Source organism: Hyla sarda, chromosome 4 (assembly GCF_029499605.1).
Source record: "Hyla sarda isolate aHylSar1 chromosome 4, aHylSar1.hap1, whole genome shotgun sequence".
NCBI classification, from domain to species: Eukaryota; Metazoa; Chordata; class Amphibia; order Anura; family Hylidae; genus Hyla; species Hyla sarda.
In genome coordinates, this window is record NC_079192.1 from 96,511,986 (window position 1) to 96,635,672 (window position 123,687).

At 44.1% G+C, this 123,687-nt stretch overlaps 1 protein-coding gene across 1 annotated transcript; it reads right to left on the reverse strand.

Annotated features, from left to right (window-relative positions):
* Positions 1-30,824: 30,824 nt before the first annotated feature.
* SMAD6 (SMAD family member 6) lies at positions 30,825-100,506 on the reverse strand. Its single transcript, XM_056571661.1, has 4 exons — positions 99,637-100,506; positions 65,122-65,178; positions 46,589-46,657; positions 30,825-32,406 (listed from the first exon to the last, which is right to left on the reverse strand). Exons 1-4 carry the CDS (start codon positions 100,028-100,030, stop codon positions 31,865-31,867), a joined length of 1,062 nt encoding a protein of 353 aa, XP_056427636.1. The 5' UTR covers positions 100,031-100,506; the 3' UTR covers positions 30,825-31,864.
* Positions 100,507-123,687: the final 23,181 nt, after the last annotated feature.

Genomic DNA, 123,687 nt, shown 5'->3' on the forward strand with positions numbered 1-123,687 from the left:
TATCCACAACAAAGACGGAACAAACACCTAAGAAGACTGCAGGTATTTCTACCAGGCTGGGTGCGCTGTGAGCACCAGCACCCGTGCCAATCTGCACAACGCTCTATTTAATCGTATTCATTCCTTACACATTAGACTGCTACAAACCACAATTGTATTTACAGTGCTGCTACTATTTTTTTACTCTATTTTTATTATACATAATTTTACAAGTGATTCTAACTTTTTCCTTGTCAAAAAATGGTACCATCATTTTAAAACCATTTTTTATGTTTTTATATCTCATTATCTCTGTAGCAATGGCCCTGCTCAGAGACTGGACTATATTGGCAATATATTTGAATAAAGCACATCATATTTAGATACCAGACACATCTCCCATCTCAGTTGTTTTCCCACACACACACTAGCACAAAATACTAACTGTGCCTAGAGGTCTGAATTTCTCAATTTTATTACTAGTTTCTTTTGGCACTACGGGTAAAGTGTATCTCAGCCCAAGTTAAACTATACATTTATAGTGTGCAGCTCCCCATCCACTTTTTTATTCATTTTAATGTTCTTCCCCATCACAGATAATGTTCTTCCCCATCACAGATAATGTTCTTCCCCATCACAGATAATGTTCTTCCCCATCACAGATAACGTTCTTCCCCATCACAGATAATGTTCTTCCTCATCACAGATAATGTTCTCTCCCCTATCACAAACAATGTTCTTCCTCATCACAGATAATGTTCTTCCTCATCACAGATAATGTTCTCTCCCCATAACAGAAAATGTTCTTCCTCATCACAAATGATATTCTCTCCCCATCACAAATGTTCTTCCTCATCACAGATAATGTTCTCTCCCCATCACAGTTAATTTTCTCTCCCCATCACAGATAATGTTCTTCCTCATCACAGATAATGTTCTCCCCCATTACAGAAAATGTTCTCCTCCATCACAAATACTTTTCCTTCCCCAATCACAGATAATGTTCTCTCCCCTATCACGGATAATGTTCTCTCCCCCCTCACAGATAATTTTCTCTCCCTCCTCACAGATAATGTCCTCTCCCCATCACAGATAATGTTCTTCCCTATCATAGATAATGTTCTCTCACATCACAGATAATGTTTCCCCCATCACAGATAATGTTCTTCCCCATCACAGATAATGTTCTTCCTCATCACAGATAATGTTCTTCCCCATCACAGATAATGTTCTCCCTCATCACAGAAAATGTTCTCCCCATCACAGCTAATGTTCTTCCCCATCACAGATAATGTTCTTCCTCATCACAGATAATGTTCTTCCTCATCACAGATAATGTTCTTCCTCATCACAGATAATGTTCTATCCCCCATCACAAATAATGTTTTTCCTCATCACAGATAATGTTCTATCCCCATCACAGATAATGTTCTTCCTCATCACAGATAATGTTCTCTCCCCATCACAGATAATGTTCTTCCCCATCACAGATAATGTTCTTCCTCATCACAGATAATGTTCTTCCTCATCACAGATAATGTTCTATCCCCCATCACAAATAATGTTTTTCCTCATCACAGATAATGTTCTATCCCCCATCACAAATAATGTTCTTCCTCATCACAGATAATGTTCTCTCCCCATCACAGATAATGTTCTTCCTCATCACAGATAATGTTCTCTCCCCCATCACAGATAATGTTCTTTTCTCCATCACAGATAATGTTCTCCCCTACACAGATAATGTTCTTCCTCATCACACATAATGTTCTTCCTCATCACAGATAATGTTCTTCACCCATCGCAGAAAATGTTCTCTCCACATCACAGATAATGTTCTTCCCCCATCAAAGATAATGTTCTCTCCCCCATCACAGATAATGTTCTCTCCCCCATCACAGATAATGTTCTTCCTCATCACAGATAATGTTCTATCCCCCATCACAAATAATGTTTTCCTCATCACAGATAATGTTCTATCCCCATCACAGATAATGTTCTCTCCCCATCACAGATAATGTTCTTCCTCATCACAGATAATGTTCTTCCTCATCACAGATATGTTCTTCCTCATCACAGATAATGTTCTCTCCCTCATCACAGATAATATTTTCTCCCCCATCACAGATAATGTTCTCCCCATCACAGATAATGTTCTTTCCCATCACAGATAATGTTCTTTCCCATCACAGATAATGTTCTTCCCCATCACAGATAATGTTCTTCCCCATCACAGATAATGATCTTCCCCATCACAGATAATGTTCTTCCTCATCACAGATAATGTTCTTCCTCATCACAGATAATGTTCTTCCTCATCACAGATAATGTTCTATCCCCCATCACAAATAATGTTTTTCCTCATCACAGATAATGTTCTATCCCCATCACAGATAATGTTCTTCCTCATCACAGATAATGTTCTCTCCCCATCACAGATAATGTTCTTCCCCATCACAGATAATGTTCTTCCTCATCACAGATAATGTTCTTCCTCATCACAGATAATGTTCTTCCTCATCACAGATAATGTTCTATCCCCCATCACAAATAACGTTTTTCCTCATCACAGATAATGTTCTATCCCCATCACAGATAATGTTCTTCCTCATCACAGATAATGTTCTCTCCCCATCACAGATAATGTTCTTCCTCATCACAGATAATGTTCTCTCCCCCATCACAGATAATGTTCTTTTCTCCATCACAGATAATGTTCTCCCCTACACAGATAATGTTCTTCCTCATCACACATAATGTTCTTCCTCATCTACAGATAATGTTCTTCACCCATCACAGATAATGTTCTTCCCCCATCGCAGAAAATTTTCTTTTCTCCATCACAGATAATGTTCTCTCCCCCATCACAGATAATGTTCTCTCCCCCATCACAGATAATGTTCTTCCTCATCACAGATAATGTTCTATCCCCCATCACAAATAATGTTTTCCTCATCACAGATAATGTTCTATCCCCATCACAGATAATGTTCTCTCCCCATCACAGATAATGTTCTTCCTCATCACAGATAATGTTCTTCCTCATCACAGATATGTTCTTCCTCATCACAGATAATGTTCTCTCCCTCATCACAGATAATATTTTCTCCCCCATCACAGATAATGTTCTCCCCATCACAGATAATGTTCTTTCCCATCACAGATAATGTTCTTCCCCATCACAGATAATGTTCTTCCCCATCACAGATAATGTTCTTCCCCATCACAGATAATGTTCTCTCCCTCATCACAGATAATGTTCTCCCCCATCACAGATAATGTTCTCCCCCATCACAGATAATGTTCTCCCCCATCACAGATAATGTTCTCTCCCCATCACAGATAATGTTCTTCCTCATCACAGATAATGTTCTTCCCCATCACAGATAATGTTCTTCCTCATCACAGATAATGTTCTCTCCCTCATCACAGATAACATTTTCTCCCCCATCACAGAAAATGTTCTCCCCATCACAGATAATGTTCTTCCCCATCACAGATAATGTTCTCTCCCTCATCACAAATAATGTTCTCCCCCATCACAGATAACATTCTTCCCCATCGCAGATAATGTTCTTCCTCATCACAGATAATGTTCTATCCCCCATCACAGATAATGTTCTTCCTAATCACAGATAATGTTCTCTCCCCATCACAGATAATGTTCTTCCTCATCACAAATAATGTTCTCTCCCCATCATAGATAATGTTCTTCCTCATCACAGATAATGTTCTCTCCCCCATCACAGATAATGCTGTCCCCATCACAGATAATGTTCTCTCCCCATCACAGATCATGTTCTTCCTCATCACAGATAATGTTTTCTCCCTCATCACAGATAATGTTCTTCCTCATCACAGATAATGTTCTCTCCCCATCACAGATAATGTTCTTCCTCCAGCTGTTGCAAAACTACAACTCCCAGCATGCCCAAAGGCTGTCAGGGCATGCTGGGAGTTGTAGTTTTACAACAGCTGGAGGCACACTGGTTTGGAAACACTGATGTAACATGATGTGTATGCTGAATAGGCTAGGACAATGTTTCCCAACCAGTGTGTCTCCAGCTGTTGCAAAACTACTACTCCGAGCATGCCCAAAGTCTGTCCAGGCATGCTGGGAGTTGTAGTTTTGCAACAGCTGGAGGCACACTGGTTTGTAAACACTAGCATACACACACATAACAGGGACTACAACTTCCAGCATGTGTCATTCAGGAGTCCCCCCCCCCCCCCCCCCTCTTTAACACATAGAAATCATACCCAGTCCGAGATTTATTCCCCTGCAGTCTATACATCCCCAGCCCCTGCACTTTGTTATCCTCCCCTTCAGATAACACTCTTATCTTCTGTCTTCAGAAGTATGTCCTCTCTCTCCTCCTGCTCTGGCTTCTTTCTCTCATGCAAACCTGCGTCCTCCAGGAGGGGGAGATGAGGGGGCGTGGCTTATTTCTCTCCTGCAGTTCTGTAAGAACAGAGAAAAAAAGCCCTGACATGTTGTCCACAGCCTAATCCTAACATGGCCGACGTTGTGGACAACAGTAAGAGATCCAACACAGAACTACAGAACTTCTTGGCCCACAAACAGGTAAGAAAAAAAGACACATGCTACACAAACATATAATACATGTCAATTGCAAAAAAACATGAACATTAAAAGATGCAATATAGCCAAAAATCTTAACCAACGGAGTACCCCTTTAACGCAGTTTTTCACAATCCCTGACATTTCATCCTAGTACTCTTAGGTCACTTGGGCTCACTGCTATATTTCTATATATAGTATACATTATATATACTATACATAAGAATGGAAATGGAGCATAGGAACACAATAATGAGAGGTCCCCATAGTGCCATCCACCCCTTCTTTATCAGTTTGGTTTTGTGTGTTACCCCTAACTATGTTCTTTACCCTTACAGACTTACCTTTTCATTGGTCATTAGTGTTAAATGACACATGTAGATTCTCTTTGTATTCAAAGGATCTTGTTTTCTTCCAGTACCTGTTGATTGGAGGAAGAAAATCCTGGCAACATTGTCCAATTGGTAAAGCAGGTCTTCAGCAGCAGGAGATTTAAAGATAGAAGGAAGTGCTCAGCGGCTCAGATACATATATATATATATTCAGTCAAAGTGTGTCTTAAAGACATGTTAATAGTTTATTTTTATCAATCAACAAAATGCAGCTCTAAAAGATCTAAGTGTCATTTTGCACAGGCCAACATGAGGCAAGCAATGTGTGCCAATCTCGCTTCACAAGAAGTAAGCTGTGGCACCCTTTAGGGTCATCACTGTTGGCTGCACATGCCGTTTACAAGGCCACACAAAAGATGCAAAGAGCAGATAAACAAACGTTTATCATCGGATCTATGGCCCTTTTACATAGGCCAATTATGGGGAAAAAGCTTTCCTAGGAATGCTAATATGTCCTATAATCAACCCATGTAAAAGGGCCTTAAATCATATCAATATTTAGTGTGATTGCCTTTAAAACAGCATTATTTATTGCAAGTTCATTTGCCAGGGATTTTGTAGAATTATAGTCAGGTGTAAGATAAATCGATTATCAATCAGGTGATAATGATCATCATTTTCATATGTAGGTTGAACTGAAACAGCTAAAATAAACTAAAAAGAAAACAGCTTTGATGAAGGCTTAAAACTGGGTAAGAACAAAGGTGAGGTTATATGCCATGTCACAGATCATACATCATATAGTTAGGCCGGGTTCACACCACGTTTTGCAATACAGTTCCTGTATCAGGTTTTTGAATAAAAAACGGATTCCTCAAAACCTGACTAAACTGTATCAAAACGTGTGTACAAATTTTAATCCGTATAGGGTTTGAAAAATGATGTCCGGTTGCATAAGTTTTTAAAGAAAAAAACATAAGTTTTTAACTTTTCATTAGATTATGAATAAACTTACACTTGTTTGATTGAAATTCCAAGAAAAAAACTGTGCAAAGTAAAAAAACGAATGGTGCAAACCATATGGAACCGTCCGCACATACGGTTCTGTACAGTTCCCATTGATTCCCATGTTAAAAAAATGTATACGTTTCAATACGGTTTTTCACCCGGACCAAAAACCGTTGTAGGCTACAGTTTTGGGAACGGGAAAAAAACTGACAAAACCGTACAGGATGCAAAACGGACACAACCGGATGCATTGTTTGGCATACGGTTTTCAATGGAGAGTCAATGCATGCGGTTTTCAATACGGTTCCGTACGGTTTTCAAATTGAAAACGTATACGGGAACTGTATTGCAAAAACGTGGTGTGAACCCAGCCTTACATAGTAGTTACATAGTAAGGTTAAAAAAAAAAAAAGACATAAATATATCAAGTTCAACCAAGGAATTGAAGAGAAGGGGTATGGTTGGATGAAGGGGAAGGGATGTGATTTTATATTTAATGCATTATTGTTATATTGTTCTAGGAATGTATCTAACCCTGTTTTGAAGCTTTAAACCCTTAAGGACTGAGCCCTTTTTTGCAATTCTGACCACTGTCACTGTAAGCATTAATAACTCTAAGATGCTTTTACCGATTATTCTGATTCAGAGATAGTTTTTTCGTGACATATTCTACTTTAACATGGCGGTAAATTTTTGTCGTTACTTGCATCCTTTCTTGGTGAAAAATCAAAAAATTTCATGAAAATTTAGAAAATTTTGCATTTTTCTAACTTTGAAACTGTCAGGATCCGGACTGGTATGCAGGGAGGATACGGGTGGTGGATCCTTTGTGTCAGTGAGGTGATGGCGTGGGCCATACCATGGGAACGGAATCTAAGGGGTTACTGGTTTTCACCAGAGCCCGCCGCAAAGTGGGATGGACTTGCAGCGGCAGGTAACCCCCAGGTCGTTCCACCCAATAGCGACTCAACCTCGCTGACAGCTGAGACAGGCGCGGTACAGAAGGACAAGGCAATAGCAAGGTCAGACAAAGCAGAAGGTCTGGGCAGGCAGCAACGGTTCGTAGTCAGGGGCAACGGCAATGGTCTGGGTACACAGGGGCAATGGAACACACATAAACGCTTTCACAGGGCACAAGGCAACAATATCCGGCAAGGACAGGAAGGGGAAGTGGGTTTAAATAGTGTAAGGAGTGCTTGGGACTAATTGGGCCAGGCACCAATTAATGGTGCACTGGCCCTTTAAATCTGAGAGACCGGGCACATGCGCTAGAGAGCGGGGCCACGCGTGCCGGGACTGACCAGGAGGACGGGGCAGGTGAGAGACACGGGGCGCGATCCGAGAGCGGGCACGTCCGATCGGGTCCCCTCCGGAGACATGGAAGCAGCGCTCGCAGTCAGCGGTGCGGACCGGAGCGCTGCTTACAGGGGCACGCCGCGAGCGCTCCGGGGAAGCAGCGGGACCCGGAGCGCTCAGCGTGACAGAAACTCTCTGCTTTTTATATTGATTCACAAATACACTATGTCTACTTTATGTTAGCATCATACAATTGACCTATTTTTACTTTGGGCTTCAAAGTATAGCAGCAATTTTCAAAATTTTCATGAAAATTTTAAAATCTGAATTTTTCAGGGACCAGTTATATTTTAAACTGGATTTGAGGGGCCTTTCTGTGAGAAATACCCCATAAATGACCACATTATAGAAACTACACCCCTCAAAGTTTTCAAAATGACATTCAAAAAGTGTGTTAACCCTTTAGGTGTTTCACAAGAATTGCAGCAAAGTGGAGGAGAAATATCAAAATCTGCGTTTTTTTTACACTAACATGTTCTTGTAGCCCCATTTTTTTAATTTTTAAAAGTGGTAAAAGGAGAAGAAAAAAAACTAAATTTGTAGCCCAATTTCTCTTGAGTACGTAAATACCTCATATGTTGTCATAAAGTGTTCTGTGGGCTCAAAACATGGCTCAAGAGGGAAAGAGCAACTGTAGGATTTTTGAAAACAAATTTTGCTGTCAAGGTTTTTGGGGGCCATGTTGCATTTAGGAAGCCCCATGGTGCCAGAACAGCAAAAAAAAAAAAAAAACACATGGCATACTATTTTGGAAACTACACCCCTCAAGGAACGTAACAAGGGGTATAGTGAACCTGAACACCCCACAGGTGTTTGACGACTTTGCGTTGAAGTTGGACGTGAAAATGGAAAATTCGATTTTTAACACTAAAATGATGGTGTTACCTCAAATTTTTCTTTTTTACAAGGGATAATAGGAGAAAATGGACCCCACAATTTGAAGCCCAATTTCTTCCGGTTAAGAAAACACCCCATATGTGGATGTTAAGTGCTCTGCTGGTGCACTACAGGTCTCAGAACAGAAGGAGCGCCATTGGACTTTGGAGATAGAATTTTGCTGGAATTGAAGTCAGGGGCCATGTACATTTACAAACCTCCCATGATGCCAGAACAATGCCCCCCCCCCCCCCACAGAGGGGTGTAGTTTCCACACATTTTGGAAACTACACCCCTCACAGAATGTAATAAGGGGTGCAGTGAGTATTTACACTCCACTGGTGTTTGACAGATCTTTGGAACAGTGGGCTGTGCAAATGAAAAGTTACATTTTTCATTTTTATGGACGACCGTTCAAAAAATCTTTCAGACCCCTGTGGGGCGTAAATGTTCACTGTACCCCTTATTACATTCTGCGTGGGGTGTAGTTTCCAAAATGGGGTCACATGTGGAGGGGGTCCACTGTTCTGGCACCATGGTGGCTTTGTAAATGTACATGGCCTTTAATTCCAGACACATTCTCTCTCCAAAAGCCCAATTGTGGTCCTTCTCTTCTGAGCATTGTAGTTCGGCCGCAGAGCACTTTACGTCCACACATGGGGTATTTATATACTCAGAAAAAATGGGGTTACAAATTTTGGGGGGCTTTTTTCCTATTACCCCTTGTGAAAATGAAAAATTTGGGCTAACACCAGCATTTTTTCATTTTCACGTCCAAATTTAATGAAAATTCGTCAAACACCTGTTAAGGCTCACTGTACCCCTTGTTACATTCCCTGAGGGGTGTAGACTCCAAAACTGGGTCACACGTGGGTATTTATTTTTTTACGTTTATGTCAGAACCGCTGTAAAATCAGCCACCCCTGTGCAAATCACCAATTTAGGCCTCAAATGTACATAGTGCGCTCTCACTCACTGAGCCTACATATGGGGTATTTTCCTTTTACCTCTTGTGAAAATAAAAAGTATGGGGCAACACCAGCATGTTAGTGTAAAAAAACGAACCGGCTGACGTAGACCCCAACTTTTCCTTTTCATAAGGGGTAAAAGGAGAAAAAGCCCCCCAAAAATTTTAACTCAATTTCTCCCCAGTATGGAAATACCCCATATGTGGCCCTAAACTGTTTCCTTTAAATAAGACAGTGCTCCGAAGTGAGAGAGCACCATACACATTTGAGGACTAAAATAGGGATTGCATAAGGGTGGACATAGGGATATTCTACGCCAGTGATTCCCAAACAGGGAGACCCCAGCTGTTGCTAAACTCCCAGCATGCCTTGACAGTCAATGGCTGTCCAGAAATGCTGGGAGTTGTTGTTTTGCAACAGTTGGAGGCTCCATTTAGAAACACTGCCATACAATATGTTTTTTTTTTATTGGGGGGGGGGGGGACCGTATACGGGGGTGTATATGTAGTGTTTTACCCTTTATTATGTGTTAGTGTAGTGTAGTGTTTTTAGGGTACATTCTCACTGACGGGTTTACAGTGAGTTTCCCGCTAGGAGTTTTTGCCACGGCAGAAAATTTGACACAGCTCAAACTTGCAGCAGGAAACTCATAGTAAACCTGCCCCATGGGGGGGGACAAACCTCCAGCTGTTGCAAATCTACTTTTGCAACAGCTGGAGGCACACTGGTTGGAAAACCTTCAGTTAGGTTCTGTTACCAGGGTGCCTCCAGCTCTTGCAAAACTACAATTCCCAGCATGGTCTGATCGCCGAAGGGCATGCTGGGAGATATAGTTGTGCAACAGCTGGAGGTATGCAACTACAACGCCCAGCATGCCGAGACAGCTGTTTGCTGTTTGGGCATGCTGGGATTTGCAGTTTTGCAACATCTGGAGGGCTACAGTTTAAAGACCTCTGCACAGTGATCTCCAAACTGTGGCCCTCCAGATGTTGCAAAACTACAAATCCCAGCATGCCCAAACAGCTGTCTGGGCATGCTGGGAGTTGTAGTCTAGCAACACCTGGAGGGCTACAGTTTAGAGACCACTGTATAATGGTCTCCAAACTTTAGCCCCCCCATCAGATGTTTCTAGGCAACTACTCACCGGCTTCCGTAGTCTTCACCAGGGAGCCGCACGAGGGAGCCGCAAGTCATCGCCACCCGCCGCCACCGGTCAGGTAAGGGACCTCCACCGCTGCCGGTCACACTACAGTTCCCCCATTCTGCCCGGATTACAGTCGGTGGGCAGAACGGGGGAACCGAACTTTAACCCCCCCACCCCCAATCTGCTATTGGTCGTTGCACCCCTGCCACCTAACTACTATCCCTTCAGGGGGACTGGGGGTGTCTTGGACACCCCCGATTTTCTGGGTCACCAGAGCACCGGACACCCGTATGACCCGGATCCGCCGAAAATCGCCGGTCTGAATTGATCTCAGTCTCAGGACCCCCCTGGGCATATGCACGAGATGCCGGCTGATAGATATCACCAGTCATCCTGGCCCCCGACTGGCTAGCGGCAGGGACCGGAATTCCCACAGGCGTATCCATATGCCCTACGTCCTTAAGGACTCAGGATGCAGGGTGTATGCATACGCCCTGCGTCCTGAAGAGGTTAATATTAACCAACAGACCTGACAGAGTAACTAATGTACAAGTAGAAGGATACCTAGGAAATGGTGATCATAATATAATACATTATAACTTGTTCTTCAATAAGGGAATCTCTCGAGGGGCTACAAAAACAATGAACTTTAGGAAGGCAAAGTTTGAACAACTCAGAGAAGCCCATAACAATATAAAATGGGATAATGTCCTCAAAAACATGAATACTGACACTAAATGGGAGACTTTTAAAAATATATTAAATTCTCACTGTAAGATGTATATACCTTTTCGGAATAATAGGGTCAGAAATAAAAGAAAACCAATATGGATGAATAAGAACATTAAGGGGGCAATAAATGACAAAAATAAAACATTTAAACTACTAAAACAGGACGGCAGTGAAGAAGCATTAAAAAGCTATAGAGAAAAATGTAAAATATGTAAAAAAAAAAGATAAAAGCCGCAAAAATAGAGACAGAAAGACTCATTGCCAAAGAGAGAAAAACTAACCCTAAAATGTTCTTTAACTATATAAATAGCAAAAAGGTCAAAAATTAAAGTGTAGGCCCTTTAAAAAATGATGAGGAAGAAATTATAAACGGGGATCAGGAAAAAGCTAATATTAAACAAATTCTTCTCCACTGTATTCACCGAGGAAAATGAAATGCCAGGTGAAATACAGTGAGATAAGGTAAACTCCCCAGTTCAGGTCACCTGTCTAACCCAGGAAGAAGTACAGGTCACCCAGGAAGAAGTACAGTGCTGCATACAAAAAATCAAAATAGACAAATCGCCAGGTCAAGATGGCAGTCACCCCCGTGTTCTAAAGGAATTAAGTAATGTAATAGACAGACCCCTATTTTTTATATTCAGGGACTCTATAGTGACAGGGATGGTTCCCCAAGAGTGGCGCATGGCAAATGTGGTGCCAATATTTAAAAAGGGGCCAAAAGGTGACCTTGGGAATTATAGACCTATTAGTTTAACCTCTATTGTATGTAAATTGTTTGAGGGTTTTCTAAGAGATGCTATTTTGGAGTATCTTGATAAAAATAAATGTATTTCTCCATATCAGTCCTGTCAAACTAACCTGATCAGCTTTTATGAGGAGGTGAGCTCCAGACTGGACCAGGGGGAATCGCTGGATGTCGTATATATGGATTTTTTCAAAGCATTTGATACGGTTCCACATTAAAGGTTGGTGCATAAAATGAGAAGGATTGGGCTGGTGGGAGAATGTGTTTAAGTGGGTAAGTAACTGGCTCAGTGATAGGAAACAGAGGGTGGTTATTAATGGTACTTATTCTGATTGGGTGACTGTTACTAGTGGGGTACCACAGGGGTCCGTCTTGGGTCCTGTCCTATTTAATATATTCATTAATGACCTTGTAGAGGGGTTAAATAGTAAAGTGGCAATCTTTGCAGATGATACTAAACTCTGTAAAGCGGTAAACACAATAGAGGACAGTGCACTGTTTCAAATGGATCTGGATAGGTTGGAAGTTTGGGCTGGGAAGTGGCAGATGAGGTTCAACACTGATAAATGTGAGGTAACGCACATGGGAAAGAAATATCTGGGCTTGGATTATGTGTTAAATGGGAGAACACTTGGGATGACTGACGTGGAAAATGACTTGGGAGTCTTAGTTAACAGTAAATTTAGCTGTAGTGACCAGTGCCGGGCAGTTGCTGCCAAGGCACATAAAATAATGGGGTGCATCAATAGGGGCATAGATGCCCACGACAAGGAAATAGTTCTACCGCTGTACAAATCACTAGTCAGACCACACATAGAATACTGTGTACAGTACTAGACACCAGTGTACAAGAAAGATATAGTGGAGCTGGAGAGGGTTCAAAGACAGGCAACCAGAGTAATACCGGGAATGGGAGGAGTACAGTACCCAGAAAGATTATCAGAATTAAGGTTATTAAGTTTAGAAAAAGAAGACTTAGGGGAGACCTAATAACTATGTATAAATATATCAGGGGACAGTACAGAGATCTCTCCCATGATCTATTTATACCCAGGACTGTATCTATAACAAGGGGGCATCCTCAATGTTTAAAGGAAAGAAGGTTTCTACACCAGCACAGACAGGGTTTTTTTACTGTAAGAGCAGTGAGACTATGGAACTCTCTGCCAGAGGAGGTGGCCATGGTGAACTCTGTAAAAGAGTTCAAAAAGGGGCTGGATGCATTTTTGGAGAATAATAACATTACAGGTTATGGATACTAGATTTATAGGGACAGAACGTTGATCCAGGGATTTATTCTGACTGCCATATTTGGAGTCGGGAAGGAATTTTTACCTCTAGTATGAAGGGTTTTTGCCTTCCTCTGGATCAACTCAACTCGGTAGGGACTCATTAGGGTTATAGGTTGAACTTGATGGACTCTTGTCTTTTTCAACATTATAAACTATGCTACTATGACAGTATTCCAGAGGATACAACCTTAGAAGTCCTTCCCTTCAGCTTGGCACCTATTTCTTTATAATCATTTTTTAGGGACCTCCACCTACCATGTATTCTGTCATTGATTCCCATGTGGACCACGACAGCTGGGTCATCCCCAGCCCACCAAGTAATTTGTCCACCCATTCCACCACATGCCAAACCTTGGCACCAGGGAGACAGCAAACCATATGGTTGAGTCGGTCGAATTATTCTATCCGTCTTCCTGCTGCAGCCTAGGTATACTACATCAGTAAGGTCTCTGACAGGCAAAGACTAGGGTTTTTATGTGTTGTTCATGCTTTTTTGAAGAAACACGAAGAAGTGGGCAAAGTCGAGGACTGTAGATGCAGTGATCAGCCATGGAAGCTTGCAACAAAAGAAAGACAAATTGGGGGGGGGGGGGAGGGGGGGGGGGGAGGGGGGGGGGATTTATCCTTGGTTTTACCCTGTTTTTGAGGTGTTGATTTGCCGCATAATTTGTCTCAGTTGCTGTTTAGAGACTCTTCATTAAATGAGACCTAGGTACATCCATCTACTGTTCGGAGAAGTTTGGACCAAAATGATCTTCATGGAAGAGTGGTATCAGTAAAGTCCTACATTCAAAATGGAAACAAGGGACTCAACTATGCACAAAAAACATAATAAATGGGGTGCACAAAAATGGCAGTAGGTGCTCTGGCGTGATAAGTTTACATTTGAAACATTTGACTTTAGCCGAAGGGCTGAGAACATCAGAACAATGAGTATTCAGATCCTTTGCTATGACCCTTGATATTAATCTCTGGCTCCTCCCATTTCTCTTGTTTCTCCACCTTTATTGGAGTCACCTGTGGTAAATTCAGGTGAATGGACATAATATGGAAAGACACAGCCCTGTCTATATAAGTTCTCACAGCTGACAATGCAGATCAGAGGAATAACCAAGCCATGAGGGGGGAAGAATTGCCTGTAGAACTCAGACAATAATGTGTGGACACACACATCTGAAGAAGGGTGCAAAAAAAATTACTGCTGTACTGGAAGTTCCCAAAAGCACAGTGACCTCCATAATTATTGAATAGATTACATTTGGGACAACCAGGGGAGAAGGGCTGTGGTAAGAGAGATGAGACAGAGCCCAATGGTCACTCTGGCTGAGCTCCAAAGATCCTGTGTGCAGATGGAAGAAACATCCAGAAGGTCAACCATCACTGCAGCACTGAATCTGGGCTTTATGGCCAGATACATTAAAGCCCATCAGGATCAGTGGTGTATTTTGGTTTTGTGCTAAGCCTGGCTAAACTCGAGCTGCCCCCTAAATTAAATGTCCCCCACCCCTTCCACATCCCGACAAGGCCACACCTCTTACTGATTAGGACCCACACCTTCTTACTGCATCTGGTCCTTAGTCACTATGTCCCCACTTTGATATTATTCTTAAATATTCATGGCATGGAAAAGGGCTGTTTAAATAATACCACCACTACCATATCATTTCTTATTACTGCTATACAGCTACTGAATAAAACCCTCTATACAAACAGGGATCATATAGTGGTAGATACCTAAACAAGCTCCACAGACCATATAAGTGATTACATTCTGGTTATATCCAGTGAAAAATATCCATAAAAAATTATTTTGCACTGCTCAGTCAGGCTAGGTAAGAACAACAGGGAAAATGATTTGGCACAGAGGGTAATAAAGGGGGATGATGATTTGGCAGAGGTGGAATAAAGTGTGAATAAAATGGCATAGAGGCGTGGTAAAGATGGGGGGATAAATTTGCACAGAGTAATAAAGGGGGGATAAAATGGCATGGGGGGGTCAAGGGAAATGTGGCACAGGGTGTAATAAGGGGGGGTATATTTGGCACAGGGGGTATAAAGTAGCACAGAAACATGGGGGGGGGGATGAATAATGTGGCTGGCTGATGTAAAGAAGCAGGAGACTGCTATTTAAACAGTGGTCTTCTGCTTCTGTGCTGGATGTAAAATTTAGTTTTTTGCTAAATTTCCTTTACCTGCATTGCACAGTAGTTTGTTGCAGATCTTGTATACAATAATTTGCAGCAAATACATGATGTGTGAACTTAGCTTAAAGGGGTACTCCAGTGGGGAAAAAGTAAAGTTTTCAAATCAACTGGTGCCAGAGAGTTAAACAGATTTGTAAATGACTTCTATTTAAAAATCTTAACCCTTCCAGTAATTATCAGCTGCTGTATACTACAGAGAAATTTGTGAAGTTCTTTTCAGTCAGACCACAGTGCTCTCTGCTGACACCTCTGTCCATTTCAGGAACTGTCCAGATTAGAAGCAAATCCCCATAGAAAATTTCTCCTGCTCTGGACAGTTCCTGACACAGACAGAGGTGTCAGCAGAGAGCACTGTTGTCAGACTGGAAAGAAATTCACAATTTTCTCTGTAGTATACAGCAGCTGATTAGTACTGGAAGGCTTCAGATTCTGAAATAGAAGTCATTTACAAATCTGTTTAACTTTCTGGCACCAGTTTATTTGAAAACATTTGTTTTCCACTTGTTTCCACCGGAGTTCCCCTATAGGACTGTGATATGGCTCTTGAGGTCTATGTTCTATCAATAAAGCAGCCTACACAAAATAAAATGTAAAAAAAAAAAAAAAAACACCAAAAACTCAGCAACATAGATTCATAACAAAGTGATGGAACGCTGCATTGGTTCTGTATTGCAGTCAACTCCTAGAAAGTAGAACAGTGTTTCCCAACTAGGGTGCCTCCAGCTGTTGCAAAACTACAACTCCCAGCATGCCTGGACAGCCAAAGGCTGTCCGGGCATGCTGGGAGTTGTAGTTTTGCAACAGCTGGAGGCACCCTAGTTGGGAAAGGCTGAAGTAGTGGTTGATTTCTGGGTTCCAGCGCAGCCTTGCTAGCAGGGAGGAGGTTAAAAATGTTGAGGTCTGACGCCTGAGTCATGTTTCCCAAAGAATTTCAGACAGCTCTCTGTGAAGAGAAGATTGTCCCTTCATCTGCCCCTCTCACTTTCCTCTTATGTCTCCCCTTTCTACTAATCTTTTTTCTCATCCCTTCCCTCTCTCCATTTTAACCATTGCAATAGATGTTATAAAAAATAAAACTGTTCACACATGTATGAGGCACAGGTTTTAAAACATAGAGCTATAGCATTAGTTAACACACAACTTTCCGTAAATAAAAATTTTCTTACGGGTACGTTAACGCCTATAGGATCTGCTGCACATTTTGAGGTATATTTTCTGCTGCTGATTTTGCTACCCATTGACTTAATCTCTTGGGGACGCAGGACGTATGCATACGCCCTGCATCACCGATCCTTAAGGACTCAAGGCGTACCTGTACGCCCTGAGTATTTCCAGTCCCTGTTGCTCGCCGGGCAGGGACTGGAACGGGATGCCTGCTGAAATCATTCAGCAGGCATCTCGTGACAACGCCTGTGACAACTCCTGAGACCACTTCAATTCAGATTAGCGAGTTGCGGCAATTCTGGGTCAATCGGGTCCCAGGGAAAAAAAAGGATGATAGGTGCCTTACGAGATGGCACCTATCATCCTTTAGCAGCAGGAGTGATAGTCCTGATCCGTTGGCCATTACCGGCCAATGAATCGGGATGCCTGCTGTGGGGGTGTCTCTAACGGCACCCGCTCCGCCCCTGTTCTGGAGGGTGAGAGCGGGTGACGGGAGTGTGTACCTGAGGCTGGGACCCCCGATCCCAAGCATCTGCGGCGGGATCGGGCCCCAGCAGCGGAGGCAGCGGTAGGCGGATCTTCACTATGCAGCAGCAGGAGGTAAGGCTGGCGTCCAGCTGTTGCTAAGCAACAAATCCCAGCATGCACACATGGGCATGCTGGTAGTTGTTGTTATGCAACAGCAGAAGTCACAACTACAACTCCCAGCATGCCATTTGGTATTTTGTGCATGCTGGGGGGTTGTAGTTATTCAACAGCTGGAGGCACATTTTTGTGCCTCCAGCTGTTGCATAACTACAACCCCCAGCATGCACAGACAGCCAAAGGGCATGCTGGGAGTTGCAGTAGTGTGCCTCCAGCTGTTGCATAACTACAAGTCCAAGCATGCACTTCGGCTGTAAGTGCATGCTGAAAGTTGTAGTTTTGCAACAGCTGAAGGCATACTGATTGCAAAACACTGTGTTTGTTACCTAACTTAGTGTTTCACAACCAGTGTGCCTCCATCTGTTGCAAACGACAACTCCCAGCATGCACTGATAGACCGTACATGCTGGGAGTTGTAGTTTTGCAACAGCTGGAGGTTCACTTGTCGCAAAACACTGAGTTAAGTAACAAACTGCTAGTGTTTTGCAACCAGTGTGCCTCCAGTTGTTGCATAACTACAACCCCCAGCATGCCCGGGCAACCAAAAGGCATGCTGGGAGTTTTAGTAGTATGCCTCCAGCTGTTGCATAACTACAACCCCCAGCATGCACAACAGCCAAAGGGCATGCTGGGAGTTGTAGTTTTGCAACAGGTGGAGGTTTGCCCCCCCAGTGAGTTTCTTGCTGCATGTTTGAGTTGTAGCAAATTTTCCACTGCAGCTCAAACTCCCAGCTCAAACTCGCTGTAAACCCCCGCCCATGTGAATGTATCCTAAAGACACTAAACTACACTACCACAAAATAAAGAGTAAAACACTACATATACCCCTACACAGTAACGCCCCCCCCCCCCCCCCCCAATAAAATTGAAAAACATCTGGTACGGCACAGTTTCCAAAACAGAGCCTCCAGCTGTTGTAAAACAACAACTCCCAGTATTGCCGGACAGCCATTGACTGTCCAGGCATCCTGGGAGTTTTGAAACAGCTGGAGGCACCCTGTTTGGGAAACACTGCCGTAGGGTAATTTTGGTATCGGAGGCAAGTGTAATTCTTGCATCCGGGTCCGTCCCCATGCAAATCCCTAATCTAGGCCTCAAATGCGCATGGTGCTCTCTCACTTCACTTCACATATTGGGTATTTCCGTACTTGGTGAAATTACCTAACAAATTTTGTGGGGCTTTTGCTCCTTTTACCCCTTATGAAAAGGTAAAGTTGGGGTCTACACTTGCATGTTATTGTAAAAAAAACAAAAAAAATAAATGTTTACACTAACATGCTGGTGTTGCCACATACTTTTAATTTTCACAAGAGGTAAAAGGAAAGAAAGACCCCCCCCAAATTTGTAATGCAATTTCTCCTGAGTACGAAAATACCCATTTTGTGGGCGTAAAATGCTCTGCGGGCACACAACATCAGGAGTGAGGGCTCAGGATTGAGAGTGCACTATGTAAATTTGAAGCCTAAATTGGTGATTTGCACAGGGGTGGCTGATTTTACAGCGGTTCTGACATAAATGCAAAACAATAAATACCCACATGTGACCCCATTTTGGAAACTACACCCCTCATGGAACATAAGGTGTATAGTGAGCCTTAACACCCCACAGGTGTTTGACAATTTTCGTTAAAGTTGGATGGGAAAATGAAAAAAAAATTCACTAAAATGCTGGTGTTACCCTAAATTTTTCATTTTTACAAAGAAAAATAGGGGGAAAAAATCCCCCCCAAAATGTGTAATCCTATTTCTTCTGAGTGAGAACATACCCCATATATGGATGTAAAGTGCTCTGCAGGTGAACTTCAATGCTCAGAAGAGAAGGAGCGCCATTGGGCTTTAAGAGAGAAAATTTGTACGGAATTGAAGGCCACGTGTGTTTACAAAGCCCCTATAGTGCCAGAACAATGATCCCCCCCAACATGTAACCCCATTTTGGAAACTACACCCCTCACGTAATGAAATAAGGGGTGCAGTGAGCATTTACAGCCCACAGCTGTCTGACAGATTTTTGGAACAGTGGTCCATCAAAATGAAAAATTAAATTTTTCATTTGCACAGCCTAATTTTCCAAAGATGTGTCAAATGCCAGTGGGGTTTAAATGCTCATTGCACCCCTTATTAAATTATGTGAGGGGTGTAGTTTCCAAAATGGGGTCACTTGTGTGGGGGGGGGGGGGTCCACTGTTATGGCACCATGGGAGCTTTGTAAACGCACATGGCCCCCAACTTCCATTCCAAACAAATTCTCTCTCGAAAAGCTCAATGGCGCTCCTTCTCTTCTGAGCATTGTAGTTCGCCTGCAGAGCACTTTACATCCACACATGGGGTATTTCCATACTTAGAAGAGATGGGGTTACAAATTTTGGGGGGCATTTTCTCCTATTATCCCAAATGTAAAATTTTGAGAAAAACCAGCATTTTAGTGAAATTTTTTTTTATTTCCATCTACGCATCCGACTTTAACGAAAAGGTGTCAAAAACCTGTGGGGTTTTAAGGCTCACTGTACCCCTTGTTACGTTCCTTGAGGGGTGTATTTTCCAAAATAGTATGCCATGTGTTTTATTTTGGCAACATAGGGCTTCCTAAATGCGACATGCCCCGCAAAAACCATTTCAGCAAAATTCACTCTTCAAAATCTCATTGTCGCTCCTTCCCTTCTGAGCTCTCTAGTGCACCCGCAGAGCACTTTACATCACATATGAGGTATTTCCTTACTGGAGAGAAATTGGGTTACAAATTTTGGGGGGATTTATCTCCTTTTACCCCTTGTAAAAATTAAAAAAATTACTCTACAAAAACATGCAAATGTAAAAAAGGGAAGATTTTGAATTTTCTCCTTCACTTTTCTGCTATTCCTGTGAAACACCTAAGGCCAGGTTTCCACTTGGTTTTTTTTCTGGCAGTTTTTGGAAAACTGCCACTGCGGTTTTTGAGCCAAAGTCAGAAGTGGATCCATAAGGAAAGAGAAGTGTAAGTCCTTCCTTTATATGTCCTATTCCCTTTGAATACACTTCTGGCTTTGGCTCAAAAACTGCAGTGGCAGTTTTCCAAAAACTGCCAGAAAAAAAAACCAAGTGGAAACTTAGCCTTAGGGGTTAACAAACTTTCTGAATGTCATTTTGAATGCTTTGAGAGCTGCAGTTTCTATAATGGGGTCATTTATGGGGTATTTCTAACTTCAAACTTAACTGGTCCCTGAAAAATACAGATTTTGAATTTTTCGTGAACATTTTTAAAATTGATGCTATACTTTGAAGCCCTCTATGGTCTTCAAAAATTAAAAACATGTCAACTTTATGATGCCAAGTAAGGACAAAAATTAACCAGTATGTTTAAGTAGAATATGTCACGAAAAAATTATCTCGGAATCAGAATAAAAAGTAAAAGCATCTCAGAGTTATTAATGCATAAAGTGAGAGTGGTCAGCATTGCAAAAAAGGGCTCAGTCCTTAAGGGGTAATGGGTAGCAAAATCAATTGCGAAAAATAAGCAGCAGATCCTGTAAGTGAAAACATGCCCTAAAAAGGGTTAGGCCACATTCACACATCCATATTACATATGCAAGTACTGCCTGAACTATGATGTCTTTAGCTCATTAGACATGCAGTCAGGCCCAGACGTGTGAATGCAGCCTAACGCTTAAAGTTCACAGTGTAAAATGTGGCGGCATATTTTATTTTATATCCACAATACAGAAAATATGTTTTAAAAAAATGGGAGGAGCCAGAGATAAACTTATATACTCTTAATACTTATATACTTATATATATATATACTTATATACGGTAGTTATAATACTTATATACTCTGAATACTTATATATATATATATATATATATACTTATATAGTTATAATACTTATATACTCTGAATACTTATGTCCATGTGAAATTTTTGTTTCTCTCTTTTTAATAAATTTGCTAAAGTTTCTAAAATTATATTCTGAATTCCTCTGTATGGGGTATTGAGTGCAGAATTATGGGGTATATATCTATACACACACTTTATTAAAGGGGTACTCCAGTGAAAAACATTTTTTTTAATCAACTGGTGCTAAAAGTTAATTACACTAACTGATTTGTAAATTACTTCTATTTAAAAATATGAATCCCTCCAGTACTTATCAGCTGCTGTATACTACAGAGGAAGTTGTATGGTTCTTTTCTGTCTGACCACAGTGCTCTCTGCTGACACCTCTGTCCATGTGTCAGGAACTGTCCAGAGTAGGAAAAAATCCCCACAGCAAACCTCTCCTGCTATGGATGGTTCCTGACATGCACAGAGGTTTCAGCAGAGAACACTGTTGTCAGACAGAAAAGAACTACACAACTTCCTCTAAAGCATACAGCAGCTGATAAGTACTGGAAGGTTTAAATAGAAGTCATTTACAGATCTGTTTAACTTTCTGGCACCAGTTGATTTGAAAAAAAAAATTCCACTGAAGTACCCATTTAATGTATATTCTCCATCATATCGCACATAATAGGAATTTAACAAAATGTGAAAAAAGTGAAAGGTTCTAAAAACTTGTTGAATGCATTATGTGTTATAAAGGATCAGTCTATCTGCCAGAGCTAAGCGCTAGTCAAAAATCCCTTCCAAGGAAGATGCCACTTTGTAATCCACCGCACAGTGCATCCCAGGCAGGTCTTTCAGGAGAGCTATCATTTTCTCCAGATTTTAATTAGATCCATGAGGTCTTTGTGGCTTATTGTGCAATATATTTACTCCATTTCAGCTAAATGGCCCAGTCAAACAATGGGAGAGGTATGCACAGAGAAAGCTTTATTTGTCATAACTTGAAACAATCTCAAGTTGATTATTTTCTAAAAGAGTGTTTTTGGGTGAATTAAATTTACTGCTAATGAAATCCACAGACCGACACAAATTTATGGGTTTTGTTACCATGGGGAAACCACCACAAAATATTAAGCCGCTATTCATGTGGGCCCTAAAGCAACATGAAGTGAATACTATACACCTTGAAGTTTGGATCTGAAGGTGCCACCCTGCTGTGCATGGATTTTACTAATTATATTATTAAAGTATGGGGTCATCTTAATTGAACCTAAAACTGCATACTGGAGAACATACAGTACAGTAATTATAAATATTATATATACATATATATACACACACACACACACACACATACAGTGGGGAGAACAAGTATTTGACACACTGTCCATTTTGCAGGTTTTCCTCCCTACAAACAATGTAGGGGTCTGTAATTTTTATCATAGATACTCTTTAATTGTGAGACATGGAATCTAAAAATAAAAATCCAGAAAATCACATTGTATGATTTAAAAAAAAAATTTAATTTGCATTTTATTGCATGATATAAATATTTGATACATCAGAAAAGCATAACTTTCAGCTCCCTCCAAAGATTTTCTATCGGGTTCAGGTCTGGAGACTGGCTAGGCCACTCCATGACCCCGAGATGCTTCTTACGGAGCTACTCCTTATTTGCCCTGGCTGTGTGTTTTGGGTCATTGTCATGCTGAAAGACCAAGTAACGACCAATCTTTTATGCTCTTACTAGGGGAAGGAGGTTGTTGGACAAGATCTCGCAATACATGGCTCCATCCATCCCCCCCCCCCCCCTCAATACAGTGCAGTTGTCCTGTCCCCTTTGCAGAAAACCACCTCCATGCTTCACGGTTGGGATGGTGTTCTTTGGGTTGTACTCATCCTTCTTCTTCCTCCAAACTGGGCGAGTGGAGTTTAGACCAAAAAGCTGTATTTTTGTCTCATCAGACCACATTACCAGCTTCTGGATAATCCAGAAGGTCCTTGGAAAACTTCAGATGGGCCTGGACATGCGGTGGCTTGAGCAGGGGGACCTTGCGTGCGTTGCAGAATTTTAATCCATGACAGCGTAGTGTGTTACTAATGGTTTTCTTGGAGACTGTGGTCCCAGCTCTCTTCAGGTCATTGACCAGGTCCTGCCGTGTAGTTCTGGGCATCTTGCATGGAGCCCCAGACCAAGGGAGATTGATTGTCATCTTTAACTTCTTCCATTTTTTTTATAATTGCACCAACAGTTGTTGCCTTCTCACCAAGCTACTTGTCTATTGTCCTGTAGCCCATCATAGCCTTGTGCAGGTCTACAATTTTATCCCTGATGTCCTTACACAGCTTTCTGGTCTTGGCCATTGTGGAGAGGTTAGAGTCTGTTTGAGTGTGTGGACAGGTGTCTTTTATACAGGTAACGAGTTCAAACAGGTGCAGTCAATACAGGTAATGAGAGAAAAACAGGAGGGCTTCTTAAAGTAAACATAAAAGGTTAGTGAGAGCAGGAATTCTTACTGGTTGATAGGTGATGAAATACATATGTCTACAATAAAATGCAAATACATTTTTAAAAAATCATACAATGTGATTTTCTGGGTTTTTGTTTTAGATTCGGTCTCCCACAGTTGAGGAGTACCTATGATAAAAATTACAGACCTCTACGTGCTTTGTAAGTAGGAAAACCTGCAAAATCGGCAGTGTATCAAATACTTGTTCTCCCCACTGTATCTATCTCTCGGATTTAAAATCCAGAATATTCCCATAGTGAGCAAGAACCTTCTGCAGGGCAAACTATATGACAGCACAATGAGTCCCTGATGGCCCTATGGAGCAGGAAGAGACTCATGCTGTTAGGTGCTCTATGTAGGAGAAAGGCCACATTCAGATGTGTTGGAATTGCTGCACATTTTCTATCCAGTTATTTAGAGTACACAATGTAGATGGTGTGCACAAAAATTCACACGTTGCGGTAAAAACCCTTGTGAAAAAACAGGCATGGTGCAGATTATAAAATCCATAACATGTTCATTGTTCTGGAAACACCAAAGATTTTAACACTAGATTTCAAGTTTAGCTGTGGACTTCACCCTACGCAGCGCATGCAACAAACTTTATGTCATATGTAGATTTAAGCTGGCGGACACAAGACTGGATAAGACAACAGTTGGCTATTTCTCCTGATCACCCCCTCGCCCTCATACACACACATTTGGCATTGGTCCTCTGGTGGCAGCTGGTGTTTTAAAATTAGGTGTTATCGCTCTTACACTCTTTAATAACGGTCACTGGAAGTTCAAAATGGCACCTCATGGCAAAGAACTCTCTCAGGATCTTGGAAAAAAAAAAAAAAAAGGAATTGCTACACTATATTAAGACACCTAAGCTGTAAGACTGCCTAGACCCTAAAACTGAGCTGAAGCCAGTGGGCAAGACCACAGTTTCACAGGACAGGTTTCACTCGTAACAACAAGCCTCACAATGGTCAACCAAAGAAGTTGAGTGCACATGATCAGGGTCATATCCAGAGGTTTTCTTTGGGAAATAGACATAGGAGTTCTGACAGCATTGCTGCAGAGGTTGAAGGGGATGTAGGTCAGTTTGTCCGTGCTCAGACCATACACTGCATCAAATTTATCTCATTGGCTGTAATCCCAGAAGGAAGCCTCTTCTAAAGATGATGCACAAATAAGCCTGCAAACAGTTTGCTGAAGACAAGCAGACTAAGGGTCTATTAACATGGCAGAATTTCTGCACCAATTCAGATTCTTTATTCATTTGGGTGGTTTTTAGCTTGTGTGGAATTGGTGCGTAATCCGAAAGCGGATATTCAGAAGTGTTAATGGGAGTGCAGAATCCTATAAAACTCTATTGAGCTTTAATTTGAGTCTGATTCCGCATGTGGAACTTCTGCTGTGTGGATACACCCTTAGGACATGGATTACTGGATCTATGTCTTGTGGTCCGATGAGACCAAGATAAAATAATTTGGATCAGATGGTGGTCAAGTGTGTGTGATGACAACTAGGTGAGAGGAGTACAAAAACAAATGTGTCTTGCCTACAGTCAAGCATAGTGGTGGGACGGTCATTGTCTTGAGTACTGCTGGCACTGGGGAACTAGAGTTCATTGAGGAACCAAGAATGCCAGTACGTACTGTGACATACTGAAGCAGAGTATGACCGCCTCCCTTCGGAGATTAGGCCACAGGGCAGAATTTAAACATGATAACTACCCCAAACACACCTCCATGATGACCACTGTCTTGCTAAAGAAGCTGAGAGTAAGGCAGGGTTAACACTACAGAATTTCCAACAGGTATTCCACTCAAGCAATGTTTGTGTGGTCCTAGCACCGATTGATTCAGTAGGCGCTGGCCGCACTTGGAAGCCCTGGATGAACTGCATAAAGGTGATGGACTGGCCAAACTCCAGTGGTAAACCTGTGAAGCTCTGGTGAACTCTTCCCAAGAGCCTTAGGGAAGGGTACCACAGGATAAATGTCTGATTGTGGGGGGTTCTGACCACTGGGACCCCCCAAATCTCCTGCCTTGTGCCCCAGTCTTCTGAACCTTTGTGTGGTGGTGGGAAGTAGTTTGGGGGTTGTCCCAGCAGTCAGATCTCCCTGAAATCAGATACTTATACCCTATCCTGGGGATAGGAGATAAGATGTTACGTACGGGCCCAATTTGGACATTTCCACTTAGGTGTTCTCACTTTTGTTGCCAAGGTTTAGACATTAATGGCTGTGTGTTGAGTTATTTTGAGGGGACAACATTAAACACTGTAATACAGACTGTGCACTCACTACTTTACATAGTAGCAGAGGGTCATTTCTTCACTGTTGTCACAAAAGATAGAATAAAATATTAACAAAAATGTGAAGGGTGTGCTAGTCTATGAAAATATAGTATGTCAGCATACTATTCTGCTGGTGTGCTGATGTATCCCCTGGACACAAGCTACTCCCGTAATTCTCCTTAGTCCTCATGTACAAAACAAACCAACAAGCATGAAGATTGTACAAAGATACAATTAGTAACTATGGCTCCTTATCACACTTGCACTTTATATGTATAAGCCTTATGATTTAGGTTGGGCTGCATTCACACCACGTTTTTGCAATACAGTTCCCGTATCAGGTTTTTGATTAAAAACGAATTCCTCAAAACCGGACTAAACTGTATCAAAACGTGTGTACAAATTTTAACCCTTATACAGTTAAAAACCGTATACATTTTGAAAAATGATGTCCGGTTGCATCAGTTTTTTAAGAAAAAAAAAAGTATGTTTTTAATATTTCACTCTATTATGAATAAAGTTTCATTTATTTGATTGAAATTCTATGAAAAAAATGTGCAAAGTCAAAAACCATATGCTGCAAACTGGATGGAACCGTACGCACATACAGTTCTGTACGGTTCCCATCGACTCCCATGTCAAAAAAATAAATACAATTTTTTTTTAAAAAGATACGGTTTAATACAGTTTTTCACCCGGACCAAAAACCGTGGTAAGCTACAGTTTTGGGCACGGGGAAAAAAATGGACAAAACTGTACAAAGCACAAAACGGATGCAACCGGATGCATCATTTGGCATACGGTTTTCAATGGAGAGTAAAGGCATACAGTTTTCTATATGGTTCCGTACGGTTTTCACATTATAAACGTATACATGAACTGTATTGCAAAAACGTGGTGTGAATGCACCCTTATCTAGTAGCATTGTTTTGCACATGTATACCACTTTGCACAATCTTTGTATTTTTGTGAGCCTGTGTTTCTTTGACCTCTTAGGCTGGGTTCACACTACGGTTTGTAACTACGGTTCCCGTATACGGCTGGGAGGAGGGGGTGGGCGGGGCTTAATCGCGGCGCCCGCACTCAGCCGTAGTCGGGAACCGTAGTTAATGTATGTCTACGAGCCGACCGGAGTGAACCGCAGCCTCCGGTCGGCTGCGTTTTCGTCCGTATGCGGTTTCCCGACCGAAGGCAAAAACGTGGTCGACCACGTTTTTGCATGCGGTCGGGAAACCGCATACGGACGAAAAATTCCAAAGTCCAAAATAGCGTATTTTTGGTCCCTTTTTGATCATGAATAAAAAGCGATCAGTAAGTCCGATCAATACAAAAATAGTACCGCTAAAAACTTCAGATGACGGCGCAAAAAATACTGCCCCATACGCAAAAAAATAAAAAAGTTATAGGGGTCAGAAGATGACAATTTTAAAACGTATACATGTACTGTCTAAAATGTACTTTAACCCCTTAAGGACCAGGCCATTTTACACCTTAGGACCAGAGCGTTTTTTGCACATCTGACCACTGTCACTTTAAACATTAATAACTCTGGAATGCTTTTAGTTATTGTTCTGATTCTGAGATTGTTTCTTCGTGACATATTCTACTTTATTTTGGTGGTAAATTTTTGGCATTACTTGCATCCTTTTTTGGTGAAAAATCCCAAAATTTCATGAAAATTTTGAATTTTTCTAACTTTGAAGCTCTCTGCTTGTAAGGAAAATGGATATTCCCAATACATTTTATTTTTATTCACAAATACAATATGTCCACTTTATGTTGGCATCATAAAATGGACATATTTTTGCTTTTTGAAAAAAAGGGCTTCAAAGTAGAGCAGCAATTTTCAAAAATGTCATGAAAATTGCTAAATCTGAAGGGACAGATGTTACAGAACTACAACTCCCAGCATGCCTGGGCAGTCTAGGCATGCTGAGAGTTGTAGCTTGGCAACATCTGGAGGGCTACCGTTTGGGCACCACTGTAACAGTGGTCTCCAAACTGTGACCCTCCAGATGTTGCAAAACTACAACTCCCAGCATGCCCAGACAGCCTTTCGCTGTCTGGGCATGCTGGGAGTTGCAGTTTGGCCTTCCTAGTGGTTGCCACAGTAAAGATCACTTTACTTTCACTTTCAATTCCCCCCTCCCCCACAGTAGTTTCCCTACCTGACCCAGGATCCAGCAGTCTCCAGCAACGATCGGGGTCTCCAGGCATCTTCTCCTGCAGGTACCAACCTCCATCTTCTTCCCACGATCCCCTCAACATCCAGGGGTGACCAGAACGGGGGGTTGCCATGGCAACCCACTGTCCTGCTCTGCCATTGGTCAGAATCAATTCTGACCAATGGCAGGGGATAGGGGGAAATCGCAGCATTGCGACTTCACTCCTACATTTCAGGATGATCTGGGCTGTCACTGACAGATCAGATCATCACAATTTTCCGGGTGATCGGGTCACCAGAGACCCGATCAGCCCGGAATAGGAGAAAATTGCATGTCTGAATTGACATGCGATTTTCTGCGATCGCCGACATGGGGGGGTCCCGGGACCCCCCTCGGCATTTACACGGCATGCCTGCTGAAGGATTTCAGCAGGAATGCCGTTCCGATCTCTGCCCGGCACGCGGCAGAGACCGGAGAAACACCAGGACGTTCTGGAACGTCCTTGGTCCTTAAAGCCCAGGGTGCGGGGATGTTCCAGAACGTCCTTGGTCCTTAACTGGTTAAGGGTAAAATGTACTTTAAGGGTTAAGTGTTCCCTTTATTTTTTTGAGAAGTGTATTTTACGATTATTAATCAGTCTCCACTTTTTCAGTCTGCTCTATCGTGGAGTAGTCACTTTTGGATCCGTTATTCTATGTTGCTTTATTTTTTATGTGCCATTTTAAATGTAATATCTGCATTCATGTCAAAGTTAATTGATCAATCCATATACCCATTGTTTTTTGGTGTGAGTTATTTTGAGGGGACACAACACTGTTATACAGGCTGTTGTAGCCGAGTGTCAATTCTTCAATGTTGTCACATGAGAATATAGTCAGCATAGAACAAGCCTACTATTCTATTCGACACTGCATTATGGAGTTATTCTCTCTAAAACGTCTAAAGGTTGCTGGTAAAAAGCTTGCATGCATAAGCCATTTGAGTGGCCAATGTGAGAAATGTATCCATCCAAAAAGAAAGTTGGCCATTCTTAAAAATTCTTTGCCAGCTCTTTCATAATAGAATGAAAGCATTTAGCAAAGGATTTTCCACATGGGACAATGCAAAACAATTCTATTGTTTATGGGGAAAGAATTCAGTTTGTTGAAAAGCCTTTGAGTATGTATGTCCTGATCAGATGCACAATGTGATACTCGTCCAACATAAAACAAAACATTTATGGCAAAACCTACCTTAAACGGAATCAAATGAGATCATTTTTTGGACAGAGTTGTAATTGTCAGTACCGGTTTGTGTGGTCGTCTGTTGACAGATCATCCCCCAATGCAATGGTAAATCTTGTCCAATTAAAACATCCACAGGATGGTCACACTTCTAATGTATCCTGTTAGTCTAGTGGTTGGGAGATAAATAGGACAACACACACATCCAGTGCATTCACCTTCGCCTACATAATACATGTGAGGAAATCCCAATAGGTCAACAGAATAAGTGCATGTGACCAACAAGATCAATCTAAAAAGTAGCATCAATATTAAAAATGCTCAGTATGCCAAAATCATACATGAACCTACTGATACGTTTGTAGAAATCTGCGAAATGAAGTAAAGTAGTAAACATAAGCGCTGGCATTTTTCTGGACTTCCTGTCAGTAATCACAATGTAAACAATTCTAGTTTTGGCTTTATGTTGGCCTGACATGGTTGTAGACTGGGTCCATTAGACTACACAGGAAACGTAGATCACTTTAAAGGGGTTTTACCATTCTGGGCACTACGGGATAGGTGGGTAAGTGTTAAAATGGTCAGACTCCCTGCGATCTCAAGAACATTACCCATGAAGCTCCTGCCTGAATTGAGTTACTATGAACATACCTGACTGCTACTCCAGTCATTGTCAATGGGAGTGCCGAAGGTAGTCAAGTACAATGCTGGGCTATCATCCCCACTCCCATAGACAATTTCACACTACAGAATTTCCAACTGGAATTCCACTTAGGAATTTCGGTCGGAAATTCCAATGCAGCTGAATTCCATTGTTGGCAAAGAGATTGTGCTGCACAGTGCACACTACAGAATTTCAGCGGCAGACGTTTCGCTGCTGAAATTTAACCGCAAAAAATAAATAAATAAATAATTAACCCGTTGATTCTTCAGGCAAAATCTGCTCTGCAGACATTGCAGTCTATGGGGACGGCATTGTCTGCGCGGTCCAAGCACCGGCTGGCCGCACTCGGAATCGAAATTCTGAAATGTGAAGCCAGCCTAAGTGGAGTATTCACACAGCTGCTTCAATGCGACACGTGTCTAAGGAGTCCTGTGGGGGAGGGGGAAATCTCAATGGTTTAGACCCCCATGATAAGACACTTATTTGCTTTCCAGTGGATAGTAGATAAGTATAAATAGTTGCAAAATGCCTTTAAAAAGAGAAATTCTTAAATAATATGCTTTGTAGTTTACATAAATAAAAGTCTGTTCTGGTCATGGGATGTACATTGCTTATTAGAGTACAGATATAGGAGTTTCACGAGGGCCAGTTTCATGCAGATCAGTAGCCATGTACGGACAAAACAATTCCCACATGGCCAATGAGCATATGATTTTGCCATGAATACTGCAGATTTACCATATAAAACATGCAACCATCAGGCTACTTTCCAATTTTTTTCTTTTGCAAAAATACCCTAAAAACGCCACAGATGCCTCAGCCAGATGTTAGCTGACAGTCAATTGGGATTTAGGAAACGCCAAACCCCCTTGGCATTTTATTTAACTCATCTTTGGCATTTTTCTGCAGTTTGGGGCTCAGTGGCAGTTTTTTTTGTTTATTTTTTTGATACGATCTTGTCATCTCTCTTCATAGAAGTTGATTAGAGAAGAAAGGAAAAAAAACTCCATGTGGGTTCAGAATTGGCGTTTCTCCAATAGTAATCCTTGAGTCACATGATGAAAGAATCATATATCTAAGTACCCACCCTAAAAAAAAAAAACACACACTTATGTGCCCTTCACCTGACCACGATTGATTTTTATTCCCTGAAAGAAAAACAAAAAGGATTGGCACTATACAGCAAACAGAGATCTTGAAATCTGATATTGATACAAAGCGTATCCTAAATGTTGTAACTTTTTATAATACAGAGGATAACCCTTACTGAAACTCTTAAATTACTTTTTAAAGTGCATTCAGATTACTAGGAAGTGAGCAGTATATACTTTCTTAATAACGTAGCTTTCACATGCGGTTTTACTATACGGTTTTGTGTTTATTGATTATGTGCTGGAAGAACTGTAAAAGCCAAAGTGCATTTTATTTGTATTTAGGTTCATATACACATTGCACCATACATAAATAATGACATTGTAAAAATGACTCCGTATTTACAAGTATAATATATATTTCCATATAATATATAAACATTTTATATTAAATCTAGGGCATGGTATTTGGGAGAGTCCTTTTTGTGAGGAGTATGTGTAGTAGTGTAGATCCCTCGTTCAAAAGGGAATTAACTAATTCAATTGCCAGGGGCCTGTAATACATTGCAAAGCTGAACAAAAAGGCAAGCAAGGCAGCCCAGGCCCTAATGGCAAGAAAAGGTTAATTATTATGGCACCTGAAAGGTTAATGTGACATTATGCCGTCCCATTTTGTGAGCATGGAGGTGTCATTTTGTAACCATGTGCATAGTTGTGCAGCACCAAGGTGTTCACAGCCGTGTTCTTCAAACATGCAGGATAAAATGGCGGCTACAGCCAAGAGCATGAGGAAACAAGGCGAATTGAGGGTTAAATCTAAAAGAAGAAAATGGCTCCATGGTTCCACAGTTTACATCAGAGTATTCATGTTGAAAACCTTATCATCTGGCAAGGAGGCATGATATCCACTGTTATTAACATGCATGTTGATGTATACATTATAAATAAGGCAATGCATGCCTCCATGACAGACAATGGGTTAACCAGGGGCCTTCCTTACCAATCTGTCCGCTGGAAATGGTGTGTATCCTTCTTTGTTAATACACCAGTTGAATGAAGAAGAAAAAAATTGTACAAAATTTGCGGACTGGTTGCTACCGTCCTAACAACACTTCCAACCAGCATGGGCATGAAGTGATCATCTGGCGAGAGTAGCATGGTCCCCAGCCCTTAGCAAAACTGATGCGTATACTGTTAGGGTCATATGGTCCGTCTGTATATTCCGGGGGTGCAGGGAGATGCTGTAAGATGCACAACTTTTTATAGTCAAACACTTTGAGGGAATAGCCAGGCATCACCTTGCGCACAACAAGGGAGCGGCAGGTGGGTGAATCAAGAGTTGGAGAGTTAACAAAAATGGGATGGTCACTGCGGTTATAGGCCCACACCCCATCTGACTCCTTGCTCAGCACAATACCCAATCCAATCTTCCCTCGTGTCCTGGAAGCAGCCTCACTCCGATTCTCCAGATTCAACTGGCCAAGACAGAAGCCGCTCCCTTGAGGTAGATCATAGAAGATGCTGACTGAAGGCTGACACACAGCATAAAGACGGCCCACGCGGGTCCTGTGCTCCCAGTAGGCTACGCTGCACCAATGGCCCTGCTTACTTGAGTCGAGAGAAAGACTGGTGTCAACTGTGGAAAGAGGGAGAAAAAAAATTACTATTTCATAACAGTTTGCCAAATTGTACAAACATAAGACTAAGTGACACTGTAGATATATTGTTTAAAATATGCACGAATCCAGAGCTACAGCTTATATTATGACGCACACTTCCATTCACAGTTCTCCTGGTGGTCATAGGGACTGACAAACCTGTCCTCAGAAAACACATTTCATTTTTTTTTTTTTTTTTTTTTTTTTTTTTTCTGGCATTTAATAATAAAAAAATTAATAAAATAATAAATAAATAAATAAATAAATAAATAAATGTGCCCACCACCCTAAATTGTTCAGAAAATATATTTTCCATTGAAAAAAAATAAAAATAAAAAAAATCGCCACTCCCCCTCACATAGACTCTCATTGAGAGGGCGTGATGTGATGTCAAGAGGGGTGTGGTCACAACCCCACCACCCGCACCCGGTGTTCTAAACGAATGCCAGGTGCTGCACAGAGATCACAGGGGTCCCAGCGGTGGGACCCCACCGCAATCAGACATCTTATAAATTAAAGGGTTACTCAGCTCCCCAGCGTCCAGAACATTGAGTTCCGAACACTGTGTGCAGGCTTCCATGTTCAGGCCCGCCCCCTCGTGACGTCACAGCATGCCCCCTCAATGAACGTCTATGGGAAGGGGGCGTGGCAGCCACCACGCCCCCTTCCCATAGACTTTCACGAGGGGGCAGGCCTGAACATGGAAGCCTGCACACAGTGTTCGGAACTCAATGTTCCGGATACTGGGTAGCGGAGTAAACCTTTAAGATGTCTAGGGGCGGAGTACCCCTTTAAGCTCTGAAGTACTGCAGTTTCAGACTATAACAGACATAATGGAATGTACTTTATGGTGGATCACTAACTGTCCTAAATTCATCCATCCTCTGTAAAAGTTTCCAAACTAGGATGCCTCCAGCTGTTGCATGCTGGGAGTTGTAGTTTAGCAACAGCTGAAGGCATCCTGATTAGAAAACACCGTACTATGATCTAACTTCCATCACATTAAACACCACCGATACATTTATCAACTGTTATTCCATTATACAGAACTTTGACTAGTTTATGAACCATGTGCGTTTCCTGAGGAACATTTCTTCTGCTGATCATACAAGTCAGACGAAAACTAAAAATGTAGAATGAGAAAAGAAACCTTTTGTGCGAATCAAAGTAGCGCGGTGCCCCTTTAAAGAATGTGCAATTCCCTTTTGTGCAGAAGCCGCTAGCTGGTTTTCAATTAACTGGAGTGATAAGACCGAATGAGGGAGGAAAGAGGAAGGAGATAAGACATAAGCAAAATGTTCAGGAGAAGGATACCAGAGCCTGATTAGGGTTACACCAACATGCCAGACCTCATACCCTGCCCTGGGCCCCTCACACAGGAAGCTGCCTCCTCCTGCGGCCATTGAGAGGAAAAGTAGGGCAAGGGGAAGGGATCAACGCAAAGCTCGTAAGAAACATACATTTAGACGTAGGGGAGAGGTCACCCTAAGATAAACACTCTTTGGATATTAAGTAGTGTTCTAACGAAAACAATCAAGTAACCATTTAGAAATTGAGAGACACATTCTCAGGACGTCTCAGGACTATTTAAGAAAAAAAAAAAAACACGACGTAGGTTCTTATTCATTGAGCATCCCCAGGATAATCCCTGATCTACTCACATTTGGGATCTCGCGGCAGTGCTTGGGGACGACCCCCCCACCCCCTCAGGAGAGAACCATATGATTTTACTTTTAGGCCTGGCTGTTCCTGCCTAAATGGAAAGTCTGTGACAGCAGTTTGGAAAGGACATCAAAGGGCTCTGTGGTCTGAAAAGGAGACGGCTCCTGTAGAGTGTGCACATCCTAAATCTTCGCAGTCTTCCTGGCAAAAATCAGAGAGGGGGGGAGGGGGGCGGGCAGGGCATAACCTTTCCTGCCAGGGACTTATGTAATGACATAATAACCAGAGGCATTTTACTGAGTGAGGTATAGGTAAAAGAGATGGCACTGCTCAAGACTGGGTGCAAGTTCGGTAAACAAACATTTATCTGTATTGCTGGTATATACTGCAGTATAGAACACAGTTTCGAGCAGTGTACTACAGAGATTCATAGGATGGGGTGGACGTATAGTAATCGACAATAGTTATGGCCATTTAAAGTGGTACTCAAGTGTCAAATCACAGGGGGGGGACTAAAAGCTGTAAAACTTTGATCACTTTAATAAGGGTTTCCCAACCAATGTGCCTCTAGCCGTTGCAAAACTACAACTTCCAGCATGCCCGGACAGCCTTTGGCTGTCCGGGCATGCTGGTCGTTGTAGTTTGCAACAGCTGGAGGCACCCTGGTTGGGAAACACTGACTTATATAATGCTTTGGTATACACATCAGCAATTCTTTACAGTGCCTATTACACTGCAGGAACAATTGATAAATCTTTTTGGCGCCATCACTTGTCATCCACATGTCCTCTGTTACACGCGGAGAGTTGTGGCTGATGGGCCACAATTTTTTGATGGCTCAAAAAGACCTGATCAGCCGCCAAATGAGTGTTTTCCAGGGCCTCTTGCCCTATCACACAGGGTGATGTCAGCCCGTTTAGCCAAAAAGCCCATGTAAAAGAGTCTTTACTAATGGTACAATTAAATTTAAATTTTGGGCCGAAACCGAAAATTTGGGATTTGCCTTGTTGAAACCAGAAAAAAATATATATATCTTGCCTCATCCACTTTTAGAGTTTTGTTTTTTTTAGCACAATTGTATTTAGTGGTGCACCAAAATGAAAATATTGGCCAAAAACTGACCTACAACTACAACTTCCAGCAGGTTGTGCTACAGGGCAGTGTTCTGCAACCTGGGTCTTTGTAGCTTGTGCAGCAGTACAGCTCCCAGGAGACAATGACAACTACCAACAATGCATATGGGGCAGTGACACAATATAGTGCATGTGCTGCTATAGTACAATTTATGGTTGTCAGGACATGCTGGGAGTTGTAGTTCTGTACTAGCTGCAGAGCCACAGGTTGCAGATCACTTCTTTATCACAGTACCTGCACAACTACATACAATGTTATCCTTTCTTTTCAGTTTTTAGAGCCCCTTTAGCTCTACACATCATCGTCATCATTATCATCATGACAGGTTCTTAAGCCACAATTCACTCACAACTCAGCCAAACCTATTATAATTAAAGGCTCTTGAACCAGTATAATCACAACTCAGCCCCCTCTGGACCCCTCTCCACACAGGAGAAAATACTTTTGGCTCCTCCTACTTTTGCCTCTGCCGAGAAGGAGTTGGTTTATCTGGCCCGCCCCAGCCGCAATCCCCGCCTCACAAAATTATCGTCATATATTTTCTTTTCGGCATTACGCTTTTCAGCTACCCTTTTTCGGTCACTAATTTTCGGCAGCCAAAATTTCGGTGCGTCAACTGGTCTTTGCAAGATTTCTACAAGACTTTAAACTGTGCTAGCAAAGACTACATGGATCAGGTTCTTGTTGATCTGTTCCATTGCTGACAAAAACTTATATGTGGGGCTTAAAGTGGGCAGGCCTAATAATCTTTGTGTCCTACTGTAGACATGGATAAAAGGGGGAGGCTCCTGCTGCAGCCAGTTCTTCTACAGCTAGACAGAGAAGAGGGGGACATAGCTGATCTATGGATGATTTATAGCGATAGTGATGATTATAGGCAGCCTCATACCGAGACCCTAGTCATCAGGTATAATCTAGAGTGGGGTCCTGGCAAGGGTGGTTTTGTTTCCCCATTGCATTTTCTTGCAAAACTTTTTTTCTCTAAACATAAAAAAAATTCTTAATGGCACATATTCTTATGATATTCTAGTGTCAAAAATGTTTTTGGAGTCAACATATTTGACCAAGCAGCTGCCTGCCTTCAATGTAAATGGGCAGCTTTACTGATATTGCTACATTTAAATGAAGACTTTTAATGTGTCCTTATAGCACAAAGTTATCGACAGCAACAAACTGCAGTTAACAACCCAATACCATCTGAAGACCATTTTGACTTTAAACTTTTGGGTTATAGCAAAATCAGGACGATTTTGAATTCCTCACACAAAATCTCAGTCACTCCATCTGTGGGTTCCTATCAACATCCATGACACCACTCATCTTCTCATTCCAATCTTTATCCTCAATTAAAAACCAGCTGCCCGCTGCACTGATCCCTCCTGGCGCAGTCAACCGCACCAAGATGTTGCCAGAATCAAAAGGTGCTGTAAAATAAGACTATACTAAAAAGAAAAATTGGAAAATTGGCACAATGCCTTAGTAAAGGAACTTGCCTAATGTGTAAAACAAAAGCCAGTCAACAAGCTACAGTTTGTTTCTACAAGCTCCCTATTAACATTGACATGTGCGATTGCCAAAACAAACCTTACCTGCTTAGCCATTAAAGCTGCACATACGAAATCTGGAAAAGATTATATTTAAGAGCTATGTGGCATGCTGTGGATTTTCCTTATGGAAAATCTGCAGCATTTAAGACTCACTGAGCAAATTAAGATAGCAAATTCCTTGCTGAATTTCCTTTGCGGATCCGCCATCTATTCGCACTGAGGAAATGACTTGGAAAATCTGAAATCCTCTACTTCTCCATGCAGAAACCAGTGCACACTAAGGGCTCGTTCACACTGCAGAAATCAGCGGGCAGAGCTCCACCTGCTGAATATCCATGTGCAGCAGGCTCCTCTGAAGCCATCAGCATTAGGACGGCGTGAACATGTGCAAAAAAAAGAGCTTGCACGAAAAAATATTTTGCACAAACTGACCACACTGAGCTGATGCAGAGGATGATAGATTCCCCTATGCGTTTAAGAAAATGTTAAAAACTGCTGAATAATTGCAGAGTTTGACTTCCCCATTTAAGTCAATAGGGAAAATATGCAATAAATCCATAGCTTCTCCAAGACTAAAGTTGACAAGCTGCCTACTCTAAATTTGCATCACTGGTTAGTTTCTGGACAGATTTCTGCTGCACAATTTGGGGAAAATGTGCGATTGCGATTATGGAGGTAAATAATGCGATTTCGATATAGCACTATAATAAACAAATGGTGAAATCCCCCCAATTTCATGTCCAATTGCCCCCATTTAATTTCTATCCCCCAATGTCACGTCTATTCCCCAATTCACATCCGACTATTTCATATCCACACACACCCATTTTACATCCCCCATTTCATGTGAATCCCCCATTTCACATCTTCCCTATTAATGTTAAGTTGTGGTGCGGGGGGGGGAAACATGGAAAAAAAATTATTCTCACCTAGCCCCGCAGATCCCGTTCTCCTCCATGCAGTCCAGTGTCTTATGAAATTTACAGGACCTTCCTGCTCAGCCAATTACTGGCTTGTCACATGACACCGCTGGAAAGGTCCTGGATTCAGTTGATTGTCGAGAGCAGAAAAGATTCCGGGACCGAATGGAGCAGAAGGGGATCTGCGGCAGACCTACAGGGATCGGGGCTGAGTGAGCATCAGGTTTTTTTATGTTTCCCCCATTCCTATTACTTCGGACAGTGTCTCCCAACCAGGGTGCCTCAGGCTGATGCAAAACTACAACTCCCAGCATGCTGGGAGTTTTAGTTTGCAACAATTGGAGGCCCCCTGGTTGGGAAACATTGACTTAGCATTTGAATTTTGGATGCATTGTGATGTATTGTGCAGTCACAATAGAAATATTAACCTAACCATTTTATTCATTGCTCGAGCTACATTAAAAAAAATTATTGAGCAGCTATGGGAAATACAGATATGACCTTTTATTAACGTTCAAATATTCCTAAAACCTAACTTTTTAGGAACTGCAGGGGTGTGGAAATTTTATAAAAAACTACTTGTCCACGGGACTAAAATGGAGCAAAATCTACTTGTCCCTCATGACGATCCACTTGTCCGGCCAATTTTCGCTTTTACACTCTCGTTTTTTTCCTCCTCGCCCTATAATAGCCATAACTACCTACTATAATGACACCTTTTAATTTTTCAATAACATATTCTCCGAACCAAAATATATATATATATATTAAGGGAAGTGAAATTGAAATAGTAAAAGATAATTTTGCAGATTTGGTGGTTTTTCTTTTCTGCGCCATTTACCTTGTGGTCATATAACATGTTAGTTTTATACTTTAGGCGCCTGATTACAGCAATACCAGATTTGTATCGTTTACGTCATGTTTTACTAATTCTGGACTTTTTCAAAATTTTTTAATTGCCATTTTTTAACCCCTGTAGCTTTATTTTTTTTTTCCACATACCAGGCTGTATGAGGGCTCATTTTTTGCGCCATAATCTGTTTTTTGTATCGGTACCATTTTGGTATTGATCTGACTTTTTAATCGCTTTTTAACTTTTTTTTCTGGGATATTATAAAAATTGCAAATCTGTGGTTTGGTATTTTTTTTTACATTTACCGTACGGGATACATAATGTTATATTTTAATAGGTTGTACAATTACGCACGAAGCGATACCAAATATGTTTATTTTTATTATGTTTACATGTTTTTATATAGGAAAAGGGGATGATTTGAACTTTTAACATGGAAGGGGTTAATGCAGCGGTCTTCAAACTGTGGCCCTCCAGATGTTGCAAAACTACAACTCCCAGCATGCCCGGACAGCCAACGGCTGTCCTGGCATGCTGGGAATTGTAGTTTTGTAACATCTGGAGGGGCACAGTTTGAAGACCACTAGGTTAATGTGTGTCTTTCAAACTTTTATTAAAACTTTTTTATTTTATTTATTTATTTTTTACACTTTATTACACTTATAGGAGGAATCATTAGATTCCTCAGGCAGATTAATAGAGTTCTATTGAACTCTATTAATCTGTGTGCTCTGTGATCCATTGATAGAGCCTGGTCCAGCCAGGATCTATCAATGACAGAGCGGGACAGGAGGAAGCAGAGGTAAGTCCTCCGGCTACCTCCATAGTGGATCGCCCCCCCCAGCGATCGCGCTGGGGGGGGGGGGGGGGCGATCCACCCCACTAGCCCACCAGGGAGCATTCAACTGTCCCTTTAGACGCCGCTGTCAGCTTTGACAGCGGCGATCTAAAGGGTTAATAGCCAGCCGCGGCGATCGCCGCATGCTGGCTATTAGCGGCGGCCCCCGGCTACTGTGAACAGCCGGGGGCTGCAGAGTATGGAGCGGGCAAGAATCCCGAGCCCGCTCCATACATACTGCAGAGCGCCGCAAGCATCTCCCCGTGCAGACGTGCGGGGAGTGAAGGCAGAGGACGCAGGTCTGCACGGGGAGAAATAAGCCACGCCCCCTCATCTCCCCCCCGAACGTCTGCAGAGCAGGGGAGAGAAGACAAATACACAGCTTCTCATCTCCCCTGCCCTGCTTCCGAGGACACAGGCTGCAGCGTATGGAGCGGGCAGGAGTCGGGATCCCGCTCCATACAAACTGCAGATCGCAACCGCACTTGTCAGGTCCGGCCCTGCTTGCCCGAAGCCGGGCTAAGGGCCGGACAAATTCACCTGCCCGGCGCCCAAAACTGCTTGTCCCGGGCGTCGGGCGATAGAAATTCCACATCCCTGAACTGTGAATCCGATGTTTAAAACACACACTTTGGCCCGGTGTAAAAGTTCAGGTAGTGGTGTTGCAGCAAGAACAAATTCTGTGATAATAAGAAAGTATCTCTCTATGTATGATCACTGAAGGTGCACGTATATGAATAGTAGTGCACACACAGGGTATACACACTCGTTACTCCCCTCCTTACACAGTCAGGATCCTGTGGTCTCTTCTATGCAGAGGTTTTTGGTTTAAAAGCAGGATAAAAGCAGGATGTTTGTCTGAGGTTACCCTGCCCTCAAATAAACATCCCACAGCAGCCTCATCCCAGGCACAGGCTGAGCAGTGTGAAATTGCTGGCTCCATTCTGCATTGCTTCCATATCCTGCCTGTGCTGAGCGGGGCACGTCTTCTAGAGAAGCAAGGGCTTGAGAGATCTGGGGGGGAAAGCAGAGGAATGTATACGAGGGGAGGAGTACATCAATGTAGCAAGGGAGAAAGTAAAACAAGAGGAATTTAACTGGCGCAAGGACTAGGAATGTTGGGTGGGGGAGTGGAAGAAATGACTGCTTGAAAGGTAGGTCAGAAAAGCAAAGAGTAGGCAAAAAAAAAAAAGTATAAGAAGGGGGCAGAGGAAGTGTGTTTGGGTACGTAAAGGACTAGGAAATACCAACAAGTCTTGGTGAAGGAGTCTAGTGTTGCTCTTTTCATCTATCACGGAAAGGCCTCTCATTGATGAAGCTTTAACAGGTCGCACATTCTGACTAAGCTATTCACATCGCTTCCCAGGTTATATAGGCTACACTAAACTAGAACGTGTAATAATAAACAAGAGGATCAGAGGAGAAAATCTTCTATAGACTTAAGGTGACCATATATTCTAGATCATTGTTAGCCAACAGCTATGTCTTCCATTCCCCTGTACACGGGGTTGTGTTCTGAATGGGAAGAATCCACCTCCAGAGTCCAACATGTCTGACCTTTTACTCTTTCTGCGTCTGCCTTTAAGGGGGAGTTGTGAGGCTAACATACACATCAAAGCAGGTTCAGACGACTTTAATGTAATAAAAATACAAAGGATTCTAAAAAGGATAGTCCATCACTTCAGATCAATGAAGCTACATTTGTTATTTGTTACATCCTCAAAAAGAACGACACGTGTAAAATCCTGTTTACACTGCATGCATTAACTAGCCGAAACGTTTCGGACCAGCTCAGTCACCCTAGAAACATGGCACAGGTTCATGGATATAAATTGCTGGTCTATACAAATTTGAGGCATGTGCTGTACATTTATATACACTAGCTACATAATGTAGCAGTGACATATAAATACAGCAGGCATGTGTGAACACCTTTAAAATCATACCAAGTAGCATGGCAGGGATGTGGAAATCGTATCGGCAGGTGAATTCTTCAGGCATTTAGCCCTGCTTCGGGCAAGCAGGGCTAAATGCCTAAAGAATTCACATTTAACAGGGCAATCAATTTTGCCCTGTAACTAAACTCCTATAGACCGCAGCTGTGCACTGCAGCCTATAGCAAGCCGCGCAGGATGACAGCATCCCGGCGCAGGCGCGTGCGACAACGTCACTCATTGCACGCCCCTCCGTTCGGACAACAGTGACCGCCAAGCCCCTGAGCCTGCCGGAGCACACATGGGGCGAGATGACAGGTAGCAGGGGATCAGAGAAGAGCTGAGGTTTGTTAATAATGTGGTACAAGAGAGGAGACGGGGTTGGGCTGAAATATAATGACACGATGGGTATCAGAGGGGAGTATAATGACACAGGGGGCATCAAGGAGGGGAATATGACACAGGGGGAATCAGAGGGGGGAGAATATAATGACACAGGGGGCATCAGAGGGGGGGGGATATAATGACACAGGGGGCATCAGAGGGGGGAATATGATGGCGCAGGGGGCATCGGGGGGGGGGCAATAAAATAACACGGGGCATCAGAGGGGGGGGGAATATAATGGCGCAAGGGGCATCGGGGGGGGGGGGGGGGTAAAATAAAGGCGCAGGGTGCCCTACTTGATCCCTACCTGATAAAAGGGACATACCTACCTGAAGGGGGACTACCTACTTAAAGGAATACTGTAGTGCAAAATAACGTCCCCATAAGCGATACATCGCGGGGGTCTGACGGCTGGGACAATCCCCCCATCTCTTGTATGAGGCCCCAGCGGACGGCATGAAGTGAATGTTCCGTCCCTGCATGACATGGCTGCAGAAATGCCCCCTCCATTTATCTATGGGATACATGGGGGGGGCATGCCGGCCGTTGAGTCATGCGGACAAGCCCCCCTTCCTGCCGGGGCCCCTTACATGAGATTGCGGGGAGGGGTTTTCCCCAGCGGTCAGTATAAGTCATTTTGCACTGCTGTATTCCTTTAATGGGGCGGACTTACTTGTCAGGGAACCTATTCATCTAATGGGGTGATTAATAAAAGACCTTATTTACATACTATTTGGGTTAAAATTATTTTGTACCAGGACAAGTGGATTGTTATGATGGACAAGTAGATTCTGCTCAGTTTTAGTCCCTTGGACTTTTTTATTTTTTATTTATTTTTTTTATTTCCAGACCCCTGTATTGCTCTAAACATTGGCTCCCAATGCTTTCCACAGTTTTATTATTGAAGCTGGGAAGTTGTTTATTTGATATCTTTACTTTATTCCACTCTCCTTTGTGTTTGGAAGGGAAGGCGGTGTACACAATTGGCTGTGATATCAGTATGAAGAAACCAGGTAGTAGGTTAAAACTTTAATGAATGACAGCAGTAGATTCCATGACAATTTGGACGCACGTGATCTATTTATAGGACCCCCCCCAAACACACACACCGACGTCACGCAATAGGAAAGGCTCTTAGAAAGGTTGGCGACTGGGAATATTCCCTGCACTATAAAGGACAATGGGCTTCCTGTTTCTCAGGGCTCAAAACTTGTAAGACAATAACAGATGAGAACCAGGGGGCCTGTCCTTAAAAAGCATTCACACAGTGTGAAGAAATGCCCGACATGACATTTAACACACATAAAGCATGTCGTTGACTTTACCAACTAAAGACCATAAACAACCGCTGATCACCTTAAAAGCATCAGGAACCCACGAAGTAGGAAAACCAAGAACTACTGACAAAATTTAACTAAAGGAGCACATACACATTTAGATTTAAACCCCAATAAATAAATAGTTTTTAGCCAAAACTATTGTTTATTGGGTGAAACGTAACATGATCATTTTAGATTACCATTAACAGCACAAAAACTTTAGAGTTCAGGAAATAACTTTTTGAGAACATTTGTGTTGTAGACTAAAAAATTCTTAGAACATTCCCAGAAAGACACTTGTTCTTTATCTGAGGTCACTAACCAGGTATGGCCAGTCTGAACAGTAGGGGCCTATAAGTGTATGGCTATGCATTTGGCCTAGTTTAGGAGCCATGATGAGTGCCGCTAGTATTCTCTTCCCATTTCCCTTTCAGTGTACCTCTAGTATGCATACTGACCAATGCAAAAGTTTAGAAATAATCTTCACATCAGAGATGTCGGTTTTTGCCCTTTCGACAGACTAGCCAACACTTTTGGTTGCACAATTTAATAGAAAATAGATTGCCTTATCACTATGTAGTTGGAATGGCTAAGACAACCATGGCCCTCATTTACTTAGAAAATCGGGTTGTAAGTCTATCTTGCTTTTTTACCCGACTGCATTTTTCCCCTGATATTTATTATTATGTCGCATCCTGTTTGTCGCACGTGGGTTTTGTAGGTTTTGGTTTCCAACTCCTCTGAGTTGTCGGGAAAAAATCCACAACAATTCAACAAATTCAGGTTGGAAACCTTTCTAAATACGTGGGAAAGCTCAGCAATGTCGGGTTACGCCCTTTTTCGGGTTTGGGAGAATCCACATCGGGTCTGTCTGGAAAAAATGTTGCATAGTGTTGCAGACTGGCGCACGATGTCTGCGACATGTCGCAGACAAAGATGCGCCAAAAAAACCCGACAAAACAAGTCAGGTTTAGAATAGTAAATGAGGGCCAATATCTTGCATGGACTATGCAAAAACCTAGTATTCTTAGAGTGTTACTGTGATTAAAAACCACTTTTTACATGTCGATCGGACATGTCAAAAGTTGTTGATCGCGCACTCTCACTCTTGAGCTATTAGCCGGGGAAGCAGGCGGCATTGCGGTTCACTTCCGGCTGTCCCAGAGAAGTACATAACTCGGCTTAGACTTCTAGGCAGAGCAATGGACGGCTCTCTTGGCCTGCTTCCCTGGCTAATCACTCCGGAGTGAGACTCTGCGCAAACAACAAATGCTGACACTCTGATAGACAGGATAAAAGTAGTTTTTACTGGCATGTGCTTCATGCATTGGGCTGTCCGGGCATGCTGGGAGTGGTAGTTTTGCAACATCTGGAGGTCCGCAGGTTGAAGACCACTGGACTATGAGATCACCAGAGACACCCGAGTACTGTACTCAAATATCTCTAGCGCTCTCTGAGACAATGCATGGAGTGTGTGCCGACCCACTGCTCCATTTCTGCGAGTCTGGGTCATAGCGGGGGTCCCAGTGGAAAGAACCCACCACGATCAGACATCTCTCGCCTATCCTGTGAATAATAGATATGTTTTAATACTATGTTAGGCCCCTGAGATGTAAGCATGTGAATTCCTGCAGCTTGTACCTATGTGAAAGATTCTCTTAACCTTCTCAAAGTTGGTATGACTAAATGTGTCTAACAGGTCTAAAATGAGTACAATACAGGTTATGAAGACAGTACAGTGATCCCTCAACTTACAATGGCCTCAACATACAATGGTTTATTCTGGACCATTGTAACTTGAAACCAGACTCAACATACAATGTTACAGACAGTCCAGATCTGTGATAGACATGTCAATGGCTGAAAGAACTGACCAATCAGATGGGCATTCACTGGTAAAACACCTGTATTACTGAAGTGCATGCACTGACTGGTGTATGGTAGCGCCCCCTACAGTACAGGGAGGTATTACATGTTCTGTACTCTTTACCTGTGCCAGGGTTAGCCGCTCCTTTGGACACCAGGTGAGGGTGACTCCATGATACTTTTTTGGGACACTTTGTGTACTGTACAGGACCCCGAAGAAGCTCCTGTCCTCTACATAGACCAGTGTTTTAACAATCAGGGTACCCCCAGCTGTTGCAAAACTACAACTCCCAGCATGCCCGAACAGCCAAAGGCTGTCCGGGCATGCTGGGAGTTGTAGTTTTGCAACAGCTGGAGGCTCCCTGATTGGGAAACACTGACATAGACAGTGATTTACAGCTCCCAGAAGATCTTTCTTACTTTTATATGGAAGGATTTGCTTTATCTATATTAGTTATCTACTTATTTTTCTTTAATTCTCAGTTTTTCCTATTTTTGGATGACATTTTGTTGCCTTTAGAACCAATTACCAGGTTTCCATAGAGTTATGGTCTCTACATACAATGGTTTCAACATACAATGGTCGTCCTGGAACCAATTAATATTGTAACTTGAGGGACCACTGTACTATGCACCAACAAAATGAACGTATGGACAGCAGAATATGAACCTGCATTTCCTTTACTAAAAGTTGCGGGCAGGATTGCATTGAGCTTCACATTACATAGAGAGGGCACTGGAAGTGTGGGGAATAATGAGATGCCGAGTCTTGCCACTCACAATTCTGATCCTGCCTCATCCCTTGTCAAACATATATAGTCTTCCTCCCACTCCTCTAATGACTTCAAGCTGTCTGGACCTGTCCCCATAAAGAATAGGGATAGGCTCAGGCATTTCTTTGTGATTCTACTAAAAGATCTATTAATGTCATGAATGCTGTGGTAAGATAATGGGGGCTTCAGTACTTTCTATTAAAAATAATAACCTAGTAACTACCACATCTCATGGTCAGCCATGCCATTAAAAGTTTAATTAAAAGAATTTTTTTTGTTTTATAGGCTGAATAATTTTAAGATGCTTAAAAAGCATAAAGAATGGGAGAATTTATTAAAAATATAACATTTAAGCAAAGGCACTGGAGCCTAAAGACTCAAGTGCAACAACCAAAACAGGACACTTGGATGTATGTAAGCTAATAAGGACGTCTGTGGACCTTATAACCGGGCGAGCGATCAGCTGATGAGCGTTCAAACATTCATTCATTGGAATTTATTGGATCACACGAATAAAATCCAGCAATCTTTATTAAGGCTAAGCAAATGAGTGCAGATCAACAAGATTGGTGCTCGCCATTTACAAGGGCCCTTGGGTCAAGCTGCTCGCTACACAATTCCTTATAACCAAGAGTACAAAGAAAGAACTACAACCACGCAATCTTGCGGTCAGTAGGGGTGACTCTGGATAAACCCCCACCGATCTGAAACCAATCACCTATCCTATGGATGAATGATCTTTATAACCCCTAAGGATAGGGACACAGATGCCGAATTTTGCTGCATATTGTCTGCAGCTGATTTTGCTACTCAATGACTTCAATGGGTAGGAAAATACGCAGCAGCACATACGCAGCAAAATACGGCACACGTGACTCTACCCCTAACAATAAATGTAATAAACGTAAGTGCAGGATATTGTACATTACCTGAAACATCACCAGCAGTGATACACAGTGAACTTGAAGCATCCATTTCAGTGTATGAATCAGAGAGATCTGTAAAAGAGAACCAGAAATAAAGATTGGGCAAAAGAAAAAAAAAATAAAGAAAAAAGAAAAAAAAAAATAATCAAATCTAAAATCATTAGGTCCCGTTAGACAAGGCATAAGGTTCACAACTGCATCTAGATTTCTATTACTTTTGGTAACAGATCCTAATGGATCTTGATGGCAAAAATAGTGATGCAGACAGTCAAAAAAAACAAAAAACAAAAAAAAAGGTCAATTTAGAGCAGTGTGTGAGATTAGCGAGACTTCTAGGGATCCATAACTACAATAATTGTGATGTTTCATGTTGCTGTTTCCATTTGCTAAACTATCTGACCTCAAGAAATTTCTCTAAAATGTGGGAAGTATAAATACTGGAAAATGTACCAAGCAAGATGGCCCTCAAACTGGCCCAGACCATTATCAAGAATGGCCATGGGACAGCTGAAAGACTATAAAAGTTTTTTTGGTCCAACTGAGCACCACTTAAAAACATAAGAAACGTAATAGGAGGCCTTAAAGTTACAAAAGTAGTAACACTACTCCCTTGCCCAGGTCCCTACTGCTCACCACTTCCTGGTGACATCTCTGGAAGAGGCAGGCCCCCATTCACCAAGGAGCAGCATGCACCAAGGCACTATCAGAATGGCAATGGATCAGGCAGGTGAGCATTGCTTATTTGTAAAGGCACATGTATATATATATATATATATATATATATAGCTGGGGGTAGCTTAAATTAAATTAAAGTAATCCCAGTCCTACCCAGATCCCTCACAGCTACCATTCCAATGGCTTCTGCTCCCACTTGTCACCAATTCTTTCTGGTTCTAGTGATACATTGCCTCCGCCTGGACTACAAGTTTGGGGACACAACTTTGGCCAGTGACTGACTGAGCGGGTAGATGCTGCAGGGACGACACATCACTGGAGCTGTGACAAGAAGAGACTGAAAGCCTTTGAAATGGCCGCTGCGAGGGTCAGGTTAGGAGAGTAACACTACCTTTTTTACTGACCCTTTAAAAATTATGTTCCTCACCCGGACAACCCAATTTGAAGTCTTGAAGTAACAACTAGGACCATAAGGTTGGATAATTGTACAGGCTTTCTCAACCAAAGCTCAATTTCATGCATTTCTAACTTTAAATACACAAACACAATAATAATCATTTAGTCAGAGAACAGGTCACAACTCTTATAGGCTAGAAAAGCAGCCAGCACCTTTTATATGCCCATTAAAGTAGGTGGTAAGCATGGAACCACCACCAATAAAATGATAGATTACAAAGTGGTTACAAAGTTTCAAAAGACCATCTAAAAGAGAGAGAGTCCAGCCTAGAATATCTAAAAGTCTAATAAAATACAGTACAACAGTACATAATATAACATACATATTGTTAAACCAATTACTCAGTGATGCCTCATCACTGTAGACGTATGGGCTGGTGGAAGGGGAAGTTACCTTGCACCTTTATATAGATTATTATCCCTCCTACCCTGCAATCTGAGGTTTTTAATGCGGAAGTCCACCTTCGGACATCAGATTCAGTCAAAAATGCAGGACAAAATAGAATAGTGTGCAGTGGTATATTTGTCACTATGATGGACCGTGTTAAAGTTAGAAGGTCCCATAAAGCGTTGCATTGCAGCTTAGTTTCACTGAAGTGAATAGAGCAGAGTTATAATGGCACTCACCACCTAGGGGCAGGTGTGGCACTGTTTTTGTAAAAAATCTACTACATTTTCTAATCCTGGATAAGCCCATTAGGCAATGGTGGGTCACCACTATGGCCAGTGATTGGCTGAATGGGCATTTTCTGTGTGGTGACCAGGAAGCAGTGGGTCACCCTAACCTTTTTTAGGTGTAAAATTAAAGAGGTATTCTGGGGGGGAGACCAAGATCGTTAAGTATGACTATTTTCATTTTTACAGCAGCCAACATATATGTCTGGCTCCCACAGCTTCTATATATCTTGCCCCCTGCCGCAGCGTGTGTGTGTGTGTGGTGTGTGTGTGTGTAATAAATATATATATATATATATATATATATATATATATATATATATATATATATATATGCCCCCCGCACAGCGCATCTATATACATATGCCTCAAGCGCTATCAATGACAAGTATTCTTTTAGCAGAGCATCGGGAAGCCGCTGCCCGATGCTCTGCTAATAGAATGCTTGTCAATCATAGCCGCCGCTGCCCCATCGCCTCCCCCATCCCTGGTGTTAAAATTACCTGTTCCCTGGGTCCTCGCTACTTCTGGCTCCTGCGCTGTTGCTGTGCGCAATGACGAGTGACGTCCCCAGCGCGATGTCACCATCAGTGCGCACAGTGACAGCGCAGGACGCCACCGGAGCCAGAAGTAGCGTGGACCCCGGGAACGCTATATGTCTGGTCCCCACTTCGCTTCTATATACATATGCCTCTAAAGCGCTATGATTGACAAGCATTCTATTAGCAGAGCATCGGGCAGCGGCTTCCCAATACTCTGCTAAAAGAATACTCGTCATTGATAGCACTTGAGGCTTATATAGATGCGCTGGGAGCTTATGATTGCGCTGTGCGGGGGGCATATTATATTTATATATATATATTATATATATTATATATATATATATATATATATATATACACACATACATACATACACACACACACATACATATATACACATACACACACGTAGCTGGGGGCATATGATTGCGCTGTGCGGGGGGCATATATACAATTTACCGTGCGACACAATTTCCAACCTGTGCGACACAAATTATTTCCCCGTGCGACACATTAGTAAATCGGGGAGCAAAACACACGGAGTAAATCAAGAGACACTCAGAGATAAACCCAACACTCTTAGTAAATGAGGGCTATGGTGTACATACACCCTAACAGGGCATAAAAATTGGGACTGTCCTAGCTGATCTCCTTTACAAGTGTGGTCGTCATTTATACCATGACAATCCAAGTACAGGTCAGTACGAACATCTGGAAGACGAGATTGTAGAATTTATTTCTATCACAACTTCTAGTCCATTATATGGATGTTGTGGTCTCTTGTCTGTACTAGCCCGATAGTCGTGACGTGAAATTTCCCCTTTATTTCATTAAACATAAAAAGTAAGTGAAACTATCGGTCGGATATCAAACTAATGCATCAAAGGGAATGTAATAGCAGAGAGTAATCCCCAAGCCAGATGTTGTAGGGAAGATTGTGTAATGCAGGTAAATGCAGCGGTTCAGAGCAATGTCACCAAGTCACCAGTGGATCCCTGCTGGGAGAGCGGCACTGCCTGCGGGGTCTACATCCCCTCCTTCGGTTACACCCACCCCCTCCTTTTGTCTGTAGCATGTAAAATTTCAACTGCCCTGACCACAAAGCAGGCTGGAACATGGTGCTGGAAGGATAAGGTTACACGAAGCCTTTAAATGCTTCATAGTTACCATACTTAATTACCCACATTAACATTCTTGAAGTTGTTTATTCCTGCAGGTTTCCTTCCTTCCTCCCTCTGCTACTGAAGCACAAGAAACTTTGTTTTAACAAGTTACCCACATTGTTCCTTCTCCATTAAACAAGAGGAAAGTCCTTCAGCTTCGACGGCACGAGTATTAGAGCACAAGACAAGACGTACAAATGTAAGACTTAAGCGTCAGAAGGAATCAAAGAGACGATCCCCCCACTGCTTAATGTGGTCTACTAAATGTGGCGTCTTATGGAAACTCCCAGCGAGTATAGTACGGTACTCTTAATGTACAGAAGATATCAGTGGTCTCCAAACGGCGGACCTCCGGATGTTGCAAAACTACAACTCCCAGCATGCCCGGACAGCCGTTGGCTGTCCGGGCATCCTGGGAGTTGTGGTTTTGCAACATCTGGAGGTCCGCCGTTTGGAGACCACTGCACTATATTATCCGATGTGCCCCCCAAAAATTCGAAAAGACTTAACTCAGCTGACCAGGCTGAACCTACAGGCCGTAAGGGCCTGTTCAAACAGTAAAATTATCATGCATTTTTTCATTATATTGTGAAACTGCAGCAAAACCCAAGACATGGCTGCAATATGAGCTCTCAGTAGTGCACCTGGGCTTTGCAGGAGAAATTACTCCCAATGCCCAAAGCTGGAAGAAGAAGGACCAGTAGGGCATCTCACAGGGACAAGATAGGTCCCTACAACTGAGGGCTTTCTGGTTGTGCTGATGATGATGATGATGACTATTATGCCCCCCTGTCACACACTAGGCTTTTTTTTTGGGGGGGGGGGGTTGTTGGCCTTAAAAAAAAAAAAAAAAAAAAAAAAGTTTTGAATTAGTTTTTGGAGGGTTTTTCAAAAATAGTGTGCTTTTAGAATACTGGATTTTTGCTGACAGACTCCTTTGACACTGTCCATGTACCCAAGAACAAATCGGACTGGAGTTGCATTCCAATATGCCTGATTCTCCTCTTCTGCCATCTGGGTAGAGTCAGAAGACCCCTAAAAGGGGTACTCCAGGGAAGTGAACCCATAGCCCATCCTTTCCCTCTCATCAACCTATTTAATTGTCTAAATGTCATTAATTAGCTATATAGAGCAGTTTCTCCTCTTTGGTTGTCACTTACATGCATGAAGTGAGGGAATGACATCATCCAGCCATCCACTTTGTCTCTGTCCTAATTTTTAAATTTTTTTACACTTCATACACGTATTGAACAACCTTTTATTATTTTTCACTTTTGCAATACATTTGTACTGCAGCACAATATGACCTTTACAGCCTGTGCAATTCAGCCTCTGGCTGGATTTCACAGGATTCCGTAGCAGACATACAGGAGGTCATAATCTGACCTCCTACTGCCATAGCAGTGCGGCGCTGCCACCGTTGGTGAACAGGAGGAGCACACTCCCCCTGTCAACACCATAGATCTATGGGGTTAATGCTGTCGGTACCGTCGCGATCGCGGCCCCAGGAGCTGCGGTGGGTGCCCGGCTGCGATTGGCAGCTGGGTCCGCCGGCGATCTCCTGCGCTGCCCGCAGTAGTGCTGTCCCAGCGAGCAAATGTGTCGGGACATATGCATACATCCTATAGCGGGAAGGGGTTAAACACTACACCGGAGACTGGTTCTGCCTAAGGGTATGTTCACACGGTAGTAAAATGTGCAGAATGTCCACCCGGAAAACACGGGTGGACATTCTGCACATTTAAAAGATTCGGCGGGCCCTAGGACTGCTTTGAAATGCACTGTTTCATAGACGCCAATTCATTTCTGAGCTAAATCAGCAGAAAGAATAGATATATCTATTCTTTCTGCAGACACCGGAATCAGAATGTTGCTGCTGCAGAAATTATTCCGTGTGCACAGTGCAGCAGAATCCCATTGAAATGAATGGGAATCTGCGCCAGCGGAATTTCTGAAGTGAATATTCCAATGGAATTTGGCACGGAAATTCTGCCATGTGAATATAGTCTTGGAAGGAACTGCACCCACTCATGTGAACACAGAAGACACATGTAAATGGACTATAAATTTATTGTAGTTGAGTAATTCTTTTGAAGGGTTTTACTATAAATAGCAAATATACTAAAAGTATGTAAACGGGGACGTGGCTAGAGAAGACCGCATATGCTCTGCACTATTCCAGCCAGCTGTAAGTGTCATTATGGGGAGAACCTCCAAAAAGCTTCAGGGGAAACCCTCCACAAGATCTTCATCCCCTCAAATGGACTTTGAGTCCTATTTCATCCGTCCCACAAAAAGACCCGGCAGGCAAGAGCTGTGCAGACATCTCTGCATCGTAGTTTTAGTTGTTCTCTCGCTTCTGGAGGATACACTATCTAGAAGTATAATCTAAACTCTGTTCCCAAATGAATTAAGCGGTATCCTTTCCCTAAACAGACCTGTCAGAGTACTCTTTACTCTCTTTAGCAAACATCTAATGTTCTATTGTAAACTTTGTCCATTTGACAAATGTCCAGCCTCCTAAAATTCCGTATTTACTCCTTGTGTAAATATTATTTCCATTATTTCACTAAACTAATTGCACTGTCTCCATTAGTCAAACAAATCGGCAGCAGGAAGGATGGCTGCTGGTCGTGTAATACACCAGGCAGCGGAGAGGTGCACTCTGCTTTCCTGCCGCGGGGAGTGGAGGTTAATGTAGACCTGTCCCCTGATCCCCGACCATGAAAACACTTTCATTATAATGCATTATTGGATTAACCTTATCATCACTGGATATGTTATTTCCCCGTTCAAGCCAAAACCTAATTTTACCATTGAGTTATCTGCCATAAGAGTGAGGCTTTTAATTGATTATTCTTATTCCTTTTTTCTTTACATAGTTTTTTCAATTAAATTTATTGGAGAAATATTGGTACAAAGATACAAATATGACTTGTATAAACAGACAAATGAGACAGTATTTAGCACCTGTTGAAAATACAAACACGAGATACAATGTAGTCTATCGAACTCCAAAAAGAAAAGTGAAAGAAAGAATGGCATGAGAGCCCATATAAGCCACCCCTCACAGTAGACATGGTGAAGTGCCCAGGTAATTCCTGCTGAAGGCCAGAAAGAAGGAAAGGACGATTTCAAGCTATTAACTACGTACCAGGACAATGTCACATTTTAAGCTTCGGATTTAGAAGAATTAATCTTAAAATTGGACCACATATTGAAACCAGACAACTCCGACACCAGAGAAGGAAATCTGAGGATTCATAAACCAATAAATACCGTTGAACGCCTTCTCTGTGTCTAGGGACAGAACCATAAATCGAATTTTCCTTAACTGGGCATAATGGATAAGATCTGATGTTTTAAAGGTGTTGTTGTGGTAGCCCTTGGGGGGGTGTATGGTAGTGGTGGTATAGTATCGCTATATGAGGGGTTAATGTTAACCCTATAGTTCGTGATGCCAGGCTGAGGGCTGTTATGCTGAGGTAATGCTCCGGCCTATCGCCGCCCTTCCCAGTAACGATAGGTGCATGAAATGACTGAAGGTCCACAAGGAGATTGAACTTGAACAACTTTACTTAAGTGCTTGCGATACATCCAAGGCACAGTAACAGCCTCGTACAAACACTTCTTGTATTACTTAGTGACTGACAGTTGTGACGGACCTTGCTATTTAGACAGTCTCTGAATTTAGGGTAGATATTTGCAGATCCGTCCGGATTTAGGGGTTATATTAGGTCCGGTGATGCTGCAGAGTGTCTGGAAATTCACTGCGTTAGTTGCTGTACAGGTCTTTCCACGTCAGGAGTACAGGAGCAAGAGAGAGAGAAGATGGTCGCCGCTCCCTTATATGGGCTGGGGGCGTGGCGAATCTGATTGGTCCAAACATCTGTCACTCACCATTACAGAGAGTAATGGGATTGCTTACGTCACAGGGCCTCCAAAGGTCCTCAAGCTTAATACCATACAGTTTACATAGTCATGTGACCCGCAGGTCCTGCAACGCTATGGAGTCAGTAACTAATCATCTATTTACATATATATTACTGTATTTACATTACCTTTACATAAATTACTGGTCTATGAGCTGGAATAGAGGCGACAAGGAGTAGACTACATCACAGGAATCCCTACGTCCTAGGGACTCTGGCTATGGGGACCCACACATACATAGGTACCGTATAAGATGCGGTACCGGGACACCACATTGTCACAAACAAATACTGAGCACACTCCCTTACCCGGATGCCCGAAATATCTGGGTTGTGGATCCCCCCCAGGACAGAACCCACCTGGTCAGGATGGATAAGAGTAGGCAGGTAAGATCCAAGCCTATTTGCAATTAGTTCTGCAAAGATCTTTAGATCTACATTTAAGAGCGAGACAGGCTGGTAGCTAGCATAGACCTGAGGGTCTTTTCTCGATTTAGGATCACAACATTAGTAGAAGCAGTTTGTGGGGTTAAGGGGAAATCGGAAGAAACCACATTAAATGCCACAATAAGCAAATGGGCTAGATGTTCTTCAAAAGTCTTATAGAAATTGATGGTAACTGAACGATCTCTGACCTATGGGGAGAAAAGTCAGTGAGTCAGGCATAGCTGAGCACTGATAGGAAGACAGATTATATCAAAAGGGGGATTCTGTGATAGGGGCCACAGGTGACCAACTCATTCAAAGTCCCTCAAGGACAAATAAAGATGTAAAAACCACGTCAAATAGTCAAGTAACGGAGGATGTAGCCACCAAGTGGCTGTCCATAGGGGATACAGGAGTCTCAGATTGACAAGAGCCATTCTGATGAAGGTTGGACTTCAAGGCCTTGGTTGGTATTAGAGTTGGATGTGGCTGGGGCCACTTAGCAGGGAAGGTTGGAAACGTCGCGAAAATTCGCTCTGTGAGTAATGACGGGCAATATAGGGGCCGGAGCATAGTTACGTCATGGCTCCACCTCCTTGTAACCGCACAGCCCGCCCCTCAATATAAGTCTATGGGAGGGGGTGTGGCGGCCATCACGCCCACCCCCATAGACTTGCATTAAGGAGGTGGGCCATGACATCATGAGGAGTGGAGCCGTGACATAACCATGCTCCGGCCCCTGTATCTCCTGTCATTACGCACAGAACGAGTTTGCTGCAGCCGAGATCCCGGGGGTCCCCAGTGGCAGGACCCCCGCGATCTGACATCTTATCCCCTATCCTTTTGATAGGGGATAAGATGTCTAGGGGCGGAGTTCCCCTTAAGGGCATGAAAATGCACCTGACAAATTACATCCTGGGGATGCTGATCGTTCTAGCAGCAAGGGTGCAATGCCCTGTGAGCTCTGTCCATATAAATATAAGTGCTGAGAGGGCGGTCAAGCAGTTCCAGGGATGTGGAATTGCTATCGCCCAACGCCCGGGACATGCAGTTCCGGGCGCCGGGAAGGTGAATCCACTATAGATGAAGCCGGAGGGCTATCCTCTGTTCCCTGGTGTCTGTGGATCCGTCATTGATAGAGCCTGGCTGGACCAGGCTCTATCAATGGATTGCAGAGCACACAGATAGAACTCTATTGATCTGTATGAGGAATCTAATGATTCCTCCTAAAAGTCTAATAAAGTGTAAAATAAAAAAATATTACTAAAAGTTTAAAGGGGTACTCTAGTGGAAAACTTATTATTTATTTATTTTTTTTTTTTTATTAATTGGTGCCAGAAAGTTGAACAGATTTGTAAATTACTTCTATTAAAAAAATCTTAATCCTTTCAGTACTTTTTAGCAGCTGTATGTTACAGAGGAAAATCTTTATTTTTTGAATTTCTTTTGCGTTGTCCACAGTGCTCTCTGCTGACACCTGATGCCCGTATCAGGAACTGTCCATAGCAAACCTATGCTGCTCTGGACAGTTCTTGACACTGACAGATGTGTCAGCAGAGAGCACTGTGGACAACACAAAAAATAAATTCAAAAAGTAAAGAATTTCCTCTGTAGCATACAGCTGCTAAAATGTACTTAAAAGGATTAAGGTTTTTTAATAGAAGTAATTTACAAATCTGTTTAACTGTCTGGCACAAGTTGATTTAAAAATAAATAAATAAATAAATAAAAAGTTTTCCACCGGAATATCCCTTTAAAGACACACATTAACCCCTTCCATGTTATAAGTTCAAATCACCCCCTTTTCCTATATAAAAACATGCCCACATACCGCCGCCGCCCCATCGCTTCCCCCCATCCCCGGTGTTATAATTACCTGTTCCCAGGCGTCTGCGATCCTTCTGGCTCCGTCGGCGTCCTGCGCTGTCACTGTGCGCACTGACGGTGACGTCGCGTTGGGGATGTCACTCGTCATTGCGCAGCGCACAAAAACAGGGCAGGAGCCAGAAGGATCGCGGACCCTCGGGAACAGAAAATTATAACATCGGGGATGGGGGGAGGCGATGGGGCAGCGGCGGTATGTGGGTAGAGGATGGGGAGGCAATGGGGCAGCGGCAGTATGTGGGCAGAGGAGGGGGGGGGGGGGGAGGCAATGGGGCAGCGGCGCTCGTCTCTGGCCGGGGGGCGAGGCATTATCGGCAATGTAATTGCCAATACCAAAAATGTCTAAAATCGTGATTATCGGCCGATAATATCGGCAAAAGCGATAATCGGTCGATCCCTAGTAGAGCCCATTGATTCTTGAGCCGCTTTCACAGCATCAACTCTGGAGGAGGTCTAAATAAACTCAGTGCAAAAAGGTGGAGAATTCCTGTCTACTTTCTGCTACAAGTTGTTTAGCCAGACAGGAGAGATCATCCTTTGAGGGCAGGGATTGGACCAGCACTTGAAGGTCCGCCAGGGTGACCACTTTATTGTCACATGGTGCAGAAAAGCGACTGAAGGAGGACAGCTGTTACGCCGAGCGCTCCGGGTCCCCGCTCCTCCCCGGAGCGCTCGCTTCTCTCTCGCTACCGCAGCGCTCCGGGCAGCTCCACTGACCCGGTGCGCTGCGATACCGTCTCCAGCCGGGATGCGATTCGCGATGCGGGTAGCGCCCGCTCGCGACGCGCATCCCGGCTCCCGTACCTGACTCGCTCTCCGTCTGTCCTGTCCCGGCGCGCGCGGCCCCGCTCCCTAGGGCGCGCGCGCGCCGGGTCTCTGCGATTTAAAGGGCCACTGCGCCGCTGATTGGCGCAGTGGTTCCAATTAGTGTGTTCACCTGTGCACTCCCTATTTATACCTCACTTCCCCTTCACTCCCTCGCCGGATCTTGTTGCCATTGTGCCAGTGAAAGCGTTTCCTTGTGTGTTCCTAGCCTGTGTTCCAGACCTCCTGCCGTTGCCCCCGACTACGATCCTTGCTGCCTGCCCCGACCTTCTGCTACGTCCGACCTTGCTTCTGTCTACTCCCTTGTACCGCGCCTATCTTCAGCAGTCAGAGAGGTTGAGCCGTTGCTAGTGGATACGACCTGGTCACTACCGCCGCAGCAAGACCATCCCGCTTTGCGGCGGGCTCTGGTGAAAACCAGTAGTGACTTAGAACCGATCCACTAGCACGGTCCACGCCAATCCCTCTCTGGCACAGAGGATCCACTACCTGCCAGCCGGCATCGTGACAGTAGATCCGGCCATGGATCCCGCTGAAGTTCCTCTGCCAGTTGTCGCCGACCTCACCACGGTGGTCGCCCAGCAGTCACAACAGATAGCGCAACAAGGCCAACAGCTGTCTCAACTGACCGTGATGCTACAGCAGCTACTACCACAGCTTCAGCAATCATCTCCTCCGCCAGCTCCTGCACCTCCTCCGCAGCGAGTGGCCGCTTCTGGTCTACGACTATCCTTGCCGGATAAATTTGATGGGGACTCTAAATTCTGCCGTGGCTTTCTTTCCCAATGTTCCCTGCACTTGGAGATGATGTCGGACCAGTTCCCTACTGAAAGGTCTAAGGTGGCTTTCGTAGTCAGCCTTCTGTCTGGAAAAGCTCTGTCATGGGCCACACCGCTCTGGGACCGCAATGACCCCGTCACTGCCTCTATACACTCCTTCTTCTCAGAAATTCAAAGTGTCTTTGAGGAACCTGCCCGAGCCTCTTCTGCTGAGACTGCCCTGTTGAACCTGGTCCAGGGTAATTCTTCCGTTGGCGAGTACGCCGTACAATTCCGTACTCTTGCTTCAGAATTATCCTGGAATAATGAGGCCCTCTGCGCGACCTTTAAAAAAGGCCTATCCAGCAACATTAAAGATGTTCTGGCCGCACGAGAAATCCCTGCTAACCTACATGAACTCATCCATCTTGCCACTCGCATTGACATGCGTTTTTCCGAAAGGCGTCAGGAGCTCCGCCAGGATATGGACTTTGTTCGCACAAGACGTTTTTTCTCCCCGGCTCCTCTCTCCTCTGGTCCCCTGCAATCCGTTTCTGTGCCTCCCGCCGTGGAGGCTATGCAGGTCGACCGGTCTCGCCTGACACCTCAAGAGAGGACACGACGCCGCATGGAGAATCTCTGTCTGTACTGTGCCAGTACCGAACACTTCCTGAAGGATTGTCCTATCCGTCCTCCCCGCCTGGAAAGACGTACGCTGACTCCGCACAAGGGTGAGACAGTCCTTGATGTCTACTCTGCTTCTCCACGTCTTACTGTGCCTGTGCGGATATCTGCCTCTGCCTTCTCCTTCTCTACTATGGCCTTCTTGGATTCCGGATCTGCAGGAAATTTTATTTTGGCCTCTCTCGTAAACAGGTTCAACATCCCAGTGACCAGTCTCGCCAGACCCCTCTACATCAATTGTGTAAACAATGAAAGATTGGATTGTACCATACGTTTCCGCACGGAGCCCCTTCTAATGTGCATCGGACCTCATCACGAGAAGATTGAATTTTTGGTCCTCCCCAATTGCACTTCCGAAATCCTCCTTGGACTACCCTGGCTTCAACTCCATTCCCCAACCCTGGATTGGTCCACTGGGGAGATCAAGAGTTGGGGGCCCTCTTGTTTCAAGGACTGCCTAAAACCGGTTCCCAGTACCCCTTGCCGTGACTCTGTGGTTCCCCCTGTAACCGGTCTCCCTAAGGCCTATATGGACTTTGCGGATGTTTTTTGCAAAAAACAAGCTGAGACTCTACCTCCTCACAGGCCTTATGATTGTCCTATTGACCTCCTCCCGGGCACTACTCCACCCCGGGGCAGAATCTATCCTCTGTCCGCCCCAGAGACTCTTGCTATGTCGGAGTACATCCAGGAAAATTTAAAAAAAGGCTTTATCCGTAAATCCTCCTCTCCTGCCGGAGCCGGATTTTTCTTTGTGTCCAAAAAAGATGGCTCTCTACGCCCTTGCATTGACTACCGCGGTCTTAATAAAATCACGATAAAGAACCGCTACCCTCTACCCCTCATCTCTGAACTCTTTGATCGCCTCCAAGGTGCCCACATCTTTACCAAACTGGACTTAAGAGGTGCTTATAATCTCATCCGCATCAGAGAGGGGGATGAATGGAAAACGGCATTTAACACTAGAGATGGACACTTTGAGTATCTGGTCATGCCCTTTGGCCTGTGCAACGCCCCTGCCGTCTTCCAAGACTTTGTTAATGAAATTTTTCGTGATCTCTTATACTCCTGTGTTGTTGTATATCTGGACGATATCCTGATTTTTTCTGCCAATCTAGAAGAACACCACCAGCATGTCCGTATGGTTCTTCAGAGACTTCGTGACAATCAACTTTATGCCAAGATAGAGAAATGTCTGTTTGAATGCCAATCTCTTCCTTTCCTAGGATACTTGGTCTCTGGCCAGGGACTACAAATGGATCCAGACAAACTCTCTGCCGTCTTAGATTGGCCACGCCCCTCCGGACTCCGTGCTATCCAACGTTTTTTGGGGTTCGCCAATTATTACAGGCAATTTATTCCACATTTTTCTACCGTTGTGGCCCCTATCGTGGCTTTAACCAAAAAAAATGCCAATCCCAAGTCTTGGCCTCCTCAAGCGGAAGACGCCTTTAAACGGCTCAAGTCTGCCTTTTCTTCGGCTCCCGTGCTCTCCAGACCTGACCCATCTAAACCCTTCCTATTGGAGGTTGATGCCTCCTCTGTAGGAGCTGGAGCGGTCCTTCTACAAAAAAATTCTTCCGGGCATGCTGTTACTTGTGGTTTTTTTTCTAGGACCTTCTCTCCGGCGGAGAGGAACTACTCCATCGGGGATCGAGAGCTTCTAGCCATTAAATTAGCACTTGAGGAATGGAGGCATCTGCTGGAGGGATCAAGATTTCCTGTTATTATTTACACCGATCACAAGAACCTCTCCTATCTCCAGTCTGCCCAACGGCTGAATCCTCGCCAGGCCAGGTGGTCTCTGTTCTTTGCCAGATTTAATTTTGAAATTCACTTTCGGCCTGCCGATAAGAACATTAGGGCCGATGCTCTCTCTCGTTCCTCGGATGCCTCGGAAGTTGAACTCTCTCCGCAACACATCATTCCTCCTGACTGCCTGATCTCCACTTCTCCAGCCTCCATCAGGCAAACTCCTCCAGGAAAGACCTTCGTCTCTCCACGCCAACGCCTCGGAATCCTCAAATGGGGTCACTCCTCCCATCTCGCAGGTCATACAGGCATCAAGAAATCTGTGCAACTCATCTCTCGCTTCTATTGGTGGCCGACTCTGGAGACTGATGTCGTGGACTTTGTGCGAGCCTGCACTGTCTGTGCTCGGGATAAGACTCCTCGCCAGAAGCCCGCTGGTTTTCTTCATCCTCTGCCTGTCCCCGAACAGCCTTGGTCTCTGATTGGTATGGATTTTATTACAGACCTACCCCCATCCCGTGGCAACACTGTTGTTTGGGTGGTCGTTGATCGATTCTCCAAGATGGCACATTTCATCCCTCTTCCTGGTCTTCCTTCAGCGCCTCAGTTGGCTAAACAATTTTTTGTACACATTTTTCGTCTTCACGGGTTGCCCACACAAATAGTCTCGGATAGAGGCGTCCAATTCGTGTCAAAATTCTGGAGGGCTCTCTGTAAACAACTCAAGATTAAATTAAACTTTTCTTCTGCATATCATCCTCAATCCAATGGACAAGTAGAAAGAATTAACCAGGTCTTGGGTGATTATTTACGACATTTTGTTTCCTCCCGCCAGGATGATTGGGCAGATCTTCTACCATGGGCCGAATTCTCGTATAACTTTAGAGTCTCTGAATCTTCCTCCAAATCCCCATTTTTCGTGGTGTACGGCCGTCACCCTCTTCCCCCCCTCCCTACTCCCTTGCCCTCTGGTTTGCCCGCGGTAGATGAAGTGACTCGTGATCTTTCCACCATATGGAAAGAGACCCAAGTTTCTCTTTTACAGGCTTCATCTCGCATGAAAAAGTTTGCCGATAAGAAAAGAAGAGCTCCCCCCATTTTTGCTCCCGGAGACAAGGTATGGCTCTCCGCTAAATATGTCCGCTTTCGTGTCCCCAGTTACAAACTGGGTCCACGCTATCTTGGTCCCTTCAAAGTCTTGTGCCAAATTAATCCTGTCTCTTACAAACTTCTTCTTCCTCCTTCTCTCCGTATTCCTAATGCCTTTCATGTCTCTCTTCTTAAACCACTCATCATCAACCGTTTCTCTCCCAAATTAGTTTCTCCCACTCCTGTCTCCGGTTCTTCTGACGTCTTCTCAGTGAAAGAGATACTGGCCTCCAAGACGGTCAGAGGGAAAAAGTTCTTTTTGGTGGATTGGGAGGGCTGTGGACCTGAAGAGAGATCCTGGGAACCTGAGGACAACATCCTAGACAAAAGTCTGCTCCTCAGGTTCTCAGGCTCTAAGAAGAGGGGGAGACCCAAGGGGGGGGTACTGTTACGCCGAGCGCTCCGGGTCCCCGCTCCTCCCCGGAGCGCTCGCTTCTCTCTCGCTACCGCAGCGCTCCGGGCAGCTCCACTGACCCGGTGCGCTGCGATACCGTCTCCAGCCGAGATGCGATTCGCGATGCGGGTAGCGCCCGCTCGCGACGCGCATCCCGGCTCCCGTACCTGACTCGCTCTCCGTCTGTCCTGTCCCGGCGCGCGCGGCCCCGCTCCCTAGGGCGCGCGCGCGCCGGGTCTCTGCGATTTATAGGGCCACTGCGCCGCTGATTGGCGCAGTGGTTCCAATTAGTGTGTTCACCTGTGCACTCCCTATTTATACCTCACTTCCCCTTCACTCCCTCGCCGGATCTTGTTGCCATTGTGCCAGTGAAAGCGTTTCCTTGTGTGTTCCTAGCCTGTGTTCCAGACCTCCTGCCGTTGCCCCCGACTACGATCCTTGCTGCCTGCCCCGACCTTCTGCTACGTCCGACCTTGCTTCTGTCTACTCCCTTGTACCGCGCCTATCTTCAGCAGTCAGAGAGGTTGAGCCGTTGCTAGTGGATACGACCTGGTCACTACCGCCGCAGCAAGACCATCCCGCTTTGCGGCGGGCTCTGGTGAAAACCAGTAGTGACTTAGAACCGATCCACTAGCACGGTCCACGCCAATCCCTCTCTGGCACAGAGGATCCACTACCTGCCAGCCGGCATCGTGACAACAGCTGAGGGTCTTGCGGCTGCAACATCATACGAACACCGGCAGGTTGGGGCAGCAATATGGGTGGCATACCATCATGCCATGTGACCGAGACAGAGTCTAAGGGTTTGCAATAGTTGTGGGCTCAGAGACAGGGAGATAAATCGCATACTTCTCTCCATGCTCGTTCTAGGGGTTTGAACAATTGGACCCTAACCCATTAAAAAATTTGACATGTCTCTAGGACAATAGTCTCCAAAGTGAGGCTTTCCAGAGGTTGCATAACTACAACTCCCAGCATGACCAATGGCTTTTAGGTATGCAAAGAGTTGGAATTTTTGCAACATCTGGAAGACTGCAGTTTGGAGACCACTGCTCTAGGACATTTTTTTATAGCGACAGGTGCACTTAAAAATGGTACCCCCCACCCCCCCCAGTTTCTAGGATTCTTAAGAGCTGAATGAGCAACTGTAAGCTAAAAGCCGATCCCTCAACATAGCCTAAAACAAGAAATTAGAGATAGTTTCTAAGGTTTTTAAGGTAAGTCATCTTTTCAATGTTCGTTAGACAATAACAACATTTTAAAATGTCTTATAAAAGAGACACATTTAGGATTTGTGTAGAAACCTGGCTCTCTTCAGTAAACATACGCAAAATGTAACACACTGGGGGGAGGTGGAAATAAATGAAAAGTCTCGTAAAGGCTGTTTGTGTTTTCAGCTGTTCCCAGCAGCTAGATTTTTTTTTAAAGTTGGGCATGCTCTCATTGATTTGGCGCGTTGAAAAGTTTTCCCTGCGCCAAAATTTCTCTTTGCAGCAGTTTCGAAGTGATTATTTTTGCACCAAAATCGTGCCATTTTGGGCCAAATAGGACAGCTTTCCTTAGTTAAATTTTGTAGGGTATTAAGGTTTTCCCAGGAAAAAGTGCTTGTTGTATGTGTTTTGTCTGAAGTGTACATAGCATGCATTCAACCTGGCTGTGTAATCCCCCCCTTTATTTCTGAAGGTGTTTGACAGTCCTCCTCAGATGATATATTGTTAGTAAGATATGCCAACAGCGATCTTCTGAACATCATTTACTAGATATAGGTCAATGGTATCTGTGCAAATAATCTATTACCTGAAAGATAAATAGAATACAAGCTATTGTATAGATCAACTAATCCTATCTAACATTTAGACAGCATATACTTACACAACGCAGACTGAAGATGCGCCAAAAAAATTAAATCACACCGGGACTAGGTGAGTATAGCTCCCCGCCCAGGGGACTACTTACAGGGCCGGCGGAGGAGACTTTCTAACTTTATATCTTCACCATCCCTGCGGGCAGGAATGTCTCCTGGGGATGGTGAATAAGAAGATTTTAATATATAAAACGCATTGTCACGTGTTATATATGGTGACAAGGTTACCTTTAAAGCCACAATTCTGTTTTACCGTGCTGGATGTTGAGCAAGACAAAAAAGTGGTACAAGGCTTATAATGCCACTTTTGTGGCAAGTTAAGTAAATCTACAGTTTAGACCATATCACTGGTGGACTGTGCCATTTCCACCTAGTAGTCCCCATCAGCCCAAGGAACAAGGCCTTGGTCAGTCATACGGACAACCTCAACAACACAAGCTTAAAAGGGGTACTCCGCCCCTAGACATCTTATCCACTATGCAAAGGATAGGGGATAAGATGTCTGATCGCCTGGGTGCTGCAGCTGGGGACCCCCGCAATCTTGGCTGCAGCACTCCAGACATCCGGTGCACGGAGTGAACTTCTCTCCATGCCGGATGACTGGCGATGCGAGGCGGAGGCTCGTGACGCCACGGCCACGCCCCCTCAATGCAAGTCTATGGGAGGGGGAGTGACGTCCACCACACCCCCTCCCATAGACTTGCATTGAGGGGGCGTGGCCATGACGTCACGAGCCTCCGGCGCTGCACCTGACCCTCTAAACGATCGCCAGATGCAGCAGGGATATTGTGGGGGTCCCCAGTGGGGAGACCCCCACGATCAGACATCTTATCCCCTATCCTTTGTATAGAGGATAAGAAATCTAGGGGCGGAGTACCCCTTTAATAATCACAGACAGACTCCCAGAAACAAGGAGAAATGCCACTAGCAGATCAGTGTTTTTTGCATTAGCTGCCAAATAAAAATGAGGTTTGTTGTTTTAACAAGACACATAAGATAGCCATCAGGAGAATGCAATTCTTAATGTGAAAGTGCATAATCGGAGCAGCCAAGCATGCATGCTTTAAACAAGGGCATAGCCGCTGCCAGACATCCAAACAACACCGGAAAAAGCTAAGGAGTCCTTCATAGAAAACCGCACTGCTGATGCCAACATGCAGGGTAGACCATTGTAACAGAACCCAGCACAAAAATAACTGTACCCATGTTACATAGGGGAACACACATGACCATATTTTTCCCACTGATCACAATTTATCTTTCTACTAAGATTTCAAATTGAAAAAATGCCACCGATAAAAGCTGAAAACCTAAAATGCCAACATAGAAAAACCGTGGTTAACTTGTGTGCACTTACCCAGGGGTTTTTGCTCAAATTTTGGAGACAGACGAGAGTATGGAGGAGGAGGAGATTCTGCAAGAAAGAAAGAAAAATTTTATTTTCATATTTAAGAAAAAAAAAAATCTGTAATTCTTGCATATTTTTGACAGCAAATATAATGATGGTGTTAGTGTCATAAAACTGTATTTTTGGCAGGCAGCAACCTATGGTCTGAAAGATGGTCGCCAATACTTTTAGCTGCATAAAAAGGGGACATTTATCAGTGTTTGAATTGGTAAGCAAGTTCTGAAGGCATTTGTTTTTTGCTTTAGTTTTGCTTATGTGCTACATATTTATAATACTATGACAGGGGGTTGATAAATTCAGAGCATAAGCAAAACTAAAAAGTTGCAGCTGAGACTTTTGCAAGACTTCGTTGCGACTAGGGATCGGCCGATTGTCGGTTTGGCCGATAATCACAATTTTGGGCATTATCGGTATCGGCAATTACCTTGCCGATAAGCCGATAATGCCCCGCCGCCCCCCCTCCCCCCCCCGACCAGCTGCACCGCACTGCGACCGCCCCCCCCCCCCCCCCCCATCCCCGGTTTTATAACTACCTGTTCCCGGGGCCCAGGGCGTTACGCTGTGCGCAATGACGAGTGACGTGACATGCGCGACGTGACGTCACCGTCAGTGCGCACAGTGACAGCTCAGGAGGACGCCACCGGAGCCAGATGTAGAGTAGACCCCAGGCCCCGGGAACAGGTAATTATAAAACCGGGGTTGGGGGAGGCAATGGGACCGCGGCGGTGCGGTGGGGGGGTAGGGGACGCGGAGCGGAGCACTGCAGTGGGGTGGTAGGGGGCGCGAAGTGGAGCGGCAGTGGGGGGAGCGGTGCGGCGGTGGGGGCTTTGTCGGTGATAGGACTCAGGACCCCCGGACAGGCAGGGGGAGAGAAGCGGGTGGTGGCAGCCGCCTATGGCACAGCAAAAGCCACTGCAGTGCATTGATTTAAAGCACCCGCTTTAAAATCAATGATCTGCAGCGGTGTCGCGGGGAAGATAAATAGCCGATAACTTATACCGGAATATCGGTATAAGTTATCGGCTATCGGCCCTAACCTCCACCGATTATCGGTATCGGCCCTAAAAAAAACTATATCGGTCGATCCCCAATTGCGACTTCTTAAAATTTGCTCACGTACAGGAGTTGTGTACTCCAGATCCGACCTGGAGTAGACTCGCAACTTTTTGTAAGGTAAGGCTGTGTGTAACCTATTGTTTACCCACAAAAGTCGCACAAAAAAGTGCTTAGGCACATGTGTGACTTTTCGTGCCCCAAGACTAAGCAAAATAAAAAAGGCTCTAAATACCTTGATAAATGTCCCCCATAGTGAAACCATTGGCCTAGTTCATTTTTTAATAAAGACCTCCAAACATATAAGTCGTCTAGTCCACGAAAAAACCAAATGTTAAGCGGACACATATTTATCTAATATGCATAGGGGCGTAAGGACACGAGTATGTACAGTAAAGTTGTATATGCTCAACAGATCATGGCGTTCCTACTGCAGACAGGCTAATAAAGCATAATGTCCATACTGATGCTCAGATATATTATCCTACACATGTTTATTCAATGAATCTTCACAATATATTCATGTATGTATTCAGACATATAAGTGCCAATATTTTCTGTGCAAGATGTAAAACAGCATACCTCGATCAGATGGAGACACGAGCACAAACCTGCCACGCTACGTTTCAGGGGCCCTTAGTCATGCGCACAGGTTTGATACGGGAGTGGGTTTAAAGGGGTTCTCCGGTGCTTAGACATCTTATCCCCTATCCAAAGGATAGGGGGATAAGATGTCTGATCGCGGGAGTCCTGCCGCTGGGGACCCCCGGTATCTTGCAAGCGGCACCCCGTTTGTAATCAGTCCCCGGAGCGTGTTAGCTCCGGGTCTGATTATCGGCGACCACAGGGCCGACGGCGTGTTATGTGATAGCTGCCACGCCCCCTCCCGTAGGCTTGCATTGAGGGGCGGAGCGTGACATCACACAGGGGCGGGGGCGTGACATAACACGCCGTCGGCCCTGTGGTCGCCGATAATCAGTCCCGGAGCGAACACGCTCCGGGGACTGATTACAAACGGGGTGTCGCATGCAAGATCCCGGGGGTCCCCAGCAGCGGGACTCCCGCGATCAGGCATCTTATCCCCTATCCTTTGGATAGGGGATAAGATGTCCAAGCACCGGAGAACCCCTTTAAGAATGGTAGCGGCTGGACACAGGTGAGTAGTTAACTCTTTTAGGCAAGCGTATATCATAATACTTCATATACCATCCAGTGCACGCGAGCATGCTCAAATCCACGGTTAAAAGTAAACCTTGAAATTACAATTTTCATTCAGCCCTTTTGGTTCCAAAGATTTTAGCTCTACTATCCTATGTTTCCCTCTTCAGCAAATTCTTTCTATTCACATCCACATTACTGTTCAACTTTACCTCTCAATGACTTGTCATCTTAGATCAGACGCTACATGTATATTCTTTAAAGTGCGCACATGCCCCAGATTCTTCTTGTGTATAATGTCTTATTGCAGACTTCTGCTCACCAACTCTAGTTTTAATCATCCATGCGGTCTGTCCTACATAGACAAAACCACATGGACACTTCAAAAGATAAATCACATTGGTCCTGTTGCATGTGTGATAACCTCTAATAAGGATTTTGTGGCCATTAGTCGGATGTAGAATATCACCACCTTATTATAATGCACAAGAGAGACTCGAAAAAGTACAATTTTTCTTGCTGCCATAAATGTTTGTTTGCCTTTACGTTTTTTCACAATGTCACTCCTCGCCAGTTTATCACCTATAGTTTTCCCTTATTTGTATGTAAACATGGGGGGGGGGATCTCTAAACAATAAGCCATACTTCTTGTCTGTAGATAGAAACTTCCAATACTTCCTAATAGTATGTTGGATGATAGACGAACGTTTACCATATTTACTAACATACAGGTCACGTTCATTTTTTCGTTTGCTGGCACAACTGCTTTTACTCCGTCTTAACACATCTCTACTAGTTTCCAACTTCAATCCTTATCTTTTCAACCATTTTTTTATTCTACCCTTTAGATGCAAATTTCTCAACAATCTTTGTTTTATTTTTTTAATGTACTCACTACCATTACTTGAAATCCGCCGTGCGCTCATAAATTGGCTTTTGGGGAGTCCCTTGAAAACTGTAGGGGAGTGATAACTGCGTTGGTGTAGTATACTAGTTCTATCCGTAGGTTTGGTAAATAATGTGGTCTCAAATCCTTTTTCTATTATTTCTTACCTCCATATCTAGGAAACAAATACTATGCGGATTGTAGTAGGGCTGGGCGGTATACCGGTTCATACCGAATACCAAATTTTTTGGGCTGCACGATATGAATTTTCCCCCATACCGGTTTGGCCCCTCCCCCTCGGGAATGTATTATCAGCCCAGCGCAGCGCTGTCCCCACATCGGGAAACTAATCCTATGTGACCCACCAGCGCAGTTCTGCCCCCCCCGCCAATTAATGATCATCCCAGCGGGGTACTACTCACATATGTCACCCGCAAGCACTGCCCTCCTCCTCTTTGTTGGGGGCCGCCGGGCACTGGAACTCTATACTGTACGCCAGTGGTCTCCAACCTGCAGACCTCCAGATGTTGCAAAACTACAACTCCCAGCATGCCAATGGCTATCCGGGCATGCTGGGAGTTGTAGTTTTGCAACAGCTGGAGGTCCGCAGGTTTGAGACCACTGCTGAACGCTGTATCCCTATGCCCGGGCGATGTCCCGCCCCAGCCAGTGATAGGCTGAGCCCACTGTCATGTAAGGAGCTCTGGACGGCTTCTTACATGACAGTGGGCTCAGCCCATCACTGGCCAGGGTGGGACATCGCTGCAGCCGGTGATAGGCTGACGGCTGTCCGATGTTCCAGTCCCAAGGAACAGCGTGTAACCGACGTAGGTAAGTTAAAGTTTCTTTTCTGTATATTTTGCAGCCCGGGCATAGGTATACAGCGTACAGCAGTGGTCTCAAAACTGCGGACCTCCAGCTGTTGCAAAACTACAACTATCAGCATGCCCGGACAGCCTGGAATTGTAGTTTTGCAACATCTGGAGGTCCGCAGGTTGGAGACCACTTGCATACAGTGAGTTCCATCGCCGGCGGCCCCCAACAAAGAGGAGGAGAGCAGTGCTTGAAGGAGACATGTGAGTAGTACCCCGCTAGGCTGATCATTAATTGGGGGGAGCAGAACAGTGCTGGCGGGTCACATGATTTTTGGGGGGAAGCCGAACACCGCGTGCGGGTCACATGATTGGGGCGGGGGGGGGGGGGGACAGAACAGCGCTGGCGGGTCACATGATTGGGGGGGTGAAAATACAGTTATATACCGTGGAACCGCCGTAAGTTAAAAAAATACCGCGATACACATACTTGGTCATACCACCCAGCCCGATCGTCAGTGTGAACTTGATAGTACTGTGACATGAATTTAATTGCTCCATAAATGACATTAACGATTCCTCCGAATCCCTCCATAGCACGAAGACGTCATCCACGTAGCGGGGCCACCTGGATGACGAGTCCATGGCGAGGGATCCGAAGACATATGTATTTTCAAAGTTAGCCATAAAGGCATTAGCCAATCGTGGGGCTACTGAGGACCTCATTGAAACACCATACGTCTGCAGAAAAAATTCTTGATTAAAACTAAAATAGTTTTTTGTAAGGGCATAGTCCAAAAATATCATGAGGAAGTTAATTTTTCTATTATCCAACTTGACATCTTGAGACAATAACTCTCTAATACATTGCATCCCTTTAGCCTGGGGTATGTTAGTGTACAAACTTTGTACATCAAGGGTACACAAAAAATGTACTCCCTCACAAACAAACATTTATGGCAGCAAGAAAAAAAAATTGTACTTTTTCGTGTCTCTCTTGTACACAGTGCAATGGCGTTATAAAAGGTGGTGATATTCTACATCCTAATAATGGCCACAAAATCCTTATTAGAGGTTATCACACATGTAACAGTACCAATGTGATTTATCTTTTGAAGTGTCCATGTGGTTTTGTCTATGATTATTAAAACTAGAGTTGGTGAGCATAAGTCTGCAATAAGACCTTATACACATGAAGAATCTGGGGCATGTGGAGTACCGCAATACGGAGAGACAACTGTGGCCAGGCATTTTAAAGAACATGGACATGTAGCGTCTGATCTAAGATGACAAGTCATTGAAGAGGTAAAGGTGAACAGTAATGTGGATGTGAATAGAAAGAATTTGCTGAAGAGGGAAACATTTTGAATAGTAGAGCTTTGGAACCAAAACGGCTGAATTAAAATAGTAAATTCAACGTTTAACCGTGGATTTGAGCATGCTAGCGTGCACTGGATGGTATATGAAGTATTATGATATGCGCTTGCCTAAAAGAGTTAACTACTCACCTGGGTCCAGCCGCTACCATTCTTAAACCCACTCCCGCATCAAACCTGTGCGCATGACTAAGGGGGCGTGCCCCTGAAACGTAGCGTGGCAGGTTTGTGCTCGTGTCTCTCCATCTGATCGAGGTATGCTGTTTTACATCTTGCACAGTGAATATTGGCACTTATATGTCTGAATAAATACATGAATATATCGTGAAGATTCATTGAATAAACATGTGAAGGATAATATATCTGGGCATCAGGAACGCCATGATCTATTGAGCATATACATGTGTAATTAGGGTCCTTAGAGCCCGTTGGTTAAAGATGTTTGTAAGTGCAGTGGTGGTAACTATGATGCTTTAAGATTGTACAGTAAAGTTTGCCATACAGAGATCAATATTGACAAAATTTGTCGATTTCATCAGGACCGGTTGCCCATCTAACGTGCCTGGGAACATTGTGACTGTCTCCAGATGGCAGATATTGAGGGGAAAGAAGGACTGAGCATGTTGGATTTCATAAGCCCGAATCTTTTGTTTTCGGGGACATAAGTCTCCATTAGAGGAATCTGACAGTAGCTTGCCTCCCTCTCTATTTTGAACACAACATATGCAGGTGTTTCAATTGGGTAGGCATGGTCAGATACATCTGGCAGAGGTGGCTTGTCTTTCCAGCATAGGGCATGCTGTAATGTCCCAGCGCCCAACACTTTTCTCCCCAATATCAGCTGTATAGGGAGCATCAGGGGGACACCACTCACATTAGATGATAGCCCAATCTCGGTGAAATCGACACATTCGTGTGTGAGGCCATCTTGAAACAGGCAGCTGAATCGGACAAGATCCAGCCTCAAAGGCCAAGTACAGTATGAGGACTGTCAGTCAATATATACCATCAACACATACTGCAGAGCTGTACAAATAGCCATTGGTCACCAAAAGGAGTAAGGGATGAACTGAAATCCTGGAGGAAATCCACAAAAACACAGTAGATGACCTTGAGTAAGATTAAAACTCAAGATCTCTTGTATGCAGACTGATCCGTAAACCTTTTGATTTCAGGATCCGATTTTCTAAACCAGAGTTTCCCAACCAGTGTGCCTCCAGCTGTTGCAAAACTACATCTCCAAGCATGCCCGGACAGGCAAAGGCTGTCAGGGCATGCTTGGGGATGTAGTTTTGCAACAGCTGGAGACACCCTGGTTGGGAAACACTGTCCTAAATATTGTAATATAAAATAGTGTCATTTGCACAGTATTATGCATTATATGTAGCAAAATTCATAGGTTTTAGAGACTGCAACGGTGGTGCGATATTTATTCTTTTGACTTTCAAAATGAAGGCTCTACGAAATGCAGCAGGGATAGAATAAACTGTAAGAAGAAAAAGAGGAAAAAAAAAAAGAGTGCGAAGGTTGGGGGTAGGGTTTGGTCTGTCTCCTCCAGCTCATTACGGAGTGGGAGTTTTTTATGAAAGAGACGAGATGCCATTTCCTAGGACAGAGTGGCTGAATGAGAGCGGGAGGGGAGGTGGAGGGGGGTTAGTGGTGACTGCAGCTTTAAGAAAGCAGCTGTAATTGGCGAGATCTCCAGATAAACAGTCATTCTGGCGCCAGCAAAAAAGCAAACTCTGTATTATCACCACTCCTACTCCTCAACAGCAGAGGGACCTCCTCAGGAAAGCAGCGCCCGAGAGTGATCTGATTTCAAAGAGAAAGCACGCCAGACCAAATAACAAAACTTCAAAACTCCCCTGATTTCTGGACTCCTCTACTCCCCATTAGAGAGGACTCGACCTCATAAAACCATTAGGGGGAAGAATGGCTTTATCTCGCTGTCTGCATTCAACAACTCACAGAGCAGCTAAGTCTACTTTCTACAGACGGAGCCTAGAGTCATCCTGCCCCTCTCCACAACCATTCCTTGCTGTCTGCATCAATACTTGCAACGGCATCGAAATGGATTAACATGCGCTTCATCAATAAAGGGGCAGATGTCCAAGGAGTCACATATACACTTTAGGAGAGCAGCGAACATTAGAGAGAAAAGGAAATCCCAGATTAAAGGGGTATTCCAGGTCAAAACTTTTTTTTATATATCAACTGGCTCCGGAAAGTTAAAACAGATTTGTAAATTACATCAGTTAAAAAATCTTAATCCTTCCAATAGTTATTAGCTTCTGAAGTTGAGTTGTTGTTTTCTGTCTAACTGCTCTCTGATGACTCATGTCCCGGTAGCTGTGCAGTTCCTATGGGGATATTTTCCCATCATGCACAGCTCCCGGGACGTGACATCATCATTGAGCAGTTAGACAGAAAACTTCAGATTTTTTAATAGAAGTAATTTACAAATCTGTTTAACTTTCCGGAGCCAGTTGATATATAAAAAAGAGGTATTGCCTGGAATACCCCTTTAACACCATTAAAAAAAAAAAAAAAAAAAAAAAAAGCTAGTTTTCTCATAATACCTAACAGTAACCTATAGCTGTTCATACTTCACTGCTAACCCTATGATGACAAGTAGAGTGCCTAAAGGCCCTTTTACATCATAAGGGCAGGGTCTCACATTGCACATCCGCAGGGTATGTCACGAGGAACTGCAGAGCGAGCTCCCAGCTGCAGCCGGGTAGTCCTGTTTGTCCGCTCATAGTGGCAGATTTTCCGCTGTCGAAATCCGCCGCTACGAGTGGACGCACAGAGCTACCCAGCCGCAAACTTGCTCTGCAGTCCCTCTTGTGACCACTGTTGGCGCATCCATATCGGGAAATATACTGCGGATGCGCTCTGTGTGACACTGCCCTAAGGCTAGAATCACACTGCTGTTGTGCTCCGACCCGTTGTGGGTCTGTCCGGCTCTTTTTTTGTGCTTAACAGATTGTAAACAGGTCAGAGCAAGAGACACCACAGTGTCCCAATGGATCCCATTGACTTACAAAGAAACATAGAATGTGTCGGCAGATAAAAACTATTTGGCCCATGTTGTCTGCCCAATATTCGGAATACTATGAATAGTCCTTGGTTGTATTGTATAAGAAAGATAGCCTTATGCTTATCTCATGTATGCTTAAACTCCTTCATTGTAAGGACATGAGCAGAATTGAATGGGGTCCATCAGGGGAAGAAAAAAAAAATTGAACACGCACTATGCAAATTTTTTTTTTCTCCGCTCAACCCGTTGGGACAGACTAGCCAATGGAGTGCCATTTACCAGATACAACCTGTATAAAACGGGATGTGTGGCAGATCGTGATGAATTTAAAGGGCTGCATGAGCAATCCAGCCATCACACATGCACCTCAGCCGCACAATTGAGTAAGTCAGTAAACAGAATAGGATTACCAGGACTGGCATTTATTAATCGGGTAATGTCAGCCTGTGTAAAAGGACCTTTACTATGCCTATGAAGACCGATTAAAAGGCGGCAACAGACTTCATTTAACCATACCTGTACGTCCTGAGTCCCGTTATAGGGGTCTAAACCATCCTCCCGATCAGAGAACGCTTAAAACCCTGTGGGTCCCGACTGCTATCAGCTGCCAGGACCCAGGGTTAGTGCCGGGCATCACCGATTGGGCCGATCCCTGGCATTAACCCTTTAGATGCCACTATCAAAGTTGATGGCGGCATCTAAAGTGAAAGTAAAACTATCCCGGCAGCTCAGTGGAGCTGATCAGGACTATCACAACAGAATCCCGATACGGTTTTGCCAATTTTTCAACCGTAGGCAAAAACGCTGTCGACCACGTTTTTGCCTCCGGTTGGAAAACCGTATGCGAACCGTATGCGGTTCTTTTAACATTGTTGTCTATGAGAACCGTACACAGAATTTCAGAATACGGTTGCACATGGTTTTTCAAATCCGTTTTTGGAGTTGACACATGCGCAGATCTTTCTAAAATTCATCCCAGACATCCCACTCCCACATCCTTTGAAATTTCAATAGAACAATAGTAACTTTATTAAATTGCTGGAAAACTAATTCCAACAAAATAGCAAAACCGTTGGCAAAAACGGATGCAAATGGATAGAACCGCACATACGTTTTGGAACCGTATACGGGGAAAAACCGTATAAGTTTTAATTTGGAGTCATATGGTTGTATACACTTTTTGCCATACGTTTTTTAGCGGAAAACCGTATACGGTAACCGTATTTGAAAAACGTGGTGTGAACCCAGCCTAAGAGGGAAAGAGGAGGCATGCATGCTGCAACTTTGCAACACTTTGACACCAAAAAGCAAAAAAGAAAGAAACACAGTCGGCACTGCTCTCATTCCCAATAGACACAATCCTCCGTCTGGACTCTGACTTGCCAGTATGCAATAGCATCAACCCTTCCGATGCTCAGTGATAGTAGTAAAGACTAAAAGTCCCATACCTTGCACAATAGAGAAGAGATTCACGGCACTCGGACTGGATGCAATTAAAAGTCTTTAATCCCGTAAGAGGTACATGGGCACGTCAGGAAGGGGAGAAGAGACAGGACTACAAATCTGTTTAACTTTCTGACACCAGTTGATTTAAAAAAAAAATTAAATGTTTTCCATCGGAGTACCCCTTTAACTCATCACTGGAAGGATCAATTGGCTTTAAATGCCAAATAAACAATCACGTGAAGAGTCTATATGTGCAGTCAAGATAGATCATGTGGTATAGAAAACACTTATCAGGAAGGCTAAAATGCGGAGGAGTTCGTTTTGAGGCCATACACAAAAGAATAGTCATTGGAAAGTAGCAGGTGACGAGAAGAAATAAAACGCATCATTATCTGTGCATGATTCTCTGCAACAGGCCCCAGAAGACTTCTGAAGCCAAGGAGGAAAATGAATGCAGCTATATAACAGGGGAAAAAGCATGCTGCAGTCTGCAGGAGAACTGCAAAAGAGAATTTTTTTTCCCCAGCAGGACAAAATCAGTTTGCAAAGATGTATGTAAGTATATATCTATCCCCCATGGTATGGTATAGGAAGAGCTAGCTGTCACTTATCTACTTTTTTTTAAATGTATTTATTTATTTTTATTAAAAAGGGGTTATCCAGCATAAGGTGATTTTAGTACGTACCTGGTAGGCAGTAAAGGACATGCTTAGGAAGGATCTGCGCTTGTCTTGGGGCTAAATGGCTATGCTGTGAGATTAACATAACACTGTGGCTAGCTGTTTGTGAACTGGTATTTCCTGTTTGACTTTTCTTTTTTTGACTACAAATCCCACAATGCCATCTTCCTCCCTCCCACGCATCAACCGCCCCACCCATTGAAACATAAATGAGCTGCATCCATTCAAATCAGTGTGGTTTTCAATCAGGGTGCCTCCAGCTGTTGCATTAGTTGCAGATTGATCCCTCCACCCATTGAAGCAGACAGGCTCCCTGTCATCAGCTGACTAGTGAGTCAGATCTCGGCCGCATTGCAAGCTGGGAAAAATCCGAGACAACAGTCATTTAGTATGCTGGTAAAAAGAAATATTGGAATGAAAATCACAGAAGAATTGTGAGAAAACCGTCACACACAGGTACGGACACTATATTATTAACTACACTAACTTTACAGCCCCTGTAGCATGGTCAAATAAATAAAAAATCTTTGAATACCCCTTTAACACCTACATAATAGAAGAAGCAAAAAGACAGGATAACTAGAGGTAGTAAGTCACCAGTTAGCTCAGTGCTTCCCAGCCAGGGTGCCTCCATCTGTTGCAAAACTACAACTCCCAGCATGTCCGGACAGCCAACGGCTGTCCGGGCATGCTGGGAGTTGTAGTTTTGCAACAGCTGGAGGCACCCTGGCTGGGAAAACCCTGAGTTAGCTTGATGCGGTTGTGTTATACAGGCAGCATGCCCCTTCTCTAGGCTGCTTTCATAAAATGGGAGCCAACATAACCCCCACACCAGTGTCTGATCCCCACACGCATCGGTGGCCGCCTGCTATTCAACAAATGCCGCTCTCAGGACCCAAAGATTCCCCCCAGAAAGGAAACAAGTATTCTGTACGCTCTGATTCTTCATAACACTGAGCATCTGCCCTCTCCCTGCCAGCTCACACTTCATCAGTAGTTTACAGGGGGGTAATGCCTTTTACTGGGTAACATCACAGTGCTCACATAAAACTCCAGGGCAACTACTTCGAGATCCGTAAATACACCACTGGTGTGGTTACGCAGACAAAAGGCATTTGTGGACCTCTTTATAGGGACACACAAACAATTACATATAAAAGGAACACTGGAATTCTGGAAAAAAGAAAAAAAACAACAACAAATGTTTCTATTGTGTCTGCCTCAGACTCAAAAATGCTGCAAAAAACCTCAGCAACCACCACAAGGCAAAAATGACAATGATATAATTGCCGACTCCAAGGCCTCTAAAAATTGGATGGAACTTTTCATACAGCTCAGGCGCTGGATATAATCTGCTCACAGAATTCAGACAGGCTGCGGGCTCACCATCGCATGCAAATCTGTGCTTTGGGTGGTCCCCCCAAAAATACAAATGGAGAATCCAAGGAGGGAGAATTTGTCTGCACTATTGGAAGACTAAAACTGATTAAAAGGGGTACTCCGCTGCTCAGGGTTCGGAAAAAGAAAAAAAAATGTTCCGAACGCTTAGAGCCGGCGCCAGGGGCTCATGACATCCGGGGCAAGGAGCGAACTCCTCTCCACGCTGGATGACTGGCGATGCGGGGCGGAGGCTCGTGAGGTCACAGCCTCGCCCCCTCCCATAGACTTGCATTGAAGGGGTGGGGCCGTGACGTCAGGAGCCTCCGGCTCTAAGCATTCGGAACATTTTGTTCTCAACACTGAGCAGCAGAGTGCCCCTTTAAGGCTTTGTTCACACCTGCATGATCATACACCAAAAAGGAATCCTAACTGACCCTAGAGCTGGGCGGTATGACCAAAAATGTGTATCACAGTATTTCTGTAAGTTATGGCGGTTCCACGGTATCTAACGGTACTTCACCTCCCCTAATCATATGTCACCCGAAAACACAGCTCTCCTTGTCCTCCTGCGAGTTGTGTGCCGCCGGTGCTGGAACTCTGTACTGTACTACATATTCCTTGTGCCCAGGCTGCAAAAATTAACAAAATAAACTTTAACTCACCTTCCCACTTTTGATTATTTTTGCAGCCTGGGAACAAGGAATATGTTGTACAGTACAGAGTTCCAGCGCTGGTGGCCCGCAACTCACAGGAGAACGAGGAGAGCGGTGCTTGCGGGTGACATATGATTAGTTTCCCAAAAATTCGGTATTCGGTATGAACCGGTATACCGCCCAGCACTAACTGACCCCATTAGAACCAACAGAGTTTGTGTGTAGATCCAGCTCTGCCATCATTCTTGGACATACCAACTAAAGTGTGAACCTAGCCTTAATGAAAAGACGTAGATTGCCCATTCCCCAGATACAAAAAGTACATTAAATGGGATACCTATTGCATAAAAAAAAAAAAAAAAAAAAAAAAAATTTTTTTTAAAAACCTTCTGACATGTCACATAAACCAGTCAAAAATTATGATGGTGGGGGTCAGGCTGCTGAGACCACCAGTTATGGATGCGTTTGGCTGAACGATTCGTCCCTTTGTTATTCTGCTCAGGCTGCATTCACACTTCGTTTTTACATTATGGGTGTTGGATCCGGCTGGGGGAGGGGCAAACCGGGCTCTCCCGTACCCCAGCTGGACCAGCGCTGAACTCCATTTACTTTAATGAGCCGACTGGCGTCAAACGGTCAATCCGGTCGGCTCATTTTTGACCCGTATCCAGTTTTGTGACCAGACTTAAAACAGTAGTATACTACAGTTTTAGGTCCGGTCAGGAAACAGCATACAGGACTCCACATACAGTCCTGGGAGCCCACACTAGAAGAGGATACAGCAGGGTCAGTAGAGGGGGTGAAGTCAAAGTGCTGTGTAGCCCTAGAGTAGTCTAGTGTATGCCCTGAAGCAAGTCATTACAAGGAAGAGCAGGCAGACATACTGCTCACCGTGATGTGCAACCTCCCCCCTCCTCCTATGTGCCGACTACAGAGGAGGGGGAGGGGAGTGTTGTATATGTACAGTCAGTGCACACAAGATCAGGAACTCAAAGAGGTACATACTGTTTGGTTGCTGACAGGTCCCCCTGCCCAACCAACCCCATAGCAGACTCGTTGTCTGCCTTTATGGGCGCTACACCATTGTCTGGATTGCTCAAGTTGTGCAACACTTTCTTATGACAGAAGTTGATAAACAATTTGGACATCTTTTTTTCCAGTTGCTTCAGGGGTACTCCGGTGCTTCAGCGTTCTGAACCTTTTGTTCAGAACACTTGGAGCTGGAGGTTGTGATCGTAACATCAAGACCATACCCTTTGTGACGTCACATCACACCCCTCCATTCATGTATATGGCAGGGGGTGTGTCCATCAACACTACCCCTCCCATATACATGAATGGAGGGGGCGCGGCGTGACATCACAAGGGGGTGTGTCCGTGACATCATGACCACTGCCACAGGAACCCGGTGTATGTTTAGAACGTCGGGTGCTGCAGGAAGATCGCAGGGAGTCCCAGCAGCAGGACCCCCGTGATCAGACATCTTATCCCCTATCCTTTGTATAGGGGATACGATGTCTATGGGTGGAGTAACCCTTTAAGTGCATTAACTGCAAAATGGTCTGTTGCATGGAGAGTTATGGAAATAGTACTCAAAGTGTTACTGTCATAAAAAATAACTTGACATGTCCATCACTCATAAGACCCGCTGTGATGAGTTATTAGCCGAGGGAAACGGGTGACATGGCGCTCCGACCAGCCGAGAGAAATGCTGGCCAGTAGAGCATGCGCTTTCCCGACTAATAACTTTAGATTTGACAAAAACTGGAAATTTCTTCAAAAGTGGTCAGACCTAACTATCCTACACAGAAAACCACTATACGTCAATCTCCTTGAATGGTTGATGATGGATGCAGGAAACATGCAGGTGTGTAAAAGCTTACCGTTAAAATTACTGAAATTAACTAATAAAAGCATTATTTTATAGCACACTAGTGGGGTACCCAGCGTTGCCCAGTCTTCCTACCTAAACCTTGTGGGGGATGAACCGCAAAAAATGATGTTTTCATCCATATATATATATATATAAATATAAGTAATTTGTGTACAAAGTTTTATCAAATATCTAACAGAATAGTGCCCGGTGTTCCCACCATGTGTTGGTGTCCTTCATATAAGGATGGGATGAAAGAATCATGGCAGTAACTGGACAAGAAGATCCTAAGAATGGAGGGGGAAGGCGGGAAGTACAAGCCCGAACCATAAAAGTACTATGTGTCCCCGCATGCCTGGAAAGTGTCAAGCATAAAAGGGTTATCATACTGTTTACTCCTGACAGGCCTGTGATGTTTCCCACTAAAGACCTTCTTTCTATGTGTAATTACACTGGTGGCCCCAGGCAGGGAATGCAAAGCTAGTCCTGCTAAGATAAGGAATCCGGTAACAAGTAACCCCTTCTACTGTCTAAAGGGGACCTTCCTTCTCTCAGTTTGTACTGCCACTTAGCTGTATGCAGAAAAAAAAAGAATTTTATATAATGTCCCGATGAGGTTACTGGACGACTGGAGATCGTTGTCCGATGGGCGATCCACTGCTCCTAGCCTGGCATAGCATTGATTACTGTTTGCAATCAAAAGATTGCATGGTATAGCCCCCTATGTAAATAAGCCCCCACCCAATAAACTTTGAATCACCCCCCTTTTCCCTTTTTAAATAAAATAATGTAATAAAAATAAAAATGTGGTACCCCCGCATGCTTAAATGTCCGAACTATTAAAATATATGGTTAGCTAAACCACACGGTCGATGGCGTACATGTAAAAAAATACCAAAGTCCAAAATTGAGCATTTTTGGTCTCTTCATACACCATAAAAATATAAATAAAAAGCGATCAAAAAGTCTCATCAAAATAAAAATGATGCTGCTAAAAACTACAGACGACGGCGCTAAAAAATTAGCCCTCATATAGCCCCGGATGTGGAAAAATAAAAGGTTATAGGGGTCAGAAGTTTTGGTGCATGTAGTTATAATTTTTTTAAAGTAGTAAAATAAAAACCTACATAAATTGGGTATCTTTGTAATTGTATGGCCCTATAGAATAAAGATAAGGTGTCATTTTTACCGAGAAGTTCACTGCGTGAAAACGGAAGCCCTAAAAAGTAGCAAAATGGTGTTTTTTTTTCTTCTTCATTTCAGCCCACAAAAATTTTCTTTTAGTTTCGCCGCAGATTATGTAATAAAATAAGTGTTTTCATTATACAGTACAATTGGTAACGCAAAAAACAAGCCCTTATATGGGTCTGTGGGTGCAAAATTTAATGTGTTATGATTTTTAGAAGGTGAGGAGGAAAAAACGAAAGTGCAAAAACTAAAATTGTTTTGAGTCCTTAAAGGGATTATCAAGGAATATATATATATATATATATATATCTCTATCAACTGGCTCCAGAAAGTTAAAACAGATTTGTAAATGACTTCTATTTAAAAATCTTAATCCTTTCAGTACTTATCAGCTGCTGAAGTTGAGTTATTTTCTGTCTAAGTGCTCTCTGATAACATCTGTCTCAGGAACTGTCCAGAGTAGAAGCAAATCCACATAGCAAACCTCTTCTACTCTGTGCAGTTCCTGAGACAAGCAGAGGTGTCAGCACAGAGCACTGTTGTCAGACAGAAAAGAACAACTCAACTTCAGCAGCTGATAAGTACTGGAAGGATTAAGATTTTTTTTTTTATAAAAGTAATATACTGTACACCTTGATGTAACCATAGGCTTCAACAGACCATAACACCATAACTCCCAATAGTGCGGGGCGGTATACCGGTTCATACCGAATACCGGTGTGTTTTTTCTGTACAATATGAATTTTCTCCTCCTGCGAGCCGCGGCGCTGGAAAAGAATGAGTTGTGAGCCGTGGGCGCAGGAAATGAATGAGTTGTGAGCCACAGGCGCAGGAAATGAATGAGTTGTGAGCCGCGGGCGATGGAAATGAATGAGTTGTGAGCCGCGGGCGATGGAAATGAATGAGTTGTGAGCCACAGGCGCAGGAAATGAATGAGTTGTGAGCCACAGGCGCAGGAAATGAATGAGTTGTGAGCCGCAGGCGCAGGAAATGAATGAGTTGTGAGCCGCAGGCGCAGGAAATGAATGAGTTGTGAGCCGCAGGCGCAGGAAATGAATGAGTTGTGAGCCGCAGGACTTCTGTTCGGAGAACGGAAGCTGTCACCTCCCCCTGCAAGCGCAGAAAGCCAGTGGGCCGCGGGCACTGCAGAACTTCTGATCAGCAGCGCCTGCGGGTAACATGATTAGTGAAAAATATATATATATACCGTCAAATACCGTGGAACCACCATAAGTTTGAAAAATACTGTGATACACATATTGTTAGTCATACCGCCCAGCACTAACTCCCAGGCTGTATGCCCGCTGTCTTGTATTTCTGCTAGACTCAGATCCATCTTAAATGCCCTAAATTCAGTCCCTTTCATGTTCTTGTCATCTGCACCTCAAAACCATCTCCAATATCAACCCTCTTACTGTTAGCTTAAACGCTCATTTTTGCTGTAATTCATTCTCACCTTGACTATTGTAACCTTCTACTAACAGACCTTCCCTTCTCTTAACTCTCCCCTTTCCAGTTCATCCTAAATGCTGCAGCCAGACTCCTCTTCCTCTCCAGGCGTTACACCGATGCCTCCCCCTCTGTCAGTCACTACACTGGTTACCTGTTCAGTCCAGAATACAGTACAAAACCTTCAGGGTCACCCACAAAGTTCTCCCCAGTGCTGCACCACCCTACATATTCTCCCTCATCTCTGTCTACCATCCTACACGTGCCCTCCACTCTGCTAATCTAAAACTAACATTTTCCATTACCCGAACCTCTCACCCCCATCTCCAAGACTTTGCTTGTGCTGCACCATTTCTCTGGAGTGCGATACCCTAAAAAATCTCAGCTTTATGCATGCCCTAAAGACATCTCTTCAAACAGGCCAATAACATTATCTTATGTATCTCCCCTACTATCATTCAGCTGTGTTCCCTATTCACTTTCAGAGATTGGTAGGTGACTGGTACACCCATCTTTATGTGATCTACCCCATTTATAAAACATGATCGGGCCATTGCATAAATAACTTTCTACCCTTTGGGTCACCTTCATCCCTTACAGATTGTAGGCTCTCGTGAGCAGGACCCCACTCCTCTTGGAGTTGGAATAATTAGGGCCCATTCCGTAAAATGTGACGCAGCAGCCGGTTATTGCTTTTAATGGGATCCTGCAGCACCATTGACATAACGGAATTGATGTCCACTGCGAAAATTCCGGTGCCCAGACTCTGCCAAAAGAAAGAACCTGTGGGGAATCTGTGGAAGGGAACTTTGCTCCTTGTTGATATCAGAATATAGAAAGAAGCTACCGTATATACTTGAGTATAAGCCGACCCGAGTATAAGCCGAGACCCCTAATTTCAACCCAAAATCCCAGGAAAAAAAAAAAAAAAAAAAAAAAAAAAAAAAAAAAAAAAAAAAAAAAAAAAAAAAAGTCATTGACTCGAGTATAAGCCTAGGGTGGGAAATACATCATCCCCCCTGTCATCATCCAGACCCGTCATTAACATCCTCATCATCATCACCGTCTGTCATCATCCAGACCCTCATCATCATCACCTGTCATCATCCCACCCCCCCCTCCCCTTCATCATCCCCTTGTCATCATCCCCACCCCCCTTCATCATCCCCTTGTAATCATCACACACCCCCCCTTCATCATCCCCTTGTAATCATCCCACACCCCCCCTTCATCATCCCCTTGTCATCATCCGCCCTCAGTGGTCTTCAACCTGCGGACCTCCAGAGGTTTCAAAACTACAACTCCCAGCAAGCCCCGGCAGCCATCGGCTGTCCGGGCTTGCTGGGAGTTGTAGTTTTGAAACCTCCGGAGGTCCGCAGGTTGAAGACCACTGCGGCCTTCGACATCATCCAGCCCCCTCTCACCCCCCTTTAGTTCTGTACAGTACTCACCTCCGCTCGGCGCTGGTCCGGTGCTGCAGGACTGTCCGGTGAGGAGGTCGTCCGGTGGGATAGTGGTTCCGGGCTGCTATCTTCACCGGGGGCGCCTCTTCTCCGCGCTTCGGGCCCGGAATAGAGGCGTTGCCTTGACGATGACGCAGAAGTACGTTGGCAATGAACGTACCTCTGCGTCGTTGTCAAGGCAACGTGACTATTCTGGGGCCGGGCCCGAAGCGCTTAGAAGAGGCCCCCCGGTGAAGATGGCAGCCCGGAACCACTATCCCACCGGACGACCTCCTCTCCGGACAGTCCTGCAGCACCGGACCAGCGCCGAGCGGAGGCGAGTACTGTACAGAACTAAAGGGGGTTAGAGGGGGCTGGATGATGTCGAAGGCCGCAGTGGTCTTCAACCTGCGGACCTCCGGAGGTTTCAAAACTACAACTCCCAGCAAGCCCGGACAGCCGATGGCTGCCCGGGCTTGCTGGGAGTTGTAGTTTTGAAACCTCTGGAGGTCCGCATGTTGAAGACCACTGCGGGTGGAGAGTTCACTCGAGTATAAGCCAAGGGGGGTGTTTTCAGCACGAAAAATCGTGCTGAAAAACTCGGCTTATACTCGAGTATATACGGTAATAAAGACATTTTAAAATACATAAATAAAACATCTGACATCAGCTTCCCATAGGGGGTATCTTTGCTAATTCATTGAAGCATAGTAAGCAGATTGTGGCATACGGACACTAGGAAGAGGATGCCGGGGTAGCGATACTGGAGGCACCAGAAGAGAGGTGGGAGGTATGTAAAAGGTTTTTTTTTTTTTTTTTTTTTTTTTTATTCGAAACAGATAGAACATTACTACCATCTGTACATTCAGAAATATGCTGACAGATTACAGGTCAATTACAACCATATACATAGCACTAAACCCCTGACTATGGATCCTACACCAAGACAAGAAGAGAACACGAAGGGATGAAAGAACAGAAGAAGAAAAGAAAAGAAAAAAAAGGAGAAAACTTTGGGCAGCTGGGATGTGTGATGTTGTCATGGACTCCGAAATGGAAAAGCACGCTAAAACACTCTCCATTGGATGTCATATCATGGGCTTTCACTATTTTTAAAGCTAAACTGAAATGAACTAAAGACAACACACACACCGTGCCCTGCACACTATTAATGACCAGTGATTAAAAACCTAAAGAAACATTTACTGAGCTAAAAAAAATAATTACCGGAGAATGCCCCCGTGTGCCGCCCCCTTACACAAATACCCCAAATCAAATGTGCACAGAAAAACATCACATCAGTGTTTATTTTCTTAAATCAAGCTCCGACATAAAAGTTTACTTTTTTTTTTTGGATAAAAGAAACTTGGTGTTGAGGTTAGATGCTTTATGATGATGCTGAGAGTTGTAACTCATAGACTTACTGAACTCCCTAAGGCAGGAATCACACATGTAGTTCTGTGGCTGCTAGAGATGAGCGAACTTACAGTAAATTCGATTCGTCACAAACTTCTCGGCTTGGCAGTTGATGACTTATCCTGCATAAATTAGTTCAGCCTACAGGTGCTCCGGTGGGCTGGAAAAGGTGGATACAGTCCTAGGAAAGAGTCTCCTAGGACTGTATCCACCTTTTCCAGCCCACCGGAGCATCGGAAAGCTGAACTAATTTATGCAGGAAAAGCCATCAACTGCAGAGCAGAGAAGTTCGTGACGAATCGAATTTACTGTAAGTTCACACATCTCTAGTGGCTGCTTTTGATGCAGTTGCTTTACGTCAAACAGAGAAGTGGATTGAAAAAAAGTGAAGTATCAGTCTTAGGACATGTTCAGACGATGGAATGCTTGTGCAGAATTCTGCTTAAATTTACTGCCCATTTACCTCAATAGAATTCTGCTTATTTACCTCAATAGAATTCTGCTGTACCATTTTACACAGTGGAATTTTGGCAAAATTTAAAGACCTGTCTTTCTGTGTCTGTCTTAAAATTTAGCAGAATTGCGGGCGGAATCGTATTGACCTCAATGGGGCTTGAATTTGGGCAGAATTCTGTGAATTGTGCTGAAATTATGCTGAAATTTCGGTGGAATTCCATCGGTGCACATAGCCTAAGGCTATTAAGCCAACTGCCATCTTTCCTGACCCCCACATGTACGCTTGACCACGATGGAGGGTGGAAAAAGCTGTTACCAGACACAAAGGATTGGCCATGCCTAAAGCCAATATGACCTTTACTGCCCCAAACTCTACCAAGGAGACGAGATGTCCCCACATACACAATAAATGGTCAGGGGCCCCACAGAAATCGGCCAGCATTAAAGCGTACCCGTCAGATCCAACAAAAAAACGCATGGACACAGCCGGACTATTATGTGTCCAAGCAGGCAGGGGGGCAGTTGTATGACTGGCTTTTTTAGTATGAAATACTGAAAATGTTCTAATGAAAGCAATTGCAAAACCTATTGGTTATACATGCTTTACAACATATCAAACGTTTTTGTATCTGACAGTGCCGATTTAACCCTGTGGTGTATGGTCAACTGTATTTTCGGCTCACACCTTGTTTTTGGCCTCATATTAAAGTATATTTGATGGACGTCTAACCGTGGCATCCATCACCCCTAGTCTAATTGGGTCTGTTTAACAGTGTTTTCCAACATTGCAAAACTACAACAAAGGCTATCCGGGCATGCTGGGAGTTGTAGTTTTTTCAACAACTGGAGGCACCCTGTTTGGAAAACACTGGTTTAACAGATACATTTCAACGTATCTATCCTTATAATGTAGACCAGTGTTTTCTAACCAGGGTGCCTCCAATTGTTGCAAAACTACAACTGGCATGTAGTTTTGCAACAGCTGGAGGAACCCTGTTAGGAAACACTGATGTAGACTATCAGATGGAAGCCAAAAGGACACTTTTTTAGGGTGCGTTCACACGGAATTCTGTGCAAAATATAGAAGGAAAGGGTTTTAGTTTTTTGTTTTTGCCGGACTAAATCACCAGTTGGTATTTCCCTTTTTATTTTTTGTGCAGTATTTCCGCGCGGAAACGATTTCAATCGGAAATATTTTTACCATTGATTTGAATGGACTTCTACTCGCGTATTCCGCAAGAAGAATGAACATGTTCTTTCTTCTAGTGGAACATAACTCCACTTGTGGAATTTACGCAGTGTGAACAGTGCAGAGTAAAATACATTGAAGTCAATGGCAAAGCAGATGTTAATTATTTCTTAGCGAAGAATTCAAGAGGAATTACTCGAGTAAATTCCTCTTGAATTACTCCGTGTGAACGGACCCTTAGCCTCCATCAGACTAATAGACCCTTATGGAGATGTTTAACAGGCTAAACATTGGATGAAAAATGCAGCATGAACCCAGATGTTCCTTTATACTTTTGCTTATTTCTGGATGACTCCTGCATTTAGCTCAAAAACAATTGCCATAAAAACTGCATGTGTAATTCAAGCCTTAAGCAGCCCAACACACAGCAAGGAATGACAAAACAAAAAACTTAAAAAAATAAAAAATAAAAAAAAATAAAAAAATAAAAACACTGCATTTAGCTTTGGCATAATCCAAATGTATAGATATTTCTATCAATGACCATGATAGGAGGTTGGCATTACCCAGATTGGGCAGTTACAGCACATATGGCTCCTGCTTGTGTCCTTGCATGCTCTGTTGATACAGGAAAAACTAGCATTACGTGGTGCCATACTGTACATCTGTGTTCACATGAAAATCTTGCCCTATTGGATGTCCAATGTTAGAGATCTTCTCCTCCAGCATTGGAGGCACCATACAGATGCACATGGAGCCATAGGGATTTAATCTCCCACCATACTTGTACTGTGCATAGAGATCTTACACATGCATGAGACCTTACAGCAGCCAAAAGCTGTCTGGGCATGCTGGGAGTTATACTCTTGCAACAGCTGGAGGTACGCTGGTTGGAAAACATTGCCCTAAAATATACAAGCCTGCCAAAACGGAGGATTGTGTTAACGGGCTTAAGAACTGGTTTCCCCGTCAGCATGAATTCCATGAAAAACCTGCAGCGTCATGAACCCGTCTACATGTTCAGCTATTTAGGTTTGAAATCGCCATTAAAACCCCAATGAGATAAAAGAGAACAGATACTTCACTCTGGACGTCAAAAACTAAAAACCATAACAAACATTTCGACTGCAACAAACTAAAATACTGCAACTCTCTAAGGCAGTGTTTCCCAACCAGAGTGACTCCAGCTGTTGCAAAACTACAACTCCCAGCAAGCCTGGACAGCCAAAGGCTGTCCAGGCATGCTGGGAGTTGCAGTTTTGCAACAGCTGGAGGTACCCTGGTTGGGAAACAATGCTCTAAGGTACCCACTGCCACTATATCAGCTGGGCAGACATAGCAAAAAGTAAATCAGTGTAGCACACCACACTAATAAATACATACATACATTTATAAATTATCCATGGCATTCTTAGTATTAAACCTCCACCAAATATAAACCAAAGGATGTCCGGGCATGCTGGGAGAAGTAGTTTTGCAACAGCTGGAGGTCCCCTGGTTGGGAAACAGCTTTCAGCAGTCTATACAATATTATCCTTGTTATATGACATTGTAAAGTTTCCAGGAATACACATTGGTCCCCCTGGAGAAGTGCAGCAAATCGCATTTACACCTATTTGTACGTTCTGAGAACTGGAGATCTCAGAGAGATAAAGTAATGGAGAATTGCAGCAACTGAACAATACTACAGACAGTCCCTCGAAAGCGAGAAATGGTTGCTTCCATGGATTAAAGGGGTACTCCACTGGAAAACTATATATATATATTTTTTTTTTTTTATCAAGTGGTGCCAGAAAGGTAAACAGATTTGTAAATTACTTCAATTTAAAAATCTTAATCCTTTCAGTGCTTATCAGCTGCTGTATACTACGGAAAAAGTAATTTTCTTTGCTGTCTGACCATAATGCTCTCTGCTGACAACTCTGTCCAGAGCAGCAGAGAGCACTGTGGTCAGACAGAAAAGAAATTCAAAAAGAAAAGAGCTTTCTCTGTATTTTACAGCAGCTGATAAGTACTGGAAGGATTAAGATTTTTTAATAAGTCATTTTAAAATCTGTTCAACTTTCTGACACCAGTTTTACTCCGGTCAGCTAATTTTTTGACCCGTATCCGTTTTTTCTGACAGGACCTAAAAATGTAGTATACTACATTTAAAGGTCCGGTCAGAAAACCGGATTCGGGTCAAAAATGAGCCGACCAGAGTAAAATGGTGACTCTGGTCAGCTCATTAAAGTCAATGGATTTCAGCGCTGGTCCGGCTGCGGGAGGGGGAAACCGTGCGCTCCCGTATCCCAGCCAGATCCGGCACCCGTACAGTGAAAACGTGGTGTGCATGCCCCCTAACAGATATGAATATTAAAGTGGTACTCCAGAGCGGGGATGGGTGAATTTCAAGTCAACTGGCAACAAAAAGTTATTCAGATTTGTAAATTACTTCTATTTAAAAAAATTATCAAAAAATGAGGATTAGATCTTGTTCTGGACAGTTCCTGACACGGACAGAGGTGGCAGCAGAGAGCACTGTGGTCAGACTGGAAAGAACTACAACTTCTTGCAGGAAAGCAGATGGCAAGCAATAGAAGGCTTAAGATTTTTTTTTTTTAGCAGAAGTAATTCTTTCTGTCACCAGTTAATTTAGGTGTACTCTGGAGCACCCCTTTAAGGTGGCCATACACATTACATAGAAGTAGGTTAATGGTTGAACAACTGTTTAATGACCTATTAACTGGGAAACTATCATTTTGCAGATGTAGCCTTACACATTTTTGCTTCTATTTGTTACAATTGTTCAAAAGGGACAAGCATGATGAATGAAACCGGCCAAAGAAAAAATGATCTTCAAGGGTCTATTCACATGTACAGTATTCTGTGCAGATTTGATGCGCAGGATTTTCTGCTGTAGGTTTCAATGTAAGCTGGAGAACAGCTTGAAATCCTGCGCATCAAGTCTGCGCAGAATACTGTATGTGTGAATAGACCCTTATATAAAAAATAATAATTTAAACATGGCTGACTTATTACTACACAAATACAGTCTCATCAGTCAGTTAAATTCCACCCAACAAATGACTATTTTAGTTCATATTGTCCATTTTCTTCAACCTAAAGCTAAGTTTACATCAGCGTTCAGCTATGTCCAGGGGAGCGCCATCACAGGGTCTGTTCGGTGCCACAAAACTGAGCCAAATGGGTCCCAACAGATCCAATGGACTTGAATGGGGTCCACTGAGTGAAGACCACTGCTCTATACTGTGCGGTATCCCTATGCCCAGGCTGCAAAAAATAAACAAAATAAACTTTATTTTATCTCCCCCGTTGGTCAGGTACCGAACTCATGGCCGTGAGCTCAGCCTATCACCGGCCGAAGCGGAACATCACTGCAGTCGGTGATAGGCTGACGGCTGTCCGACGTTCCCGTCCCTAGGAAGCAGGTCCGGACCAACGGGGCAAGGTGGGTTAAAGTTTATTTTGTTTACCTTTTGCATCCCAGGCATAGGGATACAGCGTACAGTATAGAGTGCCAGCGCTGGCGTCCCGCAACAAACAGGAGGACCAGGAGGGCAGCGCTTGCGGGTGATATGTGAGTATTTACCCCGATGGGGACAGCACAGCGCTGGGCTGATACATTTTTTTTTTTTTTTGGGGGGGGGAACTGTTATATACTGTGGAGCCGCCATAAGTTACAAAACTACCATGATACACATATTTGGTCATACCGCCCAGCCGTAGTTGAAACCCTTGTATGTTGAGAAACCTGGTAATTGGTTCTGAAGCCACCAAAATGTCATCCAAAAATAGGAAAAAGTGAGGATTTAAAAAATAAAAAAATAATAATAATAATATAAAAAGTTGATAACTAATACAGATAAAGTAAGCCCTTACATATAAAAGTAAGTAAGAAAGAGCTGCTGGGAGCTGTAATCACTGTCTATGTAGAGGACAGGAGCTTCTTCCGGGTCCTGTACAATACACACAATGTCCTAAAAAAGTAAAATGGAGCTGCCCTCACCTGGTGTCCAAAGGAGCAGCCAACGCTGGCACAGGTAACGAGTAATACAGAACATGTAGTACCTCCCTGTACTGTAGGGGGCGCTACCAGACAGCCGATCAGTGCATACACTTCAGTAATACAGGTGTTTTACCAGTGAATGCCCATTCTGATTTGTCGGTTCTTCCAGCCAGTGACATGTTTTGCAAATCTGGACTGTCCATAGTATTGTATGTTGAGTCTGGTTTCAAGTTGCAATCCTCCAGAAAAGACCATTGTATGTTGAAACTATTGTACGTTGAGGCCATTGTAAGTTGAGGGACCACTGTATACATGGAAGGACTGCCCTGCTGAAATTATCGGGTCACGTTGATGGGTAGTATAGGCATTAGGGATCGACCGATTATCGGTTTGGCCGATATCGGTCGATATTCACAATTTTGGGCATTATCGGCAATTACCTTGCCGATAATCCGATAATGCCCCGCCCCCCACCGCCCCGGTCAGAGACTGCCGCCACCCCATTGCCTCCCCCATCCCCGGTTTTATAATTACCTGTTCCCGGTGGGCCGGGGTCCACGCTACTTCTGGCTCCTGCTGCGTCCTGTGTTACGCTGTGCGCTGTGCAATGACGAGTGACGTCCTCAACGCGACGTCACCGTCACTACGCACAGTGACAGCTCAGGAGGACGCCACCAGAGCCAGATGTAGTGTGGACCCCGGGAACAGGGACTCAGGAGGACCCCCAGACAGGCAGGTGGAGAGAAGCGGGTGGCGGTCTCTGGCACCGCGAAAGCTGCTGCAGTTCATCGATTTAAAGCGCCCGCTTTAAATCAATGATCTGCAGCGGTGTTGCGGGGGGGGGGGGGGGGGGTCGATCGGTCGATCCATAATGGGCTTGCAGGCTATATGACCACATATAATACCAGTTATTACAAGGAGCCAACGATGTAAATGAGAATACTCCAGGAATCAAAGACCTCAATATTAAACTTAGAAACAAAAACATGTAAACTTGTGACAAGGGATATGCCCAGCTCCGGCTTTTACTACTTCTTACTAAATGTACAGGGTGCCATGGTACTTATCAGTCCTATATATAGGTTGGGCTCCCATCTTACGATAGATTGCCTTTAAGTAACCATATTGATCCGCAGATCATTATATTGCTTTCTGTGTGGTTCATTGATGTGCATGCGATTACAGTGTGATTCCTTCTCAGATATCCTGTAGCCTCTTATTGCCCAGGAAGGGGGCGGGTGAGGGACATGCTGGGGTCTGCACATATTACACTGGAATGTAACACTAGAAACACCGCTCTGGTTTTACCGGAGATTTGGTTTTCTTACTCTAAACGTTTTGCTCTTATCTTGTGCAAAGACTGAGCAGGTTATGTTTGATCCAGGAGTAATGGCTGCAGTAGGTGTTGTTTTTACTCACACAACAGACAATACACATGGCACTAACAATAACCTCCGACTTCACCTCTCCCTAGTAAAAAGCTCAGGAGAAAGAAGGTTCTTGTTCCATCCTGTGACCTTCCCATTGTAATAAACACCAGAGCAGGCGCATAACACAGTGGTCCCTCAAGTTACAATAATAATTGGTTCCAGGACGACCACTGTATGTTGAAACCATTGAATGTTGAGACCAGAACTCTATGGAAACCTGGTAATTGGTTCTGAAGCCCCAAAATGTCATCCAAAAATAGGAAAAAGTGAGGATTAAAGAAAAATAAGTAGATAACTAATATAGATAAAGAAAGTCCTTACATATAAAAGTAAGAAAGATCTTCTGGGAGCTGTAAATCACTTTCTGTGTCAGTGTTTCCCAACCAGGGTGCCTCCAGCTGTTGCAAAACTACAACTCCCAGCATGCCCGGACAGCCTTCGGCTGTCCGGGCATGCTGGGAGTTGTAGTTTTGCAACAGCTGGGGGCGCCCTGGTTGGGAAACACTGGTTTATGTAGAGGACAGGAGTTTCTTCAGGGTCCTGTACAGTACACAATGTCCTAAAAAAGTAAAATGGAGTCACCCTCACCTGGTGTCCAAAGGAGCAGCTAACTGTGACATAGGTTAAAAGGAGTACTCTAGTGCAGAGTATTCCTGCTCGGGCTGCAAAATAAATCAAAATGAACCATCACTCCCGCTCTGGACAGTTCCTGACATGGACAGAGGTGTCAGCAGAGAGCACTGTGGTCAGACAGAAAAGAAATTCAAAAAGAAAAGAACTTCTTCTGTATTATACATCAGCTGATATACAGCAACTTCTTCTGTACTATACACAAGTTGATTTAAAAAAATAAATAAAGGTTTCCACCGGAGTACCCCTTTAAGACACTCACCAGAATGTAACCAAGGCAAGGGAACATCCAGAAAATTGCATGAACACTCCATCAAATACTATCACCAAAAGTTGAGACTTTCAACCACCAAAATCTCTACAAAATGGGAGAAATAGCCGTCGACAAAACAAGCATCTTGTTGCCAGCACTGAAGGTGTAGGACAATGTTAACTATGACCAACGATTCCCATAGGGGTCACAGCAAAGAACGCGGCAAGGATAAAAATGTCAAACACCAAATTATTATTAGTTTGTCTACAGAATACAGATTATGCACACCAAAGGCATAGGCATAAATAGACCTTTAAAGGGGTACTCCGGAAAAAAAAAATGTTAAATCAACTGGTGCCAGAAAGTTAAACAGATTTGTAAATGACTTCTAATAAAAATTTACTCTTCCAATACTTTTTAGCAGCTGAATGCTGCAGAGGAAATTCTTTTCTTTTTGAATTTCTTTTTTGTGTTGTCCACAGTGCTCTCTGCTGACACCTGATGCCCGTATCAGGAACTGTCCAGAGCAGGAGAAAATCCCCATAGCAAACTATGCTGCTCTGGACAGTTCCTGACACGGGCATCAGGTGTCAGCAGAGAGCACTGTGGACAAGACAAAAAAGAAATTCAAAAAGAAAAGAATTTCCTCTGTAGCATACAACTGCTAAAAATAACTGGAAGAGTAAAGATTTTTTTAATAGAAGTAATTTACAAATCTGTTTAACTTTCTGACACCAGTTGAATTAAATAAAAAATAAAAAAAGTTTAATAACCATACGTTCAACAATTCCAGACTAGACTTTCCAAAAACGAGGCTGTAAAAGGGGCACGGACAAGACAGCTTTGAATGTTTTCCTTAGAAGCTAGTCCATCAACGTGATCATGTGGCCAGACCTCTATCTCATAATATACGGAGGATCTGTTACCAGACTGACGGCCATTCATAAGAATATCAGGCTAGTGGGTTGATATCTACTGACCTCCAGACAACTAGCTAATATTGAACTATATATTAACTGATGAATAGCAAAACTACAAGTTTTTCAGCATGACCGGACAGCTATGCTGGGAGTTGCCGCTTTGCTACATCTGGTGGTCCCAAGTTTGGAAACCACTGGCCAAGAGGCATATATTCCAGTGCCACTAGGCTGACACAAGCTCACATGTACGGGACACATGATATGGGTGGCAAAACTGACTTCTAGACATATGGTAAAAAGTGAAGAACCATCCAGAAGCACTGAAATTCAGCCAAGGATATGGGTATAACAAGAACCTTCCAAAAGTGGATGGTACCAGAAATACCCCTGACACCTGCCTAAAGCCATATTCTATAAAATCAATGGAAACCAGATGTACCTGGAAGACATAAGCTACCACTGGGGCTTCTGATGCCTTATAATTTGTGCAATCTAATGTTCTAGGCCATAGCTATACAAGAGAGCTGTGACACCATATACAAGGCCAGGTTCACATATCCAGCATGGTTGTGTCAGATCCAAAACATTCCATGCAGCATCTTTGTTCTGGTACCACCATGCAAACTGTTTCTGGGTCCAGAGCCATGCCCTGTACCAGCCTACAGGCAATGGATAGGACCTCAGGTGAAAGTGTTGGCCCCTTAAAAAATGATGAGGAAGAAATTCTAAACGGGGATCAGGAAAAAGAAAATATATTAAACAAATTCTTCTCCACTGAGGAAAATGAAATACCAGGTGAAACAGAGCAAGATAAGGTAAACTCCCCTGTGCAGGTCACCGGCCTAACCCAGGAAGAAGTACAGTGCCGCCTACAAAAAAAAAAAAAAATAGACAAATCTCCAGGTCCAGATGGCATTCACCCCTGCGTTCTAAAGGAATTAAGTAATGTAATAGACCGTAGGGGTGTGAATCGCCAAGAATTTGGCGATTCGATTCGCGATACCAGTGTGGCGATTCGATATATCCCGATATATCGCGATACCGTCTAGGTGACGATACATCGCGATATATCCCGATTCTGTTTAAAAGAAACAATGTCTTTTACGCTTTTATTAAAACTTTATTTTTATTTTTTATTTTTTTTGTACACTTTATTAGTCTTTTAGGAATCATTAGATTCCTCAGACAGATGAATAGAGTTCTATTGAACTCCATTTATCTGCGATCCATTGATAGAGCCTGGTCCAGCCAGGCTCTATCAATGACAGAGCCACGGAGAGCCTACACATCTCCCTTTAGACGCCGCTGTCAGCTTTGACAGCGGCGATCTAAAGGGTTAATAGCCAGCCGCGGCGATCGCCGCATGCTGGCTATTAGCGGCGGCCCCCGGCTACTGAGAACAGCCGGGGGCTGCAGAGTATGGAGCGGGCACGAGTCCGGAGCCCGCTCCATACAGACTGCTGAGCGCCGCATGCTGGCTATTAGCGGCGGTGATGCATCAGCGGCCCCTGGATACTGAAATCAGCCGGGGGCCGCAGAGTATGGAGCGGGCACAAGTCGGAGCCCGCTCCATACATCCAGAGCGCCGCCGCCGCCGTGTCAGATCCGGCTGACAAAATGTGGAACTTGTATCTCCTGATGCCCGGGACATGCTTTCTGTGCATCAGGAGATACAAATTCCACATCACTAAAGCGATTTTTCACTTGCCGATACTGAATCGATTCAAAATATTTTTGAATCGATTCAGTATCGGCAAGTGAAAAATCGCGATAATCGTGGGAATCGATTTTTTCTTACATCCCTAATAGACAGACCCCTATTTTTTAATATTCAGGGACTCTATAGTAACAGGGACTGTTCCCCTGGACTGGTGCATAGCAAATGTGGTGCCAATATTTAAAAAGGGGTCAAAAGGTGACCTGGGAATTATAGACCTGTTAGTTTAACCTCGGTTGTATGTAAAAAGAGAAGCTATTTTGGAGTATCTTGATAAAAATAAATGTATGACCCCATATCAGCATGGCTTTATGAGGGATCGGTCCTGTCAAACTAACCTGATCAGCTTCTATGAGGAGGTGAGCTCCAGACTGGACCAGGGGGGAAAATCGCTGGATGTCGTATATCTGGATTTTTCCAAAGCATTTGATACGGTGCCACATAAAAGATTGGTGAATAAAATTAGAAGGATTGGGCTGTAAGAGAATGTGTGTAAGTGGGTAAGTAACTGGCTCAGTGATAGGAAACAGAGGGTGGGTGTTAATGGTACTTATTCTGATCGGGTGACTGTTACTAGTGGGGTACCACAGGGGTCAGTCTTGGGTCCTGTTCTAATTAATATATTTATTAATGACCTTGTAGAGGGGTTGAATAGTAAAGTAGCAATCTTTGCAGATGATGCTAAACTCTGTAAAGCGGTAAACACAATAGAGGACAGGGCACTCTTACAAATGGATCTGGATAGGTTAGAGGTTTGGGCTGGGAAGTGGCAGATGAGGTTCAACACTGATAAATGTAAGGTAATGCACATGGGGAGGAAAAATCCGGGCTGGGATTATGTATTAAATGGGAGCACACTTGGGACGACTGACGTGGAAAAGTACTTGGGAGTCTTAGTTAACAGTAAATTTAGCTGTAGTGACCAGTGTCGGGCAGCTGCTGCCAAGGCACATAAAATCATGGGATGCATCAATAGGGGCATAGATGCCCACGACAAGGAAATAATTCTACAGCTGTACAAATCACTAGTCAGACCACACATAGAATACTGTGTACAGTACTGGGCACCAGTGTACAAGAAAGATATAGTGGAGCTGGAGAGGGTTCAAAGACGGGCAACCAGGGTAATACGGGGAATGGGAGGACTACAGTACCCAGAAAGATTATCAGAATTGGGGTCATTTAGTTTAGAAAAAAGGCTTAGGGGAGACCTAATAACTATGTATAAATATATTAGGGGACAGTACAGAGATCTCTCCCATGATCTATTTATACCCAGGACTGTATCTATAACAAGGGGGCATCCTCTGCGTCTAGAGGAAAGAAGGTTCCTACACCAGCACAGACGGGGGTTCTTTACTGTAAGAGCAGTGAGACTGTGGAATTCTCTGCCAGAGGAGGTGCCATGGTCAACTCTGTAAAATAATTTAAAAAGGGATCTGGTGCATTTTTGGAGAATAACAACATTACAGGTTATGGATTCTAGATCTATTATCGACTCAGTAGGGACTCATTAGGGTTATAGGCTGAACTTGATGGACTCTGATCTTTTTTTTGACCTTATGAACTATGTTACTATGATCATCACATCCCTTAAAGCAGTGGTCTCAAACTGTAGCCCTCCAGATGTTGCAAAACTTGTACTCCCAGCATGCCCGGACAGCCAACGGCTGTCCGGGCATGCTGGGAGTTGAAGTTTTGCAACATCTGGAGGGCCACAGTTTGAGATCACTGTCTTAAAGCATACTTCTAATGATGGCCCTAGGTACAGAATATCAGTCTGAAAGTTATAGCAACTTCGTAGCCCAAGACTATCCTGATTATGGGAACTTTCGGCAAATCAGTCTCTAGATTGCATCAATCTTGACACAGGTCTCAAATAGTGATGAGCGGCATAAGCCATATTTGAATTTGCGATACTTTGCGAATATATGGATGAATATCCGTCCTATATTCGCAAATTTCGCATATTCGTTCACTTTTTTTCATTTGAAATCGTAATGAGATTCGCAAAATGCGCATGCGCGATTATATATTTCAACTAAGTACTTCCCTATTGGTTGCTAGGGATGTTGCTAACCTCTGACAAGTGCATTTGCATCCATCTCATTGGCCGACAAGCTAAAAGAAGGGAGGGATCAGTGTCCTCAAAGTGCTGATATTTGGGAATTTTCGCATATTCGCCTTCTTTGGAGCACAAGCTGGAAGCAGAGAGGGATTAATGATCACTTTTAATTTATACAATACACATCAGTGCACTGTGGGGAAACAAAAATATTCATCATAACAAATATATTTCGCTATATTCTAAATATTCACAAAATCGCAAAGTGCCGATCGATATTCACGATAAAAATTAGCTATTCGAATATTCCCGCTAAACACTAGTCTCAAACTCAGAAGTTGTGATGAATATTAAAAAAAGATATTGTGCGGCCAGAACCATCATTAAAAAGGTACAAATGGACCTTTTCCAATATTAAAAGGGATAGTCCAACAAGAAATGATTATCTATCTCCAGGACAGGTTGTGTTAGATCTGTGATGGTCTGACCACTGGGACCTTCACTCCATGTGGCCAATTTAAAGTATATGGGACTGCTCCATAAGTCATACGTCCAGTGATCTGGCTTCATCCCATATGGGAACACTGGAAGCTGGATCTTTTGACGGCCCATCTCTTGCCCTATTGGCTAAAATAGAGCATGGTAACCGACCGACCCAAGAACCATCCAGCTTAAAGGGGTACTCTGGTGCATAGACATCTTATCCCCTATCCAAAGGATAGGGGATAAGATGCCTGATCGTGGGGGTCCCGCCGCTGGGGACCCCCGTGATCTTGCACGCAGCACCCCAGTTAAAATCAGTCCCCGGGGGGACGTTTGCTCCAGGTCTGATTACCGGCGACCACAGGGCCGGTGGCTTGTGACGTCACGCTCCGCCCCTCAATGCAAGCCTATGGGATGGGGCGTGACAGCAAACATGCTCCGGGGACTGATTTTAACTGGGGTGCTGCGTGCAAGATCCCCTTTGGATAGGGGATAAGATGTCTAAGCGCCAGAGTGCCCCTTTAATAACCATCTGGGGGTTAATTTGCATGCAGCATTTTTTTTTTTAATCCAGTGCCTGCAGGTCTGATGGCAAATATGTTGTATGAATAAGATCAAGGCCTTACAGACTGTTGAGCAGCAGCAAACATCCTCCACTGCAGCTTTAGACCAATAAGGAACATAGGACCCTAAATCTGACAACTAGGGACCACAGGACATGCCGTCTGACAATCAGGCACCATAGAACATGCTGTCTAATTATCCGTGACACAGGACATACCATGATCTGACAACCAGGGACCATGGAAACCTCAATCTGCCAATCAGGGACCACAGGATTCGCAATCTGAAAATAAGGGGCCACAGGATTCGCAATCTGAAAATAAGGGGCCACAGGACGTTGTATCTGACAACCAGGGACAATGGGAAATGCAATCTGACAATAAGGGGCCACAGGATTCACAATCTAACAATAAGGGACCACAGGACGTGCGATCTGACCACCAGGGACAATGGGAAATGCAATCTGACAATAAGGGGCCACAGGACGTGCGATCTGACCACCAGGGACCACTGGAACCCAATATGACAGATCAGTGGACCCCAGAGATCTAACAATTATCACTTATATAGTGCAGCGTTTCCCAACCAGTGTTGCTTCCATGCCATTGGCTGTCCGGGCATGCTGGGAGTTGAAGTTTTGCAACAGCTGGAGTCCCCCTTTAAGAATTGTTTCATGAAACTTTTTTTTAAACTCTTATTTTGACGAACTACTTACAATCTGAATACACCAGCAACATAAAACTCTAGCAACACTGTATCAGTATAATAACTACAATGTATCAGTATGGAGCAAAGTATCAAGTGCAGCAAACCCTCAGCTGTGACAGCTACTATAGGCCAGTAGGGCTCTCCATCCAAGAACAGCAAGCAGAGGTATTGACAGAGGGCGCACTCACCGGGTCCGCACAGCCGGCTATAGTGGTAGGGGTTGCAGCAGCCGCTGTTGCTGTCCGCTCCTCCGGGCCCCTGACACCCGCTCAGCGCCTTCAGTTGCCCGGGATGCTGCAGCTCAGGCCAGCGGAAGAGTCTGCAGAGCAGCAGGTGAGGAGGGGGCCCGGCCCGGGTCACCAGCACACAGGCTCCGGGCTCGGCGCCCCGGGACTCCACCGCCTCCAGCAGCGCGCACAGAGCCTGCTCCTTCAGCCGCTTCAGCACTCCCGATGCCGCGGAGCGCATCTCCGGGGATCCGCCGGGCGGCTCGGACAGACCGCAGCAAGACACCCCCCCATCACCGCCCGCCCGGCTCCGCCACAGGCGCCGAACCAGCCCGCTGCGTCTGGACTTGAACATGCGACGCCCCCGGCGGGGATGCGCCCGGGTCCTCACTGGAGCCTCAGCGCAGGGGGGGGACCCGGCATGTGCTGCGCGGGGGAGGCACGGCCGGGGATCCGTAGTCCTTCACCGGTGGCGCTGTGGCTTGTGATCGGTGGCGGCTCTATGAGCGGGGCTCCCGGGTCACATCTCCTTCTTTCTTGTCCGGTCTCCGCAGCTGTCACATGGCCGCAGCCTGGCGCAGAGGATGCAGCTCCGGGGAGAGCACGAGCAGCATCCTGCCTGGGGACCACACTGACAGGGATGGAGCGGGCGGCGTCCAGTCCTCCGGTGCTCCCGGTAGCGCTGTTGCTGCTGGTCAGTCACGTGGGGCAGGTATCGCTGCTCCGCCGCCCGCCGGTCACACACTAGTCTCCGTCTCCGCTCCGGTTCCCCCGCTCGCTCCTCTTTGTGCTTCCAGCTCTCACACACAGAGTCGGGCCCAGCACCGGGCGCCGCTATTGGCTGCCCGCGGACACGTGACAGTCTAGACACTTTGGCGGCTCCGCTGCACTGACTGTTGCGCAAACAAATCTCAAGTTTCTTAACTCTTAAAGGAGCCGCTCCCCCTTAATTCTGGGCAGGCACTGACAGTGCACAGTCCCTGACTGAGAGGCGAGCAGAGAGGTGCTCCCGGGATGCTCTGCTATAGTCCTACCCCTAAGTCAGTGTTTTCCAAACAGTGCGCCTCCAGCTTTTGCAAAACTACAACTCCCAGCATGCCCGGACAGCCTTTGGCTGTCCGGGCATGCTGGGGGTTGTAGTTTTGCAACAGCTGGAGGCACACTGTTTAGAAAACTCTGCCCTAAGTAGCATAGTAATAGCGCTGTCAGGTAGAACACACTGCAGGAGTTATGTTCTCATACTTTCCTTGAATATAAAAGTCCCAGATTAGTGTCACAATGGTCTCCAAACTGTGGACCTCCAGCTTTACAAAACTACAACTCCCAGCATGCCCAGACAGCAGTTGGATGTCCGGACATGCTGGGAGTTGTAGTTTAACCACAGCTGGACATCCACATGGTGGGAGTTGTAGTCTGTAAGGCTGGAGGTCCACATGCTGGGAGTTGTAGTTGTGCAACAGCTGGAGGTCCACATGCTGGGAGTTGTAGTTTTGCAACAGCTGGGGGCACACTGTTTGGAAAACACTGCCCTAAGTAGCATAGTAATAGCTTTGAATATAAAAATCTCAGCTTAGTGTCACAATGGTCTCCAAACTGTGGACCTCCAGCTTTACAAAACTACAACTCCCAGCATGCCCAGACAGCAGTTGGATGTCCGGGCATGCTGGGAGTTGTAGTTTAGCAACAGCTGGAGATTCGCATGCTGGGAATTGTAGGTTTGCAACATTTGTAAGTCCACATACTTGGAATGTAGTTCTGCAACAGCTTGAGGTCCACATGCTGGGAGTTGTAGTTGTGCAACAGCTAGAGGTCCACGTGCTGGGAGTTGTAGTTTTGCAACAGCTGGAGGTCCACATGCTGGGAGTTGTAGTTGTGCAACAGCTGGAGGTCCATGTGCTGGGAGTTGTAGTTTTGCAACAGCTGGAGGTTCACGTGCTGGGAGTTGTAGTTGTGCAACAGCTGGAGGTCCATGTGCTGGGAGTTGTAGTTTTGCAACAGCTGGAGGTCCACGTGCTAGGAATTGTAGTTTGGCAACATCTGGAGGTGCATATTCTGGGAGTTGTAGTTTTGCAACAGCTGGAGGTCCACATGCTTTGAGTTGCAGTTTAGCAACAGCTGGAGATCCACAATTTTGAGACCACTGCAACAGAGAATGGACATTAGTGGTTAGGGTTAGTGACCAAATAATGAGAGTTACCTGAGTTCTCCTCTTTTGTCCAGTAAGATGGGGTTCACACTGTGTTTTTATTTCCGTTTAAAGTTTACATTTTATGCAGTTAAAAGAAAAATAATGTAGGCATTAATGGATGCTAAACATGATTGGCGCTGAATTATATCAGTTTCCTATCGACTTTCATCAGTGTTTCCCAACTAGCGTGCCTCCAGCTGTTGCAAAACTACAACTCCCAGCATGCCCGGACAGCCGAAGGCTGTCCTGGCATGCTGGGAGTTGTAGTTTTGCAACAGCTGGAGGCACCCTGGTTTGGAAACATTGACTTACATTATAGACAAAAAAAAAACTAGATTGTAACATGTTTTTTTTTTTTGCCTTACAAAATAGCAAAGTTGACTACTTTTTTGAAACGTTTAACTTTTTTGAAAAGTTAAACGTTTTTGTCTCCGTTTCATAGTTTATGTTTCAATCCGTTTAATTTTGCTGTATGCAAAAACGTGGTCATCTTGCGTTATTGAAACACCAAAATGAAACTGATCCATTACAGTCAGTTTTTTTTTTTTTTATTAGTTTTTTTTATTTTAAATAATGTAAGTCAATGGGAAACGGATTATGCTGTATGGCATCTGTATTTAGCATCTATTAACTAATCAGTATTATCCTATAAAATGTATACGTTAAATACATTTATACTGTGTATGACGCCCTTAAAGGGGTACGCCAGGTTTAAAAAAATGTATCCCCCTATCCACAGGATAGGGGATAAATATCTGATGGTGGGGGTCCGGCCTCTGGGACCCAAGCGATATCTTTAAAGGAAAACTGTCACGTTTGCTCCCGCACTAACCACAGGTACTGATGGATGGTGCGGGAGACGCTGATTCCTTTGATCCCTACCTTGGCTGGATCCGTCCAGCCATTCGCCCGCAATCTTAGTTTTATTATATCTGGAAATGTGGCTGTAACTGGCACGGGCGGGGTTTCTGTAGCTTAACTGGCAATGACGTCAGCGCCACTCATCCGCAGCACCGCTCGCTTATGAATATTCATCCCCCCTCCCTCCAGGTCTCCCTCTCTTTGCTGCTCCTAACTGGAGGGAGGGGGGATGAATATTCATAAGCGAGCGGCGCTGCGGACGAGTGGTGCTGACGTCATTGCCAGTTAAGCTACAGAAACCCCGCCCGTGCCAGTTACAGCCACATTTCCAGATATAATAAAACTAAGATTGCGGGCGAACGGATCCGGCCAAGGTAGGGCTCATAGGAATCGGCATCTCCCGCACCATCCATCAGTACCTGTGGTTAGTGTGGGAGCAAACGTGACAATTTTCCTTTAAAGACTACATGGGAATATTGGATATTCTCATTTAATCTAACCTAATCCCCTATCATTCTGCCTACACTCTTTCACTTGACATCAAGATATTTTTGCTAAAGAATGGGTTTTGGCTACAGAGCACACACAAAAGTATATGATAAAGTAATGTTGAATGAGTACTCCAGAATATGAAAACTTATCCCCTTTCCTAAGCATGGGGATAAGTTTCAGATCGCACAGGGGAGGGTCCAACCACTGGGGCCCCCCACGATCTTCCATAACAGGCCCCGGCAGTCAGCAGCGAGGGGGCATGTCCGACAGGCCATAGAGAATGTATTGAGGGGGTGTGTCGGTCGCCGCGTCATGCGGTGGTCGACGCGCTATTTCAGCTAAGAGCCGGTGCATTGCCATAGAATGAGATGGTCCGCCTCCATCACATCCTATTGGCTCACACTTGTCACGTGACATATGTAAACGTCACGCATCGATGCACACAGCAGTGTCAGTTTGGCTATCACAGGGAGAGGATCTCCTCTCCCTGTGATAGCTGAAGCTGCACGGAGCTCTCATGGCCTCTGTGGCCCGACAGAAGTTCACACGTACGCAGCTCATACGGCTGCCTAATATACATTTACTGTTGATCCACAGCGCTATCGGGATCCCTATCAGTGTGCCTACACGCGAGCGCCCCATGCCCGCAGCTCTACTCCCCGTCCCCCGCAGCTCTACTCCCCGTCCCCAGTTAACGCTCAGGGAGCGATCCACAGCGCTATCGGGATCCCTATGCACGATGGCGCTGTCATCAGTGTGCCTCCCCGCGAGCGCCCCACGCCAGCAGCTCTACTCCCCGTCCCCCGTTAACGCTCAGGGAGCGGGAAACAGAAAGTAGAGCATCGGGCGCAGGTAAAGTAGTACTGCAAATAGCGTAGGGCTAAAGTTAGTACTGCGCAGGCGCAGCACTACGCAAATAGCGTAGGGTTAAAGTTAGTACTGCGCATGCTCAGTTGTCCTTCCCTACGCAATTTGCGTAGTGCTGCGCCTGCGCAGTACTAACTTTAGCCCTATGCTATTTGTGTAGTGCTGCGCATGCGCAGTACTACTTTACCTGTGCCCAATGCTCTACTTTCTGTTCCCCGCTCCCTAAGCGTTAACGGGGGACGGGGGCATAGGGATCCCGATAGCGCTGTGGATCGCTCCCTGAGTGTAACGGGGGACGGGGAGTAGAGCTACGGGGGACGGGGAGTAGAGCTGCGGGCGTGGGGCGCTCGTGGGGACGCACACTGATGACAGCGCCATCGGGCATAGGGATCCCGATAGCGCTGTGGATCAACAGTACATGTAATAATAGAGTAAGTGTATATGAGGCAGCCGTATGAGCTGCGTACATGTGTGAACTTCTGTCGGGCCACAGAGGCCATGAGAGCTCCGTGCAGCTTCAGCTATCACAGGGTGAGGAGATCCTCTCCCTGTGATAGCCAAACTGAGACTGCTGTGTGCATCGATGCGTGATGTTTAAATATGTCACGTGACAAGTGTGAGCCAATAGGATGTGATGGAGGCGGACCATCTCATTCTATGGCAAATCTCATTCTATGGCAATGCACCGGTCAGATCCACCGCGATCTGAAACTTAGGATGGGGGATAATTTAGGATAGGGGATACGTTTTCATATCCCAAAGTATCCCTTTAGGGTACGTTCACACGTACAGGATCCTGCGCAGATTTGATGCGCAGGATTTGTAACTGCTGAATAGAAGCTGTGCATCATATCCTGCACATTAAATCTGCATACGTGTGAACTTACCCTTAAAGTGTTTCTATCACTTCACTCCCGCAGCAAAATAAATTTAAAGTACTCCACTGGAAAACATTTTTTTATTTTTTTTTTAATCAATTGGTGCCAGAAAGTTATACAGATTTATAAATGACTTCTATTTAAAAATATTAATCTTTCCAGTACTTATCAGCGGCTGTATACTACAACGGAAGTCCTTTTTTTTTTTTTTCCTTTCTGTCTGACCACAGTGCTCTCTGCTGACACCTCTGTCCATGAAAGGAACTGTCCAGAGCAGGAGCAAATCCCCATAGCAAACCTCTCCTGCTCTGGGCAGAGGTGTCAGCAGAGAGCACTGTGGTCAGACAGAAAGGAAATTCAAAAAGAAAAGAACTTCCTGTGGAGCATACAGCAGCTGATAAGTAATGTAAGGATTAAGATTTTTAAATAGAAGTCATTTACAAATCTGTTTAACTTTCTGGCACCAAATTATAAAAAACAAAAAAAAAAGGTTTCCAGTGGAGTACACCTTTTAAACTTTGTAGGCATTCTCAAGACTTGCCCAAGACTCACGTGATTGGACAAATTACCAAAACTCCCATGATGGAGGTCCTATGTCCTATGCAAGTCTATGGGACCTCTAGCATGGGAGTTCTGGGGGTCCATCTGATCATGTGAGTCTCGGGTGACGAGATTGCCATCATGGCACCATTAAGACTGCATGGAGAAAGCTCAGGACTCAAGCCCCTTCATACTGGTGGCTCCCCGCTAATAGCCGACACTGGGGGTTCCAGCCTCAGTAATGATACATTAATCACCTCACTCCTCCACTTACTCCTGGCCCCATGCCACCACTTCACCTGAAGGCACTGTACACTGGGAATGGGCCACTGCAACCAAACACTGGCTTCAGAGATCACAACCTCTTGTCCATGATTTCTAAGTCCAGTGACTGGTTGTAAGGGCTCATGTACAGTACACGAAGTCTGGAGCAGTTTTTTGTATGTTTTTTTTCTGTCATTTCCTGCAAGCAGACTATAAAACCTCTTTAACGCATATCTGTCATATCAAAGAAAAAAATAATGCTGATATATTTTACTAGGGCATGCAGGTGCTTTACGTGTCTTTTTATGTGTGTAGCTTCTGTATTTGGCTCACAAATCCCTCCATTCTGCTGCTCACTCATTCTGTCACCCACTGTTTGGGAAGGGGCAGGCCCGAGACAAGCACTGAGCCCGCCCTCACTCACCATGCATTTAATTCCTCCCTGAGTCTGCTGTGCTGTGTCTCTTCATCCAGTCACTGCAGGCTGCTCTGTAACCCCCTCCTCTCTGTTTTCATCCTGTAGTCTGACAAACAGGACAGGAGTGAGTCCAGAGAACTGTTAGTCCTTCCCTCACTTCCTGGACTTTGTCCCAGCCTGTGCTTCAGCTGGGAAAAAGATGATGCTGCAGTCAGACACTATTATGTTCTGGATGGTATGGGGACCCCTAGTGGCCTTTTTTTTTTATAAGCTATGATTAGATATATTAGAAAGGCTAATGTTTTGCCAATATTTACAACATATAAATTAAACATTTTTTGATGCTGTCAGTTGCTATTTAACTTCTTCCTGACCCATGATGCACAGTTGCGTCATCTGTCAGGTGAAGGACTATAGAGCAGACTTGCCATAATAAAAATTCAAATCACACCTCCATATCCATACATTTTTTTTTTAAATAAACCCACACAACATTTGGTATTGCCACGCGTCTGAACTATTCAATTATATCCTCAACAGTGTAAATGGTCACATTACATCCCAGGAAAATGGGATACAAAAGTGATCAAAAAGGAACAAAATCGGATTGGGGTAATATGCATACGCATTACTGTCATGTCACCAATAAACATATTTTACACCTTTATGTGTTTTGTCCATATAAAGAATGGCATTATTGTCCACATAGACATCTAACCCCACTAACTAAAAAAAAAAAAAAAAACTAGCTCACAATCAATCAATGTATGATTAGCTTAAAGGGTACCCTGGTGGAAAACAAATGTTTTTAAATAAACTGGTGCCAGAAAGTTAAACAGATTAGCAAATTACTTCATTAAGAAGAAACAATCTTAAAGGGGGACTCTGGGGGAATTTTTTTTTTTTTTTTAATGAACTGATACCAGAAAGTTAAACAGATTTGTAAATTACTTCTATTAAAAAAAATCTTTACCCTTCCAGTACTTTTTAGCAGCTGTATGCTACAGAGGAAATTCTGTTCTTTTTGAATTTCTTTTTTGTCTTGTCCACAGTGCTCTCTGCTGACACCTCTGTCTGTGTCAGGAACTGTCCAGAGCAACATAGGTTTGCTATGGGGATTTTCTCCTGCTCTGGGCAGTTGGACAGTTCCTGATACGGGCATCAGGTGTCAGTAGAGAGCACTGTGGACAAGACAAAAAAGAAATTAAAAAAGAACAGAATTTCCTCTGTAGCATACAGCTGCTAAAAAGTACAGGAAGGGTAAAGATTTTTTAATAGAAATAATTTACAAAGCTGTTTAACTTTCTGGCACCAGTTGACTTATAAAGACCTCTAAAAAAATGTTTTCCACCGGAGTACCCCTTTAATCCTTCCAGTACTTATGTATGAATTTAGGTATGCTCCAGAGGAAGTTGTGCAGTTTTTTCCAGTCTGACCACAGTGCTCTCTGCTGACACTTCTGTTCATGTCGGGAACTGTCCAGTGTAGGAGAAAATCCTTATAACGAACCTCTCCTACTCTTGACAGTTTCTGACAAGGACAGAGGTGTCAGCAGAGAGCACTGTGGTCAGACTGGAAAGAACTACACAACTTCCTTTGAAGCATACAACAGCTGATAAGTACTGGAAGGCTAAAGTTTATTATTATTTTTTTTTTTAAATAGATGTAATTTATAAATCTGTTTAACTTTCTGGCACCAGTTGATTTGACATTTTTTTTTCCCCACTGGAGTACCCCTTTAATGAGGAGCATAGGCCCATGAGCGACAGAATGAAGGGCAGCATGTGTCATACACTTTAGTTGATGTTTTTCTTCTGATTCTTGGTCAGTCCTAGTTGGGAAAACTTGATTTTTTTTGTCCCTGACAGTGTCCCTGACCTTTACGATCAGTGTGTATTCTCACTTTGAAGGCTGGAAAAGCTAAGCTATACAGTATTTATAGATTATGTTTACTAGGTAATAATATAGGGAATTCATGAAAAAAAGCAATATATGCTCATACATTCTCCCTGTTACATATGATCTTTTGGTCTGGTCTCATAGCCACATCTGTTTGTTTTCTTTCTAAGTATTTACTGTACACTTTAACCCCTTAAGGACTCAGCGTTTTTCCGTTTTTGCATTTTCATTTTTTCCTCATCACCTTCTAAAAATCGCTTTCAATTTTGTACATAAAATTCCATATTATGGCTTATTTTTTGTGCCAGCAATTCTACTTTGCAGTGACATTAGTCATTTTACCAAAAAATCCACGGTGAAACGGAAAAAAATTCATTGTGCGACAAAATTGAAGAAAAAAATTTCATTTTGTAACTTTAGGGGCTTCCATTTCTACGCAGTGCGTTTTTCGGTAAAAATGACACATTATCATTATTCTATAGGTCGATACGGTTAAAATGATACCCTACTTATGTAGGTTTGATTTTTCGTACTCCTGAAAAAAATCATAACTACATGCAGGAAAAGTTATACGTTAAAAATTCTCATCTTCTGACCCCTATAACTTTTTTATTTTTCCACGTACGGGGCGGTATGAAGGCTCATTTTTTTTTTGACTTTGGAAATTTTTTTCGCGTACGCCATTGACAGTGTGGTTTAACCTGTTGGGGACGAAGGGCGTATGCATACGCCCTTGCGTCCTGGTACTTAAGGACGAAGGGCGTATCCATACGCCCGTGGGAATTTCGGCCCCCGCCGCGCGCCGGGCGGGGACCGGGCCGGGGTGACTGCTGATATCTATCAGCAGGCACCCCGTGCAAATGCCCAGGGGGGTCATTAGACCCCCCCATGTCGGTGATCGGCGCAAATCGCAAGTGAATTCACACTTGCGATTTGCGCCGATTCCGGGTCATTACGGGCCTATGGTGACCCGGTGACCCGGAATAGAAGGGGGATCGCGGGTGTCTAAGACACCCACGATCCCCCTAAAGCGATAGGAGTGAGGTGGCAGAGTTGCCACCCCTCCTATCTCTGCTATTGGTGGTCTAGACGCGACCACCAATAGCAGATCTGGGGCGGAGGGGTTTACTTTCGTTTTCCCCGTCCTGCCCTCCCACAATAGGCGGGGCAGAACGGGGAAAACGAAGAGGAGCGGCGCCGGAGTCCACTTACCCCTCCGGAGGCAGCAGAGCGACGGGGATCGGCGGCGGCGACGGAGATCTGCGGCGGCGTGCGGCAGAAGAGGACGGCTCCCGGATGCGACGGAAGCCGGTGAGTAGTTGCATAGCAACATCTAGAGGGCTACAGTCTGAGACCACTATAGTGGTCTCTAGACTGTAGCCCTCCAGATGTTGCAAAACTACAACTCCCAGCATGCCCAGACAGCTGTTTGCTGTGTGGGCATGCTGGAATTTGTAGTTTTGCAACAGCTGGAGGTCTGCAGTTTAGAGACCACTGCACAGTGATCTCTATACTGCCCTCTAGATCTTGCAAAACTACAACTCCCAGCATGCCCACACAGCTGTTTGCTGTCTGGGCATGCTGGGAGTTGTAGTTTTGCAACATCTGGAGGTCCACAGTTTGGAGATCACTGTTCAGTGGTCTCTAAATTGTAGCACTCCAGATGTTGCAAAACTACAAATTCCAGCATGCCCAGACAGCAAACAGCTGTCTCGGCATGCTGGGAGTTGTAGTTGCGTACCTCCAGCTGTTGCATAACTACATCTCCCAGCATGCCCTTCTGTGATCAGACATGCTGGGAATTGTAGTTTTGCAACAGCTGGAGGCACACTGGTTGGAAAATACTGAGTTAGGTAACAGAACCCAACTCAGTATTTTCCAACCAGTGTGCCTCCAGCTGTTTCAAAACTACAACTCCCAGCATGTACTGACAGACCGTGCATGCTGGGAGTTGTAGTTTTGCAACAGCTGGAGGCTCACTGGTTGGAAAATACTGAGTTAGGTAACAGAACCTAACTGAAGGTTTTCCAACCAGTGTGCCTCCAGCTGTTGCAAAACTACAACTCCCAGCATGTACTGACAGACCATGCATGCTTGGAGTTGTAGTTTTGCAACAGCTGGAGGCTCACTGGTTGGAAAATACTGAGTTAGGTAACAGAACCTAACTGAAGGTTTTCCAACCAGTGTGCCTCCAGCTGTTGCAAAACTACAACTCCCAGCATGTACTGACAGACCGTGCATGCTGGGAGTTGTAGTTTTGAAACAGCTGGAGGTTTGCCCCCACCCCCCAATGTGAATGTACAGGGTACATTCACACGGGCGGGTTTACAGCAAGTTTCCTGCTTCAAGTATGAGCTGCGGCAAATTTTTCGCCACAGCGCAAATTCCTAGCGGGAAACTCACCGTAACCCGCCAGTGTGAATGTACCCTAAAAACACTACACTACACTACCACCTAATAAAGAGTAAAACACTACATATACACCCCCTTACACTGTCCCCCCCAATAAAAATAAAAAACGTATTGTACAGCAGTGTTTCCAAAACGGAGCCTCCAGCTGTTGCAAAACAACAACTCCCAGCATTTCCGGACAGCCACTGATTGTCCAGGCATGCTGGGAGTTTAGCAACAGCTGGAGGCACCCTGTTTGGGAATCACTGGCGTAGAATACCCTTATGTCCACCCCTGTGCAATCCCTAATTTAGTCCTCAAATGCGCATGTGCTCTCTCACTTTGGAGCCCTGTCGTATTTCAAGGAAACAGTTTAGGGCCACATATGGGGTATTTCCGTACTCGGGAGAAATTGCACTACAAATTTTGGGGGGCTTTTTCTCCTTTTACCCCTTATGAAAAGGAAAAGTTGGGGTCTACACCAGCCTGTTAGTGTAAAAAAAAATAAATTTTACACTAACATGCTGGTGTTGCCCTTTACTTTTTATTTTCACAAGAGGTAAAAGGAAAAAAAGACCCCCAAAATTTGTAATGCAATTTCTGCTGAGTACGGAAATACCCCATATGTGGGCGTAAAATGCTCTGCGGGCGCACAACAAGGCTCAGGAGTGAGAGCGCACCATGTACATTTGAGGCCGAAATTGGTGATTTGCACAGGGGTGGCTGATTTTACAGCGGTTCTGACATAAATGCAAAATAATAAATACCCACATGTGACCCCATTTTGGAAACTACACCCCTCACGGAATGTAATAAGGGGTACAGTGAGCATTTATGCTCCACAGGGGTCTGACAGATTTTTGGAACAGTGGTACGTGAAAATGAAAAATTTAATTTTTTTTGTTTGCACAGCCCACTGTTCCAAAGATCTGTCAAACGCCAGTGGGGTGTAAATGCTCACTGCATCCCTTATTACATTCCGTGAGGGGTGTAGTTTCCAAAATGGGGTCACATGTGGGGGGTTCCACTGTTCTGGCACCACGGGGGGCTTTGTAAATGCACATGGCCCCCGACTTCCATTCCAAACAAATTATCTCTCTAAAAGCTCAATGGTGCTCCTTCTCTTCTGAGCATTGTAGTTCGCTCGCAGTGCACTTGATGTCCACATATGGGGTATTTCCATACTCAGAAGAAATGGGGTTACAAATTTTGGGGGGCATTTTCTCCTATTACCCTTTGTAAAAAAGTAAAATTTGGGGAAAAACCAGCATTTTAGTGGAAAAATATTTTTTTTTCATTTACACATCCGACTTTAACAAAAAGTTGTCAAACACCTGTGGGGTGTTAAGGCTCACCATACCCCTTTTTACGTTCCTTGAGGGGTTTTGTTTCCATAATAGTGTGCGATGTGTTTTTTTTTTTGCTGTCCTGGCACCATAAGGGCTTCCTAAATGGGACATGCCCCCCAAAAACCATTTCAGAAAAACTCACTCTCCTAAATCCCATTGTTGCTCCTTCGCTTCTGAGCCCTCTAGTGCATCCGCCGAACACTTGACATACACATATGAGGTATTTTCTTACTCGAGAGAAATGGGTTACAAATTTTGAGAGGATTTTTTTCCTTTTACCCCTTCTAAAAATTCAAAAACTGGGTCTACAAGAACATGCCAGTGTAAAAAATGAAGATTTTGAATTTTCTCCTTCACTTTGCTGCTATTCCTGTGAAACACCTAAAGGGTTAACACACTTACTGATTGTCATTTTGAATACTTTGAGGGGTGCAGTTTTTATAATGGGGTCATTTATCGGGTATTTCTAACCAGAAGACCCTTCAAATCCACTTCAAACCTGAACTGGTCCCTGAAAAATTCCGATTTTGAAAATTTTGCGAAAAATTTGAAAATTGCTGCTGAACTTTGAAGCCCTCTGATGTCTTCCAAAAGTAAAAACTCATCAATTTTATGATGCAAACATAAAGTAGATATATTGTATATGTGAATCAATACATAATTTATTTGGAATATCCATATTCCTTATAAGTAGAGAGCTTCAAAGTTAGAAAAATGCAAAATTTTCAAATTTTTCATGAAATTTTTGCATTTTTCACCTAGAAAGGATGCAAGTATCGCCGAAAATTTACCACTAACTTAAAGTAGAATATGTCACGAAAAAACAATCTCGGAATCAAATGTATAAGTAAAAGCATTCCAGAGTTATTAATGCTTAAAGTGACAGTGGTCAGATTTGCAAAAAATGCTCCCGTCCTTAGGGTCATAATGGGCTCCGTCCCCAAGGGGTTAATTAACGATATATTTTTATAGTTTTATATATTTTTATAGTTTATAGTTTTTTTTATGGGAAAAGGGGGGTGATTCAAAATTTTATTAGGGAAGGGGTTAAATGACCTTTATTAACTTTTATTTTTTTTCACTTTTTTTTTGCAGTGTTATAGCTCCCAAAGGGGGCTATAACACTGCACACACTGATCTTTTACCCTGATCCCTGCAAAGCCATAGCTTTGCATGAATCAGCGTAATAGGGGGTTGATTGCTGAAGCTTGGAGCAATCAAACGCCGATCGGACGCAACAGAGATTTTATCGTGATAGACCCGATCAGCCCGACTAAGCTGCCAGGAAGCTTTTACTTTAGTTTTTGACACGGCGATCAACTTTGATTGCCACGTCTGAAGGGTTAATAGCGTGCGGCACAACGATCGGTGCTGCGCGCTATTGGCCCGGGTATGACGCGGGGTCACAGCGTGACCCCGTTTTAAACACCGGGACCGGACGCAGGGCGTACAGGTACACCCCCTGCGTCCTTAAGAGGTTAATAAAACCTGCAAAGCTGATATGAAAGCTCTAGCCTAATGACTTTACCAGTGGTCTCCGAACTGTGAACCTCTAGCTGGTGCAAAACTACAACTCCCAGCATGCCCGGACAGCCGTTGGCTGTCCGGACATCCTGGGATTTGTAGTTTTTCAACCGCTGGAGCTCCACAGTTTGGAAATCACTTGTCTATACCAAAGAAACAGCCCCAAACCTATTGTGAGGATATCATTATACAAGCCTATCAAACCATACGGAGAAAGTCTAGAGCAACCCACAGGACATAAGCAAAGCAATGGCCAAACCTCTGCCAATCTAACATAGGTGGCATACCCGAGCGCCCTCAGGTTGGATAAGGCAACTGCATGAATTATAAGAACTATTGGGCTGACCCCATACACATTATATTGTTGGCAGATTCCGACAACATCAGTATCTTGCGCTTATGGTCAGCTTTAGCCTTACTGCCCAGTGGAAGCCAATAGGTCATAGTGCATGGCAGGGACGTAACCACAGGGAGTGCCCCAAGCCACACCTGCCCAATAAGAGACCAGTATTATAAATGGCACATGGGGCCCTGTTGTAGGTTTTGCAGTGGGGCCCAGAAGCTACAAGTTACGCCTCTGGTGCACAGCATAGCCTTTCTCAACCATTTCCATACCGTATTCTAACTACAACCTTAACCTTTGCGCCCCCTATAACTATGGATACGTTTTATTGCAGGTGACTACTGAAGCACCAATAGACTACAAAATGGCACCATGTGACAAGGTTATCACAATTTGTGAACAACCTAAAAAATGTTTGGTGACGGTTTTACTATACATTAGCAGGTCAGAGCTGTTTTGGCAGCACATGGGAAACTTATACAGTATTAATCAGATGGTTCTAACGTTGTGACTGATGTAGAACTGTATCAACCACTTAAAGGGGTTATCCAGGGAAAAACTTTTTTTTATATATCAACTGGCTCCAGAAAGTTAAACAGATTTGTAAAATTACTTCTATTAAAAAAATCTTAATCCTTTCAATACTTATGAGCTTCTGAAGTTGAGTTGTTCTTTCTGTCTATGTGCTCTCTGATGACACGTGTCTCGGGAACCGCCCAGTTTAGAAGAGGTTTGCTATGGGGATTTTCTTCTAAACTGGGCGGATCCCGAGACAGGTGTCATCAGAGAGCACTTAGACAGAAAAGAACAACTCAACTTCAGAAGCTCATAAGTACTGAAAGGATTAACATTTTTTTAATAGAAGTAATTTACAAATCTGTTTAACTTTCTGGAGCCAGTTGATATATAAAAAAAAGTTTTTCCCTGGATAACCCCTTTAAATACCCTCCAAAGTACTCCTCCCCTAGAAGGAAGAGAGCTCTCTCCAATAGGTGGCACCAAAAAAGCTCTATTCCTCTTGAAGGATAAATACTTTACCTATTTTACCCCCAATGGAGCATTGCATGGCCTATAAGATTCCATACACCAGTTTGGAGCTCTTCTCAACTTTACCCCTTTAGCCCCAAACCAATGTAGAAGAAATGTATTAGCCAAATGGCTCCAAATACAAGGTAATAATTTAAGGTGTGATAGGTTAATCCAACAAGTTGATTTCAGTAGGCCACCGTGGAATGGTAAGGTCACACCCGTGACAGTGGTTCAGTCAAAACTCGCAGCAACATGAGGTTTACCACAAATCGAGGCGGTTTTGCAATACTCGTCTATGGCTGAGCAGTTTTGGCAGGTAAAGCTTCTGATTTGCTTGTACTGTATGGAGATGAATAGACATTGCTAAACCATGCCAATTTGTGGCAATGTTACTGATGTGGTTTTAACCTGCAATGTGGACACAGATTTGTGACACCGCAGCTGCTACATGTGGCTTTGTCCTTATGCTCCTTTATAAGGTGAACATATATCCACCACTAGGTCCTTCCTGCTGATTGTAGGCAGCCTAGTAAAATATTTTGCCTAAAACAAATGCTTAGCTTGACATGTATTCTGATGCCAGGCTTATCTGATGGCGCCTTATCTACCCACAAATAAAAAGGATGGGGAGTTAAAATCCAACATCCTTCTCTCACCCCAAGAGTTAAGAGGCCCCCATGTACTTTACCTGGTCATCACTTGTATGTAAATTTGCTACAAACCCTGAATCACTTGATCACCATGAAAAGCGTTATCCTCATGGTCACCAGTGATGGAATCTAAACCAATGGATCACCAGGGATGACGACTAGTGTTACATTTGTATTACCAGGGATGACAACTGCATCACCAGGATGACCACTAGTAACACCAAGGCAATGGGAATCCAGCTTTGACTTCTGTATCACTTGTATTGATCAGCAAACCAGTAAATCAAGTATAGGAGAGAAACTACTAGATCGCCAAAAAATTACACTGGATTACCAGAAACAGCACCTACATTTTTAGACCAGCCTGGATGAACAATAAATGCTACTACCACTGGTGACATGAGACTGGGCACTGCATCACTGGATCACAAGGATCTGAGTCTGTGGATCATGAGGGACTGCATTAATGGATTATGAGGGACTAGGTTCTGCATTATTAGATCATGACGGACTGGGTGCTCATTATTGGATCATAAGGGACTGGGTTCCACATTATTTGATCACAAGGGACTAGATACTGCATTGTTGGATGATGAGGGACTGGGGGCTGCATTATTGGCTCATAAGGGCCTGGAGGCTCATTATTGAATCATGGAGGGCTAGGTTTCATGAGGGACTGGATGATGCAGAATTGAATCATAAGGTACTGGGTTCTGCATTATTGGATCATGAGGGACTGGGTTCTGGATTATTGGGTTGTGAGGAACTGGATGCTGCATTATCAGATCATAAGGGACTGGGTTCTGATCTGAATTATTAGACCAGGAGGGACTGAGTGCTGGATACTTGGATTGTGAGGGACTGGGTGCTGTATTATGGCATCATGAAGGACTGGGTTCTGCATTATTGGATATTGAGGTACTGGGTTCTGTATTGTGCATCATGAAGGACTGGGTTCTGCATTATTGGATTTTGAGATACTGGGTTCTGTATTGTGCATCATGAGGTACCGGGTTCCGCATTATTGGATCATGAGGGACTAGGTTCCACATTCATTGAACATGAAGGACTGGATGCTGCCTCAGTGGGTCAGCAGATATACATATATGTTACAAGAGAACAGAAGAGAACAGTTTTTGTTCAGGATGATGGTTAGAGAAGGGGAAGGAGTTGAAAGATCTTTGCAATATAAGGAATGATTTTCAACAAATAAAGTCATCCCTACTGTTGCAAATATTACTTTGAGCATTCCTGCGTGCTAATGTCTTGAAACGAGTCCTCTACAAATTTAATCTGGTTGGAGGCATTCTTCAATAAAGAATGCCTTTTATATCAATAATTGCTATGTCTGTGGCCAGCTTCACATTCCCCTCTGCCAAAAACTTTTTGTTCAATATCTGGGGCTGATGTTTATTCTCCCTTCTGCATATGTTAATATGAAAGAAAAAAAAAAAAGAATAAAAATTGATTCTTTTATAAAAATGGACAATTTATGAGGCTCTTTCCCTTCTGGGTCCATGAACAACTGCAAAGAAATTAAAAAAAAAAGTTTTATTTATTCTTTTATATCTTTGCATGCACACATTAGGCCATGTTTACACAGGATAGATTTAACATAAATTGCAGCCAGGATTCCTTTATGAAATCCTCATTAAATCTGATGCGGTGTCCCGGTACTGTATTGCATACCGTATCTTGTATGGTGGTCCCCAAAGTCAGAGTTACTACGTTCAGGTAGGGTCCCCCAGGTGGGACAGCCCCTAGTCGCCTCGTTATTTTCTAATGCTAGGATGTTAATGTGTATATATTTAATAATGTGCATATTTAATATAAGGTATATTAGAGTACTTACCTTGTTAGCATCGCAGGACCTTCGGTCATGTGACTAAGTTAATTCCTCTATGGTATGTTGGAGGACATTTGGAGGTCCTTGGGTCATCTGTTACCCATAACCCTTTGTAAAGATGATTGAGAGAAGTATTGGACCAATTAGCTCTAGTCCAGCCCCTGCCCATATAAGGGAGCTGTAGCCAATTATCGCTCTCTTGGGTTGCTGCTCTCGTGGATGCCGGACTAGCAGAACGGATCTGCGCAACTTTAAAAGACACGCTAGGCCAGAAAACCTTCTGGCCTCAGCTAACTAAAACCGTGAGTTCCAACCTAAATCCCCGCTAAAGCTAGCGTGACTACTGGACAGCGCATATCAGTCTATGGACTCTAAAACGCTTAATGTCCCAACCACTGTCAATCTCTAAGAGACTTTCCATGTATAGAGACTGTTCCAGTTATGAAGCTTGCATAAAATCTTCAGTAAAAGTTCCAACTGTTTTCAGCAAACTCTCCGGTTGTGGACATTCAATTATTCCATACCTCCCTATCGCTCTTGGGAAGGGTGGCAGTAGGACAAGCATTACAGAGGAGCCCTCACCCTGGCGTCACGAATAGAAAGGGTTAACCAGACACCCTTTAGTCACCGCACAGCTACACCCCATATACCCTACTCCCCAGGGTATCACACTGAAGACAGTCGGTGTGGAAAGAAATGATTTCAGGTAGCACTGTCACCTGCAGCAAATATGCAGCAATCCACAGTGGAAATCCAAGCTCAACCTAGAAAAAGCACGTGATCCTATCCTGGCCACCTCTGGCCGCAGCAGCTAGACTAGACAATGTCAAAGGGACCCTGCTTCAGAGATAGAAGTCTGTCCCACCTGTGAGTATGCTAGAAATGTCTCATAAGAGTACCCCTTTAAGTCAAACAAGTGAACAACTCCTTGGGGCCAATGTACTTGGCACTGAGCCCATATAGAAATGCATGATAATCATACAGATTCTTAGTATGTGCTGCAAGACAGGTACCATCAGGTGATACGTGTACAGATATATATTTACCTTTGTATAGAATCTAATGGCATATGTTACGATTTTTATCTGTGGAAATCTAACAGTAATAAAAACACTGTACAGTGATCCCTCAAGTTACAATGGCCTCAACATACAATAGTTTCCACATACAATGTTTTTTTCTGGACCATTGTAACTTGAAACCAGACTCAACATACAACAACTCAACAATGTACAGACAGTCCAGATCTGTGATAGAAGTGTCAATGGCTGGAAGAACCGACTAATCAGAAAGGGCATTTACTGGTAAAACACCTGTATTACTGAAGCGTATGCACAGAATGGCTGTCTGGTAGCGCCCTCTACAGTACAGGGAGGAACTACAAGTTCTGTACTACTCCTTACCTGTGCCAGGGTTAGCTGCTCCTTTAGACATCAAGTAAGGGTGGCTCCATTTGGGACACTGTGTGTACTCTATAGGACCCTGAAGAAGAACCTGTCCTCTACATAAACCATTGATTCCCAACCAGGGTGCCTCCAGCTGTTGCAAAACTACAAATCCCAGCATGCCCGGACAGCCAACGGCTGTCCGGGCATGCTGGGAGTTGTAGTTTTGCAACAGCTGGAGGCACCCTGGTTGGGAAACATTGACATAGACAGTGATTTGCAGCTCTTTCTTACTTTTATATCTAAGGACTTGTTTTATCTATGTTAGTTATCTACTTATTATTCTTGAATCCTCACCTTTTCCTATTTTCGGATGACATTTTGGGGCTTCAGAACCAATTACCAGGTTTCCAAAGAGTAATGGTCTCAACATACAATGGTTTCAACATACAATGGTCGTCCTGGAATCGATTAATATTGTAACTTGAGGGACCACTGTATTAAATCAAAGACATGCAAAGGTACAGCGGGGGTCCATGCATTTGGGTGGGTGTCATGCTATGGCTCACTCCTATTATACAGAGCCCTAAATCATATCCAGCATATACATGTGGCAGAGCTCATATCTCTGTATCTTTGTGCCATGTGCGTATATTGTATACCATGTAGGCAAAAAGTATCACTCAGTGTCACATAGGTTTGGAGAGCAGTTTATCAGTCCTATGCCCCTTAGATCACTTATATTGTGAGCAGGCGCATGCAGAAGAGGAAGGTGGTGGATGCTGCCCTGCAGTACTAAATGAGTTAACTCACTAGTAGCTCTGGAGTCAGAATGACTGGCCCCGCCTCCTCGCTGTGTTTACTTGTCCATGGTGGCAAAAGTTCAGGCTTCCAAACCTGTCATTGGGTGTTTGTGATCCTTGGCACGCCCCCCCTCCCAGGATAGGGCTCTGCTGGGAAAGAAAAGAGCAGTTGTCAGTCAAAAAGTGCCATGTGCCTAGTGTGTGCATCCTCCTGGAGTAGTGGATGCTGCAGCTCTATGGGAAACATAATACAAGAGTAGGCAGAGGGGGAGTCAGATGGCAGACTGTACTGTATGGCACCTCACTATATATTCATTAAATAATGATATAGGAAACTGTGGCTGCACTGCTAAATGTCCAACACTCTGCCAACTGACTGGGCGCCTTCTACAAATGGACGCAGGACAATGGTGCAGGTCCTGTGACACCTTTACCTGTTGGTCAGCATTCACATAACATTTTTTGCATCAGTGGAACATATTGTTAAAAGGGATAGCCTGAAAGCATATGCTAAAATATTAAATTGGATCTTTCTAAAGATCGTATGGTTGCACGTTTCACACGTTTTTGTCTGTTTTGTTCGAAAACATGTTATCCGTTTTTATGTTTCCTGATATACAGTGATATCAATTAATCCAATTTACATAGACAGTAATCAGATGAATAGAAACAATGGAGAAAAATGCAGCTCAGCTCACTCCCCACCCAGACCAAGTGGATTAGATGTCGGAGATAGCCCTAATTTTGAAGCACCGGAGCTTGGAAGAAGCAGGCCGCCTGCCCGTATAGTTCAATAGGATAACTTTAGGGGATCCATCTTCACAGCAAAAAACTGTTAAAATACAAGCTTTAATGATTCCATTAAAAAACACAGAGAATATTGGATAAAAACAACCACGCCAAGGCGTGGTTGTTTTTATCCAATACTAGCTGAGTACCCGGCGTTGCCCGGTTTTTCCTTCCTAATTCTTGTTGGGGAGGAAAATAAACAAAGGAGGAAGCTTTTGACTACATATCCCATCCTCATATATTGTTGTCATATCCCAACCCCATATCCCGTCCTCCTATCCCATCCTCATATCTCGACCTCCTATCTCGATCTCTTATCTCGACCTCCTATGGCGACCTCCTATCCCGTCCTCCTATCCCGACCTCCTATCCCGACCTCCTATCCCGACCTCCTATGCCGACATCCTAGCCTGACCTCCTATCTCGACCTCCTATCCCATCTTCCTATCCCGTCATCCTATCCAGTCCTCCTATCCCGACCTCCTATCCCGTCCTCCTATCCCAACCTCCTATCCCGACATCCTATCCCGTCCTCCTATCCCGTCCATTTATCCCGACCACCTATCTCGTCCTCCTATTTTGACCTCCTATCCCGTCCTCCTATCCCGTCCTCATATCCTGGCCTCCTATCCCGACCTCCTATCCCGACCTCATATCCCGTCCTCATATCTCGACCTCGTATCTTGACCTCCTATCCCGACCTCCTATTCCGACCTCCTATTTCGACCTCCAATTTCGACCTCCTTTCCCGATCTCCCATCCCGTCCTCATATCCCGACCCGTAATATGTGTACCAGGTATTGAAATATCTCCAGCCGTACGGAAGTTATGTGGGAACATACATTTTCCATTGATGTGCATGGCACTTTAAACAAAAACCCGACCCTCACAAATGGGGGTAGTTAAGGGTTAAATTAACTATCCTATGTTTTAAGTGGACATATAAGTAACATATCTCCAGCCGTTTGGAAGTTATGCAGTAACATATATTTCCCATTGACTTGTATGGGACTTTAAACATAAACCCCGCCCCTGGCAAATGGGGGTGAGTAAGGGTTAAATCCCCTATCCTATGTTTGTTGTTGACATATAAGTAACATGTGTGCCAAGTTTCATGTTAATATCTTTAGCCGTTTGGACGTCATGCTGGAACATACACACATACATACAAACATACACACTTTTATATATATATATATATATATAGATTCTCCGTGTTTTTTAATGGAATCATTAAAGCTTGTATTTTAACAGTTTTTTGCTGTGAAGCTGGATCCCCTAAAGTTATCCCATTAATCAGATGAGATTTAAATCTGTTTTTTTAAATTGGAACAAAATAATCATGGTGAACCGCCAGACGAAAAAATCAGGCGTAATCAGACCATAATGAGTTAATGCGTTGGATATGATTTGTCAATGGGTATATCTAGATTTATGACTGTAGCAAAGTAAAGCATGCCGCAGCACTCCAATAAGTGATCAAACAAGGTTTATTTCCTCATGGTAGGATACACCGTTTCGACCGTCTCCACGGTCTTTTTCAAGCATACAAAAGTGACACACTCCTCCCATATTTATATGGGGTACAATCAAAAAAAGTAATTGGTGCTCAATAAAGAAAAACGTGCAATATTGTGGATTGTGGGAGAACACTCCATGTGGTCAATCACTCACCCATCTGTTGCAATGGCGGCCATTCCCTGACGGTGTGTGTGTACACAGCTGTAGGGAATTCCGCAGACCGGTCGGAGTACAGCCAATCGCGAGACAGCATCGCTTGTTGCTAGGCAACGGGGTTACGTCACCTGGTCCACGCGCACTCACTGTGCTTCCGGATCCCGCGATATATGATTGTATATAATTTTGAAGCATAGAATCATATGAACTTGATGGAGACAAAAATCACAATATAAATGAAGCTTTGCATTTAGAAATACTGGTGACTGGTGTGACTGTAACCCTGACCTTAAAGGAGTAGTCCAGTGGTGAACCCAGTGGTGACCAACTTATCCCCTATCCTAAGGATAGGGGATAAGTTTGAGATCGCGGGGGGTCCGACCGCTGGGGCCCCCTACGATCTCATGTACGGAGCCCCGACAGCCCGCGGGAAGGGGGCGTGTCGACCTCCGCACGAAGCAGCGGCCGACACGCCCCCTCAATACAACTCTATGGCAGAGCCGAAGCGCTGCCTTCAGCAATCTCCGGCTCTGCCATAGAGATGTATTGAGGGGGCGTGTCGGCCGCCGCTTCGTGTGGAGGTCGACACCCGCTATCTGGCCAGAGAGCCGGGCCCCCGTACAAAGAGATCGCAGGGGGCCCCAGCGGTCGGACCCCCCGCGATCTCAAACTTATCCCCTATCCTTAGGATAGGGGATAAGTTTTTCACCACTGGACTACCCCTTTAAGAGCCAGACAGTAAATATTGTATATTACAAACAACACCAGGTATATACAGTGGTCCCTCAAATTACTATATTAATTGGTTTCACAGAAAACCATTGTATGTTGAAAATATTGTATCTTGAGATCAAATTTTAATGGAAAATATGTTCTGAAGCCACAAAAATGCCACATCATTATGAGAAAATGTACCATGATAGAAAATTTGGCAGATATCAAATACAGCTAAAGCAATAGCTATTATAAGCTATAAATCACTTTATACAGTGCTCCCTCAACTTACAATGGCCTCAACATACAATCCTTTCAACATACAATGGTCTTTTCTGGAATTGAAACCAGACTCAACATACAATGTACAGACAGTCCAGATCTGTGATAGACATGTCAATGGCTGGAAGAACTGACCAATCAGAATGGGCATTTTACTGGTAAAACCTCTGTATTACTGAAGTGTATGCACTGACTGATGTCTGGTAGCGCCCCCTACAGTACAGGGAGGTATTACATGTTCTGTACACTTTACCTATGACAGGGTTACCTGCTCCTTTGGACACCAGGTGGGGGCGGCCCCATGTTACTTTTTCAGGACATTGCGTGTACTGTACAGGACCCCGAAGAAGCTCCTGTCCTCTACATAGACCAGTGTTTCCCAAGCATTGTGCCCCCAACTGTTGCAAAACTACAACTCCCAGCATACCCGGACAGCCTTTGGCTGTCCGGGCATGCTGGGAGTTGTAGTTTTGCAACAGCTGGAGGCTCCATGCTTGGGAAACACTGACATAGACAGTGATTTACAGCTCCCAGCAGATCTTTCTTACTTTTATATGTAAGGATTTTCTTTATCTATATTAGTTATCTACAGTGGTCCCTCAACATACGATGGTAATTCGTTCCAAACGAGCCATCGTTTGTCGAATCCATCGTATGTTGAGGGATCCGTGCAATGTAAAGTATAGGAAGCTGTACTCACCTGTCCCCGCCGCTCGAGATTGTGTCCCCACCACTCCCGATGGTGATCCCGGGCCTCCGCTGGGCTCTCCTGGTCTTCTCTGGTCCTCTGCTGTCTTCTCCGGTCCTCTTCTGTCTTCCGCAA

Excerpts from the sequence above, each read along its gene's own strand:
- SMAD6 (XM_056571661.1), bottom strand. The coding sequence starts at position 100,030 with ATGTTCAAGTCCAGACGCAGCGGGCTGGTTCGGCGCCTGTGGCGGAGC. Across the intron at positions 65,179-99,636 it reads TAGCCGGCTGTGCGGACCCG|AATCTCCTCCTCCTCCATAC; the intron begins GTGAGTGCGCCC and ends TCTTTCTTGCAG. Across the intron at positions 46,658-65,121 it reads ATTTGAGCAAAAACCCCTGG|ATCTCTCTGATTCATACACT; the intron begins GTAAGTGCACAC and ends TCTCTTTTACAG.